Source organism: Ptychodera flava, chromosome 10, assembly GCF_041260155.1.
Source record: "Ptychodera flava strain L36383 chromosome 10, AS_Pfla_20210202, whole genome shotgun sequence".
NCBI classification, from domain to species: Eukaryota; Metazoa; Hemichordata; class Enteropneusta; family Ptychoderidae; genus Ptychodera; species Ptychodera flava.
Window position 1 is genome coordinate 23,502,941 of NC_091937.1, and position 144,179 is coordinate 23,647,119.

Sequence of the window (144,179 nt, forward strand, 5' to 3'; positions counted from 1 at the left end):
TTTACGAAATTGACAATGACAAAAAATTCAACGTTCAGTTTTTTTGCCCGTCGGAAATTAGCACGTTCGTCTAGCTGTATCTATTATCATTTTCCTGGTTTCTTGTGCGAATAGACATCAAATCAGGTCCAATAATCGTTATCATTCAAGGTGCTGAAAAGCTTCGCCGCCGAAACGTAGCCTGATGTTGGAACACGATTGTTTGATGTTTTATCACTCATAGCACATAGAGGGACCGTGCTCATAGACATCTGCATAGCACACGCAGTAAAAAAAATCCAAACTTTCCAAAAGAATTTCGATTAACACTTTAAAAGCGTACACTAACGTAGTCAAGAAAAGTTTATGCCTTGTTTTCAAATCTTTTTGGGGCTTTTAGACGCTCATTGCACCTGATGGTGTTAATATGGCTAAGACCGTAATTTCAGGTCAGGGACTCGGGTATCTATGTCCTAAATAGACGTGGTACAAGTCTGTGAATAAAAAAAAGATAATTTTGTGAGATTAACGTTGATTCCGGGAGAAACTAGCTGCCGATAGCGCTCACTCACTCCACGCATGCGCAAACGCATTACGAGAGCGAGAGCGCTCCGTGAAAGCAGCCGGAGTGCAGCAGCGTAGGATTATATTGCGATCACCTCAGGTAACGCGCCTCACACAAAAAGTAACAGTAATGTGTTATAACTTGCTGAAATGACTTCATTTCAAATAATCACCTTAAGGTTAGGTCCTGGAGGATGCACGGTGAACTGTAAGTGTGTCATGTTGACCCAGCGAGACAATTTGACTCTCTGTAGAGTCCATCTACTGTGCCATTAAACTGTCATCTTCATAAGAAGTGTCTGTTCAAGGGACCCGGGACGGTTTGATTTCCTAGCCGTGATGGTGTAGTACTGTGTTCAACAAAACTAACACAAAAAAAATCACTACTTCCCGCCCTGAAAAGCGATGTTGTTAGATGTTTTTATCCAAAAAGGTATGAAATGTACATCACGTAATATGTTTGCACAGTTTCATCGTGTGTTTCATTGCCAATTATGACGTCAACACTGTCGAATTTAGGGACGTCTCAATAAATATAAAACATGGACTGCCCCCGGTGCGCTCTCGCACGCCGTCTGTGGTTGTCCGTTTCCCTATTTGCGGCTGTCAGATCAATATGATCGGAATCGAGGCCTTATAAGTCATGAGTAGAGGACTCACAATAGGACGAGGAGAGTTCACAACCCCATGACCCCAGCATGGGGTTGTCACCTCGAGCAAGGCACTTATTCCTCATTGCGTCATTGTGTAATGGGCAGTAGGTACTGCAATCGCATACTGTAGTTTGGCATTCTCCTGTTGGGTGATAGACTGAAGTAAAAAAAATAAACTGTCCAGAGTACTGAACACATTTGAAAAAATAAAATCATCTGAATGCAAACGTCATGTAAATGTTAAACCCTCTTGATGACGTCACCGAAGATGAATGCTGTCTTTTATTTCACGCGTCGTATATCGAACATCACGCGCTCCACAGGACCCAATGGTATATTGTTGGAGATCAAGAGGGACGTACTCTATTTGACTGAAAATGACCTGGAACTATTTTCAACCAACAACCTCGGGATTTAAAAATAACCAAATTATATGATTGACCGAGGGAACCCGGTGTTTTACAAACTTATGCAAAACAAATTGATAAACCTCATAACACTGATTTAAATGTATTCGTGCGCCGTTCGATTATGAAAATGTTCTGTTTTTCACGGATTTTCGTCTACAATTAAAACAAAGCATATACTTGTCATTTGCATATAGTTTAGCGTGAACGTTTATAAGAGACGCGTGTAATAAAAACATTATGGCCCAAACAAGGGACAATGTACCCTCGAGGCAGGAGACCATTTGCCCTCGTGACGTCAGGCAAACGGTCACCTGCAGTTGGGCACATATTCCCTTGTTTGGGCTATGATATATAATATTCTATGGATTAATGTCAAGAACTTTGATAAGCCTTTCTGCTTTCCACGTGTTGCTGTCTATCATTCACCACATGTAGACATCAAAGGAAAAGTGAGATTTTCTTCCCAATATGCGTTTTCTTTATCTTCATCCCACGCGGAAGAAGAAACTGCTTTGCGAGCATTGTAGTGTTGTCATGGTAAGAAGGACAACGCCAAGATGAGCGGTTTAAAAAATATCAGTGTATTTCAGATTGCTAAAATGAATTATGTTTTTAAGGTTTTCATGCCTGCGTGATCATTTCAGTTCTCAAATCTTATGATTTTTACTGCTCAGCAGTTCAATATTTTCTAGTTTTCTTAGACCTGATAATCTATTTCTCAAGCGCTGCTCTCACATGATGAGTCAGATTTATTACGCAGACGTGCCAAGGGTAATTTTCAAAACCAAAAATGTCGATACAATCATGAACAGCGTACACTGTGCAGGGTTAACGACACCCAAGACAGACTACAGTTTGCAAGCCTGGGCATCGTATGACGTGTTTTCTATAAAATGGAATTCATGTCTTTTGAGTCCACAGACTTGAACGTTAGATATTTCAATGCAAAGCCCAGTCAGGTCTACCCGCATTGACGATATAAAATTGACAATGGAAAGTCACTTATTATTTATATTGCGTCAATATTGATAAATTCATATTTTATCGCGACACATCGCTGGCAAATCGTTCGCCAATTCAATATAATATATTTATTCAGCTATTGATGGGACACATGCTATATCAAGGAGACGTACTTGAAGTCTTTAACACATGCCAGTATCAATCAGCGACGCCGACTTAGGGAAAACAGTTCTTGGTCATTTCGCAGACAAACACATAGCGTTCATTGTGTGCAAACTATATCAGATGTTCTCTGTTGGCCGATGTGTTGCACGTCAAATATGCCTGTAGCGTAGTGTAATTGACAGTTGACCAGAACATATACACTGCAGAGTTTTCTGTTTGTTTAAATATAGTAGTCTTCACTTCAAAACAACACGACAGCTCTGCCCACAGCTTCCTCCTCTGACGGGGTGCTACCCCTCAGCTTAAGAATTTCTCTATTTCTAATACCCCAATTTGAAACGAAACGGGCGTTAAGGTAGAACGCGCCTTCGGGGACAGATAGTCGGACTCCCAAATTTCTACAATTTTTTCTGATCTACCACTTGTGGGGGCTCATTTTAAAGCTCTTGGAGAAAGAAAACCTTTCATCGTCTTAGTTTTTCGAAATCAAGGATGTAATTTTCCCTCATAGAGTTAACACAGAATGGCGGCCATTTTGAATTTCTAATATCGCAAAATGTTGGGTTTCGCTAGTTCCAAACTTTGCACAGTGACCCCCAATTTTATTGTTGATTTAGTAAGAGAATGGAAACTTTCATTCAGGACAGTCTGAGCAAAAGTTAAGTCTTTCACTCTCGAGACGCATACTACCTTAAGTGTATGTGTTCATATCTTACACAGTCAGCAACTGCGCATGTAAAATTTATCACAGCAGTTATTCTGGAATCGAATTGTATTAGATCAGATGGACTTTTCCCAATCTTTTACGTCACAGTTCAAACAATGTGCGTTTTCTGAACTGATCGCCACTTCTAAAGCGGCCGTAATAAAGTTATATACGCCATAACTCTGGCTAAGTAAAGCCTACAATCACCGCCCGTCTGCAAGATATCTCTACTTTTAATCAACAGTTGATTTATCGCGTTTCAAACATTACAACGACAATAAAAGAAGGTATATCTGCTTTACGCGGAACTTAGTGTTTTGCTTTAAATACAACCTAGTTTTCATAAACATGAGAAAAATACTGCTGTTGGATAACAGCGATATTAAACTGAAGAAACGTAAAATAATCGTATTTTGAATTCGCTCGGTGCTAACTTAATATGTTCTTAATAAAGATATATACACTCGACCTCGCGCTGAATAAAGTACCTAGAATCGGTGATTAAAGAGACATAAAATATTCACTTCATTCCGAATTTAAACACCAATCCACGTACCGACATAGAAGCAGAACTGTCGGATTAATATTGTGTCCACACCCTGTGGTTCAGTAACCACTAATGATAGCTTTAAGGTAGTATGCGCCTCGAAAGTGAAAGACTTCAACTTTTGCTCAAACTCTCCTCAAGGAATCTTTCAATCATTCACTTTCAAAATCAAGAATAAAAATCGGGGATAACATTCTACAGTATGTGCTTGGAAAATGAAAGTATTCAACTTTTGCTCAAAATTTCCTTAATGAATATTTGAACAGTTCTCTTTCAAATCAAGAATAAAAAGCGGGGATCACCGTGCGAATTTTGGTACTAGGGAAACAAATAACTCAAGATTTACCGATATTTAAAATCCAAAATGGCCACCATCCCTGTGTTAACTCTATGGAGAATAATATAAAAAAATCGAATTTCGTAAAACTAAGCCGGTTATAAGCTTTAAAATGAACCCCCAGAAGTGGTATATCAAAAAGAATTGTAAAAGTTTGAGAGTTCGAATATCTGTCCCCTAGGCGCGTTCCCCAAAGTGTGACATGGGAGATTCGCTGTACAGGGTTCTTCTCTGATTACGGGCACGGGAAAGTAGGACAAGGAACGTCTTAGTGCACTTGTTCAACAAAGTCTCTGGGGAGCTAAATAAGCACTAAATGCTATCTTCTTTGAAAGCTAGCAGTAAAGCTGAATTTATGTCGTGACACGATGCACGGTGACATGTTGGAACAAAATTCCTCGTTGTTTGACTCACACACGACAGGCGATAAATGGTGCCTTTTCACTGTAAAAGAGCCACTTTAGCAAGATAAATTATAGTGTGGGCAAGAGACAGACGTTTATGTGCAGTCATTTTATCTAGAGTTGTCGTGTTTACTTAAGCAGTTCAAATGAGACATTTTCAGGTTTATTGGTGCGTGAAAGACCAATGCAAAGACGCAGGTAGTGTGAATGACAAGATTGCTGCAAAAGAATAGAATGATCGTATAATCGTACGATAATCGAATAATTCGTTCTCCTTCGTACCAAATATATGTCAGTATGGCGTCTTAGATACCGGTTTGTCAGCAGGAACTTGTTTGCATGAGTGAACACAACGCCACACTGAGATTTCACTTCGGTTGCACGGATCCTTTGGTGTGCACGACCTTGGCATTTACAGTGAATCGCCTCTGGAAGACCACGCTCTCAAAGCAAACCAACTTGGCAAGGGACACTTGCTGACTTGCAGATGGTTATTCGGGCTTCTCGCCGCAGTGCTCGAGATCCGTTAGTGTCGTCGAGATGTCGCGTAGATGGTAGTTAAAAACGGATATTTAGCTGAGAGAATTTGTTACTATAGTAACAGCAATTACCGCCTACAGCATATGTGTCTAAATTAGGGAGATTTCTATGAGGACGGTAAGTATTTTCCCATGAATAACTCGAACGCAGTGACACCCGCAATATATGTCTGTCTGTCTGTCTGTCTGTCTGTCTATGTATGTATGTATGTATGTATGTATGTATGTATGCATGTATGTATGTATGTATGTATGTATGTATGTATGTATGTATGTATGTATGTATGTATGTATGTATGTGTGTGTGTATGTATGTATGTATGTATGTATGTATGTATGTGCGAACGTCTTACATACTTTGAAAGCAGAGAAACATTTAGAGATAAGGGGACTAATACATATGATCATACGGTCCCGTTTAAGTTGATCAGTAGTGTTGGATGGTGTTTGATATTATTTGTGAAATCACTCCTTACAAAATGCTGGACTCTCTTATCACAAATCATCAGCAAATTTAATCTCCGATATTTTCATTCAACGCCATTCAATATTTATGATGTGTTTTAAATGAACTATGTATTTGCCTACAATTGTAATTCGATTAACTTAATTTGACAATAGGTGAAATCAGTTTCAGTTTTAAAGGACTAAATTACTTGCCTGCGTGATCAAAGCCACAACCTCAATGCCTCATCAACTGCCATATATCATCGCTTGTGTCGAGATATTAATATGGGCATGTACAATAGCTTGCCCGGTAATTGATCGATGACGGCAATCAGAGTTAATCAGTGTACTCGGAGTGATATGAATTACACCGATGTATATCTATATAACTTGATCAATTGTCCTTAATTACACCAACGACACGATGTTTGCGAGAGAAGGACGTAATTTTAAAAAAAAATGGAAGAATGAAATTTAAGACTTTAATATCATTAATCTCACCCAGCGACTAAGGTTATACTTGCATGTTCAGCTCAAGTCATGCAGTTTTCCCGTCGTCGTTTTTGTTGAATTTATGTGTCCTGCTGTTGGAGTTGGAGTTTCGTCACATGTGAAAGTTTACGAATAAATGGAGGAATTGATGATTGAGTAGACGAATACAAAGCTACAAAGATACAATTCTTGACTCTTTAAAGTAAAACGTTACATACTCGTTTGTGTCCGTCAACCACTTACTCTGCATCCCATGTCTACAGTCTCTATCGTCATAGCGTGACTCTCCTATCTGACTCCGTAATGGATATTCGATCAAGCAGTTTTAGAGTCTTGACAAGAAATCCTTTAGATCACCCATTATCATGGCGCAATCGTGCGCCGCGTTTATAGTTAAGGTAGTTCGCTCGTGGAAATTGAACGACTTAAACTTTTGCATAACTTTCCGTAAAAAACGCTCTGAACCATTTCCTTTCGAAATAAATATAAGAATCGGGGGAGGGGGGGGGGCATTCGTGCAAAATTTGGCAACAGAGAAGCAATTACCCAACATTTACCGACATTTGAAATTCACAATGGCCGCCATCCCTATGTTAACTCTATGGAAAATTGAATCTTCGATTTCATGATTTCATCATTTCAGCTGGTGACAACTTTTACCCATGAACTTCAACATGAAGGCCCCCTCCCTACAAGTGGTAGACCAAAAAAGTCCGAATACCTGTCCCCGAGGCGCATCAACGTTGCGATTGTGCGAAATGCACGTCTGAATCAAGGTGCGATTCTTAGCTGGAATTTCGTGTTAACAGGAGACAACGTCATCACGGTGTTTGGATGTCGGCTTTACCGAAGTTGTAGTATTCAGATGTACTTTTTTGATCCTGATCTTGAACCATGCATAATGCGCATGCGTTGTCAACAGATATGTAGTCGGTACCACTGAAAGACAGATCCGATAGTAGAAGGACTGAGATAATTTCCGATATTGACTAGACATACATGGTAAGAGCTAACGGCTCTATTTGCAAATCACAAAGCTCAGTGAACAGTTCCAATAGGTTATTCTTGATATTCGTTATACCAACAAACACTTTCAGATACTGGAGGAGTTCATAAGCCATTACATTTTTATTGGCATGCAGAAAAATGGGTTCTTTGTCCGGTAATCTACAAAGTTGCCCATTTCATAGCCAAGTTGGATCGTGTCTCATTTATCAGATTGGCAGATCTTGATCTCGTTGACTTGTAATGACGCCCTCCTGCTACACAATTACTTTTGCAATAAACTTGGAAAACTTTTCAAGTTCACTGGTGTCTATCAAGATTAAAAGACGCAGTGTTACATGATCCCTGATGAACTGGCCAATATCAGGTGGCAGAACACTAGTTAGTGGCAGAATAGTTGACAATTGTATGCAAAGCAGGTAAATTGGATTAGATCTATTTACAGTTAATCTTTCCGTGCGTTCAGAACACCGCTGATTAGATTCATTGTTACATGAATAATGAACATGAAGTCATTAGCTGGCTAAACAAAAGACATATTAAAGCAAAATTAAACACTCCGTATTTCCGGCAACAAGCCTCGGTAAACGAGGGTTGGTTGGTCATAGGAAATTTGATTTTTCTTTTCTTTGACTGACATCAATAAAATACAGTAACATGATAGAGTTTAGTCGACTTTTTATTGACAGTGCGAAAACCATGTCCATGGTCGGCGGGGTTTTCTAGCGTGGGCCGGGTTACCGAAAACACACCTTTTTTTTTCTTATTTGGCCCAAGGCATGAACACGTTTGTTGCCTTGTTGCATTGTCTTTTGTTCCCTTAACATTCACCATGAGGGATTTATTGATGCGGATTTGGTAGTTCTAAAAACTTAGAGTCTATTTTTCAAAAACTGGCAAGTTAAATTTATATAATTGGAATAACACCCTCGAGTCAATATATTAATAATTTTATATCCAAATGATATGTTTGGTAAGAGCTAATCGTAAAGGTTTTCGTTGGATAATTTTACCGGCACAATTATTGCTATTACATGCTATCCACAAGATAAATAACATTTGCTTTGATGGAAGTCTTGACTCAAAGTAGCGAATTAGTGTTATCAGTCGTTTAAATCTCTTTACAGGACAATTGTCATTGACTAGTTTTGTGTGTACAGGCACAGTATTTCCATGTTTCTTGGCAAGAGCACATAAACACAATGGGTAAATTAATGGACAAACAAGAGAATACACAAACATACGGACAGATGGCTTAAAGTGACAAACAATTACGGGATAACTGCTTTGTGATGGAGGTATTATTTTAGTTGATATAAAATGCACGGGACCCAGATAAAGTTGTTATCGCCCTCTAGTTACGGTTTCGTCCAGTTATACAGTACTTAACCCAACGGCGAACCACTCATGTTCTACACTAAAAACAGAATTATATACATATATACACATGGACCCTTGGAGATTAACGAAAGAACTTATATATACATATATATATATATATATATATATATATATATATATATATATATATATATATATATATATATATAACATAGACGCTTGAGCATGTTTATCTAATTCAGAGAGAGACAGAGACAGAGACAGAGAGAGACAGAGAGAGACAGAGAGATGGGCAAGCTCGATTGATATCAGTAAATTATTTCTATGACGAAGTGGCTCAGGTGGCTACTTAAAGCACGATTGTCGTCGCTCTGCGATTGCTCGTGGGGGTCTCCCCTCCCTTTTTGTGCATGCCGTTTTGCAGAACTCCTCGAACGCTCTGCACGGACATGCCCCACCACCTCTTTTACGTGCGAAAACCCCAGTGCAATTGCAGGACCTAGGATCTTCCGTTGCCGTCACATCTATGAGGGATGCTTCAATTTCGCTTACAGCGAAGCTGTCTTCGGCCATTTTGAAAACTGCTGTCATTGCAGGGTTTATCGGTGATATTTAATGGTTATCAACAGTCACAGCGCGCAGCCGCAGCGTGACGACAACCGCGCTTTAATTTGGGGGTAAACGTGTAAGTTAAAGCAATTATGACTCATGAATAACCGTTGGGTTGCTTTTAAATGATATACTATCGATTTTAATTGGTACACCGAGACTTTGCACTCACATAGCTACATGTATCACTCATTTGGTTTATTGCGTCCTAATATTTAAGTAATAAAATCACTTATATATAACTAAACTGTTTACCACAAGGTATCAGCAGAGTCTCGGTTAACACTCTGTTCTGGCCCAAGGGCACTTTTGACCCCGTAGCCGCCGCTGTGCATGCTGGGTTGGCTGTCTCGTAAAAGTACTTTGACACTAAAGGCCTTAAAGAAAGCTAAAAGACATGGAACTGCTTGCTTGTAAATTTAATTTAATCCAGTCCGTCTGAACGACTAGTTTGGCTGATTCACTTGATATTTACATACTACATTACTGCCGAAGTCGAAACAGTGGACTTTGTTGATAGCGAATCCCATGAATCGATTGCCGAATCAGAAAGTCAGGGATTTGGAAAGCTTCTAAGTGTTCCCTACAACACAATTTAACAGGAACCCAAAGAAACGCCGATGTTGCAGACTTGTCCCTCATGCTTCGTTAATATACATCACTTGATATTGCTGTCTGCGTTCAAGATCAGAATGCTACATTCATATTTGTCTGAAGGTTCGATGACAAACATAGTGGTGAATTTCTATGGTCCCTTCACATCAAGTATCCAAGCAAAGAGAATCGTGCATAATACGAAAACCTTTCCCGGATGAAGTGACGACCATTGATATCAGTGTCCTGCTCAGTCTTACATCTAGGTAAATGTAAATTCTGGTATAAATTCTGTAAAATGTGTGAATGATCTTGCCTTATGGAAAATGTATGAAGGGTGCGAAATTGCTGGTAGTGTTTCCTAGCGTCAAAATCCGAAAACAGGGTCGGGAAGCGCGCCCTGTCGACCTTTCCTCGGCATTGAAGAATGCCGGTACTTCCTAAATATAACACCGTGTCAATTCCTTCAACAGTACCTGATTACTCGTGACGATTTTGCTCAAAACGAGGTTAAGCCTCAAAGTGATATTCGAACCGTGAAAGCCGAGTAAAGGGAGACGCCCCTCCCCGATGTGACGTACACAAGCAAGGCGTTGTATTTACCGATTCGTGCCTGATTTCATAGCAGCTCAGCTGGGAACTGACCTATAGTGGACGCAATCGCATTTGCGCGAGAAATTTGAGACGATCCGGTCTACTAGAAGTGCAGGTCTTATTCAGATAACTCGATCTACATTGGATTCGTTCATTCAATTACAGTTGTAAGACACAAAAGCCAAATTAAGTCAAGCCTGTGTAAGAGTTAACAGGCCAAATTGACTGACTTCTTTACGTATCGTTACGATTATCTTGGTAAATGCGAGTAACCCGGAGTGTGAGTGCTTTGTCAGCTCAATAAGGAAACCCACGGCGCGCTGTTCCTGGCGTTGACTGAGACATCGTCATCACGTCAGCTAAAGGCTAAGCTTACGTTTGACTTGCTCATAACAAGGTTGGAAGGTAAGCAGTCTAAATATGCACCCTTCTGAATTTTATTCGTAGGTAATGCGGATTCATTCAACACTGATAGGTTTTCCTCGCCATATGCCTTCCGAACAACAAGACTGAAGTGAGATTTGAAGAATTTTGTCACAGTGTAGGTTCATTGATCCCACCGATATCTTTTTACGATGTGAGAGTAGTTGTTACCACAGTTCATTCCAACTAACATCACGTCATACATGAACAAACCTAGCCACTTCATCAGTTGCATATGTACTATGTATGTATGTATGTATGTATGTATGTATGTATGTATGTATGTATGTATGTATGTATGTATGTATGTATGTATGTATGTATGTATGTATGTATGTATGTAGATTTTAGTGTAGTTGCGGTATGAGATGACCCAAATGACATTTGGAAAGGCGAGAAGACTGTGGCATGTATGTTTGTTTACGACTTTTTCCTTACTGCGTGAACATTACGTTTGGCTAGTTTCATATGTGACCTATTCTAAGGTATGACCATTTTGTCTGACCATAATGTGCTTTATATTAAATTCTGTGCCCTATACTCATTGCAGTTCCGTCGACAATTGATGGACAATATCTATGAATGAACCGATGAGGTTTCAGTTTCAGGGCTTTTTTTGTATCGAATACACGTTACCCGCGTAATTAAGGGACATGATAACAGCCTGCAAATATAAAGTAACGAGAACTCACACGACTTTGCACGACGCAATGGTAGTATTGTACATTAAACGGAAAATCAATTTCTTGAAACATTTGTGAGATCACGCTTGTCATTTTATGGAGTGGCCATCAGAGCACGGCAAGTCACGCATAGCTCAGTCTCTCTCTGTGCTCTGAATAAGTGACTGGTATACGCATCCTTTGTGAACACGTTGTTTTAAAAGTGCTGGTTGCGGGTACTTTATGGAGATGCCTGGCCAAGAGACATCACAGATTCAGTTGGTTTCCTATCTCATCAAAAAAACTATGAGTTCGCCATCAGCCTCGCTCACAAGTTGCTACAAAAATATTCTATCCTACGATCTATAGCTTTTAATCATTACAGTTAAGTCTGAGCCAAATAAAAAGGATACTTTCCTTCTTCCTTTCGGAAAAAAAATATTTGTAAGGCTTCTTACAGACTGCGAAATATTCAAATCATCACGTTTGTTATTAAATTATTCAACACTATCGTCATTTTGTATGTTACACTCACTAAAGACGCGAAGGAAATGCCAGAGGTACTACTGTAAGTTCCGGCAGTGTTCGCAAAACACCTAGAGAAAATGTACAATAGATTCAAGACTACAGACTATGTCACTGAAAGCGTTTTGTTGAAAAAAATATCAATATTGTAAAATCCGGTGCAATATATTTTGTACTCTCGCCACTACAAATACCAAAATCAAATCTTCGTTATCTGACCTGGGTTCTACTTTTACAGGAAATTAAGATATTGCAGTGCTTAAAGTTGCAATTAAGTTAAATATAAACCCCACAAAGAGAAAATACTCGAGGCTTTCCTTATGAAATGGAACCTAAAAAGTATTTTATTTCCTGTATGGATGTCAGTTTCACGTGTTGAAATTTTGTCATGATGAAAGACAGATATCTCGTAGCTGCTTGGCACTTGCATATGATGAACATAAAGCAGAACAGTGGCTTCAAATGAAGCAGAAAACTATGTACTGTTTTCCTGGGAATACTTTCTCATCTGCCTTGTGTAGAAGATCCCTCAGGTCAAGCGTCGGATTAACACAGAAATGAGGAATCGACCACAGGTACTGACGCCATAAGCAATGCCACCCACAAGCCTCGAAGGATAAATGGCGAGTCAATATTTGATTACTTCACGGGGTAGTGTTCAACTCTACCCTTTCCATAACACATTTTGCATCGAGATTCATCTCCAATTATTAATATTATTACGTAATTAGGCAAGCACAGGTGTAAAAGATGGAGCTGTGGATCTCTTCAATGCTCATTTGTCAAACGTAACCTACTCTGAACGTATCAGATCATCTGTCAATATTTCCAGATCTCATCACTTCCCACTGGTTGCCCCGCAGCTAGTTCAATAATGACTTGACTGAAACAATCTTTATAGGGCTCTCAATGGCCGAGCTCCAGTCTCAACTGAAGATCTGGCTTAGCCGTGAAAGTCTGCCTGTTTACCCCGCTTTCACTCAAAAAATGTCAGCTGATAGGGCATATATAGGTACAGATTGAAAACACAAGGATGGGCTTTGTCGCCCGAAGCTTCAAAAAATTTATTTTCTTATGATTGACATTCGCAAAGCTTCTTCCACAAACATGTTCGAAGATGCAGAGTTTCGTGTCTGCAAAAGGCAAAAAATGTACGCCCAACTTTCCCACATTTCTGAGGACTCCACGAATAATTTCGTGTATCAATGTTGGCTCTTCACAGCATTTCTCGAAAGGTTGATTCATTTTTGTGTAAAACATTGCAAAAAAGCCGGCGTCACACGCCAGTCAAGTCGTCATGACGTCTGCAGGAACAATGGCACGCGTGACAAGAAGTCAATACGAACAGAATCAACGTGAAAAGTTATAAAAAACTTAGCATGGAGTCTAAGGAACAGTATACTCTGACGAGTTTAGTCTTTCTAAGTAAAATGTTAGAACTTTGGTTTCTTCAAAAAAAAGCCATTATTTACATAAAAGTCAACTATAAGAGTGGATTTAATCACGAAACCTTTTCAAGGAATAATCAAGATCTTGGTATTCAAAGAGACAAAATGCGATGAATGAATGAATTAGTTCGACTTCGTAGGACAACGTGATTGACATCATTTTAATATATTTTTCTATCATTCATGGTGTTTTCAGCCAAGCAGCGTTCGTCGTTTACATTCTAACGCGGCTGCAACACAGCGTGTAGCATTGTTAACATGCCTGCAGTAAGTGTCTTACATATTTCACGCAATGCGTGTCCAAAACATGCACCGTGAAGAAGAGTGATTGTATCATTCGCTGTAGCTTTAAGGGAGAAAAGCGGATGGAAGATTACACATTTCACAGATGTCAAGTTCCCATGTTTTGTCGAATGCTACTGTGAAAAAACGCCCCTCTTTTGATATCGTCATCCGATGAATCATTTTAAAACTTAATGTATTTATGATGGTGTGACGGTGTAGCTCCGACTGTTAATTCTGTGAAATGCGCAGAATGTTGTTGCAGTCATTAAGGATAGCGAATAATAAAGAAAAGATAACATATGATTGTATGCAGGAAACTTTTAGCAAACGTACCATGAAGATTAACGGAATGCATCAATACACAAACAAAGTAATAGGGATCTGCAGGATTTATCTCTGCTGGCACCAGAGATCAGTGGAATGACTGGCCTCAAAGGTTGCAATCTTTGATCGCAGAAAACCAAGACATTCCATTCGATATAAGAGGTATTATCGATCCATAGAATGTGATATTTCGCGGAGCTGAAAGCAATTCGTTTGTGTTGACAACACAATTTGTGTGATACAGACCTTTACGTATAGAGTCACTTACGTCAGTGAGTAACACGTTGACATTTTCTGTAAATGAAAACAGGCTGAAAGGACAAACAACGAACACGCACTTATCTGTGATTTCCTTGAAAGCGAGTCGCCCAAAAGGGTCAATCTATTTATATGCCTTAGCACGGTGAAGCTGTTAACACATACATCTGTTTTGTAACATCACACACACACACATGAGATTTATAAGAACGGTAGCTTCCGTGACAAGCGATATCTCAACAATGTAAAAAATGCTCTAGCTCGAGCGAAATTTACAACACATAGAAGTAAGGCATAAATACTAAATACTAAATACTAAATAAATAATAAATAAATAATAAGTTAATATATATATATATATATATATATATATATATATATATATATATATATATATATTATATATATATATATATATATATGTATATGTATGTATATACGAAGAATACTTATTTCTTTACATTACCTGTTTTGCTATTTAAAACTTGTAGGGAGACCCGCAAAAACTTTCGATCATATTTTCATTTTTTTTGTAGAGTATATTTTCTTAGTCCTCTCCCTAAGAATGTCAAAATTCAAAGTATTATCCAGAGCATATCGATAACACGCATTGTTATACATCTTCCATTGAAAACGATCTGCGTGCGCTAAGAAAAGGAATGTCCGTTCCGTAACATTTAGCGTTTCCAGTTGCAACAGCTCATGCGCTAGTGCATTGCGAGGCTGCCTCTGCGCGCTGAACGGTTTTACCGTCGAACTGTCTGCTCATAGCCATCGCATTTGTGGCAGAAATTGGATAAAAAATTGTTGAAATTGTTCAAAAAACGGTAAGTACTCGGCCTATTTGACGAGTGACATCAAAACTGAAATCGTCCTTTTTGTCACAAAGATTTGCATGCAATAAATCTTGTCCAATTTCGAAAATATATCTGAACATGATGCTGGGGCCCTCACTTTCACTTGAGAAGCGAAGCACATGTACTTTGGGCTTTCTGGTGACATACTGCTGTCTATATCATACTTAGCAATTATGACTCATGAATAACCACTGGGTTGCTTTAAATGATATACTATCGATTTTAATTTGGTACATTAATTCTATTCTTCAAAAGGCGTTGCTTTTCTTCCGTTATTCTTCCGAATTAGCTTAACCCCCATAACTCGAATAATGTTTACAAATTCTGAAAGTTACCATCATGTCACTGTCTTATCTTCATCACAGAGTAAAATTCTCACATTAATTTGAGTTCATTGTCGTTAATTGTTAAATTCCCTTTATTTTAGTGGATTATTTATTTGGTATTTATCATTCATTCGGTATATAGGTCTGGAGACAAAGATCCATTTCAGCATAACTTGGAATAAAATCATTTCTAAGTATCTCTTTCCCCGCCCACACCTTAATTCTACGTATTACTCTTTCCCATCCATCACATTTTCAATTAACCTCCTTTCCCGCCAACGTACTTTTCTAACTATCCCTCTCTTTCGCTTAATCCCCTCCTCCAAGTAACCCTCTCTCCCATCATCTCCCATCAATCTCACATCAATCAACAAATATTTCCTTAGTTAGTAAAGAAATTGTTTCGTACAAGTTTCAACTTAGACAAATTTCAGGTCATACATCGTTAAAACCTCCCTTAGCTGTAAACTTTTATATATTTTTTCCTTACTTTTCCCCCTGTTGGTACAGTTCTCAAAACTACGTCGAAATTCAAAGTGTTTGTTTCTGAAAAGGCAGCCTGTATTTTGCAGTGAAAAACTTGATTTTAGTCCATATCTAAATTCACTGATCATCTTTCATGATTCATATTGTGCACTCGGCGTTGCGCTACACTTTGTCTTTTTATATACTCTGCGAAGAAAAATATATCCCTCAACTGCTTTAAACACACCCGCTCATGCAGTTTTGGTTTTGCTCATTTAGTTGTCGCTGAGTCATCACTGTCAAAATTCGAGTATTAGAGGAAAATAATAAAAATATATCGCAGCACAGGTATACCTACTAATAGTCGAGCAAAAAATACCATTATTTTCGATAGGTATCCTTTTTAAATAAAAATTCAACTTTGAATGACTCAGCAAAACTAAATGAGCGAAACCCAAAATACAAGAGCGGGTGTTTTCATCTGATAACAACATTGAAGCTATTCTCCCTTTAATATAACAAAGTCACGCACTTGCGAGGAAACGATATCATGACAGTATTCATTGCATTTTGCCATGGCAACACCTGACACCGTGAATCTTGCCGACGCTGCCTTCCAATATTGATTGAGCAATGAACATTATCAGTTCTGACAATCTCTCCTTTCACACAAAAGACAACGCAACTAGAACTGAAAAGCATGCAAGCAAATTGCTGCCATCATTCCACTGCCATCACAGTCGCTTCAGTGAGTTCAACAGTTTTGTCACGCGCGTCTCGCACATGTGTGATCAACGGATATTGTAATCTGGTTACGGGTCGACGGCAAACGAATTTGGCGCATCCATGATGTCTTTGTTGTGCACATATTGCCTTATGTGTTTATGTTGAATGAATCTGCGGAATAGATTTAAATGCACGAGAAAAGACACAATGTAAAGTGTATGAACGTTCCTTTAACAACTTCACACTTGAAGTTCAGTTCATTAGCGAAATACTTCACAGTCTGCTAGGTGCAGAGGAAATTGACGCACTCCACAGATATCAGTTCGCATTTTGACGCCATGGCATTACACAAATAGGTGCTTCGCAAGGTGGGCGATAGGTAAAGCGCAGGGGGAGTCTGAATTGTCTAGCAATTAAGTGGATGACGTGTTAGACGAGTGCGTTATAAGATAAAATCCAAGATTCAGTAGACACCCGCACACGTTGACGCAGCTTATATTGAGAGAGAGAGAGAGAGAGAGAGAGAGAGAGAGAGAGAGAGAGAGAGAGAGAGAGAGAGAGAGAGAGAGAGAGAGAGAGAGAGAGAGAGAGAGAGAGAGTCTCAATTTGACGGATTCTCGCCATTAGCTAGACATCGAGATGGGGCGAATTCAAACACAAAAGTATGTAAAATTTCATGACTTTGACCGAGCCATTGCCTATAGCTGTCAAAGCTGTTACTGGTGGATTTGGTTTTAGCATGCACAGTGACTGGTGGCTGGTAAATGTTTTCGAAATATTTGTTTTGTGTGTCAAGTACGTTTAGTAATAAGATGTCAAGCATGTTGAAACAAGTAATCAATTCGTGAAAGAAAACTGAAAAGTTTACTTTGATAAGTGGCCCTCGCATCACACTCTCTTTACGAAACTTTGATACATTACTACGTTCACTCGATAAAATTGTCCAATTTATCATGTTTATTTCGTACCGTGGCACTATGAGGAAACTGAATGTATTTATCCTCTCTCCATCTGTAATCATCGATTATACAGCACCGCCCATGTCTATCTCTGGAGACAAACCTCCCGCCACACAACACTTTATCAAATAAAATTAAGTCAAAAGACGAGCATGCGCAATCGACGGGAACTTCACTAGAATGGACTGCGAATCGACATGGGTAGATCGTATGTTGTTCCATTTTAAAATTGTTCACATATCTTCCGGCTTTGCATGATGTGTATTCGGCTACAAGGTAGTATGCGCCTTGAAAGTGAAAGACTTGAACCTTTGCTCAAACTTTTCTGTGAATGAATCTTTAGTTTAACCATTCTCTTACCAAATCAACAATAAAAATCGGGGTTCACTGTGCAATGTTTGGAACCAGCGAAACAAATTACATAACATTTTGCGATATTTGAAAATCAAAATGGCCGCCATTCCTGTGTTTAGCTCTATGGGGAAAATTTAATTTTGATTTTCGAAAAACTAAGACGGTGAAAGGTTTTCTTTCTCCAAGAGCTTGAAAATGAGTCACCACAAGTGGTAGATCAGAAAAGAATTGTAAAAGTTTGAGAGTCTGAATATCTGTCCCCGAGGCGCGTTCTACCTTAATGTACTTGACGTTAGTAAGGTCATACGCTGAACATCTGCTGCGAAACGTCATTCCCTTTGATATGAAATAACATTACTTAGTGCGTTGTCGGAAAGAGTTTTCTCAGGATATTTCTAAATTCCACTTTGATGGAATTTCACCTTCTTATATGTACCTGTCACTTGTGTGTCAGTTCTTTCGTTAACTTTCATTTCAGCCATTATAAGTTTGGACACAGTAAGTTTTATGGCATAACTATTATAGTGAGTAAAGTTAATCTATTGCGTTATTTTTCAACACTGTGCAGTCTTTAAATGTCTGATGTGATTTAGTCAAGGTTTTGCCTGATGGGCTTAATTTTGTTAGTATGATTTCTCGCCGATAACAAGCGCGCGTGTGCGTGTGCGTCTGTGGTTTTTAAATAATAAATAAATAAATAATAATAAATAAATATATATATATATATATAATATATATATATATATATATATATATATATATATATATATATATATATATATATGTATGTGTCCATGTGTCTAAAATGTGAGTATTGTTTGCAAAACAAACCCTACATTTAATTCTTTATCAATATGTTATAAAAAATACATGTAGACACTAAAGTGGTAAAACTGTTCTCTCATAACATACATTCTCTTCGTTTCTTTTAAATATTTTCCGATTGTTTGTGAGTTTTCATTAATCACACTGTTGTTACATTTGGTATATTTGTTTTGAATTTTTTTTAAAGCAGCGTACTTGTGGCCGCACAATCGTCGCAAGGAACAAGTGTGTCGAGCATCTGATCTATCTCTTTCTCTCTCTCTCCTCTCTCTCTCTCTCTCTCTCTCTCTCTCTCTCTCTCTCTCTCTCTCTCTCTCTCATATCTTGTATAGTTTCTTTCCAAAGATGTCTTCAGTCGACACATAGCCAAAAAATGATTAAACACACAACAACAAAGTTACAATGAGTAAACACTAGAAGATTCTTGAGCAATTAGGAGTGTTAAGAAATTGAACAGTAGACATAACATACTCAGAAAAAAAGACATCTATTTCTGTGTATGCTTTTAAATTGCGGTGCATTTCATTCATAAACGATTGCTCACTTGCGCTGTATTTGTACAGTTTTTACATGTTAATTTAGAGGTTAAAGACATACAGACATAAATATTCATTAATCATCTTCAAGTTGCATCTTTCATTTCAATGTTGTCATATATTGATCATTTATATGCAGTAAAATTCTACACAAATTACTCTAAAGGGTGTGAATCTTTGCACTGCAAGGATGCTTGTGTGGACAACTATGCTTAAGGTAGAAGACGCCTCGGGGACAGATAGTCGGACTCTCAAATTTCTACAATTCTTTTCTGATCTACCACTTGTGGAGGCTCATTTTAAAGCTCTTGGTGTAAGAAAAACTTTCACCGGCTTAGTTTTTCGAAAATCTAAAATTCAATTTTTCCCCACAGAGTTAACACAGGAATGGGGGCCATTTTGAATTGAATTTCAAATATTGCAAAACGTCGGGTAATTTGTTTCGCTAGTTCCAAACGTCGCAAGGTGACCCTCGATTTTTATTGTTGATTTTGTAAGAGAATGGTTGAAAGTTTCATTCAGGAAAGTTTGAGCAAAAGTTGAAGTTTTTCACTTTGGCGGCATATACTACCTTAAAGGAAGAATGGGACAGCTTTTAGGTTACTGCAGTTTTTTTCCAATACTTTTCTGATCACAAACGCTAGAAAGCAGCACTGAAAATGCATTAAACTCCCGAATATCATATGCATCGTGTCGTAATGTTTTTAGCACATGATAGGTTATGTTGTTTTCTATCGTTTGTTCGTACGGCAAAGGGTTACAATTGCAAATCAAACATTTCCCTAACGTAAGCAGTGGATTACCGGAGGTAAGCACAAACAAACAAATAAACAAACAATCATTTTACCTTTCTCTGAACGCAATCTGAATCTTCAATGCAGTTTTGCTATTGTGACTGTCCTACCTAATAGCCTAGATACCTGCATGATGGTTGTCTATAATTGCCGTGGGGGTTTGACCCGTACCCTTTAACAGCTCGACAAATTTTGCTTTGCCACTTTGCGGACCAGACCCCAGTGAGACAAAACTTGCTAACAAAGCATCATAGTCAGGTGAAGATAAGTTGGCGGCCATTATATACACATTAAGTTAAAATTATTTATTTACATATAGTGATTTCATCATAAAAAAAACAGCTAGAAAGATACTCGCGCCACTTTCAATTGTCGTTGACGTATGCCAATGTAATTGCTGTGTTAAATAGTCATTAGTTATACATGTAACTTTTGACGATTTTTTTTCACTTATTTGTTTTAAATGTCAACTACAGTTTCTTGTTCGATCTTCAAAGCATGTTAGATACACAGTATTCAGCTTGTCAACTCAGCCTATACATGTGTAGACCGTGTCGTTATTGTTGCACAAATGATTCTGGTCAGGACTAGAATTCAAATGTAAAAAGTAACTGCGCATTTTAGATACTGTGTTTAAGGTAGTATGCACCTCGAAAGTGAAAGACTTAAACTTTTGCTCTAACTTTCCTCAAGGAATCTTTCAATCATTCTCTTTCAAAATCAAGAATAAAAATAAGGGTCACCGTGCAAATTTTAGTACTAGAGAAACAAAAACCCAAGATTTACCGATATTAGAAATTCAAAATGGCCGCCATCCCTGTGTTAACTCTATGGAGAAAAATTAAAATTTTCGAATTTCGAAAAACTAAGCCTGTGAAAAGTTTTCTTTCTCCAAGAGCTTTAAATGAACCCCCACAAGTGGTATATCAGAAAAGAATTGTAAAAGTTTGAGAGTCCGAATGTCTGTCCCCGAGGTGCGTTCTACCTTAAAGCGAAATAGTAGGTGTTTGAACTTGTTTCGCGGAGTAGAACTAGATCATTAATTGACATATACGACACAAAGATAGTGAAATCATCAAAAGATATAGCTATTGGCCCTTTAACAACGGCTCATTAATTTTTGGCTTCGCTCACTCACTCTCTGCCTAGTCATTTATCATGTAACTTCGTTTTCATGTAGTACGCACCACGTAATTCGTTCACTTAAGCTTTTGCCCAAACTATCCTCAAGAGAACTTTAAACCACTCCCTTGTGAAGTCAAGAATAAAAATCCGTGGTCACAGTGCAAACTTTGGTACTTAGTGGAGAAACAAATTACCTAAAAATTACCGATATTTGAAATTTAAATTGGCCACCATCCTCATGTAAACTCTATGGAAAATTTTTAATTTGCGATTTTCAAAATAATAAAACAGCGAAAACTTTAATTGCTGCACGAGCTTCAACACACATTCTACCTTAAGAAATACAATTTAAAATCCCATATTTTTTCATTATCTTATTAAATTTTGGCCGAATGACTTAGCGAAAACTAAATGATCGAAAGTTAAAATAGATGAGCAAGTACTAGCCTTTGTTATTTAAGTTACTGTTATAGAGTTGGCGGCCATCAAAGGACAAGCAGGGTTTTTCCTACTTTCACAGACAATAGAATCACAATCAATCTGTTTCGCATTCTACGCTAAAGTGCATTCTATATAGTGTATAGTCATTGGCTGACGCTCATCCATCCCATAATTTCGTAAGATTTGACTAGCGTTCAATTAGGTTAGATAAAGTACTGTCATATACTTCGTACGTTAAATGTTTCATTAAATAAAACGACAACATTACAGGACCGCAGCCTGACCAAATTGCCAAGGGGCACAACCTAGCTTAACTAGATTTGAGTAATTTACACAAATGTTAATATTGACAGAGTGGAAAATTCCGGGGAGCGGGGAGGGGGGGGTCAGCTGCCCCTGTCCCTCCGCAGGCTACGGCCCAGCATTGACAATCAATGGCAAAACTCGTTATAACACAATATCAAACGGCATGTCTCTTTCAATGTTGTGTCTTCAGACCTATGTCCAAGACATGAGCAGCAAATGCGTGTTAACTCAACAATAACGTCAGAATTCTAGATGATCACGGCGTCTGACACACTTTTCGTCAGAAATAGGGTTGAATGTTAAATTTTATGCTAGCTGGCATAATGTTATTATTTAAATGTTATATGTTTTCAATAAAAGCAAGCTAAGTTGTAATCATTTTTTTGCGTTTTATGAGTGATATTCGATGGCCATTACTTGCACGCATTTAACTATAGTTCATGTCAGTGCGTTTAATGGCGATTGATAGAACAGAAAGTGATACATTGTGAAAGGTCTGAAAGATTTAGTTCAAGATGTAAGGTTACGGTCGATTATCTGGAACATAACGTTGGTTCTTTAACGTTCTCTGACAGGGGCCCGTCGCTTCAATAAGTGTGATTTTATGTCGAATGTAACAAGAGCTTTTTACTGAGCAGTCAGAAAGACAAGATGTCCAACCTGACACAAATTGGTCGTACCAGAAAAGCATTATAAGACGAGTGCCACTGACAGTGTAAAGAGTTTACTGACCTCTTATTGGTAACGTGATTCGTACAGGTGTGCGTACCTAATCGAGACCAAATTAATCATTGATTACATGTGCGATGTCGCTGTTGTGGTGAGCATATAATTGATACGGACTGTCCATGGTTATGTTCAGTTAATCTACATTAATGACCTACATCGCCGCGTTGTTCGTTGTTCAATGTTGATTATGTCATCTTGAACGTGAACCGATAAGTTATGATTGCTTTTAGTTAGATTGGGACGCCTAACATACATTTACCTCATTCTCTACGCGAACCACGCATGCAGGTTCGGTGTTTGTCCGCATTTATCAGTGTTTGCGCATGCTCAAAAGTGCATTTTAAGCAAAGCGTGGGAATAGAGTGACAGCAAATGATCGAAGCACTCTTACATGCAGTCTGACACGCTATCATATTTGTGACGTCACGCCGCCTTACTGGCATTAATCATGTTCTTTCTTCTTGTGATCAAGGGCAGTGCCGATGTCCTGGAGGAGAACATCAGTGGATCGCTTTGTGCAGCGACCCGGTCTCGGATTTCAAGGAGTGTGGGATCTCTGAATTGCATTTCTGCGATGCGACTGCTGGTTTCACAGCGATAGTGGGCACCGCTTTCATCCACTGGTAAACAAGAGTGACAATATTGTGTAGTCCGTCAGGTCTTCAGCGATGCGAAGTTTTATTTTGATGGTTTTCTACGCCTGCGTGTTCAAAGACAGTGTCGGGAAGAGCGGAGATGTAACAGTTGGCGTACTATTGCCGTGGACTGGGTCCTGGCCCATAGGATCACGAATTGCCGGGGCGATATCCATCGCCCTGGAGAAAATAAACAACAACGACACTTTGCTACCAAATAGGACTCTAACGTTTGTGTGGAACGATACTCAATGCTCCGCCAAAATGTGTCTTTCAGAGATCGTAGATTTGTGGCGTGGCATACCGAATCTTCACGCTTTCATTGGACCGGGGTGTGATGTTGCCTGCGAACCAGCGGGGCTTTTGGCATCTTCTTGGAGGATCCCCATGATCTCATGGGGATGCGCTTCTCCGATCTTATCAGATGATAAAGAATACAGCACCTTTGTAAGGACGACAGGACCTTACTGGAAGACCGGTCCCATGATCATAGCAGTGATGGAACATTTTAACTGGCAAAGAGTGGCCATTCTATCCTCAACTGAACACGTGTGGCAACTGACTTCCCACGTTATTAAACTCGACCTTCAAGATCATGGGATCGACATCAGCGTGTTTCATAGTTTTGACCCAGGCAGTGAAAACATTACCGGACGAGAGAAAGACGAACACAGGGATGTCTTGACCAATGCCATGTACGAGTCAAGAAGTAAGTTTATTTACCTTTGATATCCATCAGGAAAACTCACAGTATACTTACCAATGTGAATAACTACCATAGAGTATAGGATTGATAAACCTGTATAAAAGCAGCCTGCACCATATCTAACTAACATGGCTCCTTTTCTGTCCTACAGTTTGTGTTTTCTAATTTTGACACCTATATAGTAAATAAATTTTACAACAACATACTCATAAATCCGTGTCAGGGCAGCGGTCTCATTTGCCGACAGACAAAGGCCCTCTTTGTCACTTGTATGAAAATTTTCCTTGTCATAAACTGTCATGAAAGTGAACCTGTGCCACATCATAATAATGAATCTGTACAATATCAAAAATTGAAACGGTGTCATGTCATAACCTTGAATTTATAAAATATCATAAACTTGAACGATTGCCAAATCATTAAATTGAACATTTGCCAAGTCATAATGTTGAATCTGTGCCTTATCATGAACTTGAATCATCACATTGAACATTGCCTATAATAAAATCGAATCTGTACCGCATTATAAACTTGTGTTTGTGCCATGTCATAAAATTGAACATTTGTCAAATCATAATATTGAATTTGTTGCCATACTAATAACTTGATTTTGAACCATCTCATAAAATTGAATCTTTACCGTACCATTCACTTGAATCTGTGACATATTATGAACTTGAATCTGTGCCATAACATAACTTGAACTTGTCCATATTATTAACTTGAATCTGACCATATTATAAACTTGAATCTGTGCATATCATAACCGTCAACTGTACCATGACATAAAACTGAATCTGTCCCACATATCATAACTTGAATCTGTGCCATATCATAAACTTCAACTGTACCATAACATAAACTTGAACTTGTCCATATCATAAACTGGAATCTGTGCCATACCATGAATTTCAACTGTACCATAACATAAACTTGAACCTGTCCATATCATAAACTTGAATCTGTGCCATATCATAAGGCTGAACCTTTGCTATACTATCATGAATATGAAGCTATGCTATGTCATTAACTTGTCTTTTTGTGAAAAAAATGGAGTTGTAGGTCTTATTACATGGTTTTTTTATCCGTTTGTAAAAGTGTTCCTGTGTCTAGCGTTTAGCACAATGCTATATTAATAAAATTTGTTGTCAACTTTCAACACAGAGAATACGGTTACATAGTTCGTTTGAAGGCAAGATATCATCGAATGTGTCATTAAGACACTGACATTCTATTATTTTGTGCCACTGGTTGAAAGAATTCTGCCAAAATTATGTCAGACTTTAGGGGCCGTGGATAATTAAACATGCGCGCGGTAGACGAAACTAAGTGCGTTTGGCCTCAACCCCCTCCCCCCTTCCCTAAACGAAAGTTTGGAAGTGCGAAAATTCAACCAAGCCTCATTCTGTATCTGCATCCAACAATACGTCGCTATGCAATCACGCATACTCTACCGACCGTCCGTCCCTCCCCCCGCATACCCCCTCTAAAATCAATCTCTGTTCGGTGCCAACTCAACAATGACGCGACCAATAGAATGAAATGAAACTGTGTATCCAAAATGATTGTTACGTTATCTTACTAGTGTACTGATCATCACAAGTATGTCAGAAGAATGCTGATGTAGCGCCAGTGCCGTACTGGCTTGGTACACGCCAAACAATATAGCGCGATATTTTGCAATACAGAAAAACGTGTAGCGAGATGTTGCGATAGGAAAACTTGTACGTCAGCTGATCTCACCTATTCTTTCAAGTTATCCTTAAAAAAAATCGTTAATGGCCATCATCGAACCCCTGAGAGTCTATTAAAATGTAACAACGTTGACCGTCAGTGGTTATTTTTACACACATAATGGTGGCAAGTCAGAATGACTACCATCGTAAATTATTACCACGCGGCACAGGAAGAATTAGTATTCCGATAGCAAACCCTTTCTGCCCTTGATTTGAAGTTCCCTTTCAAAGCAATAAATGCTTTGCAGCACAGTTGCCGGTAAATACGAAAGGTCTACATGTAATGAAGCCCACAGGCTACGAACGTTACTGTTTTAACAACGAGACTCCTGCCGCGACAGACAGATAATACTGAGCTCTTCAATTCTACGTCTGTCATGTTTATCATATTAATATTTTGCTTCTTTTCGAACAAAGAGCAGAAATTATGGCTCTGTCGTACAGCGTTGAGTCCTTACTTGTGGAATCGTCAATGCCAATGAATAAGAACGATGACAGTAGCAGACGACATACCTTCATCAAACCAACTGATGTTCATTGTTTTTGACTTGTATGTGGCGGGGCATTCTCGCACACTGACAATGATTAAGAAATGCCAACAGCTAATTATCGCGCGACCTTTGTAGACTCCTGCACGACAATAATTAACTGATTATCTTATAACATGTGAACTGAAATTTGAAAAGCGCTTATCCTTCAAAAGATAAACTGATGATGACCTTATAATATCAATGCGACGAAATTTCCCCGTGGCGTTTTGTGGAACATAAGAGACTTTTCAGGCGATACTTTTGGATGATTTTGTTCAGTGTTGGTGTGTCGTAGTTTTGTAAAATGTATTGTCGTTGTTCCGTAGAGAGTATCTAGTCTTTTTAATTTTTGCCAAGTTGCTTTTTTTGGATGACGACGTCAATAAGAAATTATAAGCAGATCATAAACGCGATAGATTAGTATTTTAACGATCCATTAATAATAAGGCAATTTCGCTTTTCCAAGTTATAAAAGTCGATTTAATTCACGCTGTCGATGACAATCTCATTTAACGGCTACTAGCTCTCATTCTGTTAATCATACATTACTAATTTATGACCACATCACCATTAGTGTTTAATTCTTCATGCTTCTTAAAAAGCGATCTGAGTAACAACTTTCTGTACGTTACAAAGTTAAAGCTGTATTGTCATTTTACATCCGGTGTCTCTGTTTGAACAAAAATGGATTCAGGTACGGACTGAAAATTCAGCAGAGACCGGCCATTTACCAGTGCTCAACATGCTGATGGGTTGATGTTTTGACGTGCAAAGGACGAGTAGAATACGCATTTCAATATTTTCAACGTTTTCGTCCATGCGACAAAATTGAAAACAGAACATAGAATTGAGACTGTTGAAAAAATGTCGGACCTTCTACTCAACAGGGGAGGCAAGCCCTATAAGTCATAAGGATGTTAAGAAAGATAATCCCTTATAGTATATGTGGTATTTAGAAAGAATAACGGAGAAATGGAGAAGAGACGGTTTCGACAAAGAATTCAAAAATACCAAGTCACCTAAGTCGAACGAAACATTCTGTATTGAATTGGCGTGACTGACCAATCCAGTTATGATGACAATCGTCCTATTCATATCAACACCGTAAATCTCAAAAAAGAAATAAAATATACTTTATGACGATCTAATGAATTCGATTTCCAATGCCATGGAATGGAAGAAAAGTTATAATATTTTTTTAAAGGGTGCTTCCTTCACAAGTTCTCCTTGCCAAACTAAGATGAAGGAGATTTCATGGATTTTCACAGTATTATGACGACAGAGGTAAGCAAAAAAAAAATCAAGGAAGAGATCTCATGTGTCACTGATTTTATGTAAACTGAACGTGAAGGATTAGTAGGACTGGTTTTTTATGTCGTTATCACGTTTTAAACTTTGAGGCCTATCTCTCAACACATTTATTTTAAAGTTGAAGTTCGCACTGAAGCGACTTACTTATTTTTGTTCTGCTTTATATTATTCCATTGTGTCCAAACAACATTTGTACCACTCACTGCCATTCTACAATAAACCTACATTTCAAAATCGCTGAGTATTGCGCTTGAGAGTTTATGAGACAATATTTTGCACATTTGAGAACTTTAATGTCAACCATGTCAACCATTCTCAATGGAAACGTATTCTTAGAAATGTCAATTGAGACTTGTGTAGACCTTTCTTTGGGGGTTTCTCGGAAAAAAATATTTATTTTGTATCATCAAACTTTGTTCATTTCGAACAATATCACATGCGAAGCAAGAACCTATATTAGTTTTAGGTAATTTCCAAAGTTCTCATTAAACAACCTATGTTTTCCTTTCTTTTCCTCACCCAATTTACTTTTCGATCAAACTCCATTTCACTTAATTCAATGCTTATTATAGTTGGAACTGAAGCGCGTTCATTAAGTATTTAGAAGTTGTAAACAAGCTCTGCTTATACCGTAATTGCAATCGGTAATAATACTCCTGTTTTAGTTAGGCACACAATAGCTGATATCGAAAAAGGTTGAAGACGAAAACATATGGCTTGCAAATATGTAGATAGGGTATCATTATAATTTGCCAATGTTAATGTGAAATTGTTCTTGGTCTTCTGAAGTAGCGTATCCTGTATGATGATCCAGCGACAGCTACTATCGTCTGCCGGTGATTGCTTGTATGTTGAGGGAATTGTTCAAGTTTGACAGACGTATAGACCGTTGATTACAGCACGCTTCGTTACTAAATCTAAGTTTAACCTAAATTGACCGTTTATCGCAGTAAGTTTTGCACGTACCACGTTTTTCCGGCTGATTGTGCCAAAACATTCTGTATTTGAAAGGAGTTGTAAAGATCAACACCAACGGCTCATTAGCTTTTATGTGTTTGCAACCAGAGAATCGTGACTAATTGAACTGAGCACTGTAGCAGAAAAGCTAATCAGACCGTTAATCGTTCCGTCGCTCGTGCATAAATGATACATGATCCACACACCGTTATCTCGTTAAAACAAACACCACAGAGAAATTGATGTGTATGGCGCGCATTTCACGTGAACAAGCGGTCTCAAGAAATTGACACATTATGAGGCGCAATGATTTTAACCGGTGAATAAGGAAAAAAAGTGGAAAGTTGGGTTCTGACGAAGCTGAAGTGCAGGCTGTAAAACAAATTTGTACCCCATTATGCAAAAACCCATACATTTCATTTTAGTAGAAATTGCAGAGTGGTTAGAATATTTCAGTCGAACGTAGCCACTCAAGAAAATTACTCAGATGTTTTTGACATTTTCGCGATTGAAGAGCATCGCTCTGACGTAAAGAACGGAACATGACAATCTGATTTTCGAGGAATTAACGTCTTCGTTCGCTGAGTATGCAAGTCTAGTAGCCAAGGGCAACACTTTACACAAGCAGATATAATTGATTTAAGTTTTAACTTGATGCATTTATCGTAAGTTAGTTTTAGCTGGAAGTTGTGAATTGAAACATGCACATTGTTGGGCACGCTCGAAACAAATGAATATAAATTTTATTATCGTGAACAAACATCGATCAGTTTGTCTGTGATGTCACGCCTTCACTACGCGTTTGTATATTTTATATATATTTAAAAACTATCTACTGTTGATTGACCAATCAGAGTGCTCAATTCAGGGTGTTTTATTTACTCATAAAGCCTTGGTCACCAAATTCCAAAAACGAATGACAGCGCCGTAGTAAAGTACTGTCCAATCACAATGAACATGTCATATTCTGTAGACATCTGGTACATTTTAATATTCAAATTTGGTAACACAGCGGAACCAGCTGAAAAACAAAATCTGCTGTGCCCTAGGGCATTTATATAATGTGCACTAGGGCATTTATAGAATGTTTCATTACATTGGAAGGCTATTTCACAAATAAAAGTTTTAATTCATATCCTAAACATGTTACATTGACAAAGGGGACGGTTGACGTAAACACTTTGAAAACGAAAATATATCAGTTAGGGGCGATAGTTTTTAAGTCGGATAAAACCCTCGTACTCGGGCTCTTCTGGTATATAAAGTCCAACCCTACGATAAAATGTCTCGGCCTGCGGCCTCGACATTTTATCGTTGGGTTGGACTTTATATACCAGAAGAGCCCTCATACTCAGCTTTATCCTATACATATATATATATATATATATACCACACACACACACACACACACACACACACACACACACACACACACACACACACACACACACACATATATATATATATATATATATATATATATATATATATATAACCATCCATCCATACTTATAGGCATTCTGTGTACTTTATGTGTACCTTTGTACCTATTCATGTACTGCTCAGCGAAACTGCATCCACTACGGTAAATACACAGATATATATGAACATGTATGTTAACATTTAAAATATAAATAACAGGTCATAACTTTGTTGTTTACTTTCGATTGTTGGTCATTGCATTTAAGTGGAAGCGTAGTTTTTACAATAAATATAGCAAAAATGGCAACTGCATTGAAAATTTGTTTGTATGAAGATCGACGATATATATGTTTTTCGTGCACGTGTGGCAACATCTGCTGTAGAGCAAATGGATCATGGGAGTTGAAATCAACAGCGCAACATGAGAAAATAGTAGGCATATCTTCCTGCTGACGACATTCAATTCCCAGATAGTTAAATTTATATAATAACATTAAGCATTACAAACGATTAGTCGCAAAAAAAAATCGATAAGAGCACTAAATTTAAACCACAGAGAAAGTGCATAGCCTATATATATATATTCCCGATACATACAGTGCCTCTCAATATTCAAAGAGCTCTGTAAAGTTTCAGTGTCACTGAACCCCGGGTCCGATACAGATTCTGAATATTAAGGCCCCATTAGCTGTGTCTTTTGGCATTATTAGTTTATGGTTTTACTTTCGAACTAAAATAAGTTTGTGAGAATGTACTAATTTAGGTGGATGCATACACTTATTATTAACTACCCACTGGGACTGTATATGCCATTTTGAACAAGATAACGATAACACTGTGATTAAATGTTTACAAACTCATTAAATCGCTGACCCACGCTAAAAAGAAAAAACCGTGGCTACTGTGCATATCTGCACTGAAATTTTCACATAAACTGCAGAGAGTAGTCCAGTGTAGTGCACAGGGGTGAATGTTTTCAACTATGACATTGTATGTTTTGTTTCCTTTGTAATATTACCATTTTTTTGAAAATAGCAGGAAATCAAAATGACATTAAATTTCAATTTACTTGTCAAATGTTTCACAAAGGAAGGTTTCCTAATGCAGTTAAAACCCATATCCCTTCAGAAGGTAGAATTCAGAGAAACCAGGAGAGAATAAGAAGATATATATTTGAGGATAACAAATTTCAAGAATTACAGCTAGTGGGCCTTAAGATACCCCTGAGAATGTCAGACTTTAGTGTAATTCTTATCGGTAAATTTATCGTCTATTACCGTAAGCCAGGAATGAAAATATATGACGAGACATGTTTTGTCCCACAAACACAAAATGTACCTTATCGATGCAGTCAGTTTTTAACTAATCTGCTCACAAAACTTCTTCCTCTGAATTCGACATACGTACAACCAATATTTCATTCGTGGGTGCTTTGAATATGGTAACTATACGAGGCAACTTGAGGCACCGTCTTGCTGAAGAAAGGGGGGAAGCATGTGAGTAATTATACAAATTTTGAGTTTGACCGATTCTTCGACGACTACAGAAATGTCGTCAAGGCTTGAAATAGTTTCATGAAACGGAAATCACTCGTGTTGTTTAATCTCCATTTCATATTCCATATCCACATGCATACATACATACATACATACATACATACATACATACATACATACATACATACATACATACATACATACATACATACATGCATGCATGCATGCATGCATGCATGCATGCATGCATGCATACATACATACATACATGCATACATACATACATGCATACATACATACATGCATGCATACATACATACATACATACATACATACATACATACATACATACATACATGCATGCATACATGCATACATACATACATACATACATACATACATACATACATACATACATACATACATACATACATACATACATACATACATACATACATACATAGATACATAGATACATGCATGCATGCATGCATGCATGCATGCATGCATGCATGCATGCATACATACATACATACATGCATACATGCATACATGCATGCATGCATGCATGCATGCATACATACATACATACATACATACATACATACATACATACATACATACATACATACATACATACATACATACATACATACATACATACATGCATACATGCATACATGCATACATACATACATACATACATACATACATACATACATACATACATGCATGCATGCATGCATACATGCATACATACATACATACATACATACATACATACATACATACATACATACATACATACATACATACATACATACATACATACATACATACATACATACATACATACATACATACATACATACATACCAACGTTTTTAAAGCTTATATACAAAACATTCTATAATCAGTGCGCAAAATCAGTAATGTCACTTAGATGTATATTGAATAGCATATGCGGTGTCATGGTGAAGACCGTAAATGTTATGTCAATGGAAAATGACATGTTAATATTATCATTCCATATCTGCCATGGAAAGTATTAATATTGTTAACATCAAGGCCACTGTTTGATGGAACTCTTATTACAAATAACATTGGATCAAAATTAATCCCCGGACCCATTCAGAAAATCCCCACGAAACATGCAATTGTTTGTTGCATTTTTGAGTTCTTGGAGATTACATGGCATGGTAAAGATGTCACCATGAAATCTGAAATAGACAAATTTGAAAAAGCTGATTAATACTAAAATACCTTTTCAGTGCGCGGCATTCAAATTGAACATAGCATACATCACTTCCGTATTCATATAGGAAGAATTTATGTCATTCACTTTTGACAAGTAAAGGACAGCGGTGACAGCCAGGTTATTGGTTCTGTGTCTCTTATAAATTATTGTCGTATAAAATATTGTTACAATTTGCACCTTCTGGGACAGTACAAGGGTAGGCGCTCAAATAACTAACAATTTAGTGATCATGGGACTATGCGGTGTTTCTTAAGGGTTGATATACTTTCAATTACTTTACATTTGCAAGTCCTGATTTCCACAACTTCAATCAAATATTCATCATCGGTAGTGTGAAAACTGTTAGTTGAACACTGTATATGCATTTGTTCATGTAGCTGAAGGTTGATTTGGATATGCCAAACTTCAATATTCCACAGATCTACGTCGGTTTTCGCACGAAGTCAGAGTCAATTGATGTTGAAATTTACTTAGAATGCAACCTTGCGTAAATCACACATATGCAACAATCATTTGAACACGTTCTTGTCACTTTTTGAGAGGACCTTTTTCAAAAGCAGGCCTTGTGATCACGTAGTTTGGCTCTTATTAAAACTCGGCCGTCGTTTTCCACGTCAATGGTTGTGCTACAAAGTGAGAAAGACACGATCAAAGATGAGAGTCGAACGATACCCAGGCATGTCACTAAAGTGAACGCCTCCGGCGTTATGCGATCGCACGCTCTTTAAAGTACTATGCGCCTAGAAATTGAAAGACGAACTTTCGCTCAAACTGAAAACAGGGTATTTGTCAATAATTACCTTTCGAAATCTAAAGTAAATATGAGGGGTCACCACGCAAAATTGTTCACAAAAGAAGCAAATTACGCGATATTTATCGATTCTCTAGCGTAACAATGTTGATCATACTAGTGTTAACTCTACAGGGCAAAATTAAGTTTTCGATTTTCACAAAACTTGTCTGGTGAAAACTTTAGTTATTACACGAAAAAAATGCAAAATGTAGAGTTTGAGAGTCCGAATATCTGCCCCTGCACAGTCCAACTTGAACTCCGAATGCATGCATTTACTGTATTGTATAGATGGTTCTGTTGCGTTTCGATCAAGGGCGTTATACACAATTACTTGAATCCATCGCAAGCAAAGCCATTGAAGATACGCAGTCATGTGTATCTGACAACGATTTCTGTAGTTCCGTTGTGTACAAATGCATCATCATGAAATGTTGTTCTAAATTTCTGTTCTCTCCTAAACTACAGCGAGAAAGTGATAATATTTTATCCCCCGCGATGTAAAGTTGAAGGACGAAAATATATCATTACGAGTTTTTACCTTCAATTTGCAAATTATATCGAAATGTGATCTCTTCAGTTCAAACAAATGACAGTATTCTGATAGTGTATGTTAAGTGATGTGATCGTTCATACAACTTTGACCCCTAAAGAATATGTCATTTACTTGAAGTTGTGCAATTAACAAAGTGATCTAAATACGAATAATTTTACCATTTTATTTTGTTCACCCTGCAAAGACGTTGTGTTGTGAATAGTAACAAGCAGTCATAATCGGCGACAAATTGGCTTTAGAACCGATTTAGGTTCAAGATTTGTTATCCGAGTAATTTATCGAAATACTAATCGAAGTCACCGGATATTTGTTTGAGCTTGGATTTCTATTTCGATAGATGCGGAGGAAAAGAGACCCGTGGAAGTATTTCGCTTCATCCTTTGTCACGGAAATAAATAATTCTTGCAAATTTGGATTGAGAACACTTTAAGCCAAAACGTAATGAGAAAATAAGAGGTATGAAGTAAAGTAAAAGTAAAGATAAGTAATCTAAATAACAAAACGACCTGGATGATGGATTCAGCGCAGGTTCGAAAATTGAGTCTAGTGATTCATGACAAGTATTTTACAGCCATGGATAAAGTGACCACGGCATTCTAACATGTTTGTTTACTCTCTTATGAACCAAAGTATCTATACAGCGATTGTATGTATACTCAGATTCTAAAGTAACTCTGAATAGGGAAGGAAACTTTAATGAGTAATCGAGCACAATCTCTCTAATTAAAATATTTTTCCTCTTCAAAACGTCGAAATTCAATTCTTTTCTATTCAAATGTTTTGTTTCCTTTTTCAAATCATGACGTTACGTGGAACAGTTTGCGTTTCAATTTAAGAAGTGGCGAGTGATTTAGCATTTTGCGAAATTTATCATAAAATTATATAATATTTTGGAACTATTGCACAGATGATATTCATTCAAGATGCCGTATGATAGCACCTTTGTCAACTAGGAAGAAAACCCTGCTTGTCAAACCTGCTTGTCTTTTAGCTGAAGAAGATTCACCTTGTATGGTGCGACACGTTATTTAATAACGATTAATTTAAGCGAACACAACAACATAGTTTCTTTCACAAACATTTTCCAAATTTTTGTCGTCTTTTGCATTTTCGCTGCAAACCAGTGTAATATGAATTATTATATCATACCAGTATATTGATGGTTCAAATACAGCGATCTGATGGTCGAGACGCGAAAAGAACTGTGGTATAATCGCGATATACCACAGCTGGCACACGCGCGAGTTCTTGGCAAGACCCAAATTCTTTTTGACGTTCCATGCCATAATTTCAATATACTGTTATGATATAATAGCAATAAATCACACCCAGCGAAGGTATAACCACTCGGTTTTGACCAGTTCACTTCATATATGCACTCGCTATCGCTCGTGCATATATGTCGTGAACTGGTCAAAATATCGTGGTATACCATCGCTGGGTGTGCTTTATTGCTTAAAATACCATAGTTACATGATCACAATATTGGATCATTACAAACCATCAAAAAGACAATTACATCCTTTCAGGTGTCCAAATTTAACACCCAATCATTTGCTTCTCAGTTTCGTTAATTTAGTTTTGGCAGAGCCATCTTTCACAAAGTTTGAATAAATAAGGGGTGAAATTAAAGATACCTCTACAGGTAAACTGACTGTTCATCTAGAGGTAAACATACCGTTAAAATTTGAAATATTTTCCATGGATTATAAAAAGTTGATGAGGGAGGACGATTAGTCGTAATGTTAAATTCCCCACGTATACCAACTGACCAGGAATTCTCGCTGCATTACCAAGCGCAGGAAATCTTGTTAGCGTTGCGTGCATGCTGTCTTCAGATGTACATTTTCAGATTTTAATCACGTATCCCCGATTATAGAATTGCCCAAAACCTTTGACAGGCGTCCATGTTTCTTACCTTTGTATAATTGTTTTCTTTTTCCGTTTCAGTTCTGATACTTTGTGCCTCAGGGGGTGACGTGCGAGATTTAATGTTATATGCCTTCGACCTGAACATGATCAACGGTGACTACGTGTTTCTCACCATTGATCTGTTAGCCGAGTCGAAAATTGGCGCCAATACGTGGATGGGAAATGACGGTCGAGATTTTGAGGCAGACTACGCATTTAACGCGGTCCTGAACATCCACATCAGAAGCCCCGACACCGATGAATATTACGCGTTTGAAGACGAAGTTCGGAAGAAACTTAAAGATCCGCCGTTTTATTACGAATTACCAGATGACGTATCGGTAAGATCAATGTTTTATTAAAAATGGACTGAAAACGTTACAGCTTTTTGCTAGTGACATATTACCCGTGCCTGAATTTTTATATATGACAGTGGCCTTACTCTTTTAATCATCTACGTCACTGATCCGCTTGACATTCATTGTTTTTGTAACTTTTTATGCGCTCAGCTTGATGAATTCTCAATGCGTTGAATGGCATTTTAACCGATAAACGGGTCACAGTGTATGATATTACAGTGCATGCCGGGTAAATAGTCGAATCCTCAAACCGGAGGACGTTCTATCATCCCAATGCGTTGAGCTTTTAATACCAACTTTAAAATTTAATGTTTTTGACACAGTTGTAAGTGATCTCCCATTTTAAAATCCCCTTTTTGAAGAAATTCTCTAGTGAATTCGAAAAAACATGTTTGCCACTTAATCCCCGATGGCGGATTTCAGTGGCTTAATCTCCACAAACGTAAAACCACGGATCTTGCATTTTATCAAAGATGTTAACAATTAAGCAAATATTTCTTAAAGTTCGAATCTAATTCTTATTAGCTGTATGACCAATTTAACAAAATTAACGAAAAAGTGTCTTTAATATGAATAAACTTGCGATGAATCGACACCCAGGAAACAAATCAACGATACAATTCCTTACAAAAAATTATTGCATTCGTCAAGGTTAAGTTTCTCACTCAGCGTTATGTACTCGGATTTTTGAGTTCCCAGAGACCAAAATGCAAGAGTATTTGTACTAAACTTTATCTCAAACTTATTTGCAACGATAATTGTTTCCTATGCAGCTTACATTAATGTTATAAGTGTGAGGAATGCGGTTCATTTCCGAGAACATAATTATCGGTGGATTTTAAGGAATCTGACAATCGTGCTTCTAATGACCGGCTTTGTCGGCTTTTTGTCTGGCAATAATTTAAAGCAAGTGCACATTAGTCAAGCACGGACTTTTTCCTGTCGTTTTTCGCCGGCTTTATGACAGTAAGGAGCGCATGGTCATCGGTACGCACTACACAGAAATCGTTGTCATGATTACACCATATGTTACAGCCATAGCTAGGGAAGGATCACTTGTTTACGGAAATTATTCTTGTTTTCCGTTTGCCCGCCAAGGCTAGGATGATTATCCGTGAGACCCTCTTGCAAACACCATCTAATCAATGCCATTTAGGTCTGTCGTCTAGTATTTCGATATTGTTTTGCTATCAAAGAATTTTATTTCGCATTGTCGAAAAACACGAGCCTTTTATACATAGATTTGTGTTTCACACACACACCATCATACATAGATACATACATAGAGACATTAGATACATACATACATACATAGATACATACATAGATACATACATACATACACACACACATGCAAGCACGCACGCACGCACGCACACACACACATACATAAATACATACATACATACATACATACATACATACATACATACATACATACATACATACATACATACATACATACATACATACATACATACATACATACATACATACATACACATACATACATACATACATACATACATACATACATACATACATACATACATACATACATACATACATACACACACATACATAAATACATACATACATACATACATACATACATACATACATACATACATACATACATACATACATACATACATACATACATACATACATACATACATACATACATACATACATACATACATACATACATACGGGCAGACGATTAAGAGGAAGGGTGGTTATATTATCGGATTTATAGCTGTAGTCATTTCTTACACAACAGAGATAAAGTGTAACGAAGTAGGATTTTATTGGCTAACAACCTTTTAAAATTTGTTAGATGGAGAACGAATTTAAAAATGTACTAGGAGAGAGATTTGCTTATATCCTCTTATTTCATGTTGTAAGTTGATTTTATTTTTCTTGGCCTTCTCTTAAAGATGTTTGTTTGTTAAAAATCTAAATCTCTTTTATAAATTATGTGAAATTTGATTTATGTATGTTTAAAAAAGCCGATCTTTTTTGAGAAACTCCATCTTAAAATACTTCTGTTTGGGATGCCATTTTAACACGACGACTTTTTGTTGGGATCGAAGGGAAATTAGCATATACTTTAATAAAGATAAATCATTTTCAAAGAAATTTAAATTTTAACCACGGACTGCTGTAAAGATTTCGTCATCTCGTCGACCAGGAGTCAGTTTTGAATTAAAACAATACTTACGATATACTTCGCACTGAGAGATGGTAATTGATTATTTGGATATAGATCCTGTACGTACATCCTTGCAATTAATGTAAGCGCTGTGGAAAACTGCGCAGGTCGATGTACTGACTTGATATCGTATTCGTGATGGGCTTGCATTCTAATATCCGTTAACAACGTTACATGTCACTCAAAAGATTGCACCTTTGTATAAAAAATGTTTTCTCAGTGCCCATGTGGTCATTGAATTTCATTTCCTAATTTTTAGCGTAATATCTTATCCGGTACGAGTGCAGATGCGGTGTTAATGAGATGATATTGATAGGTTGCAAGTTAAGTAAATTCAGAAGGCTTGACCATCATCAGTTATATATGCGAGGCAGTTGTAAAAGAAAACATAAGTGATAAGTTTTCAAAAGAGTTGTTTGACTGAAACAGAGAATGCCAGTCTCGTACGAGGGTATAATGTTGTACATATACTTCGAATCAAAGTTCATTCAATGAATACGTATAATGTATTAGGCTGTGACCTTGGTCTGCAATCGTATGGGCCGTCGTGAACAGACAAAATACGGCTTGCTTGAACCGTTCAGGGAATCAAACATGACCTTGACGTGACCTTGAAAAACCATTTTAAACGATGTATTTTTTGAATAAACGAATGGTAGAGATTCATGAATAGGAAAAAGTTCTGCATTTCTAAGTATTCTTAAACCTCGAAAATCTTGATTTCTGGGAAGCGTTTGCAGGCAGTGAGATTACTTCTTATAGAACCTGATGGCGATATTGTGTGATCCGTATAATTATCTAAAGAACGTCTTGTCTCCCGCGGCAACACTTTCTATACTTATGAAGACTAATAACAGAGGCTTATAAGAAGATCATATTGTATGAGAAGATGTATTGATACTGCATCTGACGTAACTGCGTAAAAACGTGTGTGAACACTGCTCCTGCAAAAACTCCTTTTTACAAGGTTTCTATGCGTAATTTGATGTTTACTTCTGCTTACTGTAAGCATGAAGTGTCAAGACTGTAACAAGTCACATGCAAGACTGTGTCAAGGTGATCTTCATCTCTGCAAACGATGCAAAGACATTCGGTTTCCACCGCCAAGTGCTACCCCGGCCAAGATGGCTGCCGACATTGACTTTGACCATGACGAACAAAGGGCGAGTCAAACAATGGGAGATTCAAAGCTAGAAGATATACAAGCCACCCTACGCACACTAACAGTCAAAATGGACAAAGTCTTGGGCATGGAAGACAAATTGCAAGATCTACAGAAAAGCGTCACATACGTGAGTAACTCGTTTGATGAATTCAACAAACAGTTGCAAATTCTGACGAGTGAAAACAAAGATCTAAAAGAACAACTCACCAAAACAACAATAGAACTCAACGATCTCCAGCAATACACACGTAGAAACAATCTAGAAATATCCGGAATACCACAACAAGATAACGAAAACACAGATGACATTGTGGTGAAAGTTGCGGCGGCTGCAGGCGTCAGAATATCTTCAGATGACATTGACATCTCACATCGTCTACCTCGGCGAACTCGTCGTAACAGCAGAGATGAACATCAGCCAGCACCCATCATTGTCAAGTTCGTCCGACGCACCATCCGCAACAAAATATACTCTTCAAAGAAATTATTGAAGGACAAGACTGCTCGTCACATCGGAGCTGCCACCAATAATCGGATTTTTATCAACGAAAACTTAACACCGACAAATAAACAGCTATTCTATCAGACCAACCAGCTTCGCACAGCCAAACAGTGGAAATTCATATGGACAAACAATGGGAAGATCTACACAAGAAAGACAACTGATGACCCGGCAATCCACATAGCCACCTCCAAAGATCTCTGCAGAATCGTCTAAAGAAGCCCGTCTCATCAATGAACTTAATAACATTTGATGAACCTCAACTTAAACTCTTTGCCAGTCAACACAAATTGTCACTCCCACTCCGTCGACCAGTCTATTGAAGGTACAACAAAGTTTCATAATTCACTGTCTTTCTTACATTTTAATATTAGGTCGTTAGCAAAACACTATGATGATCTTGTGTCTTTCATGAATAGTCTTGATTTCAATTTTCATTTTTTGGGTTTATCAGAGACTTGGTTGAATTACAACTCCGATTCATCTCTTTATAGTTTACCATCATACCAGCTCATTACTTCTGACCGGGAAAATTCGAAGGGTGGGGGTGTAGCTCTTTATGTTCACAATTCTTTATCCTTTACCCGAATTAACACCTTTAATATTATGCACTGTGAATCGGTCCTTGTGGAGACCGTCATTAATAACAAAGTGGTAATTATAGCTGTCATTTACAGGAAACCGGTACATCCCATGCTGAATTCCTCTCTAGCCTAGATTCATGTCTTGACCAGCTGTCTGCTTCAAATAAACCTTGCATAATTCTTGGTGATGTGAACATTGACACCTCCACTGACAATCCATCTGCTACCCATTATAATGCCCTTCTAAATTCGTACAATTTCTACCAGATCATTAACACTGCCACTCGTGTTACTGACAATTCAAGTACAATCATTGATCACTGCATTACAAACATCAGGGTTACTTTATTGACTGTGGTATAATTCAATCAGACATCACAGATCACTATCCAATATTTTGTATTATAAACAATCTCAAGCATACAATGAAACCCACCAACTCAGCCCATTTCTTTGATTTTAAGAACTACAATCCAGATGCTTTCCTAGCTGACTTGAATGCTGTATCTTGGCAACCTGTATACGATTGTATTGACCCTAATTGTGCGTATACAGCCTTTTACAACATTTTTTACACTATAGCATCAAAGCATGTCAAAACCAAAACCACCAAGAATACCAAACGTACTTGCAAGCCCTGGCTTTCTAAAGGCCTTGCCAATTCTGTTCGAACAAAGCATAGGTTATTTACAAAAATGAAAAACAATCCCCACAACATAGATTATAAAATACATTACAAAAAGTACAGGAATGTTTTGACAAAGCTTCTCAAGTCAGCGAAGAAATCATATTATATGAATAATTTATGTTTGCCAGTAGTAGAGTAAGCGTGGACAATGGGATGAAGTAAGAATTTTACACCCATTTTATTCATTTATTTACATGAAGCGAAGGAAAAATTAACCATCCATGTAACTAAAGTATAACCCTGACCTATATACGAACTCACGCATGCGCAGCAGTGCATTGTCCTGAACTAAGCGGGAAATTCCCTTCTGAGTCACACACAACATGTTTATACATGTACGGGAAATTCCGTGTGAGTCATCACCATCAAACTAGCCTATATAAAGGTTTTTTTACACCCGTTGTCAGTCCGGTCGCGGAGTCTAGCTGATGTTGAACACGAAGTTCCTATCGGTGCGAACTAAATTTCATATCCATTCAATCCATAATGTCTTAAATATCTTTCCAGCGGCGGACTAAATCCTTCTTGTTTTTGTATTTCTAGCGCCTGATGAAATATGTCCTGAATAAGTTCTGACCCCGGAGCCTCCTCGTTCCGAAGGGTTGCACCTTTTTCTTGTATTTGTGTAAGCAGCTGTTTATATTGAACATAATAATGTTTATACTTCTCTCTTCTTTTTGATACTCCCGTTTTTCCTTGTATTACATCAATAACGACACCAGGTATAGGAGTTAAGGCTAACAGTACCGGAACTGTTGGAATTGCTGCTATTACAGCAGAACTTACAAGAATTCCCTTAGTAATATTAAGAGCCATATCAATTCGACCCATTAATTTATAACTTCGTCGATATGCAGCACTTGTTCTTTCTATGTAATCAGCCAATTGTTCAACGCTTTCAACAACTGAGATGTGCATTTTTTACTGTATATGTAAGGATGATAAAAATAATTGTAGTAATATAGAAAGACAATATGGCAGAAGGAGGAGAAGATATACCACTCCAGGATTTCGATGATGCAAATTTGAATGATGACGATGTTACTGCTGCTGAAACATCTTTTACCGATGATACTTTTTGCAAAACCAGATCCTTCAGTGGATAGCCCACAGGTGATATTTTAATTAAACAGAGAAGAAAAATTACAGAAAATATGGCTGAAGTACTCTTAAACAAATATAGGATTACTAATCCGGATGCACGAACCGAATTGATTTTAAATGCTGAGATTAAAGGTGGTGATCTGTATTATAAAAAAATCAGAGTTACAACAGATAAAGGAAGTAGATTTTTAGAGAAATCCACATTAAAAAAGAAGGCAGGAGGTTCTGAATTTGTAAGTAAAGTATACCATGGAGTGGAGTCGAATATCACTCTAGCGCAGAGCCCGAAAATGTGAGTCGTACATTGCATTCTGAAGATGTGATAACCGATAAAATACCGGTTGAGAAGATGACGCCAGAAGACATGGGTGTATACAAAGATGAACTGACATATTACGACAAGATGCTTCTGGTAATGCAGATAAAATACAAGCTTTTGAAAATAAAATCGAACAATGGAACAATCTAAACCCAGAATATAGAGCTATTAATGATGAATTAAGGATTGCGAATATGCTCTTGGCGAGCTTAACAACGAAAAAGTTAAAATAAGGCTAGAGAAAAGAGAAGCTGAAAAACAGTTAGAGGATCCTGAAACGAGCACCCAAGGAAAAGAAAAAGCCAGAAAAACTACTAGCTGAACTCATAACAAGAGAAGCTAAAGTTGACAATCGAATTGAATACGAACATGGTAAGATCAGTGAGGCACGTGAAAGTCTGGCTACGACTAGGTCTCTTCGTGATGTAATTTCCGATCCAGAATTGTCACTCAGGCTGAAGCTAACAGAGTTATTTAAACGAAATGGTATTACAATTGCTGCAATACTGACTGCCCTTGGAATGACAATATCAACAATTGCCCTGGCTGTGACTAGAGGAGGAGGAGGAGGGGCGGGAGCAGGGGGAGGAGGAGCAAACGCAGGAGGTTCAGGTCCGCCCAAAGTATACACAAAAGCTAAAGAAATTGTAAAGCAATTTGGCGAATGGTTAAAAACCTTGGCCACAAAAAGTGCTGCTGCAATACCAGGTTTAATCGGCTACCTTGTCAGTTTTCTATTAAAAACAGCAGGATCGGTGGTTGGATTTGTCGGAGAACAGCTATGGATATTTTTAACTGGTTTAACATTAGTCATTATAAATAAAATTATGTATTAATATGGCATCAACATGTTTGGTGAAAAGAATATTGCAAAGTTTCTTTCTAAAAATAAAGACCTGTTTGGTTTCTCTGTCGAATTGGAATGGTGCAAACTTCCGACGGGTAAATCGACATATCCTTCGAGCAAATCCAGGTGTCCGACTCAAAGATGATAATCTGTATCATAACATATTAGCTTTCGTGAAGGAATGTCAAAAGACTAACTTCTTTAAGCGACTAGAATTCATAGCTGTATTCCAGGATACTGAGGATGACCAAGAGGCTCATCATCTCCAAGAATATTGGGTTCTTCGATTGATTCGCGACACAGGCAATCGATTTATCTTTCAGGCAGACGGAAATATTTATGTAAAGATGTGATTTTTTCTTCTAAGTTATTATATACACGAAGTGAAACTTAAGATGTGATTTATTTTCTTTTTTTCTTCTACTATATACATTACACGAAAATGGGGTACGATAGAACATTATCACCGACTTTCACCAACCGAATACCGAATGGAACGAAGTCAGAAAGAACTCATCACGTGATTGCTCATAATCCAAGTGAGGCAGATCCAGGCCAGACACTTATCATACGATGTCCGAAGTTAGAAAGCGGAGTAGTCTTAGTTCCAGATACTTTCGACCTGGTTTTTGATCTCGAAGTAATGGGAGATGAAAATAACCGAGTAGTACAAAATGTTGCAAAAAATTTGGTGGAGCGTATGAAACTCACATTTGAGGGTCAGACACTTTCGATTTGAATAAATATAACCTTATTGAATGTTATCGCGATCTCTTCAAACATAAAAAGGAGAGAACGAACATGACACTGTACGGAATTCAGAACGAAAATCTAAGAAAATTAAGAAGCGGTTCGACCGATGCAGATGCCACCGTCGTGGGCGATAAGTTACTTTTCGACACATATAAAACAAAATATGCTATTCGTCTCACTCACCCCCTCATAACAGGCCATGGAGTTGCATATCCATCAGCGTTAGGGAGTCATATTGAATGGGAAATTACGCTTGCACCCATCTTCCAATTACTTATCGCTTATAATAATATTTTTACAGCCAATTATAAATTAAAAAACATTCAAATGGAATACGAGACAATTTCTGACCTCGATCTCGCGAGGTCAACTGCTGGTTATTACAACGGTGGAAAAAGTTACCTTTACGAGCATATACATTATTTTAGAACAATCCCATTCAAAGAATCGGACACGGTTATCAATGAAAATATAAATGTACCACGACGTAGCATTAGAGGTATCGCAATACTCTTCACTAAAAATCAGAATCATGCAGAACTGAACAGTGAATTTTCTTTAACCCCTCCATTGAATCTGTGTCTGTATCAATCGAAGGCATTGCAAATAAAGTGTACGCTCAGAAGATGATACCAAGACAATTTTGGCGAGAGGTGCGACGGTATTTTGCTGAAGATAAAGATTGGTGTGAAATTGATATAGATGAGGTCGATTATTTGAAGAATAAATTCTGTCTGTTTATCGATCTGCGTAGTTTTAAAGATATTGAGTTTCATGGAAATGGTTTAAAAGTAATGAACACAAAGGACGGAATTCAACTTGAAATTCTGAAGAAAGACACCTCAATTAAGGTTGGCGATGACACTCACGATGTCAATATATTTGCCCACATTTATGTTATCAGTGATGCCCTAGTCTCTATTGAAAATAGTAGATTAAAGTCTTTACAATTTTAAACCCGTCGTCTTCCTATCGGCCATGTTTCTGCCAGCCATTCGCCCGTGTCTGGATTATATAAGCTGCACACGTTTGATATCATTTGGCGCCATCATGATTTTACTACGCTTTTCACTACGGATTTCTCCAGCCTTTTTCCGTACAAACTGTACAAATTGTGCCGGCTCCGGCTTCTTCCCAGTTTCAAATAGATCTTTATAATCTTCAAAGTTCAAATGTTTTCTAACACAAACATCTTTCACCCCTTTATTTTTTTTCGTCTCCGAAGTTGGAGTTCGAAAAGCATACACTTTCGAGCGTATGCCGACAAAATCAAGAATAGGTTCACCATTCAACTCATCTTTAAATTTACCTATCACTTTTTTATTAATCTTCGGAAAGTTGGGGGCGGAGCTCATCCCACTAGTATCATATATAGACTTCTCACCATTCTTTTCCACATCTTCCCGAATTATATCATTGAAAGTGCTGACGCGTGAGCCGTCCGGGGAGGGTATCGGTACACTGTAAACAAAACTGTCAGTATCCATGTAGGCTAATCGTATTCCAGGGAACCGTGTCCGAAAGTAATTGTAATGCGTCTCATACATAAGCAGCTTAGAAAGTTCCAGTACTGCGGCGCCGATGAAAACTGGTTTTACATATCTATGCTCATCCGTTTTCAGTTCCAGTAGGGCACTGTCGCAGGAATCACCATCCTCTTCGGAAGTTATGAAAGTTATATGTTTCATCTTTGGATTATACTTCTGAATCTTTTTACGTCCACTATCCGTGCCGTTCCAGTCCGAAACAAATTTAAAGTCTCTGTACTTTCGAACATCTTCTATTGTCTTACCGAACATTGCATTATTCATCAGCTTATAGAAATTCTTTTCGAAATCTGTCCTCCCCTTTGTCCTCATTTTAGTGTTAAAGTCAATATATTTCGCGAGACATGGAGCTTCATCGAAAGCAAGCACCCGATAAATCTTTTTCAATCTCATTCCCATCCGAAGATAGAATTCCAGCAACTTGTAGTGTAAGACATAGGACTCTCTATCCATCACACTTGTAATCAGTCGACCGCCCTGCCTCGGAAATTCATAGTGATGCGGTGCTAATGGCAAATCGCTGTGTTCTTCATGTAATTCGGCTGGGTATTCTAAGTCTACTTCTAGAAAACTTGGTGGAAAGGTGGCGCCAGGTCCCCACACTCCGCAACTCCACCGTCTCGGGCCCCCGCTCCGCCTCGGCCCCTTCTTCCCATTCCTCCCACTCTTCCATCGTCATCCAATGAAGTCCGCCCGTAGGCATTGGTTGACTCATTGCCCAGCCGTAGAGATTGTTTGCATCGAGATATTTTATTTCGGTCACTGGTTTCTCTGGATCGTACTAACGTAAGTATTCCCGCCGGCGGGGCCAGCGTAAGCAGGATGATTTGTCTGTAAATAATGAATATTACACTGGCTGATGCCGCCTCGAATTCCCCGTTGTACGAAAGTCATCTGCTCAGCATCTTGAATGAGTTTAAACTTATTACCCGTGTAAAGTAACATAGCATCCCATGTCAAGCCAGGCGCTGACATATAGTGGGCTGGATCTAACTTGTACGCTTCTAAACATGTGTCACGGAAATTTTCAAATATATTTGCAAGAAGTAGAACGTCAGTCTCACAATAGAATTCCATATAATCACGAATCGTTTTACATCCAACTTCGTCCCATACTCTTAATGCATGTTCGTAATCAGACTCCGAAATCCCCTCTTCCGTCAATTCGCTATAAAATTCCTCCCTCTCCGGGAGCTCACCCTCTCCCAGTCTGTCAACCGAGTCTAAATATTCGTAGGGAAGAAACCTTTCGCCCTTTGAATGTCCGGGTACGTAAGTGGTACTGCCGTCCATCCGTGGTCCGGCACAGTTTTTGCCAACTTCGCCAATGACCCCATCATCAGCTGAGCACTGTCCATAAACTTTATAGAAAAGAAACGTTTCTTTATCTCCCTCTTCCCTCCGGCAACAACAATTGAGGCGTGAAAAATAAATGTTTTCGAGAGACCCATAATTCCTCCATTGCTCGTCTTAGCTATGATTTTAGGCTCTGGTCCCCCTCCGGCGTCGATTTCATGTAATTCTTTCAAAATAAAAGAACCATCGTATCCCTTGAGGTTGTGAAAGTAGATAGGAATGGTTCTCGACGGCCGGCATCCTTCGCAATAGAAGGTCGCCTCCTCCTTCACTACTCGTATCCTGCCGGCTCTCCACATGCAATACAGACTGGATCACATCCGTCGCGCCGGTAATTAGAAGGATCCCTCATCGGTATTATTTTCCAATAATACGATTTCGAATAATACTCGCCCGTTCTTTCATATCCTTTAGAAAGTCTGTAACACAGGAGAGACCTGTGAATGTTCTTTTACCATAAACAGTGGGTCGGCCCGGGCCTCGTTCCGAAGGTCGCGACCTCCCCACCCCCGTTCCACCATAACATACGAAAGACAAATTGGAATGTGTCGGCCGGTCCCCTTCTCAATAATTGCCTCAGTATCTGCATAGACGACGTAGGGAGAAGGAACCTTCTTCCGATGTCCTTCAAATTGACACACTTCCTTAGGAAAATCTGGCTGGGCAGTGTCTGTTCCACAGTATACCTGATGTTTTTCTAATTCTTCTGTTGACTTAAAACCTCTTTTACAAACCATACAAATACACTTCCGTCTGCGCTCATTCTTTCGATTAGTACGAGAATTACGAAGGCGATTTTCCGCAGTAATTGGTACGAAGTGAGAACGGCCGCCGTCTTCGCCAACTATCAGTAAGATATTTGCTATTTGATTCCTATCACCTTCGGAACGGGCTTCACTTCCCCTATCGGAACGGTTCCGTCAGGGGCTCCGCCAGGGCACTATATAACACAGTTATGTCGGACGGGGGAGCGGGATCATTTTCGTAGATCTGAAATACTTGAAGTTTGATGCCTGGATTTTGCTGCTCGAAGCGCCTGAATACAGTCATATCGGCGGGCGTGGAAGGGACCTCCCAACATAGTCAGAATAATGGGCACGAAAAACATTTTCCTACCAACAAAAGTAGTAAAATAAATGGGGCGTACGTATTCCATTTTCTCCTTACCTGACCACATTTCTTTTCACGAAACTCGGGGTCGGCCAACTTTAAACTTGCTACGATGGCGTATTGAAAACAGTTCTCGCTGCCCGAAGGTAGCACCAGATCGCTCACACAATGCTTATTTTTAACCATCCGGGAAGTTGGACTGCGCCAGCCCCAGCCCCGAGTAAAACTTCTACTAGAATTACTTCAAAATTAAGTATCTCCTCGAGAACGAGACCAGAACCCTCAACATTTTCAATTGTATCAAGCATACGATCGTAGCGATCTATTAATTGTTGCCCCACATCCGATCCCGATCCTCTTACATCTTTTGTGTATGTATCATTTAATTTAACATACAATGAACGCGGTTGTGTATTACCAGTTTTCGGATCCGATAATTTGACTTCCATTTCGGTATAAACAGAGTACATCTTTCGTTCCGTCCCTTTGACCATACCTTCAATATCCACCAGCTCCCCGATATCCTTGACTCGCTTGACTTCAGGAAATTCTTTTCGTAAAACTGCTCCCTGAATGCTGTATGTAATCGACGGGCCATAATAATCTTTATGATATATACTATCCTAAAATTTTTAAAATGAAAAATAATTATTCTATGATAGGTCATCAAAATCCACTATAATATTTTTGCAGCATTTATTTGTTTATATATCTCACCTAATCTTTCTAAGTCGACTAGTTCTTCCACATCTTGAATTTCTGGTTTATTAGGCGCAGCACAAAATATTAATCTCTCAACAGTGAAAGAAAGAGCACGCTTACTTAAGCGCGGTTTAAATGCTAAGAATTCTATCTTACTACCTTTCGGATATTACGAGGTACAATAGCAGGATTTTCTCGGACTGGTAGTAACGGACTCACTGTTTTAAAACCGCAGTCAATTTCTTGAACCATATCAATACATGTAGCGAAATCGTGATCTCCCTCTCCCTCTCCCCTCTTTTAAACTGAAATTTAAAATACCTCATGCCGGCTGGGCCCCTCGCTCCCTCGCTTCTGATACACTTTAGATGGATTGTAAAATCCAGTCGTCGATAGGATTCTTCGTGACGTTCCGATAGTATTCTTGGAGTGAGCGGCCAGGCTTGCAGCATAACTTTTAGCAGTGCTGCATCGAAACTTTCACCTAGGGTACGGAATATTATTAAATCAGTAAACTTTTGAAGACTCGGTTGCCAACGGACACACACCCCATCGCATGTAGCAGGATCTTTAGAACCGTACTTAGGTCCGATGTTGAAAACTACTTCTAGCTCACTGTCTACGTATATGAAAGGATCTACATATTCACCAAATACTAATTTGCCTCCATCATCAATTTTGATGTTTTCTCCGGTTTCAAGTATTTTATTGCATCTGAAATAGAAAGGATTGTCATTGTCTTATCGTATATATCTTAATAAAAAAAAATTTAAAAAAATTTCTATGATATAGTATCCCAAAATGTCATACATATTCATAAATGGACCAACTGGAAGTGGTAAGAGTTACGATGCAGTAAATTTGGCGGAGGACCGAGGTGATCACGTACCAGAATTTGACACTAGTTTTTCCAGCAACATTGCCGACTTTTATAATGGGCGGTCACCCCGTTTCGATTGCCGATTTTCAGAACCAGTTTATAGAACATACTCTTAGTTTACAATGTCAGGCTGGGAGGGCTCTCCCTTCGGAACGCTACATTATTTGTGACTCTTCCATAATTCAACATCTAACTTTTTCTAGAATCCGGGGCGTTTCCACGGAGTCGGAAGAAAAAAGATTGTTTCTAGAGCATTTGACCATTTACCCAGTTTCATTATCATATTCAAAGATATGCCTTGGGATTATTGCAGGCGGAATGTGTTGACTCGAGCCAGGTCGTACGAAATAGACCGCCTTAGAAGAACTAGAAGAGATTCACAACAAGTTCAAACAGACTTTCTTAGAATTTGCCACGACTACAGGCTTCCATGTTTGGTAATTCATCAATCTCTTACGCCTGAGTTCTCAAGAATATACTTAATCCAACAATTGATACCGAGACAGTCGGACCAGTAGAATTTCCACAGCTTTTGACTTTGGAATTGCATGGAGCGGCGGCAGCCAGGGATTTTTAATAGACGGTTTCAGGAGGAGGAACTTGAAAAAGCGTACTTCCCACCTGGTCAAGAACAACTAGAACAACCTCGAGTCTCACTCAAGAACCTACACAAACTTCTTAACGCTTGTGAATCAGTGTGTGCTTATAATGCTTCGTTTGACTTACGAGCACTTGATATGATGAAAAGGTTGGACTTTGAAGTTACTTGTCTATGGCTCATGTCAGTTGTGTACATTATACTTCAACCAGAACTTATAGATAAAGCTGAAAAAGGGGGACTCGAAAGAACGGACTATGGCAACATGAGAAGTCGCTTTGAAGATCTTGCAAACTTAATATGTCAGACTAGGGGCCCCCCCCCGGCCCGCCCTGAGGGGGGCCCCGGGCCCCATTACGGCCCCCCACCCGCCCCCCCCCTGTAAAACAAAACCAAACACAGCCCAAAAAGATGCAATAAGTGAACATTACTTACGACAGTACATGATAAATACTTGGCCAGGTGGTTGGAAGAATAATGGTAAGCTGTCACTTTCATCTTTCAAGAAATTAAGACTTTTTCCATGGTACTTACTGAATAACTTTCGTAATACTTACGTTAGTACTTACGTTAGTACTTGACAAGAACCAGCACAGGAACTTACGAAGTACTTACGAAGTTCTAATAACATTTTCCTCCGGCTCCCAACTATTGAAACTTTCTGGATAACCGCGCCATTTTATCAGATAATATTTCTTTCCTCTAATTTTTTTCGTCTTCAAAATTCGTTCTACTCTGTACAGCTCGTCGCGTTCTGAAGGTGCGCTCTGAAGTTCATCAGAATAGAAAGTGCCGAGTATTTCCTCTCCATTCAGATCTTTTATTTTGTAAACTGGTGGTGTTCCAAGCCAGCTGCGTACACAACTTTTGAAACTACGAAAATCTCCTCTGTCCAATTTGGAAATATCCTTTCTTAAAAGTGGTCTTGTATTTTGTAATTCGGACACGTTCTCCCGGCTTGAATTCAGGGTTGGCTCCCCCGGCTGCCAACTCAGGACCGAATAGTGTATAAAATGCCTGCCAATCGTTCTCCTCTGTTACGTCCCTGGGTTTCATTTTGATACTTCCGTGTACGGTGTTATTGTAATTCTCAAGAAGTTCTGGTAGAATAGAAAGCCATTCTCGTGTCTGTCTGTATGTAAAGTATTTCCACATCATCGTCTTAAGGGTCCGATTAAAACGTTCAACAACGCTAGCTTTTTGTCACTGTAGGTGTGGAACCAATGAATTCCCGCCTCCTGGAGCCACCCCTGCATTTTTCGGTTCGTAAATTCCCGCCCCTCATCTGTCTGAAGTTTGTCGGGCCTTCTCCCGGATTTCTTAATCACGTCTTGTAGCGCCTGTAACGTATCATCAGCTGTTTTTGACTGTATCGGCCTGGCCCATGCGTATTTACTGAGCACATCGATTACTGTTAGCATGTATCGAATGTTACGGTTCTCTTTTGCGAATGGGGGAGGGAATTCCACGAGGTCAGCCTGCCAAACTCGTCCACTCGATGTTACAAAAACGCGCCGGCCCCTTCGGAACGCGCCACGAGTACGAGGTACCGGTTTATGTAGATTATAAGTTAGCTGAGTTTTTAACCAGTCCTGCACCTCTTTCTTAGTGACGTGGAGTCCGCTGGCCCGTGCTGCGTCATATAATTTTTGTACACCTCCAAAACCAGTTTTCGGGTTGTAATATAATTCTCTAAGAGTGCCTTCAGCGGAGCCTTCGGCTTCAGCTTCCATAATTGCTATATTATACGAAAAATTTTATGTCGTACGGATGCCGTAAATGAAATACTAGTTTACTGAATGGCCTACTTTTCAATTGTCTGACCAGGTCCGTGGCCTCCCGTTCTGACACCTCCATTCCATATTCTTTAATAATAGTTTGTTATCTGTCTTGCTCGGTGTGTAAAAAAGTACTAACATCTGTATGTTTTCCCTAAATGGTTTACTAATACTAGTATATTGCTGAGTCAGAACCCAGACAGATAGTCCGTCGTGTCTTGCGCTGAAACCAAGTTTGACTAAAACGTCACTGCGCTTCTTCATATCTTTGGACGCAGCGCAGTCGTCGAGGATTATTAAAGTGTTCGTGCCAGCCCATTCTTTATGCACGAAGGCTAGTGTATCATCTACAGCATCGAGTCCGACCGGAAATACAAACACGTTGTCATCGGTGAAAATGAATCTTTTATTATACGTTTTATTGTTCATGAATGTCGGACAAATGAAAACTATATATTCAAATTTTCCTAGGTACGGACCGGTGAGGAGATCCATTACATATTCCGTTTTGCCAGAATTTGTCGGTCCAGTTACAATCATGTTGAATGGTACAGTTGCATACATCGGATCTATATACTGTACATTAATGTAATGAATATTGCTAAAGATAACAAACCAATTTTACCATATTCATGAATAGGGTCTGCGCCGGTCACTGCTGCTGCCCGTTCCGAAGCGTTCCGAAGGGCCTTCGGGGACCGAGTCGTGTCATTGTGAGGTGGTGGTCCTCCGGGCTCGTCCTGCCACTTCACAGGATCCTCCCTCCCTTCCATGTCGTGTATAGCACTTTCTCGAACTTCCGTGTTTATATCACCATTCACCCCGAACACCATAGATTCTGTTGCGTATTGCAATTCATTATTATAACCTGAGATTGCCGGGCCTGAAAGAATAACCATCTTAGACGGCAAAGAGAGTAAATTGGGTGAGACTGCCATATCAAGTTTGACACCAGTATTCATTATTGTGTCTTGATATCGCCTATAACTGATTACTTTGTCGGTATTACGAATTTCATCTTCGAGGAGAACACCGAATTCTTTTCGGACTTGCTGTGCACTGCCAGTATCACCCACTATGGTACTACGAATATTTGCTTGTGCGCCAAGTATGCAATATACGTAGGCTTCAAGACTTTCGTTGAGGCGAGCTAGACCGGCCTTTGTTAGTCCCGAGTCTCCCTTCAGAGGAATGAAACTATTGTATTGTCCTCCGATCCATCATTTCGGAAGAAATAATAGTGCGGTCGGTCTTTGTCGGACAGTACATGTTTTTTCTTTCCAAAAATGTATGTGTATAGAAAACGCCTCCGTCGGCGGAGAGGAAAAAGTCATGACCGTTGTATATCGCTTTTGGCTGTCGAACAGGCCCACGATTAGTGTAATATTCATATCCATAACCAAGACCTTTATTTTGACCTTTTCGATATCGAAAGTCGGACTTCGTTGGACTTATATTTCCAAATTCAGTACATAGAAGTTCATATTGGACGAGATTGTACGGATTGTCGCCCGCTTTGAAGGTGGGGGTATCGTCTGGAAGTGCAACGCCCATTTCGTGAAGGATACGACGTATTGTAAAATATACATGGAAACGGCAGAATGATCGTATTTGTGGTGGAAATTTCTTATCAAAGAGATGGGCGAATGATATACCGCAACCAGTAGTGCTGCACCATACGGCGAAATTTAATTGCTGGTCCCAGTATTTCATGTTTGGACTGCCCAACCAGACATTACTTTCTTTAGCTGTTCGATGAGTGATTACGTTATCTTTAAATATATCCCGTGGATGAAAAGTAAATTTTTCTGTCGGCGTTACATATATTTCTAAGTCCATGAGAATAGGTTTTATTCCCCCGTCCGGTTTGGAAGGGGGGTATCAGCATGCTGTACTGTCGGTATGCTCGTCTTATTCAATTGAAAAGCAACTGGGAATAGGTCTGTACTCATTATTCGTGTTTCTATATACATATAGATTTAAATGGAGGAGAATTTTCCATACTTCGGAATCCCTGTCGGAATCATACTAACATTCCAGACCATGTTAATATTATATTTCGGATTCAGGTTTAAACGAATTTTTTATTTTTTACTAAGAATAGATAACATATTGCAAACAATGGAGAATTTAATAAAGTCATCGGCAGCGGCAAATACGCGTTCCGAAGGGTCTTCGGTGCCTTCAGACGCTCGATCCATAATAGAGACGAAACGTGAAAAAATACTGTGTGTCATCGCAAGTGGTCAAAGCAAGTTATTTTTTGGTAAGGAGATTTCAGTTGCTGATGTAGAAAAATGGGGAGATGAAACGGTGAATAAAGCATTTAAAGTCTATGAAGCGAAATACAGTTCTCTTATAAGTGATACCATCACTCAAAGTTTCATAGATCTAGGAGCCCGTGCATTAGTCAGGTAGTTCCAATCGATGATCGAGATAACTATGCCACTGATCTTAAAAAGGATTTTATTCTCAACAGTGAAATAAAACGATTATCAGGACGGATAGGGTACACGTGGGGGCCCCTGATTGCTCTAATTTCCACCGGTTTAATTACGGGTAAACATTTAAATTTTAAAAAAATCGGGTTTAATATAGTACCTGAAATAAATGGATTCAACTTCGCCGACTCAGCAAACGCTTCCCCCAGGGACTCCGTCAGAAGCCCCGCCGACGGAGCCCACACCGCAAACGACTCCGTCAGGGACGATCTTCCCGACTCCGACACAGCGCAACATAGAGAAAGTGACGTTACCGCCGAAGCATCCAGGGAGAGTTGCTGCGGGCAAGCGACTAGCGGAATGGAACAGGCAAAACAAGGAGAAGAAACGCCAAGCAATGGAGAGGGAGGGAGGGGAGGGGAGTGATGCGGTAGCGACAAACTGTATAAGCCTACCGCCTACAATGAAAGAACAGTGTGATAGCTCACGCGATAGCTCACGCTGGTATAATAAATGTTATCTTGTTTTAGGAATTGTGGGAGTTTCATTGACTGCATTAGGGCTATATTGGGGGCGTGCTCGCATACCCCCTGTCCCGTTAATCGATCGAGTCCAGATCGGAAAGATCCTCCACAGAAAGCGAAAAAACAGAGCACGTAGCAGCTCCATCCAGAACAGTTCCGACGGGAGGGGAGGGGAGAGGGGGAGGGGGGTGTTCCCAGCTCCTCTACATTGTATGAGATGGATTAACTCCCCATATTTTTTATTTTTATTTTTTATTTTATATACTAGTCAGCAATCATGGATATTAAAACAGTTGTAAACACAATGTACGATGGTATTGTAATCGCAGGACTTGCGATGGGATATCTTATGATCTCCAGCAAATTTCTGAAAATTGATAGTGGGCGATCCAAGTCGTCCAAATTTGACTCGCTTGGCAAAATTAGGCGGTGCGACTGCTGCCGCGGTAGCAACCAAAGATCTCCTTGAACAGAAAAATATTATTCCTGCAGAACCTTATACTTCGTAATAATAATATTCATCGAACATTTATATAGTAATATACATCGACAATACAGTGATCATATAGATACACGTACAACGATGATCATTTGGATTGAAAGCCAAACAGGTGAACCAGTTCACTGTTAATTTTTACCCTTGCATTGACACGACGCAGTTTACGAAGATAAGACTGCTAGAGTGCGGACTATATAATTCATGGCATAACATAACATCGACGAATAATGTAATAAAATATCAAGAAGGTGACCAACCAAAGAAGACTAAATCAATACGTCCAGGTAACTACAATATCGATACGTTAAACAAAGCAATCGGGTTGAAGCAAAAAATTAATTTTGAAAAACATCTGCCGACAAACCACGTTCTTCTAACTTTGGCTAAAGATGTTAAAGTGTATTTCAATGCCACAGGTAGCTTTGCCAACGTAGTTGGTTTTTCAGATAAACCTGAGGACAACCCAGTTATAAAAAGTACTATTAGTCCGAAGAAAGTGGATTTCTTAACAGTCACTAAATATATAGTTCATTCAGATGTAGTCGATGTTACTGGAATTATGTTTCATTTGGTTCGGGTGCCTCCGGAGGATACATACAGGGGAAAGTATCGAACTGTTTACAAATACTTCCCATCCGGGATACGAGAGAAATAAGTGAAAAGGTTACTTACGATTTTAAAAACGGAGCAATTTCTATGCCATTGAGAAAAGGGGGAGATTACATGAATTCAATTCGTATCTGGATAACGGATCAGGATGGAAACATGATCGATTTCAATAACTGGCCAATTAGCTTTTGTATTGAATTGCTGTAGTAGTCCCGAAGCGGGGCCCCTACCGGTGCGTTCCGAAGGAACCCTATCGGAAGAAAACCATCCCACGACCAATCCTCCAGCAATATAGATCATCTCATATTTCTTTTGCTCAGGACTGGGTTGATAATAATCTGAGAATTGCGCTAACGCTTGCGCTGGACTTGACGTAGAGTTGCTTTGCACCGCTTCTGCTTCTTCCAGGATTCTGCATCTGTATCTCTTAATTCTGCCGCAGCATGCGCATCCTTTGCTTGATTTTCTCTTTCCCAGTCAGCCTGTAGTAATCTTTTTCTGACCAGACGTTGCGATCATGTTCAAATTTTTCTAATGCTTTATCATGTCTAATTTTCTCTTCAATAAGAGCCTCACCATTCCCAGAAAGCTTTTGTCCGATAATATTTCCTCCTGTGAATGCCGTTGCATTTAATACAGCACCGAGAACTGTCATTCCTATAGCTGAAGCCATGACTGTGTATTGTATATTACAAGGTATTATTTTAATTTTCACTGTATATAGGTCCCTACGGAGTATGTCTGATCCAAGTGGCTTCGGTCTAGGTACAATTCGTATGCAAAATCTTGAGCTTGAAGATCTGAGTGATGTTAAAGTTAACAATAATACTAAGATGGCTGCTAATCATAATAAGGATTACGTCCTTCGTTATAAAGACCGCGAAAAATATTTCGTTTTAGCCAATGCCGCGGCGCCACCCCACGAGCATGCTGTAGAATTTTCCGAACTTAAAGACATTGATGAAACTGTAATTGACGCCACAAAGGCTTCGAATGATTCTACTCCTTTTGCTCTGACATGGGATTCGTCTAGTCAGAAATTCATGCCTTATAATGTGCCGCGTAACATCTTAGATATATTGGGTAGTGAAATTGCAGGAGGTGTTGCTGAACCACCAGGAACTCCGAATGTGATTTATTTTGATAGCAATGTAAACAAATATAAATTGTTAGATTTTCGTAGTTGGCTTACTCCTACAAATCCATACATTGCACTTCTTGGTATACCAATTCACCTTAAAATTAGTCCTCTTAATACAATAATGAAGGCAGATAATACACTAAGAAGGTGGATAAACGAGGGGGAGAATTATTGCTCGTATACAGCTAGCGGAGTTCCAGTTAGATTATTTTGGGACACAACTTTAAAGAAACTGGGTCTTAAAAGTGTCGGTGATGAGGCAGCTGAATTAACTTTACAGACAGTAAATCAACAGATGACAGACAATATGAAAATACTTCAACATGGTACAGTTCTCATTAGATGTGTAAAGTTAGCTACTGGAGATGAATTTGACGATTTGGTTGGATATTATGCTATGAAAACAGATAACAGAACAACTTGTGATATTATCATAAGTATTGATAAAGATCGGGAGGGGAAATGAGTATTGAATGTTTTGTTGGTGGGAATAGAATAGAGAACGACTTAGGAACTACATTTGTACGTAAAGATAAAAGAGTGAACACTTTAGATATCAGTACCATTCATCTGAAACGACTCATTTTGTTTGAAGTAATGGTCTTCCGACATATTTTAAGTTCAGAGGAAATTACTAAAATTTTATCTATCAGGTGAACAAGTTCGCACCGATAGGAACTTCGTGTTCAACATCAGCTAGACTCCGCGACCGGCCGGACTGACAACGGGGGTAAAAAACCTTTATATAGGCTAGTTTGATGGTGATGACTCACACGGAATTTCCCGTACATGTATAAACATGTTGTGTGTGCTCAGAAGGGAATTTCCCTGCTTAGTTCAGGACAATGCACTGCTGCGCATGCGTGAGTTCGTATATAGGTCAGGGTTATACTTTAGTTACATGGATGGTTAATTTTTCCTTCGCTTCATGTAGATAAATGAATAAAATGGGTGTAAAATTCTTACTTCATCCCAGTTGTCCACGCTTACTCTACTACTTTTGCCCATGGTAACACAAATAAAACATGGCAGGTGATCAATGAGATTTTGAACAAAACTACAAATAGATTGTGTCCCCGAAAAATAATTTCCAAAGCCCCTAACAATAGTATTCTGACAGAAAGTAGTGATATTGCGAATGAGTTTAATGAGTTTTTCACAAATATTGGTCAAGTCTCGCTTCTAATATCACACCTGTCACTAACTTTGCACAGTATTTAAGTGGTAACTATCCAAATTCTTTCTTTTTCCACCCAATTTCTGAACAGGATGTTCTCAACGAATTAGACTTCTTGACCCCCGAAAAGCTGTGGCCATGACAATATTCACCCCAAACTAATTTTACATGCTGCAAATATTATCTCTCGCCCTTTTAGCCACATTATCACTGTTCATTGAGCCAAGGAATTTTCCCCAATTCATTGAAAATAGCTAAATAATCCCACTTTATAAAAAGGAGCTGCTGATGACGTAAGCAATTATAGACCAATTTCAATTTTACCAACATTTAGCAAAATTATTGAATCCATCGTAAACAAGCAATTCATTAGATATCTCGAAACAAAACATATTCTTTTGGATACACAATTTGGTTTTCGCAAACATTATAATACAAAATTGGCCCTTTCAGACCTGGTCTCCGACATACATGACAATTTAGATAACGGGTTCCTAACTTTTGGTATTTTTATTGACTTTAAGAAAGCGTTTGATACCATAAATCACGATATCCTGATCCGTAAACTAGAACATTATGGTATCAGAGGCATTGCATTACAATGGTTTAAAATTACTTAATAATCGGCAGCAATCCGTCAGCATCAACAATGTTTCATCATCATACAACCAGATACAGTGTGGTGTCCCACAAGGATCGATTCTTGGCCCGATTTTATTTTTAGTGTATATTAATGACATCGCAAATTCCTCAAATTCTTTCCAGTTTCGACTTTTTGCAGATGACACTAATTTATTCAAGTACATCAAAGCCAATGACATTAATCTCGTGCAAATAAACTCAGATTTTCAAAAAGTTTGTGACTGGTGTCAAGCAAATAAACTTACAATCAATGTCGAGAAAACAAACTACATGATTATCAAACCCAGCGTAAAACGGTGAATTTAGCAGGTAATTTATACATTGAAAACCATCAAATTGAGAATGTGTCATTGGCAACTTATCTGGGGGTTACACTTGATCAAAACATTAATTGGAAATTACATATCCAAAAAGTCGTTAAAGCTATTGCCCCCAAAATAGGAATCATTTCACATCTCCGACATTACGTGCCTAAATCTATTCTCTTACTGTTATACAACTCGCTCATTCTTCCACACATAACTTATTGTATCGAAATCTGGGGTAACACTTTCTCGACTTTCCTGGAGCCAATACTTTTGTTACAGAAGAAAATTACACGTCTCATCACTTTTTCCGATTTTAACGCTCATACTGGTCCTTTATTTAAGAAACTTGGTATTTTAGACGTCCACAAACTCTGTAAACTCCACACTTGTCTTTTTACCTTTGATTTACTATATAACCGATTTGCTCAAGATAAAAGTCGTTATTTACAGACCATACAGCATGACTACCCAACCCGATTCGCTACTCATGACAACTTTCCTTTGCCCAAAGTCAACCTTTCACAAAGTAAACACGATGTAAAATATGCAGCCACTAGCCACTGGAATTCTCTACCTAACTACATAAAAAATACAACAAACAGATATACGTTCAAAACTATCTTAAAAACTCACCTTCTCACCAATTGAACAGTTTTTGCATGATTTTCTTGTATAATTATTACTTTTCAGTTATATTTAATGTAAATATCATTTTTCAATTATATGTACAGTTACAGATTAGTGCAAGTCTTGTACATTTATTTATATGTCTTTCGCAGTTACATACTTGTGTATATGTATACTAAGTTGTCTGGGTCACGGACTAGACTAGTTCTGATCGAACTATTTCCGTGACCTCACCAGATTTTTGATAAGTTTACTTACTTGACATGTATATATATTTTCATCTGGTGAAATAAATTCAATTCAAAATTCAATTCAATTAAAACACTGCTGTTTTCTGTGCCGCAAGTCCATCGCTTCGGTATGAAAGCCCTAAGCCTCAAATCCCGTACGGCGAACAAAAGTCACGCAACGATTTTAAAGTCACTGTCAGTTTGTAAACATCTCCATGTGCTCATCATGTATGAAAAGAATTGTAATCTTTGCGTGATCATTGATTTTATAAAGTGTAGGACCTATTGCTGTTTGAGGAAACATGACATAAAAGATATTGTGTAGAATGCTGTGCTCAGTTTTCGAAACAGTTCAATTTAATATCTGGTGAAATAAACAAATATGATCATCTTATTGCCTTTACTAGTTGCTTGTGTCGACAATGCAAGTACTAGATGTCAAAACGCATAATATGTTATGTAACAGAACATGAGGCGATGAGGATTCTTGCAAGGATTGGAATATTGATCTGATACGGTGTATATATTGCAGTAAATTAAATTTATTAGCAAATGTGAGAGATTTTTTTTTGGGGGGGGAGAGGTTTTTAAAGACGAATGAAACGATTGCAACGATACCTCTGAACTTCGTGTCCTATCTTGGCATGCAGTGGTCGGTAAATGAACGCATGGTTATTTTATCAGATTTTTTTTCTGGAAACACTGATCTCTGGAGGACAAATAAGACGTGTTTAGAATGAATGATCGATCGGTAACAAATTTCGAATCATATGTCAAAAAGGGTCATAGGTTTGTTTACCTTCAGGCAAAGGAAAACTAAAAAGCACAAGAAAATTCTGCTTCGTTCCGATAAACAGTCAATGAGCATTTCACTGGTTAATATATATCTCACACTATAATACTATAAGTTTGAAACTCTACGTTTAGTTTCTGTTTACTCATAATCTCCAACTTTCGAAACTCAACAGCGAGAAGCAGAAATACAAAGAAGTTCTAAAGGATACGTGTTTATTTAATGCACAGATGGAGGAAAAAGGGGTTACAAATCATCCAGCTCGGCATGATTTAATGAGAGGAAAACAACGACAATGTGTTTTATGGCAAGGGCTTAAACATCGTAATCACCATATAGAAAGAGTCTTAAATCACTCCTCTGTTGGCACGACGACATGGAACTCGAAAGTAAACACAAAAAGCACTGGATTTTCAAACACGGTTTGAAGCATCTATGGTAATATTTGCTATGCTCACAGAAAATGCCTTTGTTTCATGGCTGTAAAATATTTAGTTGTGGTTTACTGGTGGACTCGCTGTTGAAGAAACAGCGTGTGTACACCTTTGACGTCGTTGACAAACCATTTCTACCAGAAAGCCAGCAGCTGCATAAACAAAATTTAAATAATATTCACACTCCACAGTCAATTGTCAGCAAATGTCGAACCAAATGGTTATTCCCTGACCCAAGTCCGATGTCGCGGCGCTACATCACCTTCCACATAACTTTTATAACTTAGTTTAATTTCATGCTCTACAACAATCATGTATGCCATTTACTTCGCGGGTTATACCGGAGTAACCTTTACAGTGGTCCCTTTGTAGCGCAAAATACCGTACTCGTACAGTTGTAACGGCCGGTATGTATTATGAAAATTCTTGTCCGTCATACTGTGGTAGTGATGTAGCATTGATTAGAAAGATACCTTCTTTATGACGGTTCACTTTGAGGATGTGCCATGCGGGAGTTTGGTAAAAAATGATCCATCAATGCAGGCGTTCGAATTTCTGATGGTGAATCACATGAATACAAAACAGGAAATAATGTTTTTTGACGATACCTCTCGAAATATTCACATCCTGCCTGTCACTTTCATGTTCACCATGGTGTTCTCAATGGGCGTAGAATCTTATAACAATTGACCAAACTGCTGGCGGCAGGAAAGGCTTGTGTAACCTTGATCAGAAAAAAAACACTGATATTTTGGATAAGAATAAATGCGTGGAGCTAATTACAGCGCATGCAGTACGTTTTCCTCCCACACACTCCTAGGTGTCATACACATAGCAACAAAGGTACCCTGTCTGACATCAAACCATCAAATGTCTATCACTGGCAAGGAAAATCTCTTTATTACTCTGTTTTGCAAGAAATTAAATAATACTAATAATAATGATAATAATAGTCATTATTATCACCATCATTATCATCATTATTATCCTTATCAACATCATCATCATCATAAAAGTGTGAAAAGATGTTGAAAGAACCTAAACGTAATCACAACAAGTAAACAAGACGTCTAGCATAAGAGAACAATCATTGAAAATGTCTATTTAAACTAGAATTCTCTAGGGAAGAGACGGATTTCAGGTGGAAGATTACTCAATAATGTCCGAGTGCGTCCTTTACAAAATTTTCGAAATAACCTTTTTCTGTACATCTTATATCCTTTACTTGGGCGTCAAATGGGCCGAGTATTGACCGTTTTCGTGCACTATCAAGGTTCACAGATTTGCTTCCGATTTATACGGAACACTATCTTCGACGTGTTTGTTGATAGCCTGTGCACTGCGAAACGGTGCTGAGCGCCAGACATAGGCTGGCGATCGTTCAATGGCGATCGTTCAATGGGTCCCTTGAAACCGGTCAACAGTGAACGCGCAGAATGCACTCGACATCGGGGTAGGGCATCTGGAAACGGAAAATGTTACGAAACTGGCGTTCCGAAGGACTTTTTAGCGAACGCAGAATTCTGATATTTTCATGATGTATAATAATTGTTTGTATGCAACCTATTGTGACAGAGTTTGACATTATCTGTATACATCAGGTTACGATTTGGAAAATGAGGGTAATCATGTCGGAATGATAACTTCTAACAAGGGAATGGATTTAAAAGTGAGGATGAAAGTCTTATATGCAATACGTTGGGATACAGGCAATCACTGCTACTTGTACAAAACCAGAGTGATGTGTGACTTTAGAACAAGTCTCAAATATGGCGGCAATATTCTGGATATATATTAATATTATGAATTAAATATCTTTGAAGTCCACAAAGTTGAGAACCGCATGAATCATGCGTGACATCACAAAAACATGAACCATGGCAAGATCTGGATAAATATTTCCGAATAAGTTCAACGCAACGCGCATAAAAATTGCTGAACGGCAGATATGGTCGATATGGCGTTCCTTGTGAGTTCAGAATCAAGGATAACACCGAGAATCTTTGCCTGACCTCGAGCAGGAGTCAAGGTATCACAGAATCGAATTTCCTCTATCTCTTGTCAGAAAGGTTACCGGAAATTAAGAGCAAGTTTCAAATTCAGTTTTCCCATCATTTAAAAAGAAAAGGTGGCCGACATCCATGACTTAACATATCAAAGTGAAATACATTAGTCAAGATTATACTAGGGTTCTCAAAGGCCTCATCGATCCCGACAAATACGTATACTAAAATATCATAAGTATAAACGCTATACAGGCAATCACGTCAAAGCGATTATTCTCCTAAATGAGATGTATACACACTGAAAAGTGTCAGACCGAGGACCGACCCTTGTGGGACCATGGCATTAAGTGGACACTGTCGGAAAATGATTTAGTGAAATCAATAACGGTACACTAGCTACTGTTTTAAAAGGTATGAAAGAAACCAATGAAGTATATTACCTGAGATACACAGACAATCTGACAATCGATCTAGTGAAATGTTGCGATTAATTTACAGTGCTACTCTACAGAAAGATCAAGTATGACCAAAATTGTGTCAAGTGCTCAATACTAAGTCTTTTGTAACTTATAAAAAGTCTCTGTACTATGTCTTGGTTTTGTGCGCAGATTGTAAAGAACCACCAAAACACATGATATCAAGCTGGTCGTAACAACGCGCTCTATAATACTTTTGGTAAAAATGGCAAGCTGGGGACAGGGCGGAAGTTTTTCTGGAATGTCATTATCAAGGCGGTACGTGAGGATAGCTTTGACAACGGTAGATCTCATTAATGTTATTGTAACTAAACTTGGAGGATATCCGACTGGTTCAGGATCTTGGAAATTAGGTACAGGCGACCTCTGGATGAAGGAGACGATCAAATGACACGCGTGACTTAAACCGGCACTCAGATTTGAAGTAGAAGATCAGTAACGAGCTTTGACGGTGAAGGTCATCAGATGAGGCCCTAAATTCGAGCCTTTGTAAAGAAAGCGATTACCTATTTTAGAAGGGGTTCGTGCCCTGGAAGATAAAAAACATTTGTGATCAAAGCGAGTCTTCATCGAAATGTTGTCTAAATGCAAGAATTCACAGGAGGAAGGGTCCCGTCCCGTCTTGTCTTTGATACGGACCCAAATCAACTTTCGATAATAAAGTTTAATTGAAGCATGTATGTTATGCTTTCCAATAGGTATATACTGGGTATGCATCAATTTTAAGAACAAATAAGAATCATTAGCAAAAGAAAATCAAACAAGGCAACAAAACGTCTCTCTTTTGACGCAGCTAAGGAAGTAAACAAGCACAAATAGTTCGCCTTCACTGTTTGTAACTTTCAACAAGTGTAATTCCATAGGTATCAATACCGGTTATCGCGTGTATCTCGCATGAAATACAGCAAAGTGTCCAAAATGCGACCTTCACACATCGAAGTTCAAAACAAAACGTGCAACAGACTCTGCGGTGGGTATCAATTATCCATATCAACTGTTTTTACAGGTCGAGGTACACGCTGGGGCCCTGCATGACGCGGTTATCCTATTTGCGTTAGCTCTGCATGATGAGATCGAGAGTGGTGGAGATGGACTCGACGGGTTTTCTGTAGCAATGAGAATGAGAAGTCGATCCTTCGAAGGTAAGTTAAAGGTTCCGTCGCCCTCAGCCAGGAAGGTCGATAACTAACCTCGAGGATTGATTTCGTTTTACCGTCGATAGAGAATGTATTTGGCAGTTTTTTCTACGAATTTCTGAAAGTCTGTCCATAATCCAAACCCATAAGTATTTTAATATGCCTTTCGGATAAAAATATATTTATCTATTACCACAGTAATAGTGAATTTCAAGGAATATCAGTTAATACTATTTAAATTGTTTATTATATTCGAAATTTACTTTCTTTCGTCATGATGTAATTTTGTTGGACAAAAATTAAGAAAATTACAGTGCTTTTAAATCTTTTGACACTGATAGCAATGGTTTTGTTCTATTCCGTGATAAATGTTAATATTGAGCGTTGTATAAGATAAATCATATGTACAAAAGCGTAATTTTTCTAACGGTTGCTTACAGTTCAAAATTATGTGAAAAAAATTCAGAAACTAATTTAGCTTTTATTCTACGGCAGGAATCAGCGGGTTGATAAAAATTGATGCACAGGGCGATAGAGATCCAGACTACGCTCTTCAAGATTTCAAAGGTCACGAATTTGAAGATTTCGCTGATTATCACTCCTATGATAACTCCTTCACTATACGCGATGGATTTTCTGTGATATGGCCAGGCAATAGCACCACTGCGCCGAAAGACCATCCGTTGTGCGGCTGGGATGGGGAATTATGTCCCGATAACACAAGTAAGGCTACATTCAGCGTAGGGGTATATTACGATAATCCTGCAGACGAACACAATTTCGCAGAAATCAACATTGCACACATTATTTTAAAGCAACAATTTCTAAAAAAAATATCTTTTAAACTATTCTACTCATGATTGACCAAATTTCTTAGACACAAAAAACCCCGTTATTTTTGTCGTTTTAAGCTGGAATGCACCTCGGCGGCTGATATTCAAACTTTTACAATTCTTTTCTGACATACCACTTGTGGGGGTTCATTTTAAAGCTCTTGGTGTAAGAAAACTTTTTCGAAATTCGACAATTTTATTTTTATCCAAAGTTAAAACAGGGATGGCGGCCATTTTGAATTTTAAATATCGGTAAATCTTGGGTTATTTGTTTCTCTAGTACCAAAATTTGCACGATGACCACCCTACCAATTTTTTATTCTTGATTTTGAAGGAGAGTTGTTAAAAGATTCCTTAAGGAAAATTTGGGCAAAAGTTTTAAGTCTTTCACTTTCGAGGCGCATACTGCCTTAGCACAATCTAAACTGAATACTTACGGTAACTGGGTAGGGCTTTCTTCTTCTATATTCTAGGCGTACTTATTGACTCTTTCTTGCTATTGTAAACATATATTAATTACCAATTGCAATATCTTCTATCCATTTATCTTCATACCATATATTCCAAAGTCACTGCTTTTATTCTATCGCTAGGCGAACTAAAGCTACATAGAGCTGGAGACAGAACGAACAGATTTCAATGAAATGTTCAGTTGAGAGAAACTCAAAGAACCTATTATTGGTATTTTGTGGCTTTTCCGAGTATCGAGACATTTTGAAAATAGTTTTCAGCGAAATTCTTCTTCCCTTTTTATCGAATATCATGAAAATTAATTAAAAGTTTAACATGGCTATTTTGAAACTTTCCATGATCAAAATACGGAAGAAATAAGTACTTTTCTTTATATATTTCAGTGTTATTATCAACTTCTAACAACTTTTCGTCCACAAAATTAACGTTTTCTGACATGTATTTTATACCCAAAACAATTCCAATAGAGACAGTAGTATGCATTTCTCGTAAGTCAGAATCCTAAAAATTACAACATGAAACTCCCTATGAAGTCAAGCAATCGCAAAAGCAAGCGTAAGCAATCGATTATCGGCAAGGTATCATACACTTATTACCGCCATTGTGAACCACACCCCGGCACCCTGCCACTCCATTTGCAATATGGTACGCGCGTCCCAATAAACTTTGGCTAAAACTTTCCTCATGAAGACTTTAAACCATTCTCTTATCAACTCAGCAAAGAAATGAACTGTGAAATTCTTTAATACTTCACAAGGAAATGCACATCAATAATAAACAAGTTTCGATATGACTTGAATCGTGTAGCATTTGTGGGTTTTCTATAACGATTTGCCGAGCCTGCCGAACAAGGTGAAAGTGGTCTTTGTCAAGAGAGACAATCGTTTTCCAATTCGAGAATAATGAGAATGTGATCTTGATGAAAATGTCATCTCATGTTTTTTCTTTCTAGAAATGATCACTTTGGCAGTGTCCTGTACTCTTGGTGGCGTTATAGCAATCTGCTGTCTCACATTTTATCTGTGTTACCGGTAGGTTGACTGTTAAATAATTCATGTATAAGTTCTTGGAACTGAAGCTGCTCTATCGTTTTATAAAAAGGTTTTGTTTATCTAAAAACGTTTATCTTGAAGAGGTTTCTGTTTGGGTTTGTGTCCAGCTTTTATTAATTTTCATTTTTTAAATGTTGACATTGTTTTTAGTTCGTCAAAATGCTCGAAGTAACTCGGAGTGTATATTTTAGTTTTTAATACGTACACTTTTCCCACTGTCATATGGACGTACGTCACTTCTTCCGAATGTTATTCCCAAAACTATTTTTGTCAGTGATTTCTTATTTATATTTCCTCGTCGCTTTGTACAGAAATTGGATGAGGTATGTAAAATATACGCAGAGATGTATTATTACAGGCACTAATGATGTCACATTTTCTAAACTATTCTGTCACCATGGTATCTATACCAATTTACTCACGTCGCAGCGTCTCCACATACCTGTATCGTAATGGCACATATCGTTCTGTAAGATTGTATGATGGTATGCAGATAGTAGGTGTGGACAGTGCAGTATTTGTGCAATAGATCGTTAGAAACGCTTAAATTTGCTCAGATGAATGAAGTGTTAAAAATACATGTTTACTCAATAGCCAATAACTGCACAAACTAATGAATCTTCTAAATTCACGGAGCACAATCAAGCATTGCTACTGCCTGCATTATATCTGCAAGTAGAACAGCTACACATATATCCTCTTTCAATATTGAGCATTTAATTAATTTATAATTAAAGGGACAAAGTCGGCCATTTGTCATGAATTTTGTTTGATACGAGATACTACTTATATTGTTTGACATGTTGAAAGATACTGAATAAATCAGTGACCATGCATATATTCGACCCCGGTTTTAGACAAATTAAATGAAACCATCGCGAAAATGAATTAACGGTCATGACCATTAATTCATTTTCGCGATGGTTTCATTGATCGTGTCTAAAACCGGGGTCGAATATATGCATGGTCACCCATTCATTCAGTATCTTTCAACACGTCAAACAATATAAGTAGTATCTCGTATCAAACAAAATTCATGACAAATGCAGCCTTTGTCCCTTCAAGCTATGACTCAACGAGTGCACTATTGTTGTTCAGTATACAAAACTTTTGTTTCACGTAACTCGAAGTGAAGCCTTATCGATCTTATCCCGCATTTTTTTCTTGACAACAGTTCCGTGATCGGATGCATGAATGTATCTGGTGAAAACGGGTGTTCTTTTGTATTGCTCGTTTAATCAATTACACCATTTGCAGTAATAGAGCGCGAAGCCACTGCAGTGAACTGCAATAAAACTGTTTACACTAATTAGTTTCAGCTGTAGCCGTGGCCACTTTGGTGTTGAACAAGGCTACTTGATAAAGACCAAAAAGTCTGCTTGTACAAAGGCAAAATTAGCTCTGTCTGAGGCTCGAGTTGTAAATGAGAGTTTACGATTGGCACCCTGTGTTCAAGATTAAGATACAATGTAACATTACCATGCACTGGTCCATGTACAAATCTTTTTTATTTCAACTTCCCCAGACAAACTGTCTGCATGGGACATACAATGTTGTCGACTTTGCCAACTGGCTACAGCTGAAACTAATTAGTGTGAGCAGTTTTATTGCAGTTCACTGCACTGGCTTCGCGCTCTATTACTGAAAAGGGTAGTAATTGAAGTGTGCTACTGAAACAATAACAATTCACATTATTTACACACCTGTTTCAAGCCCCAATACACCCTATTTTAGTTTCTTTGATTTCCATACACCCTTACGGTAGAATGCACCTCGGGGTCAGATATTTGGACTCTCAAACCTTTTCAATTCCTTCTGTTCTGACACTAATGGAGGTTCATTTTGAAGCCCTTTGAGTAAGAAATACCTTTACCGTCTCAGTTTGTTTGAAATTTTGTGGCCATTTTGAATTTCAAATATCGGTAAATCTTGGGTAAATTGTTTCTCTGTTACCAAAATTTGCACAGTGACCACCGAATTTTATTCTTGATTTTGAAAGTGAAAGGTTGAAAGATTCCCTGAAGAAAATTTAAGTGAAAGTTTACGTCTTTACTGTCAAGGCGCATACCACCTTAATTCAACGCACCGTATTTTCCCACATGTATACACAAGTTAAGCCGAGCGAATGAGGTTGTGGTTTTTGTAGCACATTAAGATCAACCTATGGCGACTTAGCATTGGCTTTTGAGGACAACAAGGGCGCGCATAAATCTTTTTTTGAATATCTTAAATTATTTGAAGTAATCAGTTGTATTCGACATAGTATCCTCTCAAAGATGTTGAACTGAGATAAAAAGACACGACATAATTTATGAATATTACCGTCGGCTTCTTATTTATATTTACAAAGATCAAAATTGATTGAAAATGATGTCCACTGCAGTTACTGTTTATTTTCCTGTGTGCACTTCGTATTAAGTACTGCACATGATAATATCACCTCATGTTAATGCGACGTACCAGGGGAAATTAGGCTTAATGTCAATATCTGTAGTTAATTGTCTATCAATTTTACCCCACAGGAGGGCGAAATTGGCTGCTGAGTTGTCTGCCTTCGATCTATGGAAGGTGGATTACAACGAAATAGTTTTTCAGACTTTTAAAAATTCAGGATTGCGCATTCGAAGTGCCAGCAGAGTAAGAAATATTTTGTTGTATCTACTATTGCTAACTTTAAATTCAACATTAATGTATGCATACATGCATGCTTAGGCCGCTTGTTCGCCTTTTATTGCACCTAAATTTTTTTGCTATCCTTTTCATCATCATATCACTTGCTGCTTCACTATTTTGATCGCTTGTTGTCTTTGGGGTCTATTGAAAGTCTTGCTGCATTGCTTGTGCTTCAAGATCACGTTGATATCATGGCATACAGTCATAGTGATTCATATTGAAGATGAAGATTAATAAGGTAGAGTAATGGTAATTATAATTGGACAGGTACAACTGACACACATACAGAAGTACACTTTGAGAACGCCTCTCCACTGGATTCTAGGTAGACAGATTAGCTAGACAGATAATTTTTAAATCTTTTCTAAACGCTCTTTGATTTGACATTAACCTTCTATGCTGGTTGAGGGGTCTACGTTAGCACTGCTACGCTCACATTTTACCATGGCAGGCGTGAGCTCTCGTCCAATCACAACAACTGACAGACTGATAAAATGGTATGTATTTAATTTTATGGACTCGAGCACAACGATTATAGGCTGTATCTATTAAAACAAGTGGAGCCAAGGTATTGAATAAATTAACAGTATCAGATAAAACGGAAGATTATTTCAGAGAGAACTGAGAAATAATGGAGAATAAACTAGATTTCAGACCTCTTCAGTAAAATTAGAATATTCAACAGTGAGCAAATTAAGTATTTAGAAATATCGTTTTATTACTTTTTATGCAATAAGGTTGACTGTTGATGTATCACTTTCAACAGATATGCTTATCTTTCTTCAATATATGTATACATAGATTCATAGTTCTGCTCAAACTCTGTCAAAGTCCGGAGGTGGCAGGGCGAGTCCAGACAGAAGTGATACCATGACCCTGAGTGGATACACACAGATGTTCATCCAAGTCGGGGTGTTTAAGGTATGTTATTTTTTGAATTAAAGGTCAGTATTTGACTCCATTGTTCGCAGATGACCCTTTCTACGCCAAGGACAGTGCACTCTCGGAGTAATGGCTCGCTTTCCGAAGCTAGAAGTGAAACAGGAACGGTGGGACAGGACACACAGGTCTTTACTCTTGTCGGAAACTTCAAAGTAAGTTATATTCACGATTTGAAACATTTGTTGAGACCACTTTCAACCCAGTTCTCACATCCTGTTAAACGACAGCACAATCACTCCATAATTTACACGATAGCTGTAAAATTGAATATTCGTGACTTCTGTGTTAAAAATTGCTTTTGTCCTAGTAGTAGTAGTAGTAGTTGTAATAGTAGTAGTAGTAGTAGTAGTAGTAGTAGTAGTAGTAGTAGTAGTAGTAGTAGTAGTAGTAGTAGTAGTAGTTGTAGTAGTAGTAGTAGTAGTAGTAGTAGTAGTAGTAGTAGTAGTAGTAGTAGTAGTAGTAGTAGTACAAACGCAAGAAAACAAATGACGTAACAAACCCATACCAGTGTTTGTCCTCTCTGGTGGAACAACAAATTATTGACATAAAATAAGATGGCCTATGTTTTACCAGAAGCATCTTATGGCTCAATAATTATAGGATAAAAACTTTTCAATAAACTTTGAGCCCTTGGTTCAAAGTAGAATTCACAATGATTAATTCTCATTCGAGATCTAGCTAAGAGTGTACTTTTAAGTCCTAGCACTATTGCAATTGACTGTCGACAACTGTAACCCAAAGAAAATTCATTTTTTCATGACATACAAACATTCCAAATATACACAATACACTGAAAAAAACGCGAGAAGCGAGAACGCGAGATCGACATTTCATTTACTTGTTGGTCTACACTGTAGCAGTACATAGTCGAATGTACCCTTGGTGTACAAAAATGTTTACAGAAAGTCTTGAGGTGTTTGATTTCCTTATTATCGTATATCATTTGGAAGAATACATGTTGAACTAATATGTAGATAACTTTACTGTGGATTATATGCAAAACAACTCACAATTTAATCTCACTACATAGCTATATGTTTTTTCCCTTCTTTACCGTAAGTGTTAAAATTGTCAGTTTTGTCTTGTCTAGGGGTGTTATCTTTATAAAACTTTTGTTCGTATTTGAAGTACGTGAATCGTGAGTCATCTATTTCCTCTTCATCCAACCCTCCTAAAAAAGATCTCTCTGAGTAAGTGTTTACTTGAATTTTGTGTGAGATGTATTTCATGTTAGTTGATTAGCTAACGATTTGCTCATTAAATCACCGTCGTTCTATTTCATACAGGGACAGTACGTTGCTCTGAAGAAAATCAACAAAAAGAGTATTGAAATCACACCATCATTGTTACTAGAATTTAAAATAGTAAGTATATTACATCCGTCCTATGACGTCTGTATCTTTTGGTAGACTCGGCGTTTCAATTTTCTTCGAATTTCATTAACATAATAGCAAATCAACATTTTATTTTATTTCGAAACTCAACTAAAAGTGTTTACGCTGTCGACAATTCAAATTTATATGACGACATTCAAGAACAAAGACATAAAGTCATCGCTTATTCCACTAGATGAGATTGCAAGTTAACTGATACCGGCTGCTTCGTTTCTATAAGCATATCAACTTAAATACCATATCAATGTAAAAAAGCTAGGTTTTGACGACAAAAGTTTCTAAAATCAAATAATTAAAACATTAGAGAATTTTCTGGAAGAAATGAGAAGCATTTAATATCCCTACTGGCCAATTATTTCTTCAGATGCGTGATTTGCAACATGAAAACCTTAACCAATTAGTCGGAGCTTGTATTGAGCCGGGAAACATCTGTCTTTTGACGCGGTACTGTAAGAAAGGGAGCTTGCAGGTGAGTGTTGCCAGTTTTGATGAACTTAAGAAACACATTCAAACTTCCTCGTTTTGCACTAAGTCTATTTCTCTTCAATGATATATTTAAGGTCTTGATGTATCATAGGATTCAAAGAGAACAGGGAAAGGGATGATTAAAACAGAGATAGTAGGACAATAAGTTGGCCGACAGACGGAAACACCAGACAGCCAGAAAGAAAGACACAGATAGGCGGACCGACAGGCAGACAAACGGAAGATAGACTGACAAACAGGCAGGCAGACAGACAGACCGACAGACGGAAGACACGCAGATTAAAAAAAACAGACTGACAGGCGGACAGACAGTCAGGCAGACATGCTGACAGACGGACAGACCATAGAGACAGACTGAAAGGAAGGCAGACAGACAGACACAGTCAGTCAGACAGGGATAGGCAGACAGAGACAGACAGACAGACAGACAGACAAACTTGACAGAGGGACAAAACAGTGAGACGGACAGGCAGACAGACAAAAAGACAAGCTGACAAACAGACAGACCAACGAAACAGACTGATAGACTGGCTGGCATGAAGGCAGACAGACAGGCAGACAGACAGACAAGTAGGCAATCAAGTAGCCATAGATAGATAGATAGATAGATAGATAGATAGATAGATAGATAGATAGATACATACATACATAGATACATAGATACATAGATAGATACATACATACATACATACATACATACATACATACATACATACATACATACATACATACATACATACATACATACATACATACATACATAGACAGACAAACTGACAGGCAGGCAGGCACGCAGACAAACGGTTGGAGGAACAGACGGATGGACTGACAAATCGACTTGAAAGAGAGACAGACGAACATAGAGACAGACTGATTGACTGACTGACTGGCAAACCAGGCACAAGGATAGACAGGACGACGACCAATACGTACAGACAGACACATGGACAAAGAGGGACATAATACAGAATGATATATAGATACGTACAGAGATAAACAAGTGATAACTTGTTTGTTGCGCGGCAATTTCTGAAACCTTATCCTTTTACCTTTCCTTAGGACGTACTCGAAAACGAGAACATACGATTAGACGATAATTTCAAAATGTCAATTGCTACCGATATTTGCAATGTAAGTAACGTGAGATAATTTGATATAGTTTAAGTATTCCAAGGTATCAATGCTGTTCTTACGTTGATGTTTTTATCGCTGTTATGATGTTTGGACCTAATAATGTACTTTTTGTAATTTCTTACGCACACCCGTTTGGATTATGCCTGCACGTTTCTAAGAACATTAATTTCTGATTCGAATTTAACTTTAATTTCGTCGTTGACTGTGATCGCACTTCCGAAGACGAAAACTTTTACATGTATATATACAATGAAAACAACAACACGAATTAACATTTATCACTCAAAGGGTTATTCACATCCTTTAAATATGTGTTTAAGTTTAGTCCTTTTTGGTGGCCAGAAAACGTGTATTATTCTAACGTGCACATTTAGCATTCTGACGTCATTGGTCCCTTGATGTGCGTTAGTGGACAAAAGATGCAACATGTGATAATATCTTCAACATTTTGTACCAGGAAACTAGATATTTTTTTAAACTGGATGTTTAAGTTAGATTTTATCACCTACCAAGTGTACTGTTTTATTGCCCTTTTCACAGGGTATGGTTTTCCTACACGCCAGTCCATTGCGCTCCCACGGCAGGTTAAAATCTTCAAACTGTGTCATTGACAGCCGCTGGGTTTGCAAGATAACTGATTACGGTATGGGTGAATTCCGAGACGGAGAAGACACCAATGAGAGTGAGAGTGAACATATCGTAAATACAAGTAGGTAGAGAGTGGAAAAACCCCTCATCAATCGGTTATACTCTCGTCGTTTTTGTAAGCAATACGAAAATACATGTTTTCGTATAGAAATTCAACAAGAGTTCAGCACCGTACGTGTAATCCCTGTCCCTCCTTCTTGCCCAATGGATCACCATGGATGGCGTTCAAACCTGACTTTGTCGTTGTATACCTGTCACTCCCCCAGAGTGTGCAATCACTCTGAAGCAAACTGATACAGTTGCGTGGGTAGCCTCGATCTGAATTTGAGTTTTAATTGCTATCTGCTCTGCTGGAGGAGTAGTCTTTCTGATTAAATCGAGCAGAAAGTAAACTGCCTTTAGGAATTTAATTTTCTTTTAAAGATAAAGACATGCGAGATGAAGATTAGCTAGCGACAGATCACCCACATCAAAAATTGAACTTTACTTAAAGAAGATGTTCTCGCAATTTACGTAAAGAAGATGTTCTCGTGAATGCGCAAATTCACACTGTCCGCAGCCCCAGAATCCTGCATTGTATGTATACCTTTAAACAATTTGTTTTCTTCTAAAGCATTGTGATTCAATTTTTTGGTTTTAATTGTCTAACGTTCGTATTTTTGAAATGTCTGAAGGGTTATTATGGACAGCACCGGAGCGGTTGAGATATCCAGAAGTAGGATATTATGGAACTCAGAAAGGCGACGTTTACTCCTACGGTATAATTCTTTCTGAAATCTTCACGCGAGGTGGACCATACTCTTCACAGTCCTTCATTGAACCTAAAGGTACAGTTTATTTTTACAAAGTATCAAATATTCACATACCGTTCATCGAGTAAGTTAATCGATTGATCGATGATCGATCGATTGATTGAATGATTATTCGATTAATCGATCAATCAATCAAACAGTCGATCGATTCGATCATTAGTCGAGCCGATATCTATCTATCTATCCATCTATCTATCCATGTATGTATGTATGTATGTATGTATGTATGTATGTATGTATGTATGTTATGTATGTATGTATGTATGTATGTACGTACGTACCTACCTACCTATCTATCCTTATACTTCGCTTATAAACTTATCCTGAACACACATTAATTGAAGCATAGTCAGTCTGTCTGTGCTTGAAGCTCTATGAACACACATTAATTGAAGCATAGACAGTCTGTCTGTGCTTGAAGCTCTAAAATAACGGGATTCCATCGCGATGTGCTCTCCTTACAAAGAGATTGTTTGAAATAATGTGATCGCATGGAAAAGTCGGTTAGTGCACTGATGACTTTGAGCCAATTTTTTATTCCTGTATCAAAAGAAGTGTGGGATGTAATTGGCGACATTCATATGAACGGATGTCATATTGCCACCCTGGTAATAGACGATAACAATTGTTCTTGTCACAGTCATTGAAGAGGAGAGGTGATGATTTAACCAACAGACCCTGGAGCGAGAAACGTTAGGGTATCCGAGCACCGCGGACTAGATATGCTCACTTCATTTGGAACAACACACTTCATTTGGTACCCAACATCATGAAAATATCATCCATAGTCAATTCTTGACATAAGATAGCCAGTCTTTATCGTGGAGAAAATCGTGACATTATTCGTCATCTTGTCTAAAGAGGGAGTAGCTGTAACTGATTTTTTCATCGTTTTGTTTTGAATGTTAACCACATTTTCTTATTCATCCGCCCAAATGACATCGGAATACAGTGTTTAGCTTGTCAACTCAGCCTCCATGTTTGGAGACTGCAATCGAGATATCGTTGAATAGTAAACACCTATTGCCTGGTCATGAGGGCTATAGCGCCCGTCTATTACCCCGAGGGGCCATGTGTTACCAGAAACACATCGCTATTCCCCGAGGCCGTAGGCCGAGGGGTATAGCGATGTGTTTCTGGTAACACACGGCCACGAGGGGTAATAGACGAGCGCTATAGCCCGAATAAAGACCAGGCTATAGGTGTTTTATAACACACCACATGCTCATTTTGTATTGTTATATAGTTTTTAATGTGTTTTGATATTTTGCACTGCAACAATCAACTGTGACAAGTTCACTGGGCGATGTTTCCACAGTGGTTTCAGTTGTACGTAGTACCACTTTCTTTCAAAAAATATTCTAAACATACCTAGCGACATCCTTAGTTGCACTTTTTTAATCTTTTCCGTCGATGTTCAAGTTCCTACGCTGTTGGAATGTTGGAAAATGTTGGAAATCTGTTTTAGAGAAGTGTGGACGACTCACCTATCCCGGACGCACATTACGTTCTAGTCACCCGCCATTGTTGCAAAGCTGCAGACGACCGGGCACTTTTCCAAATTTGGTCAAAACTACTTCCCTAGGGAAATAGCTTTTCAAAAAATGCCCTCTGATGTCACTTTTATCAATCCGGTGGGGACTAGACGTATCTATTTTCTCGTCACGTGACGTATTCTGGCGAATCGCCACACGGAATGAGCATGTGGCGTGTTATAATACAATCTAGTCCCCACTACATTTCCAAAGTCAACAACAGCAATTTACGAAACACGCTAAATCAAGAAGCTAGAGAGTGGGTGTTTTAACATGCTTTAAATGAAGAACAAGCAATGATTGCTGATGACATACTTACCACAAACGATGGAACAAATATTACAGCTACTTGACCAGTAAAATGCAGCATAAAAAGAATGAATGAACACGGAGATAGAAAGGTTACGGATTACTATAATGAATATGATGGGCCAAAGTATATGCTTCTGGGAGACGGAATGCTCAGCATTTTCTCGACATTTGAAGGGTGTAGAAAAAAAGATACTGACGTAATGCAATAACACGAATAGGGCTGAAAATTGCCGAAAGTTTTATTTACTGCCAGTAGTGATTATACCAAATGGCATTTATAGAGAAGATTAAACTGTGATTCTGGTCTTTCAAAATGTCAGCAGTGAACCGAAGCAATTGATAATTTCTTTTCAACTTTACCATGTAAACTAACACGACTTGAGTGGTTATACTTGCCATGGCAACATGGTAATGAAAAAGCCTACAGGCTATGTCAAGTCGTTTGATACGCCACTCCGCAGTTGCATCCTGATTGGTGCCTAGCTATGAGCGATGCATATACTCTCCCGCGACAGTTGGGAAGCTGTCCTCGACTACGGCCATGCTAAAGTTTCCCCTTCGGACACAGATTCATCTCAAACGATACTTGATACTTGTGCAGGAAGAAGAATTATGAGAAGATGAAAAAATCATCTTCCTGCTGTCCTTCCAAATGTACTATACCCAGGAGATGTTTTATTCGTATCCCATTTCAGTTAGACGAAATCTGTATTTCACATCCTATCTGTTCGGTTTTTATGCTAAGTAAGGTACAGTTGACATGAAGTGATCGACATGATTAAGGATAAAGGGTACTTAAGTATATATAGGGTTATATCCCGGTCTGGAATAGGTCTGGGTTTGCCGATCAAGTGCCTATCACGTGAACATTTCACCCGAACGCTTTGACAGTAGGGAAAGACAGTATAAGCTTTTCAAGTGTTACCCATTTTTTATCCCTTTAAAGAGAAATCATCGTGAGGTTAATTTTGACTCGTGACAAACACACATTCTGAGGTCTGTGACGTTCTATGATCGCTAAGGAATTCTTTCTCATGTTATCATGATTTGTACCTTTCTGCGAAATAAAAACTTTTGTTGGCGCTCATTCACTGAACAACTTAAAAAATGTTCAACAAAGTTCTATCCTGCTATCACAGCCGATTTTAATGTCTTTATGAAGTGTGGTATGTAATATGTTAAAGGTGCTGCCTCGCAGCAACAAGTGTGTGACTTGCACGGCATTGCTTATGCCAAATATTCTTCTGAAGTACGTGATGTTCTTCCGTCATTCTGGGATAGTAGGGTTGTCATTGGTTTTCACCTTTCTAAGTAAGACATTCAAAGATTACATTATCTCATCCATTTACTGAGGGTAGTATGCGCCTAGAAAGTGAAAGACTTACGAACTTTTGCCCAAATTTTCCTCAAGGAATCTTTCAACCATGCTCTTTCATAAGCCAGAATGAAAAATCGGAGGGTCACCGTGGAGATTTTGGTACAAGAGAAACACATTATCAAAGTTATCCCAACATGGACGCTATCCCAGTGTTAATTCTATGGAGAAAAATAAATTTTAGATTTTCGAAAAACTAAGAAGATGAACTGTTTTCTTACACCAAGACCTTTCAAATGAACAACAACAAGTTAAAGATAAGAAAGAATTGTAATATCTGTCACCGAGGCGCATTCTACCTTACGCGGTACTCGCAATAATTATTTGAGAATTAATACTAGTATCTAACTGTTTCATTTCAATTCGCAGAAATAATCGATCTAGTAAAGGAGGGGATAGATCCTCCCTTCCGTCCCCTCGTACCACGGAATACATGCAAGCCAGCACTCCTGGATCTCATGAAAAAGTGTTGGGCAGAGGTTCCTCACGAAAGGCCTACGTTTGAACATATCAGGCGAGATCTCAACCGAACAAACGGCGGAAAGTGAGTGAATTTGGAATAATATTGTGTGCACTCTTGGTTTTGTCATGAATTGGCTTTGCCAACTTCTTTACAAGGGAAGTCTTAAAGCTAACAGAGTTTTTGCAGGTTTAAAAGTCATTTTCTTATGTCTGTATTGAAAAGGGAAATATCCTGCATAATATCCAATACACCAACACAAGAGGGCAATAAACTGCATACCCTTATAATCTTACTTGTTATACTTTGAGACACTGATACAAGGAGCTCATCTTCCTCTGAACTTAAAGATAGCAAAGTATTCCGATAGAGCTACTTTACCCAAAGGGAAAGTATTTTATGTCTATTACAACACACCATATCCGCTTCGTTTGATATGTATCATAGCAACGACATACTGAGTTTTGGCGGCATTAAATTGACACCTAATATTCCCCTCCCCCCAAAAAAAATCACAGAACAGTCAACATTGTTGATAACATGATCACTATGATGGAGAAGTATGCTGACCATCTTGAAGAGATCGTTGAAGAGAGAACAGCTCAGCTTAACGAAGAGAAAAAGAAAACCGACGAACTTCTGTACAGGATGTTGCCAAGGTAACGGTGGATATCAGTGTCACTTTGGTCGTTATCCGTGTTATTGACCGCTTCTTGTTATGTGACTGTTTAAAACGGATTGGCGGGGAAGTAGGTTTTCAACTTCGAATGTTTAGCGATTTGGGTCAGGTTCGATGGAAGGATAATAAGATGGTTGTTTTGAAAGCTAATCTTTTTTGATACTTGAAGTATTCTTTGATTGATCAAAAATGACGCACGCGCACACACTGAGGATCAGTTTCCTGTGATGAAGTGGTCACCAAATGCTAGTTGCAAATGACTGGCCGAGATCGAAATAACAACTGACATCTTACGTATATACGAGGTTAATGAAGAAATCAAGATTGCGGCGAGCGCAATGCGATATCATCCAGGAAGGAGTGAGTAAAAGATGTAGTTCAAACCGACCATGGTATACTAGCAAAACCACGCGCAGAAACTTAGAACTGTGTGTATTCCAGTGTGTGCCTTTATCCATATGCTGTTATAACATGACATCTTCAGCACCCATTTTCCACTCTTAGAGCTCTGTAGCTGTTGAATCGCGACACTAATTACTGAGCAGGTCTAAAAATAACTTAAAATATTGCATCAATCCTGTGCTTGTCTCGAAAATCGAAGAGAAATATCGATATTCAACACATTATGATCGAACGTTATGTATACTATTCCAATAGCAATAATCGATATTCCATAAACATCTGTCTATATAGGTCCGTTGCTGATGACTTGAAGACTGGGAACACTGTCAGGGCTGAAACTTTTGAAGAAGTTACGGTTTATTTTAGTGATATAGTTGGTTTTACCAAAATCGCCTCAGAGAGTTCACCTATGCAAGTAAGTCGGAGCATTTCTTCAAACTTTTCGAGTAGCAAGTATAAAATGTACGGAGCAGTTTCCTTCTGGTCTTCAGTTTCTGTGTATGCAAATTTTCTACAAATACCTGTGGTATCCGTTTTACTCATTTGTAAAGGAAACACACAGGATATTCTTCATATTTTTACGTCTATTTTTATGCTCAGGTAGTGGATCTTTTGAATGATTTGTATACCACGTTTGATGACATCATCGAACATCACGACGTTTATAAGGTAAGGGAAACACAAGCAACTATATTTGACGTGTGCAATACTGCAGGTGCAGGGCTTGGATTGTCACTATTGCACACTACAATGGAAGCTGCATGTACTATGTTGTAAAGTTTACTGGCGTAGAAATGCAAGCATGTTTCACAGATCTTTAATCATCCGGAGGTCGTGTTAACACCAAATTCCGCTTGTCAAACGTGCCGTTGTTTCCATCCTTACAAAAAAAACCCCAGAAAGATTGAAATTTTGTTATCATACCTCCTCGTCGGAAGGACGATGGTAGTCGTCTTACGTAATCGATGACACTTTAAGTTGTTTTAATGTCCTGGTATATAGCCACATATTAAGTTCGAATGCGCCCCGGGGACAGATATTCGTACGCTCAAACTTGTACAATTCTCTTCTGACCCATCACTTGTGAGGCTCATTTTAAAGATCTTTTAGCAAGAAAAATTTTCACCGTCTTTTTCGAAAATGAAAAATTTTAGTTTTTCTCCATGATGTTTACATAGGAATAGCGGAGATTTTAAATATCAAACACCGTTAAGCTTAAATCTATCTTGGGAAATTCGTTTCTCTCGTACCAAAATTTTCATGTTGACCCTTGCTTTTTATTCTTAATTTTGAAAGAGTATGGTTGAAAGATTCGTTGAAGAAATTTTAAGCAAAAGTAAGTCACTTTCTAATTATTTGTTGCAGGTGGAAACAATAGGGGACGCGTATATGTGTGCATCGGGACTTCCTGTACGAAACGGAAGCCGGCACGCAGCCCAAATTGCGAATATGGCTTTGAAACTACTCAGCAGTCTTCTGACCTTTGAGATACGGCATTTACCAAACGTACAACTTCAACTTCGTATTGGTGCCCACTCTGGTATGTCGTTGTCATTTCTTGAATTTTGTGTTCTATTGATGTTAACAGTACCGTTCAAATGATCCTGGTAATGCGCTTTTCCAAAATGCAGTACAAAACGAAATGTTTTGAATATCATATGAACGGATCGACACTACCTGCACTATTCCCATTTTGAACCTGACAATTTTTTCCGCTATGATTTAAAAGAGAGAGAGAGGAACAGACAGACACACAGACAAACACAGACGGACACACAGACAGGCAGACAGAACATAGGCTGACATGCATGTCATCATACATACAAATGTCACCATACAATAACATAGAGTCAAATGTTGAATAACACAACAAAATTAAAGTATGCATGTAATATATATAGATTCCAGTAGGTGTAAGGTTTAAGTTCATCCATTATTGTATACACCAAGTTACGTATTCCCATTCATCGCTCGCTTTGAGTTGTGTTACACGGGGCATTACGCTCATGGCCCATATTGGGTAATGCCAGTTTTCGTTTTAATAATGTCCCTTGTCTTTATTCGCTGTACGACTTGTGCTTGTCAACAACAGTCTTGCTATCGTCGGTTACTTTAGTTTGCACATTTGCTTCGCGTTTTCAATAGGCAATCTTTAGTTTATTAAGTTCTTCCACATTTATATATACCTTCAGTTCAATTTTGTCTTAAAACAATATATCTTATCATTAAACGTTGTAACAGTCGCGGTGTTTTACAAACCTATAGACGAAAGATTGACATCATTTTCTCGTCATGGAAATTCCCGTCGAAACCACAAAATGAGGAAATTAAGTAAAACATTAGAACATCTCACTGCCAAACGAAATCGAGGTCATAAGGTTCTTGGTCGTCATTAAGGAACTGGAAACGTTTAAATGCATTATTCTACCAAATAATATCAAAGTGTGGTAGATTTGCTAGTAATAAACCATACACATTTAATTTACAACGATAATTTTCAAATGTTACGATTTGGTGATTTAGATAATATTTTTATTTTCCACAGACGAATGGAACTGAATTAAATACATGTGAAGGTAACGAGCAAATTCTGTAGCTGGAAGGTTAAAACTGGTCAGAAATGTTTATGGGACAGCTCCGCCAAAAATTACATATGATAATACAGTATCGAGGAAAGATAAAAGTGTTTAATTGTCGCACAGCATGTGTTAAGCTGACAAATATTTCAAGGATGATACAATGGAAAGATACAAATATTTTTAATGTATATCATGTTTGCCATCACATTACAGGTCCCGTTGTTGGTGGAGTGGTTGGACTGAAAATGCCAAGATACTGTCTGTTTGGAGACACCGTCAACACGGCATCTAGAATGGAATCAACGGGGCTGGGTAGGATTTCACTCATTACTATGCGTCCGGTCATGTGATTTGCTTTCAGTACAGAATATATTGGATGATTAATCTTGGCCTAGTAAATGCCAAGTATTGTATGTATACTCTAATACGATACGATTGTCACGCAAACCAATATCCTATTACTTAGTGGAATCACTGTTGTCACCATGAAATATCGAGAAAATTATTCAACAGTTATACTTGCACGAATCGACAACGTGCTCTGTACGATGCCTTTATTAATATTGTAAAGCGTAACGTAGCTTCGGTGGAGAGCGACAGTCACTGTATTATTATTCCCGTATCAGATTATCAACAATCTTGTTTGCATTGTGGGTATAGTTTCATCATTGCTTGTTGCTTTCTGTCTATATGGGACTGGATACCTGTAACACGAGAATGGCAAACGAAACTCTGATTTCTCTTGACAATGACCTCAAACATCCTCAAGCTACCCAAAAGATACTATGGAAATACGAAAATCTGACGACACAATTATGATTTGAACTTTCCCATATATGATAAATTCTAAAATAGGTCGTTGGAAAAATAAAGTACTGAAGGGTGTTTGAAGTTGGTTTGTCATTCGAGGGTTGAAAGGTAAATTCAGACCGTTGAGTAATGATCATGCATGTACTTGGTTATTATAAGTAAATTCGGTTTATAGTTAGTGTGAATTTACGCATGATAATCAATATTGTGCAAATGTCCATGCCCAAAACTCAAATAATTTTGTTTGTCATTCGAGTGTTTTCCAGACATCGATAGAGTTCAACAATATTAACGAACTCGACATTTTGTCCAGCGAGATGCTGCAAATGTCAATGGCTAGCATGGTCTTCGGATGTTCCTTCCTTACTCCTATGAATACTTTACGCAGTGGCATTTATACATGCCCAGTATAGGAAATTACCGTGTAGAAAAGTAAGCTTCAAATGATAGATGAAACGATAACCCAAAAACCATTGACTCTTTACCATAGACACAATACCAAAGACCCATAGACCATATACCATAGACACTAGACCCTAGAAACATAAACCCTAATAGATCGTAGAGCCCTACACCCTATACCATAGACACTGGACCCCACAAACCCATCGATCGTGGAAATTGTCACAGAAACAAACAAAAACCTAACGCTGGTATTTCTCTTGTCTTTACTCGTCAAGCTTTAAGGATCCACCTGAGCAGCACCACCGCCAGAATTCTTCTTAAAGAGGGAAATTTCATCCTGGAAGAAAGAGGAGAAATATCAGCTAAGGTTTGTTTGTGACATTTGTTTCACTCATGTTAAGAGATAAAATATTAGCTTTTAGGAGGGATGGTCAAAGCATGGAAATAACCTTACAACACCTAATTGAAAAAATTCTTTTAAGTTTTTGCTTCTTTTGCTGATAAATATTTGTATTAGTGATCAACTAAACATGTAGAATTCAAGTCCTGGAAAACAGTATTCTTTCTGTGCAAAGGCCGACAAAATAGTAGGAAAACACATCTTGAATCTCGAATATGAATTGCATACCGACATTTTGACCTCCAAAGATCGCACAGTTCATATCTAAAATTTAATTGATACTGGTTCATCATATTTTATCATAATAGTTTCCTCGTGAAAAAGTTCAAATATATACCACTGACTCAACACCTATGCCCTTTTGAATATAAGCGATATTGTAATTTTACAATATCTTCAAGTATTTTTTTCCAAATAAGGATTTTTTAGTTTTATTGACAAATGGGGTGATTGCAAAACATAAGTTGTGGTGAACAAATTTTACCTGTTTTCAACTGTGTTACTTTAACAGGGGAAGAAACCCATAAAGACATACTGGTTACTAGGACGAACAGACATGGAAATCCCCTTACCAAGTCTTACAAGAGCAGCAAGCCCTTCCGACCACACTTTCAAGTAGTCGAAGGAGAATGCTTCGATACCAGGAATTTTAGCAGCGTGTCGAGAGATGATGACACCTCTCTCTATCTCACGAACGTCATAAACAACGCCCTCTCTGGTGAAATAGTCCTGTTGGCCACACTTTCGAAAATTTGCGCAAGAACGAATTGCAATCACCACAAACGTAGATATGTTATTCTTACCAAAGGGAACATGGTTGGCGCACTTTGTTCTGCCGAACTCGACTATTAATGGCAATGGGAGCTGTTTTGAGGACAGATTTGCTACAAAATGAACCAGCCTAACAATCATTTGACCTTATTAACCATATCATATAACGGGACTGAAAAAACTCTCTGTTTTGAGGTCAGAACCTTCATTCTGTGTGGGTCCAGAGTTGATGGTTGAGTTTATTTGTCCATTGTACTGCATCACTCTTTTCCGCGCTGCACGCGACTTCACAAGATCTCGCGTGGCTGTGTGCAAACATTGTTCCGAAAGACAGGGTATCAGGAGCATTATGTTGGTCAGTTTTGCAGATTATACGGTGAAACATAATCGAACTGCATCTGATGGCAGGAAACAGATCGGTAAATTGAGCACTCATGTCTTAAATTTTACATGATTTGCAGAGACTACTTAACCGAACTTCCAAGGACTACCTGACCATCTGTTATGAGCTAATTGATCAACAGGCAGGTATTACTGGACTGCATTGCAATGACTACTACACTCACTAGAAAGAAAAAATTGCATATCTCTATAGAAATCCCAGGAATCATTGAATCACTTAAAATCACATGAATTCGCTTGTCTCGGGTGTAATCAAAGTATATGGATGTCTGCTTAGACTGTTATGGCTACTCAGGGATTAGATCTGGTATCATCAGAAACCATGGAGATTTTTCATACAATCATCAAAATTTACATATGATGATTTTTATATTAAAATTTTTACCCTCCATTTTGATGATTACAAAACAATATATGCCGAAGAATACATTTGTAAATTTTTCCCATTCGGTGATCTTGTTATAATACAATAGAGCGATGGAACTTTACATTTTTTTTCTAATTCTTAATTTTGAACTGTCCATGAAAAGAAATTATGCTTACATTTCAAAATACTGTTTATTTGCTGTGTTATTTAAAAGTTAGAGTCGTCTTATTCTTGGTGATATTTTTGCTTCAAACATGTTTGTATTCGTTTGTTACAGCAACGATGAGAATGTGTTCCAGATGCGTAGATATTAAACTCCTATATACGCTTATTCTTTTTACCACAGATATCTATTCAACATATGCGCAAGTTAATTTTCCCGCAAAATTGGCACAACAATATTTTCTTATGTCATGTCAAACGGTATGCACATGTCTCCGTGAATAAGTTTATATTCACCTATACAAAAACATATTTATCAAGAGGTAAATGGCCAAGTGCAATATATAGTTTCTACTGAATTGAGAGAATTGTGCAATAATTTCTATCACAAATAAAAATACAGGTGAAAAAAGTGACGTGTCCTGTGGTATTAATCAACACTTATATCGATTAGTGTGATACCTGACGTTCTGCTCGAGGGATTTCCTTATTTGTGGAAGAGCATTACAAATGGGATAATCTTCATCCTTCGGTCTCTATATAGATCGATCGGCTGGAACTGTGGCAGAGTAAGTTTGTGAAAGATTTGCATTGGACAGCAACATTGACCATCCGACCAACAGTTGTGGCGATTCGTGCTCTTTTTTTTCAGTTGCCAAGTGCTCAACATCATGATGGCCCGTACGGCAAACTGTGTGACGTAGACTAGGAGAGATAACAATTGCCCCCGTTGAGAACTTTTTCTCGAGTGCGCAGACATCGATCTGTTGAGATCGATACCGTATCTATTTTCACATAATAAAAGATGATGCGATGAATTAAAGCATAGAAAGCATGTCCAACGAAATTTCGGATCCCTCAATCTTTAGCAATTCCAATTTACCGAACGGGTCCCTGTGCAGACCTAATGCAAACAGGGCTGTGCAGACCTAATGCAAATGATCAGGGAAAAGTGGTCCGTCGATCGATAATCTCAGTGACGCAGTTAGCTGTTTCAATCTCGTCGATGTCTTTGTATTTACCTTATAAATATATTTGAAACTCTGATAACTGCGGTTGTCCGTCGCCAGCGCTGTGAAACCTCTCTATCCTCTGATGGCCTACTTAATTTGGCGTCAGGACTAGGCAAGACAATGATTGCCAAGTTCACGTGACCGAATTCGTATGTCTGATTGGTAATATGGCATTCGATGGATCAAAAGTTTCAACTTGATTTGATTTCTGTAAGAAAGCACCGTGTAACTTATTTGCATATCTCCTTGCTGATGGGCCGTTTTACTCATTAAATAAAAGGATTCTCGAGAAATAAACAGACACCATTATAATTGTACATTTCTTGTTTTCCTTTCAATTTTAGTCGCTGTGTATGTTTATGTGTTTTGTATTTCCTGTTTCGGTACGTTTCGTGTCCATTTATTCTTTTTCTTCGCGGGAGATGCAATCGAGCGAAATCCCTTTGCTCCCAGAATAAATAAATATAAATAAATGAATAAATAAATAATAAATAAATATTAACTAATAAGTGAAACTACCTCAAAGACGATTAAGTTATAGTTATATATATATATATATATATATATATATATATATATATATATATATATATATATATATATATATATATATATATATATACATACTTTATACCACTTGGAATTGTTAAAGGCTGAAGTCTCTTCCCAGTGAAGAAGGCGAAAACAACTCCTTCGGGGGGCCGTTCGACAAATATTTTCAATGAAATTTGATAATTTATGGCAGAAACAAGTTCACCTTGCCATGTATTCCACAGTGCAATCATGACCTTTTCACATATTCATAATTTAGATGTATAAATACATTCCCAAATACCAGATTACATTACTTTTATATTGCAATCAAGCGATTTAAATTGCACTTAAGTTAGTAAGTAATGCAGCATGTATCCCCTAGCTCTTATTTGAAATATTTCCATAGATAAAATCGTAACCTTCATTTGTCGTTACAGTTTCTTTAAACTTCAGGTGATCAGGCAATTAATATTTCGCTTTACCGTTGGACCTGCCTCATTTAAGTCTCTCTTGATGTAAAACGGTACCTTGCTTCAACTTTTGACCACAACAATGACAAAACTAGTTCAGTATTACCGTGATAATTGCTGTTTACGTGTACATTTATGCGATCTCGTTTAATACGTCAATCATTTATGAAGTTCCTTTAGTTTTGCTGAGACTTCCTGTGACTTGACAACTCTAAATCTCGCTGATCGGATTAATTAATGCTTTTTTCCGTTGTATTGTAAAGGGTATTTGAAGCTGTATCTACAAAAAAGTGCAGCTGTATGTACAAAAACGATAATTCCCAACGAAGTAAGCGAAACAAAGTTTTTGACATGATGGATTTTAATAGACAAATAACATTACAAAGCAAATCCATTCATAGTGTAAACTATGTTGATGGCATTCTCAGTGAAATGAATGCCCCTTTGTGCATTATTGAAAAGAACGGGTAAAACTATTATTGAAAACAGATGCCTCCAAAGGCTTCCGAGTATCTGTGTTATTCATAATAAAAGAAAGAATAAATCACATTAAATACATTAGCTGGAAACAATCGAATGACATAGATCCCAAATAATCCGTATTAATAGACGATGTTCCGCTGATTGCGAGATCTCGCGAGACTTTAATACATGCCCGAAGAAACAGGTTTCCAGCTTAGTAATACAAGTCAAACTTTGTATGGAACTAGAAAAAGTGCAGAACTGAGCAAAGATTGCAACTTCATATATTTTATGCAGTGTTTAACGTAATTAGCGACTTGTCCTGTTTTACGCAGTTTGTCCTGTGTTGCGAGAACACGTCCACTGCGAACCACATATTCTCGCGATATCTCGGAATGTCTCGCGCGGTTCGGAACATGGTCTATTCGGGACTGACATTTGAAGCATCAGCAATGCCAAAGTCTATTTTTTCACATTTTTGTTCGAAATGGAATATTCAATTTATAAAAGTACATGATAAATGATGCTGAATCGCATCGTATGCATGCTTACCCAAGCTCAAAATCGTATTGACTGAATAATAAAACTAGCGAAAAATGAATTCTGGTCAGACAGTATTTCAAGCTTGTGGACACATGAAAATCACGGTAACCAACGCGTTCACGTCAATCCACGGAGACATTGTAATAGTTGCAATGTCGTTGCAGAACGCTTCTTACTGTATGCATTTTTCTATTTTATTACGATGGCTTATAAACAACTCCAAAAATGCCATGGAACTGAAATACGGGTGACTTGTATCAGATTACTGTTTTATTAAAAAAACTGACAAAATTTACTATTTCAACATAGCTGATGGGTAGATAAAATTACTGTTTGAAAATGAAATGAAAAAACTGTTATTTTCAGATCATTTAATACTTTCCATTTATGGAAAATATGCCACCTCTCTAAAATATTGTTTTCAACTAATCTGCCTTGTATTTTTTAATATGCAACTTGAAACTAAATCAAGTGACAAGATAGTTTTCATAAATGTGAGTTTTCGAAAGCGTTATGTTTAACTCCAATTTATGGCGAATTTTTCACTTTTCTGTTTTTTACTATTCTGGTCAGCTGACAGTCGTGTCGCTTCTCCGCCAACAAGAACAGCCAGAACAAGCAAAGGTCATCGATTGAAATGTCGCGATCTCTGCATCTGATTTTAATTAGATTGTGTTTTTTAATCAGATTGTTTCCACTCACAACTGTGAGACAGTCGATTATTTTTCAATGACTGTCAAACTCTACATTCATCATCTATCCACTGAGTCAAGGAAACATGGTGTCTGGATTTGTATACAGCGGTTCAGTGTGAGAGACTGACTTTAACGATGAAAGAAATCTCATCGCTTCTACCTTAAAATGCTTTTCTTATTGCAAATATACAACTGTCGATAGACACACATATTTATCGTTTTTTCACTTATCTTCGTGAAATTTTGTAACGAAGGTTCTGATCTGGATTAGATCATTTGAATTTGTATTTATTGTTTATACGAACTGTACTTTTCTCACATCTCATTGAGCTTTTGTACAGCTCTTGAGGGCTCTGATGTAAATTACAATATTTATCTATTGTAATCAGATTACCCTCTTGAAATAAAGTATAATAATAATAATAATAATAATAACAAGGCAGTATTGCTGAAGGCAATGAGTACTTGGGCCGTGATAGAGTAATTTTGAGGACAATATATACTACTATTCAAATATGGTCTTGAATTTCCTCCTGTCAATGAGGCATTTGATTAACTGGTTATTAAACGAAGCAATGGCATGACAACGGCAAAATATGTCTAGCAACTTTTGTGGAGTTTGAGGCAGGGGTTCTTTATTTATAGCGGGAATTGCTTAAACTCCTTAAATATTCAAATTACAGCAAATTTCTTTTGTTCTCGATGGTAGATGTCTAATATTTAGATGGGCATATTTAGATTTCTACCCTATAGTTATCCCTATATACCAAAAATCGGACGTCCAGCTCTATTGGCTTGCTCAGAATTAGATATGCGCATAATTAATGAGGTACAATATGTGGTGTCATAAGGTGTCCCATCATACCATTTATGAAGGGTGTAGCACTTGTGGTTACTGAGTTGTGGACAAATATATATATTTGAGGTCAAAGGTCATCGAGGTCACGTGACATTTTGTCAAAATAATTGTATTGCTAAGTTATTCCTATATACCAAAAATCAGACCTCTAGCTCTATTGGCGCGCTCAAAATTATATATGCGCATAATTAATGAGGTACAATATGTGGTGTCATAAGGTGTCTTATCATACCAAATATGAAGGATGTAGCACTTGTGGTTACTGAGTTGTGGACAAATATGTATATTTGAGGTCAAAGGTCATTGAGGTCACGTGAAGTTTTGTCAAACAAATTATATTGTTAACTTATCCCTATATACCAGAAATCAGACCTCTTGCTCTATTGGCTCGCTCATAATTAGATATGCACATAATTAATGGCGTGCAATATGTGGCATCATAAGGTGTCCCATCATACCAAATATGAAAGGTTTAGCACTTGTGGTTACTGAGTCATGGACAATAATGTATATTTGAGGTCAAAGGTCACCAAGGTCACATGATATTTTGTCAAAATGTCTGAGATATCTGCGTGAACCGATGGACTCACTGATGCACTCACTGACGGATATGAGCCAATCTATAAGCCCCCTGGACTTTATCCGTTGGGACAAAAAAACTGTGTCACTGCATCCTTTAGGCAATATGAATACGATGAGAAACTAAATTTTATTTTTCTTGCCATCATACATGCGAGTCTATGGAGAACTGCCTTATACATGGGAGTCTATGGAGGTGTAAACTAAAAAGTCCTCTAACACGGCTAAATTTGATAGCATTGTGAAACAAATCGACGTGCATCTGTATGGGGTTGGGTACTGTAGGCGTGAACGGACGGACGGACGCACGGACATGACCAAACCTATAAGTCCCCTCGGACTTCGTCCGTGGTGATTAAAAACAACGCAACAGTTATTACAGCTGCACCGGCGGTAGGTTCATATCCAGAGCCCCGTACGGTCTGCCGCCGTCGCTTGAAAACAATCTCATGCATCCGGCCATATGGGCAGCTCAGGATTATTTGTCGATCAAATTTCAGTAAATTTACCTTACCTAGATGAAATTTTGTCTATAGGCTGAAATTCGCCGAAGTTTGACAAAATTACATCGATTTTTCAGGTTCATATGCGACATTTTTGAGTTTTGAGTGCAGACAGAAATAAGTTTTGAGGCACCATGGCTGCGACCCCATGTTGACCCCTAGCCCTGCGTACGCAGCTAACACACAGCATCGTACGCAGGGCCAGCGAGAGAGTTGCCGACATCGACGGTTATTTACGAGAAGTGAATAAAAGACTGTCATTTTTGGAAGCGATCGAGTAGCTGAGGTAGGCTGGGATACGACTTGGGCCCAAGAACGCTGAATTTCGGCAGTAATTTGGCTTTTTACGTCAAGTCCCAAAATGGATTTGAAGTCACCGACCCAACGTACGGGTCTTTGCAGGGCTGTGGTGAGCGGGGCGGTTAGCTGTAGCGGAACACACAGCATCGTACGCAGGGCTAGTTGACCCCCAAGTGAAAATGTGTTCGCGATCAAATCTTCCTATATTTTTTTCAGAATTTTCAACAAAATCATTGCTTCTTACATCTTTTGTAAAATATAAAATACTAAAATAAAACTGCGATGTGTCATGTCTCCAGATTTCTAAAATATCGTTCGTTGACCGTTCGACGCAAACTTGTGACGCAGTTGAAATTCAATACTGACCGCCAAATAAATGAGACGAGATCAGTCTAGACATCCTCCAAATTATCCAACCATTCGCATTGGAGTTCAGCTCGCTTAGAGTATCATAACATTTTTCGGCCTTTTAGATCGACCCTAATATCTCCCATTTAGGAAATAAATACACAAGCTACCTCGACAAAACTTCGTGCACCATCCAAGACCAAACGCACTACAAATCTGTCTTGACGTCATTATCTCCTTACATGGTAATCGGCATACCGTATTTTTTAGCAAAGGGGACACAGAATACGTCGGAGTATTCAGTTTCAAAACGTATTACATTGTGTGATGTTGTCAAAAAAAAGTCATGTTACTGCAGTGGTATAAATTACAAAACACAAAAGTTCAAATCAGTTTATTTTGGACTGGCTTTACCCACATTTCATATTGTTTCTTATGCCAGATTTGACCACGTGCTTACTGGCGACCCCTTTTCATGCAAATTTTGTGTCAAATGATGTGTTCCCCTGGAAAAACAAACGTACGATTTCTAAATGAAGGAGGCGAAATTTGCCCTCAAGACTCGAAACCAGCCCTTATGGGCTGTACCTAGCTATTTTTAACGAGCTTCTCGAATCTGCAGCTCTATTTCGAAATGATGGTCTGGTTTTCTCAGCTCAAGGATAAGTGTTCTCCATCGCTGTGGGCGTTACTATTCTCAACCGGGGTACAGTTTCCAGTCGTAATGTTTTTCATTGTGTCCGGGATATAAAACCTTTCCTTTTCAAACTTTCTCTTTGATTAACACTAATCCACATCTTGTCAGTGATTAAACATGTTTCAAGTTTAAATGTTAAATTCTGGTCTCGAGCCCTCCTGTTCGACCAAACCGAAATTACCCCTCCCACTTTGGCTCGTCCAGTGGGTGTAGCAAGGGTCGTGCCATCGCCTAGTAAACGGAGGGTGCATTAATTGTTGCATTTCGATGCACATTTTGATTATATTCAGAAGATTTTGTGGCAAAAACTCAGATAGAGAAGCATTTATATTCACAGCTCACTTATTCAAGACTGGCTGAGAGCAGCACTTCCATTCAGTTAACATCATTACGCCATTTATTATGCCAAGAAAGATGAAGCCAATACATTTTGCCCTCCCTGGTCTCAGCCAGAAATGGTTATACCTTACAGTTTTTTCCCACGGAATGAAAACAAATGTACTTGGGCTGAGGCCCAAGTACAATAATAATAATAATAATAATAATAATAATAATAATAATAATAATAACAAGGCAGTATTGCTGAAGGCAATGAGTACTTGGGCCGTGATAGAGTAATTTTGAGGACAGTATATACTACTATTCAAATATGGTCTTGAATTTCCTCCTGTCAATTAGGCATTTGATTAACTGGTTATTAAACGAAGCAATGGCATGACAACGGCAAAATATGTCTAGCAACTTTTGTGGAGTGTGAGGCAGGGGTTCTTTATTTATAGTGGAAATTGCTTAAACTCCTTAAATATTCAAATTACAGCAAATTTATTTTGTTCTTGATGGTAGATGTACTGGACAAATATGTATATTTGAGGTCAAAGGTCATTGAGGTCACGTAACGTTTTGTCAAACAAATTGTATTGCTAAGTTATCCCTATATACCAAAAATCAGACCTCCAGCTCTATTGGCTCGCTCAAAATAAGATATGTGCATAATTAATTGGGTACAATATGTGGCGTCATAAGGTGTCCCATCATACCAAATATGAAAGGTTTAGCACTTGTGGTTACTGAGTTATGGACAATAATGTATATTTGAGGTCAAAGGTCACCAAGGTCACATGATATTTTGTCAAAATGTCTGAGATATCTGCGTGAACCGATGGACTCGCTGATGGACTCACGGACGGATATGACCCAATCTATAAGCCCCCTGGACTTTATCCGTGGGGACAAAAAACTGTGTCACTGCATCCTTTAGGCAATATGAATACGATGAGAAACTAAATTTTTATTAGGGGCCCAAGCCTACCGGCTGGGCCCCTATTGGTTTTATAGGAGTTCAACTTTCTTTAGGGGCCCAAGCCGACCGGCTGGGCCCCTATTGGTTTTATAGGAGTTCAACTTTCTTCTTCTACTTCTTCTTCTTCTTCTTCTTCCGCTCTTTTTTTGTCGACCTAGAACTCAACCACCGCTTACCGCAAACTTCTGAAACTTGCAGGGCTAATAGGTACCTATGAGATCTCGTGCACCTGGGTATACAAATTTCGATTGGTCACGTGACCTGGCGGCCATATTGGATTTTCCAAAAACCTAAAAATGGCTTCTCCAGAAGACCCAGGGGTCTAGTCGATTTGAAATTTTTTGTATAGCAAGCATGGCCTAAGGTCTTAAGAATTTGCCAATAAAATCGCATGCGGTCACGTGACCTTGGCCGCCATATTGGATTTTGCGAAAATCGTGATTTAATCTTTAAAAATCTTCTTCTCCAGAACCAAAACACCGATTTGACTGAAATTTCACATGTAACATCTTAACTGTGATCTCTTTCAAGTTTGCGAAAGGCGTTTTGATCGGTCACGTGGTTTGGCCGCCATATTGGATTTTGCAAAAATCGTGATTTAATCTTCAAAAATCTTCTTCTCCAGAACAAACACACCGATTCAACTGAAATTTGACATGTAGCATCTTAAGTGTGATCTCTTGCAAGTTTGCGAAAGGCGTTTTGATCGGTCACGTGGTCTGGCCGCCATATTGGATTTTTGCGAAAATCGTGATTTAATCTTTAAAAATCTTCTTCTCCAGAACCAACACACCGATTCGACTGAAATTTGACATGTAACATCTTAAGTGTAATCTCTTTCGAGTTTGCGAAAGGCGTTTTGATCGGTCACATGGTTTGGCCGCCATATTGGATTTTGCGAAAATCGTGATTTAATCTTTAAAAATCTTCTACTCCAGAACCAATACACAGATTCGATTGAAATTTGACATGTAACATCTTTAGTGTGATCTCTTTCAAGTTTGCGAAAGGCGTTTGGATCGGTCATGTGGTTTGGCCGCCATATTGGATTTTTCGAAAATCGTGATTTAATCTTTAAAAATCTTCTTCTCCCGAACAAACATCGAATTGACTGAAATTTTGCATATACCATCTTTAAAGTGATGTGTTTCAAGTTTGTGAAATAGGTTTTGATCGGTCTCGTGGTTTGGCCGCCATATTGGATTTTCCGTAAAATATTAAATTCCAAGTGAAACGTACAGTAACTATTAGATGATGTTCAAAATCCTACTTTTTCAAGCTCGAATTTTGCACATAATATCATTATTGCAAGATTTTTCAACCATGTTCACCGCTTGGGCCCCGCCAACGCTGCTTGCAGCTTTAATTAGGGGCCCAAGCCAACCGGCTGGGCCCCTATTGGTTTCGTAGGAGTTCAACTTTCTTCTTCTTCTTCTTCTACTTCTTCTTCTTCTTCCGCTCTTTTTTTGTCGACCTAGAACTCAAACACCGCTTACCGCAAACTTCTGAAACTTGCAGGGCTAATAGGTACCTATGAGATCTCGTGCACCTGGGTATACAAATTTCGATTGGTCACATGACCTGGCGGCCATATTGGATTTTCCAAAAACCTAAAAATGGCTTCTCCAGAAGACCCAGGGGTCTAGTAGATTTGAAATTTTTTGTATAGCAAGCATGGCCTAAGGTCTTCAGAATTGCCAATAAAATTGCATGCGGTCACGTGACCTTGGCCGCCATATTGGATTTTTGAAAAATACCCATTTAATCTTTAAAAATCTTCTTCTCCAGAACCAAAACACCGATTCGACTGAAATTTCACATGTAACATCTTAAGTGTGATCTCTTTCAAGTTTGCGAAAGGCGTTCGGATCGGTCACGTGGTTTGGCCGCCATATTGGATTTTGAGAAAATCGTGATTTAATCTTCAAAAATCTTCTTCTCCAGAACCAACACCCTGATTCAACTGAAATTTGACATGTAACATCTTTAGTGTGATCTCTTTCAAGTTTGCGAAAGGCGTTTTGATCAGTCACATGGTCTGGCCGCCATATTGGATTTTTGCGCGAAAATCGTTATTTAATCTTTAAAAATCTTCTTCTCCAGAACCAAAACACTGATTCGACTGAAATTTCACATGTAACATCTTAAGTGTGATCTCTTTCAAGTTTGCGAAAGGCGTTTTGATCGGTCACTTGGTTTGGCCGCCATATTGGATTTTGAGAAAATCGTGATTTAATCTTCAAAAATCTTCTTCTCCTGAACCAACACCCCGATTCGACTGAAATTTGACATGTAACATCTTAAGTATGATCTCTTTCAAGTTTGCGAAAATCGTTTTTGATCGGTCACGTGGTCTGGCCGCCATATTCGATTTTTGCGAAAATCATTATTTAATCTTTAAAAATCTTCTTCTGCAGAACCAACACACTGATTCAACTGAATTTTGACATGTAACATCTTAAGTGTGATCTCTTACAATTTGTGAAAGGCATTTTGATTGGTCACGTGGTTTGGCCGCCATATTGGATTTTACGTAAAACATGCATTTCCCACTGACACATACAGTAACTATGAGATGATGTTCAAAATCATACTTTTGCAAGATCGAATTTTGCACATAATATCATTAGTGCAAGATCTTTCAACCATGTTATCCGCTTGGGCCCCGCCAACGCTGCTTGCAGCTTTAATCTTCTACTTCTTCTTCTTCTTCCGCTCTTTTTTTGTCGACCTAGAACTCAAACACGCTTACCGCAAACTTCTGAAACTTGCAGGGCTAATAGGTAACTATGAGATCTCGTGCACCTGGGTATACAAATTTTGATTGGTCACGTGACCTGGCGGCCATATTGGATTTTCCAAAAACCTAAAAATGGCTTTTCCAGAATACCCAGGGGTCTAGTCGATTTGAAATTTTTTGTATAGCAAGCATGGCCTAAGGTCTTAAGAATTTGCCGATAAAATCGCATGCGGTCACGTGACCTTGGCCGCCATATTGGATTTTCGAAAATATCAATTTAATCTTTAAAAATCTTCTTCTCCAGAACCAATACACCGATTCGACTGAAATTTCACATGTAACATCTTAAGTGTGATCTCTTCAAAGTTTGCGAAAGGCGTTTGGATCGGTCACGTGGTTTGGCCGCCATATTGGATTTTGAGAAAATCGTGTTTAATCTTCAAAAATCTTCTTCTCCAGAACCAATACACCGATTTGACTGAAATTTGACATGTAACATCTTAAGTGTGATCTCTTTCAAGTTTGCGAAAGGCGTTTTGATCGGTCACGTGGTCTGGCCGCTATATTGGATTTTTGCGAAAATCATGATTTAATCTTTAAAAATCTTCTTCTCCAGAACCAACACACCGATTCGACTGAAATTTCACATGTTACATCTTAAGTGTGATATCTTTCAAGTTTGCGAAAGGTGTTTTAATCGGTCACGTGACCTGGCGGCCATATTGGATTTTGCTAAAATCATGATTTAATCTTTAAAAATCTTCTTCTCCAGAACCAATACGCCACTTCGACTGAAATTTGACATGTAACATCTTAAGTGTGATCTCTTTCAAGTTTGCGAAAGGCGTTTTTGATCGGTCATGTGGTTTGGCCACCATATTGGATTTTAGGAAAATCATGATTTAATCTTTAAAAATTTTCTTCTCCCTAACCAACGCACCGATTGAGCTGAAATTTTATGTGTAACATCTTAAGTGTGATCTCTTTCAAGTTTGCGAAAGGCGTTTGGATCGGTCACGTAGTTTGGCCGCCATATTGGATTTTGCGAAAATCGTGATTTAATCTTTAAAAATCTTCTTTTCCAGAATCAACATACCGATTCGACTGAAATTTGACATCTAACATCTTAAGTGTGATCTCTTTCAAGTTTGCGAAAGGCATCTTGATCGGTCACGTGGTTTGGCCGCCATATTGGATTTAGGAAAATCATGATTTACTCTTTAAAAATTTCCTTCTCCACAACCAACCCACCGATTGAGCTGAAATTTTATGTATAACATCTTAAGTGTGATCTCTTTCAAGTTTGCGAAAGGCATCTTGATCGGTCACGTGGAATGGCCGCCATATTGGATTTTGCGAAAATCGTGATTTAATCTTTAAAAATCTTCTTCTCCAGAACCAACACACCGATTCAACTGAAATTTCACATGTAACATCTTATGTGTGATCTCTTTCAAGTTTGCGAAAGGCATCTTGATCGGTCACGTGGTTTGGCCGCCATATTGGATTTTAGGAAAATCATGATTTAATCTTTAAAAATTTTCTTCTCCTCAACAAACACACTGATTGAGCTGAAATTTTATGTGTAACATCTTAAGTGTGATCTCTTTCAAGTTTGCAAAAGTGAAAGGCGTTTGGATCGGTCACGTGGTTTGGCTGCCATATTGGATTTTCCGTAAAATATTAAATTCCAAGTGAAACGTACAGTAACTATTAGATGATGTTCAAAATCCTACTTTTTAAAGCTCGAATTTTGCACATAATATCATTAGTGCAAGATTTTTCAACCTTGTTAACCGCTTGGGCCCCGCCAACGCTGCTTGCAGCTTTAATTTTTCTTGGCCTTATACATGGGAGTCTATGGAGGTGTAAACTAAAAAGTCCTCTAACACGGCCAAATTCGATCGCATTGTGAAACAAATCGACGTGCATCTGTATGGGGTTGGGTACTATTCTTGTGTAAAGTTTGAAAGAAATTGACCAGGGCATGTCTGAGATATCTGCGTGAACGGACGGACGGACGGACTGACATGACCAAACCTATAACTCCCCCAGGACTTCGTCCGTGGGCACTAAAAACAACGCAACAGTTATTACAGCTACACTGGTGGTAGGTTCATATCCAGAGCCCCGTACGGTCTGCCGCCGTCGCTTGAAAAAAATCTCATAAACCTGGCCATGTGGGCAACTGTGTATGTGCAGCTAGCTGGATGCTTGACTTCCCGGAGAAGGCGAGCTGTCACGTTCAAGCTCAGGATTATTTGTCGATCAAATTTCAGTAAATTTACCTTACCTGCATGAAATTTTGTCTATAGGCTGAAATTTCGCCGAAGTTTGACAAAGTTGCATCGATTTTTCAGGTTCATATGATCATATCCGACATTTTTGAGTTTTGAGTGCAGACAGAAATAAGTTTTGAGGCAACATGGCTGCGACCCCATGTGACCCCTAGCCCTGCGTACGATGCTATGTGCTACAGCTAACACACAGCATCGTACGCAGGGCTAGCGAGAGAGTTGCCGACATCGACGGTTATTTACGAGAAGTGAATAAAAGACTGTCATTTTTGGAAGCGATCGAGTAGCTGAGGTAGGCTGGGATACGACTTGGGCCCAAAAACGCTGAATTTCGGCAGTAATTTGGCTTTTTACGTCAAGTCCCAAAATGGATTTGAAGTCACCGATCCGACCCTACGTACGGGTCTTTGCAGGGCTGTGGTGAGCGGGGCGATTAGCTGTAGCGGAACACACAGCATCGTACGCAGGGCTAGTTGACCCCAACGTGAAAATGTGTTCGCGATCAAATCTTCATATATTTTTTTCAGAATTTTCGACAAAATCATTGCTTCTTAAATTTTTTGTAAAATATAAAATACTAAAATAAAAATGCGATGTGCCATGTCTCCAGATTTCTAAAATATCGTTCGTTGACCGTTCGACGGAATACTCATTTCGCAAACTTGTGACGCAGTTGAAATTCAATACTGACCGCTAAATAATCTTAATGAGACGAGATCATTCTAGACATCCTCCAAATTATCCAACCATTCGCGTTAGAGTTCAGCTCGCTTAGAGTATCATAACATTCTTCGGCCTTCGTTTAGATCGACCCTAATCTCTCCCATTTAGGAAATAAATACACAAGCTACCTTGACAAAACTTCGTGCACCATCCAGGACCAAACGCACTACAAATCTGTCTTGACGTCATCATCTCCTTACATGGTAATCGGCACACCGTATTTTTTAGCAAAGGAGACACAGAATACGTCGGAGTATTCAGTTTCAAAACGTATTACATTGTGTGATGTTGTCAAAAAAAGGTGATGTTACTGCAGTGGTATAAATTACAAAACACAAAAGTTCAAATCAGTTTATTTTGGACTGGCTTTACCCAACATTTCATATTGTTTCTTATGCCAGATTTGACCACGTGCTTACTGGCGACCCCTTTACATGCAAATTTTGTGTCAAATGGTGTGTTCTTCTGGAAAAACAAACGTACGATTTCTATATGAAGGAGGCGAAATTTGCCCTCAAAACTCGAAACCACCCCTTTATGGGGTGTACCTAGCTATTTTAACGAGCTTCTCGAATCTGCAGTTCTATTTCGAAATGATGGTCTGGTTTTCTCAGCTCAAGGATAAGTGTTCTCCATCGCTGTGGGCATTACTATTATCAACTGGGGGTACAGTTTCCAGTCGTAATGTTTTTCATTGTGTCCGGGATATAAAACCTTTCCTTTTCACTCTTTCACTTTGATTAAGACTAGTCCCCATCTTGTCAGCGATTAAACATGTTTCAAGTTTAAATGTTAAATTCTGGTCTCGAGCCCTCCTGTTCAACCAAACCGAAATTATCCCTCCCACTTTGGCTCGTCCAGTGGGTGTAGCAAGGGTCGTGCCATCGCCTAGGAAACGGAGGGTGCATTAATTGTTGCATTTCGATGCACATTTTGATTATATTCAGAAGATTTTGTGGCAAAAACTCAGATAGAGAAGCATTAATGTTCACATCTCACTTATTCAAGACTGGCTGAGAGTAGTACTTCCATTCAGTTAACATCATTACGCCATTTATTATGCCAAGAAAGATGAAGCCAAGACATTTTGCCCTCCCTGGTCTCAGCCAGAAATGGTTATACCTTACAGAGTGTTTTCCCACGGAATGAAAACAAATGTACTTGGGCTGAGGCCCAAGTACAATAATAATAATAATAATAGACACACATATTTTTGTAATAAAACACCCCTCATTATCGTCTCATTTCCCTCCTTAATCTCAAGTTTTCGAAAAGTCGACTGATGGTTAACTTGCAGATGACAATATCACAATGTCAGTTATGGCATGACTAACGACGCTGATCAAGTCACTCTCTGTAACATGCACTTGTCGTGTATAATGACTGACACACTCAATACAAGAGGCAACATTGATGTCAGACAAACAGTAATATCAAAGATATGACTCATAGGAGTGATCAAGAGTTTCCTGGCATTCACATACCGTACCAAATTCGTGACGTCGCGTAACGGCAATGCGAATGGCTTTGTAAAAATGAAAATATGAAAAATGAATTCCATGCAGTGAAATGGAGTTTTACCTGGCTGCGATCCTCACTTTAAATAACCACATACAGAACAGTGCCATCAGACATAGCACACGACAAAGAGTCAAATATCGAAGCGAATGAGAGGTACAGTGTCGCCAGGTATTAAAATGTATCACCAATTGAGCTGATTATACTGTCAAAATATGATTTTAGCATAATATTCAACGTTTAAACAGCATTAGTGATGTAAGAGAGGGCTTTAAAATCTCACTTGTCTTACTTTTTGTTTCAAAGTAAATGTACATTGCAACACTAGATTAATGAAGAGTCGAAATACGGATAGGTATATGTGTTGACTTAATGGACCAGCCTGTAATAAACAATATGGTAAAACCAAGAATTCACCTTGAAAGAAGTAAAAGTGCATTTCTGATTTGCATATTGAAGACGGACAATTTAAGTCATGACAACGTTGCCAACGCGTTTCTTTTTATAAGCTGGTCAGAAATTATTATCATGCTTGTGTCCCATTTATGTTCGGTTGCTTTACCTTGTAGCAGTTATATAAACCTTAACCAGATGGGATCAATGTCTCACGAAGTTATATTGAATTATTGTTTTCAGAGAATTGTATAATGTCTATGACAAAATCAAAAGACAGATAAAGCAATGGGTCCTTTGGTATTTATACACATTTACGTCGATGGTATGTTGCCACGTAAGATGTGAAGTTCCAGTCTGCTGGACAAATTACCCTATAGAAAAGAGTGATAAGAATGATTTAATATTCATCCTGTGGACTTTAAGTTTGTAAGTTTGTAACTCACATTTTGTTGACGGCATTTGCAGTGAAGGAACAGTCTCTTTGTGCCTCATCAAAAAGTACAGACGACAATGTTATCAAAAGCAGATGCCTCAGAAGGCTGCCGAACAGACTGAATCAATGTCATAAAGTGAAGTGGAAAAACTGCTCTTTTCAGGTCACCGACAAGAGATAGAACTTTAATGATGGCACCATGTTCCCTCTGTAACCTCCACAAATGTAATAATCTCCACAAATGTAATATCAACCACAATTGTAATAAAATCAACCACAAATGTATTAAAATAGTCAACCATTAATGTAACAACCCGCAACCACAAATGTAATAAACAAATTAACCATAAATGTAATAAAACTCAACCATAAATGTAATAAACTTGAACTTGCATATGTGATCATTTGTTTATCAATGCCCTAAGTAAATAATAACTTTAATAAGACTAGTGTAACTAGGTTTCCTTTCCGAAACACAGAATAGAATACTTTGAGAACGCTATCAGAAAACGGCGAGGTACTGATCAAACCGTTAGATAATGGAAGTGGAAAAGCAGTTCTAGACACTGATAATTACATAATAAGGAAGCGTCAAAATAACTCGTCAACCAGTGATACCACACAAAGTTTATGACAGATGACTCGGAACAAATCACAGAGAAATATCAAACCTTATTACAGAAACTTACGACACAAAACATGTTGACGAGAACATTTATTTCAATCTAGTAAAAAACAATACGAACACTACCTTGAACACAGTAGAACAAAATTAGACATCCTGGCATCCCTAGTGAAGGAACAAACTTCAAGTGGGACAACATAGGAATACAGACAATCTATCGATTATTCCACACAATTTATCCACTGAAGACGAATTTGAGGCAATTGATTAAGAAAGTACGGCAATTTTCGAAAAAACGGCGTTAAAGGATCGTAGTGTTATACAGTCTTCCCCACTATGGAGTAGAGACTGCACTGACATTCAGATTACAGCTGTGTCTCGCCATGACCAATCAGTTCTTTACACAAAACAGGGAAACGTGAAATACACTTTCAAATATGCAAAATACACTAAAAGCAAACAATTAAGAAATGAATAATGTGTGGAGTTGCTTTCCTTATTACATAGATAAATATTTAAGGGCCAATTCCTCAATTGCAACAACAAAATAGATTTATTACATTTATGGTTGACAAGTATTACATTTATGGGTGATTTTTTTATTACATTTATGGTTACCATTTATTACATTTGTGGTTGGTGTTTTTTTTTACATTTATGGTTGATTTTTGTTACATTTATGGGCGATATTACATTTATGGGTGCATTTATTACAATTGTGGTTGATATTACATTTGTGGAGATTATTACATTTGTGGAGGTTACACCCTCCAGTCATGAAAAAATACCATCTCTCCACACAACTAATCTGCATTATATGTTTTAACATGTGTCATCGCCACACGTGCAAGCACACGTCTTTTACTTGCACGTAATTACTATAACTGTCCTTACTCAGGTTTTCGCCATGTTTATAAAGAAAATTATATTCAATTTTATCTTAATTGTATATTTCTTGTGTTCCTTTCGCTTTCAGTTGTTGTGTATATTTATGTGTTTTTTTTGTTTTATTGATATGTTATACTTGTGATTTTGTCTGTATGTTTTTATGAGTTCTTTTTCCTCGGTAGCTATAATTGAGCGAAAGCCAGTTGCTTCCCGAATAAATAAATAAATATATAAGTAAGTAAATAAATAAATAAATAAATAAATAAATAAATAAATAAATAAATAAAGAAAGAAAGAAAGAAAGAAAAGAAGAAAGAAAGAAAAAGAAAGAAAGAAAGAAAAAGAAAAAAATAAATACATACATACATACATACATACATACATACATACATACATACATACATACATACATACATACATACATACATACATACATACATACATACGTACATAAAAACATAAATTGTCTAAACATTAATTTCTACTATGTCATTAAAAAAAGTGGAGCATTTTGTAATGCCACTTACAGACAAAATAAACTTGTATACGTATATCATTACTGTAACATTTGATGAAATGATGTTAACGTGTACATGATGTCTTTCAACATGTCAATCATTGATGAAGATCCTCACTTATTGCTATGACCTCATGCGATTTTATTATTGTAAATCTCGCTCATTGGAAATTTGAAAGTTTTTTTTTGATGTATTGTAAAGAGTTTTGGAAGCTGTGTATCTACATTATAACATTATAAAGCAAATCCAACCCATTCATATAATGTTACGATTTCAACATAGCGAATGTTTTCTTTGGTAGATAAAACTATTATTTAAAAGTGAAATGGAAAAAACTGTCTTTTTCAGGAAACCGATTAGAAGAATAAATTTTATAATACTTGCGCCATGCTGTCTCTCCATTCATAGATATACAACCTCTCTAAAACGTTGTTTTCAACTAATCTGCATTGAACTTCTGTACTGTGCGAATTGAATTTACATCGAGTGACAAAGATATTGTAATAAATGTGCATAGGCTTTGGAACATCTGTCTAATTCAGAATAAAACACAAAAACGCGAATACAATTTTCAGATTAAACACTAGAAATGCTAACTTTGATCCATTTGTTCCAGAAATTTGTTTGAAATTTCATCTTCAATTCATAAAAGTACATGACAGATGATGCTGAATGGCGCAGTACGCATGCTCCTCCCATGTCAAAATCGCATTTGATCATAAATAAAACGAGTGAAAAATGAATTGTTGTCCGAAGCTTGTCTGCACATGAAACTCATCGTAATTGATGCATTCATGTTAAATCAACGAAGACGCTGTTGTAATTAAAATGTTGGTCCAATTGCAGAACGCTTCTTACTGTATGCATTTTAAAAGTTGTTTACTACTTTATGGCGATGACTGAAAAACAACTCAAAAATTGCCATGAAAGTGAAAAAGGGCGGCTTGTATCAAGTTACTTTTTTATTAAAAATACTGAAAAATGTATTACTATTTCAACATAGCCGATGTTTCTTTGGTAGATAAAACTACTGTTTGAAAGTGAAATGGACCGATTAGAGGAAGAAATTTACTACATGCACAGTGTTGTCCCTCAATTCATGGAAAATATACAACCTCAATATTTTGCATTACTGTTAGATTTTGAAAGCGTTATCTTAATCCCAATCTAATATAAAATCAGACGTAACGTTAACCATTCAACCAATAATTATGGTGATTCGGGCTCTTTTTACCGATTAGCTAGTGTTCGACATTACATACAATTTCTGGATGCAACTTTCTTTTTCAAATGCGTGTATTCTCTTGACGACTGCTGCGATATTCAGTATGGAATCTTTTTTTCCCGTTACATCGAGCTATCTACGGTATAAGCCATATTTTAAGCCTTATAAATTTCAAATTAAAATCAAATCCTCGCTTTTTGCAGCACAAATAGAAATTTCTAAATAAGTTTCACTCGAACGAAATTGTGATATTTAGAACTTTTCTTAATCAGTTTTTCGCCATGTTTATAAAGAAACATATTCATCATCTTAACTGTATGTTTCTTGCCTTTCTTCTGTTTTTGATTGTTGTATATGTTGATGTGTTTTGTATTAACTATATTGGTATATCATTTTGTCTACATTTATCCATGACTCAGAATTCAGGTTTTCGCATTTTTATACAGAGACATATTTATCATCTTAATCGTATATGTCTTGTTTCCCTTTTGTTTTGGGATGTTTTCTATATTTATGTGTATTGCATTTGAGGTGTTTGTATGTTATATTTGTCATTTTACCTACATATATTTATTTCGTTTATTACCTCAGGAGCTACAATAATGTAGGATTATTAATCGGTGACATTGCTCGGCCAGTTTCAGTCCCACTAAATTACGTTTGATCAGTATGTCCAGTGAGACAGACTGGTTAAGGAAAAGGGAAACAACCCTTTTAATAATCGTTGTGGATTTTATTGATTAAATTTGGAGATCAAACTCTGAAAATGTGACAGTAAAATAACCTAACCAACACCCTGAATTATATAAGAGTATGTAAAAGTATCACAAACAGTGAGGACTTGCAGTTTTTTCCGATATGAACTCATCATTATAGTCTCAAGCCACTTTGCAGCGGATGATTCGACAAAGACGGGCTCTGAAGATCTGTGCATTACAAGTAATATAACTAAAACAAGGACTTAATGACGAAATCAATCTCAAGGAAAATAACAGACATTTCGTAGATTTACTTTGATATTTTGGAAGATAATATTAAAAAACGCCAACCTTAATCGCAGAGTTCAGATACGCTCTCTTTAACTATGTTGACGAAGCCTCATATATATATATATATATATATATATATATATATATATATATATATATATATATATATGTATTCCTCTTATAATACATATGTATGCATACATATACATACACATAATCATACTCGCACGCATATAGTGTATTCATTCATACATGTAGAATACATACATACATACATACATGCATGCATGCATGCATGCATGCATACATGCATGCATGCATGCATGCATACATACATACATACATACATACATACATACATACATACATACATACATACATACATACATACATACATACATACATACATACATACATACATACATACATACATACATACATACATACATACATACATACATGGACTTGGAAAAAGGTCGAAAATTTACATTGAGCCTCGCTTTCGAGACATACAGTTGAAAACTTTTACATTCAAACTCGTTTTTATGCAGCAGCAAAATTTTACATATATAGGACCTCGTTTTCACGCAGCTGTAAAATTTTATATATAGGCCCTCGTTTTCATAAAGCTGCAAAATTTTATACATATAGGCCCTCGTTTTCATACAGCTGCACAGATTATATATATATACAGCCTCTCTTTGGTAACAAGACTGCAAAATTTTATGCACACGTAATACAACTGTAAAATTTTATATACAGTCTCATTATTTGTTGTTAATTTGAAATAGCCTGATCTAGCTTCAATAATCCGTGTTCCTCAGCTGGAAATTGCGTTTCCGGAGTTGTCCACCGTTGTTCTCCTGTGTGTGTGTGAACACATCGAAAGAGGAAGAGAAAGGTCAGGGGTCAAAGCAGTAAAAGCGAATACGCAATTACCACTTCATTCTTTTTTCAAGCTCGTCTAATCAAAGAGTAAAGGCAAAACAATTTAATTTAGGGAATATACATGGCAAATATACTTAGCAAACTGTCTTTATGGAGTCGTAAATATATAAAATGTATATACATTTCCGAGTCCAAACTATGTGAAAACGAGACTGTATATAAAATGTTATACTCAAATACAAATGTATCAATTCCATTGCTCAAAACTACTTATGTGACATGATTTCATTATATGATCCAAATCGTAATTTGAGATCTGCTGATCAGTTTAAACTCTGCCAAATTAGGTCACGTACTAATAAATATGGGGATCGTGCTTTCAGTTCTGCGGCCACGTTCTTCCACTTGAGATCCGCTGCTCTCCTACTCTCTATTCTTTTAAATCAAACCTTTAGACGCACCTTTTAAAAATTAGCCTTTAGTTAATTTGTTTATGTCCTTTTTTGGTGATTTAAGGTTACCACATGAGTTGTTGTGCAAAGTGTTGTTTTGTTGAATTTTAAATTTGTTTATTACTTGTATATTTTTCTTTTAGTTGTGAAGTTTTCTCTCATTATACTTGCATATTTTACATTTTAAAATAGTAGTGTAATTTTATAGCGTCTTTTATTACTTTTTATCACAGTGGATATAGACACTTTATAAACAAATTATGTATGTATGTATATATGTATGTATGTATTTATGTATGTATGTATGTATGTATGTATGTATGTATGTATGTATGTATATATGTATGTATGTATGTATGTATGTTATGTATGTATGTATGTATGTATGTATGTATGTATGTATGTATGTATGTATATTTGTATGTATGTATGTATGTATGTATGTATGTATGTATGTATGTATGTATGTATGTATGTATGTATGTATGTATGTATGTATGTATGTATGTATGTATGTATGTATGTATGTATGTATGTATGTATGTATGTATGTATGTATGTATGTATGTATGTATGTATGTATTCTACATGTATGAATGAATACACTATATGCGTGCGCGTATGATTATGTGTATGTATATGTATGCATACATATGTATGGCCAATGTGTATGTGTGTGTGTGTGTGTATATATATATATATATATATATATATATATATATATATATATATATATATATATATATATATATATCCCTGCATATAAAACCAAACCACTTCTGGTCATTTGCTCTGTTTGTGGGAGATAAATAATCACCAAAACAATGATGAGATGGAGCGAAAGGCCAAGTATCCTTGACGTTTTAATGAAATATGAAAAATGAGAAAGCAAGAAAAATTCCTCGCCAGTTTCCTAGATTTGAGAGAAAACTACAGAACCCCAAACAATGGAGGTCACAGGTCAAAGGTCAACTGGCGAGGAAAAATTTACACAACAGTAAAACACTGGAGAAAAGGCACATATTAATCTACCACAAAGGTGTGGGCCTCAAAAACGCCACAAGCCACACATCGTGTGGCCGCCCACCCAAAATGACCAGAAGCGAAGGTAAAACCTGATGAAATTACAACACTGGTTAACGCAATTCAAGAAAACGTAACTATTTTGGTAAACAAAAATGCTAAAAATCTAAGTATGGTGGCCCCCATCTCGCTTATGTAGAAATGAGGGGAGGATCAAACCAGGAATGGCAGCCATATATAGCGGCCCATGCCTGTCCTATATATGAGTGCAGAGCACCAATTTCCCTCTTTCTGTTCAACAAGTCATTGACAATGACATAATCCCCTCATGTTAATAGGTACTTTAACTCCCTTCCTGTCAAGTCCATATTCCAAACCAGGTCAAGATGGGTAAAATTAATGAAATACATATTCCATATGGTGTAATACTGTACATTTGAAGGCTGTTGAAAACAAAATTACTGTTAACTTGATGATACTTATTTATTTTATTTATGTTATTTTATTTATTTATTTATTTTTATTTGACTAAAGATGCTATAACAGACCAAGCCAAGTGAGTGAAAAAACGCCATGTTTGGCTCAAAACCCCTTTATACTGACTTGGCTGATGGGGAATTGATACTGTCTGGCAGGTATAAGGGTTAATTAAAAGTCCTCTGAGAGGACTACTGTAAGCTGCCATACTAATAATGGTCATTTAAATGAATCAAATAGTATCTAATCAACAGGATGCTGCCAAACATTTTTGCATCCTATACTAACACTGACAGATTATCACCGGTACCATATTTCATAAAGTTTGATGCAGTACTTTGGACATTCACCCTAAAATAAAATCCATTATGTAAATGCAAACTACCCATTAATTTATATGTATGATACCACTAAGTGCCAATGAACTGTATTAACAACACTATGAGATCAAAATCTGTACCAAGTTTATTAACGCAGTATTTGTGGATATATCACTAGAATTAGGAAAGTTCATTACATATACAATCACCAATTGAATAAATTGACACTGATAAATGTCTTTTTCACTGTTAAAGCAATTTGAGCTCAACATCTGTACCAAGTTTAATGAAATTTGATGAACTATTTCTTGATATATCAGCCTAATTACCAAAATCCATTAAATATGCAAATAAGCAATTAATTGATAAGAAACTGCTACATATCTTTGCACTGTATTTGACCATTGATACAGCATTATTAGACATATGACAATAATTATGAAAGTTCATTAAATATGTAAAAAAGAAATGAAACTCCTTAATGTGTTCACAAAGTATTATGATGCTGACGGATCAACATCTGCTCCAGATTTCATAAAATTTAAAAGTATTTCTGGAGATAGCCCACTAATAAGGAAAAGGAACGAAATATGCAAATTAGCAATTAATTAACATGATACTGCTAAGTATCTTTGTACACTATTGTAGGGCTATGTGCTAAAGATTTCGACCATTTGTTCATTAAATCTGCTGCAGTAAATTCTGGACATCACCGTATATTCTAGACTTCACCCTAATTGCAAAATTCACCAAATATGCAAAATACCAATTGATTGATGCAATACTGACATATGTCGTTGACTGATATTAGAACTCTCTGTGAAAATCACCTGTACAAAGTTTCATCAAATTTGGCACAGTTGTACCAAAAACAGTGCTCTCATCCAGAATTATGCAAATTAGCACTAATTATGCATGCCACACCAATATAAATTGACATGCATATGTATTCTACAGTGTAGTATCCCTGTACAAAGTATAAAAAGAATTGGCACAGGCATATCTCAGATATCTGCACTCATGAGCCCCTATGCATGGACACAGCACTAATATTAATTTCATCCTTGAACCCCTGTGGATTATACCTGGGGACCCTGTGGATGGATATCGAATACAGGAAAGAAAACGGCTGTCACAAAGCCATTTTTGATTAAATCATTACAAAAAACGGCGTGCATATATATGTGAAAAGGGAAAAAAAATGTACTAACTTTCAATGCAATCGCGCCCGGCATCGCTGAGAGATTTACATGAACGAATGCACAGTCATCAAATACAAGAAACAAATGGCTGCCACACAGCCATTTTAGACCGGATACAAACAAAATTCAATGTGCAAATGTATAACATATAGAGTAATCTATGTACTAAAGATGTGCTGTGAAATCACAACGTCCTATGTCCAACGCTCCTGGGAAGCAGAAAAGTGGCCCAGGCTCCACTCCCCTAAGAGGGCAAAATTCCACACATAGCCTGTACATGGCAAATGTCAGCCACATCAATCTTCTGAAATGAAATAACAAATGCTGTGCCCGGCCTGCTATGCTTAAAATTGAAAAGAGTTAATATCATTGACTGAGGTTCACCTGAAGTTCCAGAAACTGCAACATATTGAACCGAATGACACCATCTCTATCGTGCTTATTCTTAGTGGTGATTTCCCTAATCATGAGGAAAACCATAGAAGGCTGTTAGAAACATTGCTCTGAATAAACAACACTGATAAGCTGATGTAATAACATCTGGAATGGTCTTAACTAGACAATGCAAAATATCGCGTGTGATAGGAGATAAGTACCCAGTTTATGCTCTAATGTGCGATATAAATTAACCAGTTTGTGTACCATAAAAGAATTGGTTAGGTCTGAAAAACCTGCAAGTTTATGAACATAGCTTATGCCTGACAAGTAAGTTGACACAGTGGATGGGGCTAGGTGCTGTCTGGAAAGGTAACCAATAAACATGCAATAGCCGTGTCACACGGCTATTGCATTGTTTATTGGTTACCTTTCCAGACAGCACCTAGCCCCATCCACTGTGTCAACTTACTTGTCAGGCATAAGCTATGTTCATAAACTTGCAGGTTTCTGAGAGTGGTAGTGATGGACAATGCACCCCAAAGTGGCTGCCTGTGAACTGTATAAAAAGTCTCCATGCACGTCTGAGAGTGGTAGTGATGGACAATGCACCCCAAAGTGGCTGCCTGTGAACTGTATAAAAAGTCTCCATGCACATCTGAGAGTGGTAGTGATGGACAATGCACCCCAAATTGGCTGCTTATGAACTGTATAAAAAGTCTCCATGCACGTTGGTATGTTTTCCTAGATAAAGACAGTTAAGGGCTTGCAGCAGAAGCCTGCTCACTTCCACCTTCAACTGATTGGTAGAAACTGTGAGGGGATGCCAGTTGCCTAGAAACTAAAACCCCATGACTGGTAATGTCATTGTTAACTGATTGGGCTACAGCTGGATATGTAGTAGCTGGGCTTGCGGAGGTGAAAAGGCCAACATCCTTTAAACCCTGGATGACTGTTTGCGACATAATGGCTGCTAATGCACTGGTATCGGTGTGAGTCCAAGAAGTGACACTAGGCGTTAAAAATGCAGCAACAAGTTGTTCGCTATGTTGACTGGTACTGGGAACTTGTAGGAATTCTTGAATAGGTTCAGCTGCATGTGGAGGATTGACCGATGCTCTCACAGGGACAGCAAATGTTGTTGTTGATGAAACCTTGCGTTAAGCTGTAGCTGCTCTGGTGGCCGATGCTTTTCGCTTCGGTGGTATGCTGTTGATAAAGAGAAATACTAACAGCAAGTAAAGTGGACTAGACCTTTGGCCCTATGGCTAATGATAAGAATAGTCATGCCAGCATAGGGAAGAAAAATAAAATAACACATGCACTGCATAATAAAATGTAAAAATTGTAAACCCTTCACCCTGGTAACACATTACTTTAAGTACAAAGAAATTAAAATAACCACTGCATAAATTAAACAGTGCACGTGGCTACAAATTAAATCAACCTTGAAACAGAAGGTAAATCCAACAATAATATTGGTAAACCACTCTCCCCTGACAAGGTATGAGAGGGTACAAAAACAGCACTAGTGCAAATGGCCACCAAAATGGTTACCGGGTAAGATATTGCACTAATCATGCTGTAAAAAGGGAATATACCTTCATTGGGTAATTACAACTATGCAAATAAAAATGCATACATAAGTAATACGTAATAAGGTATATACAACCAAAATTAATACATAGTAAAACCACTCTGTCATGACGAGATATGTCAATGTGAGTGGCAACAAAAACAACTGAAATAAGCCCAATATGCATGTACGCAAGGCTGAAAAGTGTAAACGAATGTACGGAAACTGATAACACCGACACTACTGGCAATACTGCACCATCAAAACACGCTCAAATTAACCGTAATGATTTAAGAACTGCCCCCCGTAAGCTCCTATAATAAGCAGACGTACGTATGCCCTTGTTGATGATAGATGGCGCTTTAAAAAGCAGAGAACGTACCATGGGCCAAAATTCCCTCATGGGTCACAATTGCCCAATTTACCTTACCTGATCTCGCCAAGTGCGCTAGAATGAACCCCATCGGCGCAGAAAATCTGTGCACACTTGCTAAAACACGCTTGTGTTTCCAGAAATGCCCAAAGGCGAAGCCTTCTAACTCGGCCTCTGAGAAAGTGTTCAACAGTGAGACACGTTTGTTAAAAACGGCTACTACATGATGTGATGCGCGGGAAAATCTGGCAAACAAAAATAAACTTGACGTCCATGTAACCGAGCAAATCTCCACGAAATGCATCAGACTTGAGCCGGCAAAAGCTGCTGAAAGTTATGACAAATCAATTGCACCTAGCTGTAAAACAACCACACTGGGTTAAAACACTGGACGACATGTAAATCAGAAACCCCTACATTATTCACCGTACGGCCTCCGATGCCGTGTAGCTGTATTTCTGCAGAACTGCACATGTTGAATGACTGCGGCATAGGACGTGCGTTACGCGGTAATGACATGGACGCCTAGCCACGAAAGAATGACCTAAAATTAACACCTTTGGCTTCATACTGATTGCCAAAAACATGTGCCTGGATGCCCAGCACTTATATAAGGGTAGGACTACGGCGCGCCAAATGTTACAAAAATATTTATCGATTCAGTGCAAAAATAAACTGTCTTTCTCAATTGAAATAAAAATTCGGTCTCATTAGGAAGGAAAAAGTAAGAAAAGTATAATTAAAAAACAAAAGACAGAAATGTCATTTAATACTTCATTTTAACTTGAGAAAAAATCTTTAAGCGTAATTAGGAAATAAACAATTTTCAACGATTTGAAAAAGTCATACATCCATACTTATCGACATACATACACGTATAATAGTTCGCGAAAAAGGTGCAATGAGTGCTGATTTTACAAAAAGAAAAAGAAAAATATGTTATACAGTGATACGTCCACAAAATTCACAAGAAAATCACTAAAAATCACTACTACCACCCGGAAAAAAAATCACTACTACCACCCGGAAAAAAATAGTACAAAAAATAAAAAACGTGAACCACATACAGAAAATAATTGTAAAAGAATCAGACAAAAAAAGCCATGCATACATAAAATTATTTATGTACTTAAGAAAATTAAAAAGCACTACGTCTCATAATAAACGTATTATAGATAATCAAAAATATAATATGAATCACCAGCCGCTTTGACAGTAAAGAGAGAAAATCGGTGAAAAAATTCGGCAGTGATGGCTCTAGACAAAAGTGGATCTCATCTACAAAAAATAAAATTAAATAAAATAAAAACGAAAAAAATAAAAAATGCCATGAACAGAGATACAAAAAAAACGCGTGTGCCTGTGGAAAGAAAAAAATAAATGAGGACTCGCCACAGCAAAAAAAAAAAAAGAAAAAAAAAAAAGAAAAAAAAAACGAGCACTCGCCACAGAAAAAAAACAACAAGCCCGAAATTACAATTATTTTATTCAAAAAACTCATGGTTCACGTTCAGTTTCCTTCGATCGATGAATCCCCAACAGCGGGGAATCCGATCACCACATATCCAATGTTTGACGAAATATTAATTGAGCATTTCAGTGATAACGTGACATCTTGAAACCTAGCTCTGTTTGGCTGGGCCCTGCTCTACTTGAAACCATACTTGATGAAATGAAGTGGGCAATATTTTCTAAAGAACGTCCAAGTTAACAGTGAATAGTTCCAGCGAGTCAAGTTAATTTCAGGCAGTCCACAGGTCAGATCACGAGCGAGACACGTACAACCCATGACCCTTCATAGCAACACTGCGAACAAATCGATGCCTTAGGCGCGGTATGGCAGGTAGCCCACTGCAGGCCTTCGAGCCGCACTGTCATCGCCGTTTGGCCTACATGATTTCTACACAGTTTTATACGTATGGTTCGATACATCGGGTGCAAATACCATGATAATAAACCACCTCGTTGTTTGGTAATTCCTCGTCTATCCTCAAAGATCACCCAAATCATGATAAAATGAATAGTTTTGAAGAAATCTGCCGCATGTTGAGAGAACGTCCATCGTTTTCCGTGTTCGACAAGACGAGCGATGCAACTGTACAAGCCTTACGACTACGAGTATGGCGAGAGTGTCCGGCCTTCGCAACGCCAGACACTCTCACTATACTCGCAGGGCTATACACGACATGTCGATCCCCATTGCAGAAATCTTTATATCCACACAGTCCAATATATGGAGCTACGATATTTGTGCAGTAGCCTATACATAGCTCTGGGTGGCAGGGCAGGGCTGTGAGTTACCGGCGTTATACGGCCTGGCCGTATCCGATAACTCACAGCCCGGCCTTGCTGCGGATCCGTAGCCCTACCACTCCCTTTGCTGGTTGTGTTGAGCTACAGTTTATAGAGAAATAGCGGCTGCTTGATCAGTGTTTGTCAAGTCGGGCGCGTTCGCGTTCTACAGGTACTACTACTACTATATATAGTGAAAACGTTGCCTCGAATTTAGACGGAGTGTTTCAGCCCGATTATTTTTGCCTTTGCCACACTCCGTTTAGAGGCTAAACCCACGGGATACGTGTGTGGCTCAATACATAGCGGCCGCTGCTAGCTTTGCACGGCAGGTGTACGTGTACGTGTGCTGTGTACGTGTTACCGGCGTTATACGGGAGGCCGTGTCACGCCGGTAACACACAGCCCTGCCATGCAGAACTAGGCCGCAGAGTGCTGCGTAGAATGCAATTTTACTATGCATACCCACACGGCGGCCGCTGTGTATAGAACCACACGTAACCGTGGGCTAGCGGCAAGCCATCGTTTTGTTGGGGTTTGGGCACAGACTGTCTATGATTTGGGAGAGGCGGCCCTACACTTTACAGCGAGGGGATCGCTGGTTGCCGGCGTGTAGGCCTACTGTACTAGCGACGGGACCGCCGGCCGCTGGCTTACCACCTCGAGTGTACATTGGAGCGAGGGGACCGCTGGCAGCCGACGAACCACCAAGAGTGTTTTGTCCATTTTTACCAAAACTGGTAACTGTTTAATATAGAATGGGACGTGTCGATAGCTTGGACGTCCATGAGATGATATTGAAGACTAGAAGCTGAGAGTTATCGCTGAAATACCCCAAATATCATGTCCAACATCCGAGTGTGATGATCAAAAACCCTCTGGCATTAAACTGTAACAATCATGACGTTGACAATTATTCAATTTTCATGCTGGGCTTTTTCTGCGGGGTGTCCCACTCTGTTTTCTTTTCTCGAACGGGCCTCTTTTTTTTCTACTGAGGGTTTTTTTTTTTTTTTTTTTGGTAACCTCTTTTTTTTTTTTTTTTTGTAACCTCGCTTTGGTTTTTTCCCCAAGCTGACCTCGTTTTGGTTTCTTTACAGCCTCAACGCCGGCGCGATCTCGGTCGACTTTTCAATTGTGATTCTCTTTCTTTTTTTAGTCAGACCTGATGGTGGTTCGTTTTGTTTTTTGGTAGTAGTGCAAGTACTATTTGTGGTTTTGTTTTTAATCATTTCAATATTTTGTGTGTGTGTGTGTGCTTGATTTTTTTCTTTTTTCCCTTATAATCAGCATTCATTGCACCTTTATATCAAATACACGTGTACGTGTACGTCAATAAGTATGGGAGTGTGGTATTTCCAAATTTTTGAAAAGTTTATCTTCTCATTACGGTTTAAAGAATATTTTACAATTAAGCATTACATAACATTCTGCCCTTTTTTGCAATAATACTTTTCTCGTTTATTTTCTTCCGTAATTCCATCGAATTTTTATTTCAATCAAGAAGGACGGTTGCACGTAATCTTTATCTGTACAGGCACATTCAAATATTTAATGACACGTATTTTCAAATGAATGCTATTTTTATGAAAAGGTACATTAATAAAATGCAATGATATGGACGAAAGAACTTTTTTCTTTATTATTCATACACGTTTAAGACTTAAATTTTTAGAAAGAAATTTGACAGTTTATTTTTACTCTATGACGATAAATGTTTTTGAAACATTTGGCGCGCCGTAGTAGGACCCCTAAGACAAAAAAGAGCTTGCCTGAAAAATGTAGAAACGAGGATAAAATTGTTGGAAAAACCAAACTGCCAGCTGCTTGTTTGGCGGTGTGATCGAAAAGAGGCAGGTCAATGTTGTGACCCCCCTCTAAGGCACTAATGAATGGAACTCTATTTGCCGTAGAGGGCAGTCTACCCTTGAAAATATGAAAACTACAACTGCATGTATATAAATCCGATTATCTTTCTATAATCGTGGTTATATATATATATTAAAAATTCCTCTCTATTTACATTTCCTAGCTGTTCCAGCTCTGAAATAAGGGTGATTGTGTAAATTATTTCTTTTTTTATATTAGGCGCCACGTATATGTTAACAGCAATAATAATAATTTATTGACTTTCATTAAATTTATTTTACTTGTTTTGTTCATAATTAACATCAAGAATGCTGGGCAAAGCAACTTATAAGAGTTCGTATAAAGGCACTTCATGTAGCTTTGATATGAAGTATTCAATTAAACTATATTCGTTCTTATTGAAATTTCTATCTTTTAGGGGCTTTGCATCAATTTCATATGAGATGCAAGACTATTTTCGCAGCCCTTTCAATTCTGTCTACGGTTGTTGTCATCATATCATGGAGAGACATCTCAAAATATTCCGCTCGTCCGTCCAATCGTAAGTAAGTAAATAAGCTCTAATTATATTTTATATTCCTTACTAACCATCCATCTAACATTATTACGGATTAGGGGAGCCATAAAGACAGTTTGCTATGTATATTTGCCATGTATATTTCCTAAATTGAATTGTTTTGCCTTTACTCTTTGATTAGACGAGCTTGAAAAAAGAATGAAGTGATAATTGCGTATTCGCTTTTACTGCTTTGACCCCTGACCTCTCTCTTCCTCTTTCGATGTGTTCACAGACACACAGGAGAACAACGGTGGACAACTCAAGAAATTAAATTTCCAGCTGAGGAACACGGAGTTATTGAAGCTAGATCAGGCTACTTCAAATTAACAACAAATAATGGGTTCAACACAACATGTCGTCCACAAAGAAAATTCGTATTTATTAAAACAGGAAAAACCGGGGGTAGTACGACTGCTTCCATATTGTTTCGATATGCATCGAAGAATGATCTAATACCGGCGTTGGATCCAATGAACGGCCAGTATATCGGGGAAGACGAGTATGGAAATCTTGATGTGTTCAAATACAACTGTAGCAGCTTCCCCGGATACGACTTCATAGCAAATCATATATGGTATAATCGACCAGCAATGGAAGCTGTTGTACCAAATGCAAAGTACTTCACAATAATTAGATCGCCGTACACCCATTTAAAGTCAAGGTTTTATTTCGCACGCCGTCAACATATCTTTCCCAACAACTCGAACCCTTTTTATGATTTTCTACGAAAGATATATAAAGAGCACCCAGAGGCAAACGCACAAGTTGGAAATAATTATTGCCGACGATTTGGTATTCCCTTCAAGAACTTAACGGTCGTTGCGAAATCTAGCCTTGATAACATCGACAATGAACTTGATTTGGTTATGATAATGGAGCATTACGATGAATCCCTTGTACTACTTAAAAAGATAATGTGCTGGGAATTCGAGGATATTTTGTATTACCCTATGAAAGTCCATGCCAAACCTCAACCTGCGATAACACCTGAGATGGTGGATATGATAAGCCATCTATCACGATATGACATCGAATTCTATAATTACTTCAATGAAACACTCTGGAAGAAGATAGAAAGCTATGATGGCAACTTTGCCGAAGATTTTGCAACATTCAAACGTATGAACGCACGTATCAAAGTAAAATGTGACAATGAAAAAGGATCAGCCATGTGTCGAAAGTTGAAGAGAGATGCGCACCAATTCAGATGGATTTTTTACTCCAGGAATAAAGACTGGATTTGCAAACGTTAGTTAGATGCAAAAATAAACATAAACTAAACCGCATTCCTTCTCGACAACCCTTTCAACGTATCCAAAACACCTTTTAGTTAATCATATAAATATTACCTGCAAAAGGAATATGCTGCAATCCTCATTTTAAGATTTAAGGTAGAGATAATCAGACTCTCAAATTTATATAACAGTAGCTCTTTTCTGATCTATCACTTGTTGGGCACATTTTAAAGCTCTTGGAGAAAGAAAAAGCTTTCAGTCCTAGTTTTTCAAAATTCCGAAATTTTATTTTCCTCCATAGATTTAACACAGGGGTGATAGCCTTTTTAAATTTCAAATATCGCAAAAAGTTGGAAATTTGTTTCTCTTGGTCAAAACTTTGCACGGTGACCCCCGATTTTTATTTTTGATTAGGTAAGAGAACCGTTAAATGTTTCATTTCGTAAACTTTGAGTAAAAGTTTATTCTTAATTGACGTCAATGAACTTATCCGCGTTCTAGTTACAGTGTAAATGCGATTCGAAAGACATTTAATTTGAACTTTCATGTTACCAAGATTCGAAGTGGCTTTGACTTTGTTGTGTTTGGACTTTGGCAGATATTACGGGACATAATTTGAAGGAAATAAATTATGTTATAACAGAGAGAGCTCTTTCGTTTAATGCTTAACTCATTTAAGGGTGATATATATATAATATATATATATATATATATATATATATATATATATATATATATATATATATATATATACATGTATAGTTAACTAGTTACACCAAAGACACTAAAACCACTTAACTTATCTTCTCTTTTTTGTTTAAAAAATTCACACCTTTTTGAAAAAAATATCTTGAACATGTAATATCCTTCATTTTACCATGTTCTGTTACAGTGAGTGCAATCAGACGTATATGAACAGGTCATAGGAGTCAATATGTTAATGTCACATTTAGAACAAAACGTTTACAAGTGAAAGACATTACTGCTTGAGGTAGAACGCGTCCCGGGAACAGATATTCGGACTATCAAACATTTCCAGTTCCTTTCTGATCTACCACATGTGGGGATTTATTTTAAATGTCTCGATGATAGAAAACGTTTTTACGTCTCAAATTTTCGAAATTGAAAATTTTATTTTTCCTTAAGAGTTAACACAGGGTTGGCGGACTTTTCGAATTTCAAATATCCGGAAACCTCTGGTAATTTGCTTATATAGTACCAAATTCTGTACGGTGACCCCTGATTTTTATCTTTGATTTGGTAAGAGGATAGTCGAAAGTTTCAATCAGGAAAGTTTGAGCAAAAGTTTAAGTCTTTCACTCTCGAGGTGCATACTACACTCAACTCCTAGTCAGAAAGTACATCTAGGGCTCTGCGTCAAAAATTTATAAAATTCCCTTAATCTGACACCATGATTTTATTTTCATCGATAGCATGCACGTGGCTACCGAAGTGCCTATTCCGTCCCTTGTTTGTCAGAATTCTTTGATCTTAATACAATCCCCCTAACACAGAAAAAAATTCCAAATCAATTATATACCGTTACATAAAACGAGATTTTGTGAACATGTTGGTTCTGAAACATCATTCATTAGAAAAGATGTTGACAAAGTGTTGACAAAATGCTGAGCTTGTCTGAGTGATAATCTATCTGAATTTGGAATTGAAAGGCATGGTTATAAAGTATTTCAAAGCACTTTTGTTTGATTTTGAATATTACACCGTTACATCTGGTCATTTCGTTAATATTTATGAATTTGTAACATGATTCATTTAATATTGCAAGTAATATTTTAATAGTCTCGGTAACCTTGTTTAATTTATGGCGAAGGTTCGTTCAAATAAATTATATCAATATCCCTGCTCCTAAAGTTTTTATACAGTGTGTACACACGTGCAATATTCAATTGTTGTTTGCATTATCACAGTTTAAGGACCACGTGGCTGTCAATGTGAATGACCTCTAAAATGCCCCGTTCAACCGCAGCTTTGAAGTTAGCACTTTGATGGACAGCATAATGACATTTTTTAAATTGTGTCTCAGACTTCCATGACCTGCCTCACCTTTTTGCTACGGACTCTTACGTTATTGCTAATGACTCTTAAAGGCGTTAAATCATGGATCACTCGAACACTGGAAAAATGTATCGTCATAGAAAGTGATCGAAAGCCTTAAACAACAGCCACAGAAGACTGTACGAGACTGATATAACAGCTTTTAATCACACAAAACGACTTTTGAGAGGGGAAAATGCAACATTAAAACAGAAACGTAAACGTATAACACGAAAGAAGTGTACGACCACACACGGATATGTTAGTCTGGCAAACATCATACGAACACAACGTCGAACTTAGTAGAACAATATTAAGACGACACAGACATACATAACTTGACTTACAAATCTCCCCTAAAGCTCCGAGACACTGAGAAATAAAACCTCGAACCCTAAGATATGCATCTAGTTTCCCTAACCGAAGAATAATCTTCTGTGAGACAATATGGAAGTGTAAGTGAATGATCAATTATTCAATAGAATTTCCCAAATGAAGAAGAACTTTTGATGACTGATGATGAAAGTCTTTTTTCGTAACGTAGCCTCATAGTGTCGCAGTGTAAGAGAGTCTCACCTTTCTAATGTAGGGAGTGCGTAATCACGCATATTTCGGATATGTGTCACCATTGCTAATAAGTTCTATACACAAAAACAGTCAATAGTCAAATGCACTTACGAAATACACACTGTCAATCACAATTAAACGCAAATAACCTATATATGAATGATGTGTGGAGTTGCTTTCCTTTTATTAGCTTCACGAAAAGCACGATATTCACATGATAAGCCACTGTAAATATGATACAATAAAGAAAATATTAGTGTGCCTGAACTTGGACTGTGTTAAATTCAAATATGACATATTTTGTTGTCCTAAAAAGTCTCTCCTTATTAGTATAGAACGGCACCGTAACACTCTGATTTGGGTCCGTGGCGCGGTGGCGCGTGTGGCGCGGACCCCCTAGCTTACCCAAAAAAGTGTGGCGCGCCCAATTTGGGTCCGTGGCGCGGTGGCGCGGACCCCCTAGCTTACCCAAAAAAGTGTGGCGCGCCCAATTTTGGTCTGTGGCACGGTGGCGCGGTCCCCCTAGCTTACCCCCAAAAAATGTGGCGCGCCCAATTTGGGTCCGTGGCGTGTGGCAGGGACCCCCTAGCTTACCCCCAAAAGTGTGGCGCGCCCATTTTGGGTCTATGGCGTGTGGCGCGGATCCCCTAGCTTACTTCAAAAAAGTGTGGCGCGCCCAATTTTGGGTCCGTAGTGTGTGGCGCGGATCCCCTACCTTACCCCAAAAAAGTTGAAATGTGTCACCTAAGCTCCTGGCTTGACTGGAAAGCTTGCAATTGTGGCGCACCCTCCCCTCCCTCAAATTTAGGAACAAAGCGAGGGGGTGAGTGTGGTACCGGACCCCCTAACTCCCAAAGAAAAATCGTATGGCTCCCTTTTTGACACTTAATCCTGATTGGTTTATTTGAACTTTGAAAGTTGAGATAGGTGGTCCTCCATTGCCTAATATGTAAAGTTTGCACACGTCCCATTTCAAACTGATCACCTGATTGGTTCATTTGAAATTATGCAAATGCAGGAGGCCTATAAAGGTCTGCGGGCCACTTTGGGGCCACATTTCAGTTCTGATACTTGGAGAGGAAAGATGCTTGGTATGGCTACCCCGGAGTTGACCCCCATGCAATGCCAACAGGGATGGCGAAAATGCTACTCCATTAAGGCTGATATGCCCTATTACTTCAATGTGAAGACCAATGAGAGTCGGTGGTCACAGCCTGGTTATGAGGAAAGTCATGCCGCAGGTGCCCCACGCAGCAGGAGCCCTGCCCTGCAGGAGTCAACGCCCACACCACCACCACCAAGCACTCCACCCCTCTTCGTTTCACCATGCTCCGATGTCGTCGCCAGTCAGTCACCACCAAGCTTCCAGCTGCAGCCACAGCCAATGAAAGCAGATGCTGTTACCCAAACAGGTGAGAAGGAATTTAGATTTCTTCTTCACGAGGCAGAAACATCATCCAGGCTAGTGAGTGTAAAGACATACAAGGACAATGTATACGTAGGCATCCGTGATTACTTCAAGAAAACTGGCACAGGACAACTGATCCCAACAAAGAAGGGCATCAATTTGAAATTGGATGAATGGAACCGATTGAAGCGTATTGCCTCACTTGTGGATGATGCTGTCAAGACACTGACCTGTAGCTAGATATGCAGCCCATGGAAAGTTCATCTTATGTGTTCTCCTTTCAGAGCTGTCTTTGACATCTGTCTCCGAGGACAAGGACAGGAAAGTTGCTCGGAAGCTGGTGAAGTACGTCTATGCTAAATGTATCCTGCAGAGAGTTGACCAAATCATCACAGAGCAGTGTGAGGGATGTCAGCATAATTACTTGTCACAGAGGGAACACGAGTGTTTGTACTTTGGTGGCACAGCCTCAGGACAGAGAGAAACCATTGCACTACATTTCAAAGCTGCAGCAGAGAGGATCGACATGGCGTCAGTGGAAAAGGCTGCTAGGGCGGTTGCCGAGTATTGTGACATCACCTTGGAACATGGCTTACTCAACCTGGATGAGTTATTGCAGTTGTTGTATTATCAGTGGGCCGATGATCCTCAGGAATGTTGTAACGCTCTATCGGAAACTCTCACTGTGTATGGTATGATTATGTGCAATGACATCATCGATGATATCATGTCTACCAATGCCGATCAACCTTCCAAACAATGACTTTGTATTAACTGTTCTATGAATTCAACGGACTTGAACTATTCCAGAGACTTTTTTCATGTGTTTCAAGAATGTTTATAAAAGAAAGTTCCATTGCATTTGTTGTTGTGTTGTTTAAAAAAAGAAATAAAATTCACGTTTTAATGTTTTGAGAAATGAAATATGATACCTCTCTTTGTATTTATTTTGAGTGAATGCATGTGTGAGAACGAGTATGAAAGAGATGTGCTTTGAGCAAGAAGGAAAGGACACTGACGACTGATTTTTTTTTTAAATCCAACCAACAACTGTTTTTTTTTTTATTATTGAACACTTCAAACAAGAGGAGCATTGAAGTACATAACACCAAATTCTTTAAAACTGTGGTTTTAAAAAGCTAAGATCATAAATGTCAAAGTCAACACCAGTCAAATTCTCGATGAAATCGTTCACAAGAAAGTCATTCAAAGTCAAATCCTCGGTAAACTGTTGAATAATAGCTGGCATGCTCCATCCCCGGCAACGATGCAACAGGTAATACAGAATGTACTGTCCACACACAGATGACAGGGGTCCCTGGAGTCTCTGCCTGTTGAAGGTCCAGTCAGCACAGTTCCTGTCCAGGAACACCTTGAAAGAGCTTTGGCTGGGGGGACATCCATATGAGTCAAAGTATTCACCATGACTACCATCCACAAACAGGTTTTACATCACTTTTAACTTTTGAGAGTCCCTGGGACTCCTGGTGTTAGAAAATGGGAGTCCTACATCAAAATATGGGGGTCCCAATTTATTTCACAAAAATGTTTTATAGTTTATCAATGCCATGGTCTTCACTGTGTTCAATTAGTATTAATTTGCATACACAGAGACAACAAGGTTCCATATTGTACATGGAGGGGTAACTATTGTGCAACACATGCACACAACTATAGGGCATATTCAACTGACTCTGTATAGTTTGAACCGCCTGTATAACTATAATGAAGAGTTGAAGACAAAAAACACATTTCACTAACCTTTTTATCGATTAATTTTGGTGTTTGACCCAACTTACATTAGTTTAATTCACGTACGCGTGTGTAACTATCTGTGGCTTATCGAGTCACGGACTCGTACTACCATACATACTAGTCAATCCGTTCGCCAAGTTTGATCACATTTTTTGACAAGCACGCCACAAAATCCGCCACAAAATGGAAAGAAACCACTAAGTATCGAGAAAAAAGTTTCATGTCCGGTTTATTTCAGTTAAAAAAATGCGTAACACGTAGGAAATGTCTCGCAATGTCAACAGTTCAGAACAACTACATTTCATTTACAAACCGGGTCGACTGTTATGGCCGTCTCGCTTCAGGACGGCCGGAGGTCAAATATCAACAGTTTAAAGGGGCTTTTTGGCAGTCAAACGCTTGAAAATTCACAAAATACACTTCAATTTAACCGAATCCTTACAAATTTCTCAATCTTGCATGTTTTGGACTTCGAAAACCTTAACCTCGGGTTCCATGTCGAGAGTTAGGCATCACACAGTGCCGCCATCTTGGCCGCCGATACGTTCGAAGTTCACTATCGCGATCGATTGGTCACCAAATCGCGTCATTTTTCCATAAAATATTCTCAAAAAAACTGTAAAATCTATCATTTCTATCACCCAGAGGGCAGTAGCTTGGCATAATATAGTTGTCTTCCGTGTCTACGGCATGGTAAAGCTTTCAAAACGTACGTACGTGTTTCGTTCAATGCACTGTGGCCGTATCCGCGTACGGGTGAAACTGCAGACCTGATTAAATATTCATGAAAACCGCTGACCTCTTTTGAAGAAAGTTCGCATAAATTACTGGAATTTTCGATTGTTAGGCTGCATGATGTCATTATTTTAGTCCTTATATGGTACTAAACTGGGTTCAAAGGGTCAGGAATACCCTCCTTCTGGCTGAGTTCGGCAATGCATAGCTAAGTTAGGCATAAGCATAGAACGCAATCACTGTCGGTTTATATACCGACGTGGCGCTGAGAGCGAGAATGCCGTGTCGGTTTATAAACCGACGCGGCACTTTAAGGGTTAAAGTACGGGGTCGGTAAGGTTTACTGGGATGTGTTTTACGTGTTCAGCAGCTTCGCAAGGTGTACACCAGCAACAGATATTGCTGCGTCCCAAGGGACGCGTGGTTTAGTTTTTGAGGGGTCCTGCGTCCGGTTTTATGCGTAAAGGACGCAGAAATGCGCGTCATGTAAAACCCTGCACAAAGTAAAAGCCACCCAATGTTTTCCTGGTTTGGTACTGGGATCCACGCTGGCAAGAAAAGCGGCAGGAAAGGATTTGAGTTTGGCCTTGGGTAACTTATCAGAGGCTCTCACCCCACCAAAAGAGGATGCCGTGTACTGATCTGCAAGCAAGATCTCCCTGAGCTTGAGAGTGTCCAATTCTTCTCTCGTGTGATGTTCGTCAAATGATCAGGGATCAAAAGTCAAACAGGACGTTGCGATCTCTGTCAATTTCATGACTTGTCCAGCTCGCCATACACGAGTAAATTCACCGTATTTGGCAGGGCTTGTCTGAACTGCAGTTCGATGCCCAAGTTGCCTTCTTTGACCAGGTTCAAATGTCCTCCGTCAGCAGACAAGTCAGGTGTGAGATCAAAGGCAAACAGTGTGTATCCATTGTCGTATTCATAGCGATTGATGTTGATTCCTTCATCCCGACCTATTTTATTTGTCCTGTAAACAGGGAATAGTAGGCCATGATGAATGATTGGCCGCCAGCTTTGGTGAAGTCCAGTTTCAGAGGTTTGCTTGGCACTTGTTTTCCACCCACATTTAGGACCAGCGACGTCATGTCGTAATGTTTGAAGTTGAAAGGATTCTTCTTGTATGAACCGTTGAAGGCATCGTTGTCCACCAGACCCAAAAACACTCGTTTAGGTAGCTGTCCCAGAAAGATGTGGTCTTTATTGAACGACATGGTGTTTCCGGGAATGGACAGAACCTTCATCACACAACGATGTACAGGATACTTGGATGGTCCCTGCTTTAAAGCTTCTGCATGGCCCAGCTGTACCGACGGACTGAGTTTTATTTTCCTGACCAGTAGTGTGGCTTCAGTGACTACAACTTTAAAGCCTGGATTTTCTGCAGAGCTCACAAGGGAGAAGGCATTCGTACTTCTATTGAGTTTGAGACGTAATTTGACACCATTCATTAGATATTTGGTCTGTAAGTAGAGATCCCATTGGATGGCTCCTACCATATCGACAACTTGACTGCCAGACGTGAAGGCATATCGGTTTTTCAGTCCCTTGTTCACTTCTCCACCTGCTTTGGTAGGGTCCACTTCATCCATTTTCAAGTGATAGTCCTTGAAGAATAGGGCTGAACCGATATGGGTGTCTTTGGCCTCCTCACAATAATTCAACAAGGTCTCCAACATCGCTCGGTAGGGGTAAGCAGGGGAGGGGCTGGATATCAATTTGCCATTGAGGTGTACATCCGTTTGACTGAACAGTGAATGGAGCCACAAGTTGGCAGGACCCGCTGCTTCATATGCACGAGGTTAGTACAATCAACTTTTGTAATCTTAGCCTTGATCAGAAGGAGTGTTGAGGACAGATCGACGTAGTCTTCCCCTGAACCTGAAATCACAAATTCGATGGGTCCGAATTCCACAATATGTATCAGGGGATGCACATCTTCCTGTTCTCCCTCTTCTACAGTTGTCTGCAACGGAGGAACTGTGAACAAGTAAGTTCACTCTTGGTACATTTGCAAGAGTGTTTTTGAAGAAATGCCATGTTAAAAGCATCAGTCAAAAATGTCGGGAGATCTTCTCTGTCGGTTTTGGAGGAAATGACCCTTCTGCGTGGTGCTCTGCGTTTTATACCACCACCATTGCCTGGGGAGACAAACTGTCTTAAACCCCTTCCTGTCATCAGGTCTTTGCCAGCTTTCAATAATCGTCTTTTTGCAGAACGCTTCACGTTACGTCCGCTCAGTGCATCGCCTGCAATGTTGAGTCCTGTTCTCAACATCTGTCTGCCAAGGACTTTGGCGCCTTGTTTGAGCAGTGGCGTGGCGGCGCGGAGAGTCCACCGAGGATGCCGCCCAAACCATATCCTCGTTGTACGGCTGCTCCGTGAAACGATGCTCCATTTTCAACCTGATCCAAATAAAACTTCTTGTATGTGGCAGGGTTGTTTTCATAGACTCGCCATCTGCGAGACATGTTCATGACTACAACAGTGTTGGACGTCGTTTCCTGAAGGCTAGTGTCACGATCACTTTCCCACCTTGAAATGGCACTTTTTGACCCATGTCGTCTCTTATGTAGACTTCTACTGTTTCGAATTCACGATGTCTAAGGGGAAGAAAGTATGGAGTGTGGAAGGTGCTGTTGATCATCTAGCCATGGATCCCTTCCACATTTTCTATTCTCAGCAGGGGTGTATACAAAACTCCGACCAACTGTTCATCCACTAGGTCGCAGTACACATACAGAGAAGAGAGGTTTCGAACGTTGAACATGAAAGGCGCATCACTCTTCTGTCTTAAGATGGTATTGGGATAAAATCCCATGAGTTCGGCCTGACCTGGGAGAAAGTGGAGTCTGGCATCCTCACCCACATCAGCGATTACTTTCCTGGATGCCGTGTCGAAAGTAAACTGGACATTGTCGAGTAAGCCTTGCTCTCTCAGAGTGGTCAGTATACTTCCAAAACCATCATAGTAGCCTGCAGGTATTTCGATAGGTGTCTCGCTATGGTCCTCATCATTGTAAAGGAGCAAGTTTCTACCCCCGACCACATTATACCAAGAGAAAGGGTAGTGTATTTCCATCAAGGCCCATTCCCAGTTCCTCTGCAGAGAAATGTGTTTGGGTAATTTCATAGTGTAGCCTGTCACTGTATTATCCTGAAAGATGTCCATGGATGAATTGCTTAGCAACGTCAAGAAGAAGGGGTATTCAGCCATGATGACCGTTGAGTTCCAAATGTGGTGATTGGTCAGAGCATCTCCTTATTATACCTTTGCCAAGTCCGTCACCCAACTGTTAAACTTGGCTGGCCAACCGTACCACTTGACCAAGTATTCTGTCTTTCCCTTTCTCTTTCTCGTCTTGAGTACCTTTTCCACTCTGAAGACATCATCGTCTTTCTTGACCACTCTTTGCAGTTCTTGCTCATAGAATGTCCCTTCTAACTCTTCACCATCGTAATCTTTCAACTTGTACAAGGGTGGTCGATCAGAGATCCGTCCTGATATGGTAAAAACTTCTTCAGTCCAATTGGGGAGGTAGCCCTTTTTGAACATACGTTTGGCTTTGCTGATGCGTACTTGATCCCCAATGTCACATTTGAATCTGACGGTTTGGGGTTCAAAGTGACTGTACAGTGCATCCCACACTTCCTTCTCGTTGGTCTTGTTCACATTGGCACGTTTTCTCTTGATGCTGCGGTGCCAGGTGTTGTTGTAAGATTGCATCAATTGAGGAAGAATGGAGATGTAGTTCAGGGTGTTGTTTCTGGTGAAGTATTTCCACATTTTGGTTTTCAGGGTCCGATTGAACCGTTCGACCACGGACGCTTTGTTTCATTGCCGGTGGTGAAGAAATGAATGCCTTCACCCTTGAGAAATTTTTGGAATAAGTGGTTGACAAACTCTTTACCCTGGTCCGTCTGCAGTTTCTCTGGTTTTCTCCCACTTTTTAAAATCAGTTGGAAGGCAGACACCAAGGTGGTTCCACGTTTATCTTTCAAGGGAATGGCCCAGGCATACTTGGACAGGATGTCAATGCAGGTGAGGATGTATCGATACCCTCGGTTGTATTTCGACAGGGAACTCAAGTCGGCAAGATCAGCCTGCCACTTCTGGTCCATACCCCCGACGATTACTCTAGCCCTTGGAAACCTCCATCGCACTGGCTTGTGCAGTGTGTAAATGTCCTGACGTTGCATCCATTCCCTCACTTGCTGACGGGTGATTTTCACCCCCCTTCTCTTGCAGCACGGTAAACAGCCTCGATTCCTCCAAAACTTGCAGAATGACTTGGTTCGTAAAACACCTGCTGAGATGTTGGTCTAAGTCCATCGATTTGGTCGCATGTTTCATGTTTGATAACGATGGACTCAGAACAGCAGGCACAAAGACACCTTACACGTTTGAGAAAATCACTTACAGAAAGAGAGGGGGGACAACACTCCATGACCACAACCTCCTGTAAAATGACCAGCAGCAGAATGGGCATTGTTTTAAAAGTCGATCCAACTCTTTGGATGATGCCGAGGTCTTCTTGCTGTTGAAATGACAGGAGACACCCTCTTCTTCTTGACAGGCAGCTGTTCGCTGAACAATTCGGATCCACCATCCCTGTCATCGCTGTGAATTAATCCTTTGGATTTCTTCCAAGACTGGATCCAGTTCCACCTATCTTTGTTGCCAACCAAGTCTTGGGGAACGTTCATGGTAGACAATACCTGTGCAAACTGTTGCCATCCCCTAGGAGTGAAAGTTTTCCTTCGACGTAAAACATCATTGACTAGATCTACCATGTGGGTGCCAGGTACGGGACTGCCATCGTACATCAATTCCCCCTTCTCATTCCAGTCAATCAGATCGTTCTGTTTCACTTTCTGCAGAAGTAGTTGTGCCTTTTTCTTCATAGATTTTGGTACACTTTCGATGACATCCAATTCGACTACATCTCTTGGCTTTGCATCGTCGATCCCTTCCCCCTCTGCAGTCAGGTTCAATGAAGACACGGTAGAGGAAGTTGCACCAGTTTTTGTTTCAGTTGGGACGATGCTGATTTTCACGGGTTCCTTCCTTTTGTCCATAAAAGCCCTATACTGCTGGAGAGCTTGTTGGTACAGTTTGGTTTTTTCATCATCAGCTAAATCTGTTCTCTCCAAAACCTGTTGCATCTCCCGATCTAATGAGGATAATACCTTGGTGACGGGATGTGTAGCCTGATTCTGCTGCACTTGTATTGTATCAAGCAATTCCTGTGGCACAAGTGCCATCTTCTTGGCGTGTTCCATGGGCATGGTGCCTGTCACTTAAACAAGAGACTTCCCAGCACAGACAGCACAGGTCCCAAACAGCGGAGAGGAATCCTCCTTTCTGAACCAGGATTTTCTTCTTTTTAGATGTTTCAACCTTTCTATCTGTCAGCATGCGAAGCTGATGTTTGTATTTGCTCTTGTCTTCTTCTGACTCGCCGTCAATGGAATACTCCCCCTCAGGATGTTCAAACAACACTCACAGAGACAGTGAATCAGATTGTTGCTTGCTCCTTCAATAATCCTTTCTGCTGCTTCGGGTTGCCTCTGGCTAACACAGAGAGAAAATGGGCATGCTTTCTCATTCGCTGAGACATGATGAATGATGAGATTTCTTCCGTCATATCTATTTTAAGTTTTCCTCACATAAACAAAGGTAGTCTCCCCAGGAAAAATGTTGGAACGCAGATGAAGGACTTCCGGTGTGTTGGGTTCAGGTCAATAAGAAGATAGCCGTAGGGTTTTTGGGTAGCGTCGCTAAATGCTTCTTGAACAAAACGAGTGTGTCCAGGATACATCTGTTTGGCCAGGTGTGTGATTTGCGAGCCATCTCTCGGATTTTTGAAGAGGACCAAGTAGTGTGAATTTAAACTCATGGTGCGAGTTTCTTTGCCTTGGTGAAATAGATTTTGTAAGATGAGCATCACAGACAGGTTGCGATGATGAGAGCCTTTGGTGAAAAGGTTAGTAATTCTCTGGTCGTTGCCAGTTTCTGACATCAGATCGTCAATGATCAATAAGTTTGTTTGCATGGGAGAAAACAGTGTGTCCAAGTCAACAGGAATGCCCTCCACAAACGAATACCAGGAATCTGGGAAGTCAATTCTGCATAGGCAGGTTGATACTCTCCATAGCACCAGACGATGTTTTCTGCAGAAGGAACAATCAGGGCTTGTCTTTCCTTCAAAAGTCGTTTCACAAATTCTGTTTTGCCTGACTGTGTTGGCCCACACACGAGTGCAGTGAACGGATGGTGAAGCCTTGCATCCATAACTTATGATTGCTTTTGTCAAAATGTGTACGATTCGGATCAAGTCATGCAGCAGTTGATGGGAGTTAGATTCTTGGCCAGTTTTAAGAATCTATGTCTTTCTAGTTTCTCTCCGACGTTATGCACTTGAACAAGATGATTTGCCAGTCTGACCAGGTGTTTTGCAGGACATCCAGGATAAGGACAATTCTTTCTTACTCGTGGCATATCAAACGGTTGGTTTACTTTCAATTCTCCTTTTTTCAATCAACGATCTTGACATAACCTTCGGTTTAAAAAATTTGTTGTAGATGATGTAAGGTAAAACACATAGGTAGACGAAGAACATGGGCTTTGAAAAGTCTCGATTGTTCACGATCAATCTTAACAATGTTTGCAGAATGACACCCATCATGCCAACTGAGTGAATTACATGAAAGCACTCTCTTACATAAGCAAGGAATACCTCATTGCACGAAAGAGGAAAGGGGGAGAGAGGGAGGAAATGGCCCGAGGGGCAAAGGGGCCTCCTTCTTTTCATGGAGGGCCTACATGAATTGCATCACAGAAAGGCAAGGGAGAGTTCAATGGGTTACACATCTTCACTAAAGGCCCTCGGGGCGTGGGGGCCTGAATTTTAGCTCTGGGGCAAAGGGACCATGCTTTTCATACCTTGCCATTCCTCAACACCTGCACACGCAAACACTCTCTCCCACACATACAAAGACAAAACACCATTTTCTTCTTTCAAATCAATCCATCGAAGTGATGGATTCTTTAATTCCTGATAGAAGAATTAACTTAATATGTAAACATGTTCCAAAACATTGTCAAAAAGTGATGTAAACATTAACAATATATTTTTTTTGTATTTAACTTCTTATTCCATATGTTCGGCCATCTTCTTATTTTTTTTTTATCTTAAGGCCAGTGCGGATTAAATAAAAATAAATAAATCTAGCAACATATTTATATAACAATTGTAAGTTCAAAGGAAAACAAAAGACAGAAACATCTCATAATCTTCTTAACACCATAGTTAATCCCAATCCAGGGCCTTTTCTCCCCGGGATTTAAAATTGAACTTGAACAAAGAAAAAAACGTAAATACTCAGTGTCCATTAAATTTTGAATAACAAATTCAACGATGATTCACATACTTTTTTTTTGGAAAGAGTCCATTGTGTTTGTTTTTTGTTTGTTTTTGTTTTTTTACTTTAAAGGGTTTGTTTAAAATTTGCGTCCCAGGGAGGATACAACATTTACAGTTGCAGTGGTTCTGTGGAAACTCCATCAGCCAGGACTTTTCGCTTGATATAGAGGTATGAAAATCCACACTTCAGTTGTTGATAAGTGTACATGTGGAGTCCATGTAGATGGAATCCCCTGTTGGTCACACTCTGGTCACATTTGGAATGGAGGACGTCCATATACAACTCTTTGGTGATGGGGTTGGTTTTCTTGTTCACGCCCTTACATGAAAACTTATCTCCCTTATCTCCACCAAAGCAGTAGTAGCATTTGCTGTTGAGTGCCACAATACCATCGCCTTCCCACTCGATCTTGAAAAGGCCAGGAGTTCGTTTGTCATACTGGTAGTGATCAGAGCGTGGAAACCAATGATGACGTTCAGCTTCATACAACTCTCTCATCTCTGGTTTGATAATTTCTTCGAGGCTGTTGGCAGTAATGGCGATGTATGCCGAATTGGTATCGATCTCCACATACTGGAAATCAGATCGCTCGAAGAATCGACACATGAAATCGTAGTAAAACTGCAACATTCGCATCTTTGCATACTGGTAGACAAAGAGGCCAATCTGCATGGGTTGGTCAATGGTAATGGTTTTCTTGGTGGAGGAGACTTTGTATATGTTGTCGGCAAAACCAACCAGGCGTCAAAAATGTGGGGAGTTGACCAGTTAGGTTGCCTTGGCCAAACCACAGATATTGACGTCCAGATGTTCGTCTTTGTTCATGAGTGTTTTATCGTAGGCACTATTCCCAAGAAGCTTCCAAGTACGGCTTTGATGGGATCTTTATCACTGAGAACTCGCCGAACTCTCAATAGCAGGTTTTGGGGTGAATTCTAGTACCTGGTGAACTTTTTTCACAGTGAGTCCATGATTCAGGTACCATTTTAGTAGAGGAGTAATAATGAGGATTTTCTCACTATGCAGACTACTGATCAATGATCGTCGAGGACTTCTCAGTTGATCGTGATTGACTGCATGTGAAAACATGTGTTCCCCAACATCTGACCTGGTGATGGAAATGTTCTTGAATATAGGACACATTTCTGAAAAGTGATCCTGCAGATGTTCAGGAACTTAAGGCCACACTCGACCATCCCGAAGAGCTCACCGTCCTTGACTGCTTCGATGATGTCCTCTTCAGTAACTGTGTAGCTCCTGTCAAGATACCTGGTGTTTCTCTGACGGATGAATGCTCTGAGATCAGGATCTGTCCGGCGCATGGTACGGTAGTGACATTCCCACATGGTGACCAGGTTGAACCCATGATGTCTCTAATGTAGGTATCATTCTTGGCAGTCTCTTCCCGAAGCTCTTGCACAGACTTCCTACGAACTTCATTGACTTCTCGGTTTCTGTTCACATCACAATCATGCCCATGCCAGTAGCAACCATGAAACTGATAGACAGTGTTGTTTGCCTCACAGAAACCATCAACGGGGAGGCGACGACCACCGAGACGTCTTTCTCTGGCATTGCCCCTGTGCTGGATATGCAGGTCATCTTTAGTTGCAAGGTAGTCGAGCCACTGGGAGGCGATGGGTTCAGATAGTGTCCGACGAAAGTTTTCACATACCTTTCGACGAATGTAGAAGCCTGTGGGCATGTCTTGCATTAAGGCCCACAGATACAGTGCATTTGCATCATATCCTACGATACGCTTGCAGGGTTTCTCATTCCTGATGACTGTTTTACCTGCTTCATGGTAACGATGGAATATGATGCTGGGGCCTCCGATGATGTTGGACTTGAAGGTGTCATACAAGTCTCTGTCCTGTTCGCTCAGAAGACAGAAGTTGACATCAGGGTCAAGCCGCTTGAACAGATAGCGCATGGTTATGCCAGGCAATGAAACAGCCTCTTTGAATGGATCCACCCATCGTTCCCTATAAAATTGGTACATGTTACCGATGGCTTCTAGAAATGGTTGTACATCGGCGTTATTGTACCACACCAGAAAGTCTCTGAAGGTGGTCATTCGATTGGTCTCCCACACTTGCTGACACAGCAGGTACTCTTCTTCACTGATATTTCTTTGCTTGAGTGTGCTGTAGAATGCTTCATGTGGTGGAAGTGATGGGGATCCCAGCTTTTCGAGGCAGTCCATCCATTCATATGGGAAGAAACCCTTTTCTTCAGTGGCGTTGTACGCTTTCAGGAATTGACTGTAGCTACAGCCATGTGACACATAATTGGATATATCGAGGAAATGAAGTGTGTCAGTCTCCAGAGTCAGGTAGTCTGAACATCCTTGATGACGAATTTTACTGTACTCTCCCGTAGAAGTTCCGGCCATAAATATGCCTTTGCTGCATTGAGATCATAGTGACCAGAGTTGAAGCCAAGGACTGGCAGTTGTTTCAAGTATTCGATGAAACAGGTTTTGAGGTGACACAAGTTGTGATCGTCATCATCCTCATCGCTTCCTCCCTCTTTGTGAAATCACTTGTCCAGTTCTGCTAGAAATTCCTGGAATCTTGGTTTCATGATGTTGTAGCACTGTTCGCTGATGGTTTGTGAGTATTGTAGCATTCTAGAGACCAGATGTTGTGGGTTCCCATCCATGATGAAACATCATGGCACTTCATAGGATGGCACATTGCTACAGACACTTACACGGAGTAACTCATGCTTGGATACAAAACGGAGTTTCTCTGCATCATTTGAAGGTAAGCTGTCCTTATCCAAATAGCATTCAAAATCGAATGTTGCTCTGTAGGGATAAAATCGCAATTCTTCAGGTACCATGATTCCCACATCATCCAGAGATTCAAACACTGTTGGGTTGAGCTGAAATACACCTCCAGGAAAATTGTGTTTTGTCCCTGCAGAGCATGTTTTTTCATGCTTGGCTAAGTTTCTGAAGTGGTTGAAGAGTTTATCACAGGAGGAACACTTGTATGACTGAGCATAGTGGTCAAAATCTTTAATGTATGAAAAATGACCTTCATAATGGTTGACATACATCGTGTCCGTGTGTTTTCTCATGGATCTATAAACGTGCTTGACGATCCTTTCACCCCTTGTCATATCGTCTTCTTCCTCGATACTCATTTCACAGACTTCTATATTGATGGAAAAGAGGTCTTCCAGAGTTGGAAAGTCCTCGAATGACACACCACCAAAGTTGACACTAACAGTCTGTTCCTGACTTTGTGTAAACTGTCGTGAGTATTGCTTTTGCCGCAACTTCCAGATTTTTTTCTTCATACCCTTTGGCAAGAGCAAGGCAGCGGAAAAAGCAGAACTTGTCATTGTAAGGACGAGCTGTATGAGGAGAGTGGATCAAAGGTACAACACTTCGAGACGTCATCAGGTAATCTTGGAGGGTGACATCACTACAGCCGATGTAATGCTTTGGCATTTTGACGATGTAAACAGTGATATTAGTGATCAGCTCAATCACCCATTTTGAGTCTGGTCTATTCTGTTTGATGTGTTCAAGTATATCAGTGTCTTGCAGACGGGTTAGAAAGTCATTCAGATCATGCTTATTCCTGATGAGAACAGGCGCATCTAACAGGTGATTGTTGTGGGATGGATAAAAATACCTCAATGCTCCCGTTTCGACATGACGCATGATAAAACCAAGGGCAAGATTTACCTTGTATTGAGTGGACTGTCTTTGATGAACTGTCTGAGGTATCTCATTACGATGAAATCCACCGTGGGTTGGGAAATTGAAGACGTCCAGTAATGGGTTTCCCTCACGATGTCTCGATCGAATGTGGAGCCAATTTTCCCTGTAGAGGGGTAGAATGTCAGGCCCTACATTACCATCGTCACTGTCATCGAAGATTGGTTCCAGTGGATCAACAGGTAATCTGCCCGAGGTACGTGTGACGCTTTCCTCATTGCTGTCAACCTCTCTGCTGTTACTGCTGCTGTTACTATTGCTGGCATCATGTTGCTTTTGTCGATGACCACCTGCCTGTACATTGTCTGCATCATCGTCATCAGAAGAGGACGAAGCAGAAGAAGATGAAGAGAAGAAGAGAAAGACGAATGGTGCGCATCTTCCTGGTGGTTGTGACTGTGCTTTTTCAATGCCTGAAATGATTTGAATCGGCGGGAGCATCTAGCACACTTGTATGAGATGGCCTTGGACAATTTTTTGTGAATTTTAATATGGTTGGTGTAGTGGGACCTTCTGGTGAATACCATATCACATGTTGAACACTTGTATGTGCTTGGACGACGATGGCAATCATGGATGTGTTTTCTCAAATAATCCTTGCAGGCCAAGCTTTGATCGCACACAGGGCAGGTGAAGTGATGATCTCCAGATTCAGCATGAACAGTGTTTGTGTGTCTCTTTAGACTATCCTTGCGGCTGAAAGATCGATCACAGCATGGGCAAGGGAAACGAATGTTCTCACCGTGGACAGTACTGAGATGACGCTTGAGATCTCGGCGTCGTACAAATGATCTGTTGCACTGGGAACATGTGCAATCTTTGGCCGAGGACTGTTTTTCAGTTTGTCCAAGTGCCTGCATAAATTCAGGTGATGGTTGATGATTAGTTGTCTTTAATGTCAGGCTTGCTACTCCTATATCAGAAGGACCCAGCATCATTCTCAATAAATATATAAAAATAAATAAATAAATAAATAAATAAATAAATGATTTAATAAAAACATAATTTAATCAATTGCGACTCTATTAATATATGTATGAACACATTTACAAACACACAAGAGAGCATTGTAAGATAGTTACAGTTACATACATACATACATACATACATACATACATACATACATACATACATACATACATACATACATACATACATACATACATACATACATACATACATACATACATACAAGCATGCATGCATGTATGCATACATACATGTGTACATGCATGCATGTATGTATACATACATACATGCATAAATGTGTACTAATACAATGAAATAAAATAATCAATTCAAAGACATGAAAATAGTTAATTACCTGGATTTCTTTGCAGATGAGACTCCTCCATTACCTGTATCATCTTTTTGCTCTGTTGAAGGTGCAACAGATTTTGAGATTCTGTTGGGGAAAATATTTTCATGTTATTTTGAGGGGAAAAAACTTAATATTTCACATATGTGCGTATATATGTATGTATGTGTGTGTGTGTGTGAGAGAGAGAGAGAGAGAGAGAGAGAGAGAGAGAGAGAGAGAGAGAGAGAGAGAGAGACTTACCTTGGAGTTTGTGGAGGAGTAAAATAATCCAGATTGCCTTTGCTTGTTTCAGGCATTGACTCCCCATTTCTGTATGATTAAAGGAAAACAGAAAAAATCCGGTATTATATCAGATGAATTTTGAACTCATAAATGCACAACAATTATAATCTTTGATGAACGAAGGTAAATGAATTTTATGAGTAATTATCCTCCAGCTTACCCATTCGAACTTGGACATTCACCCCCGTTATTTTCCTCGGAGAGGTCAGCCACGTCTCCATCGTATTCTTCGATTGGATTCTGAAATAAAGAGGCAAAGGGGAAAACGTCCTCAGTATTTTTTATGACTGCAGGAACAGCTTCTGTCAGTTTACAACTGAAAGGTAGTCATATTCTTACACGGGTTCTCAGCTCAAGATTCAGACACGACACGAACGCTGTGACCTATGGAGTGTAAACAACCGTCGACGGTTGAATGACGTGACAAAACAATGTACATTGTAACAGTTACCAGCTCTACAAACTGATCGATCGGTAAATATCGCCGGTTTCGTACAGTTTAGCACTCAAAATACATCAGTATATGCTAGCATATACACGAATTATCTCTTTCTTGAGCTCTATTGTATCATGAAAATTCGTTTACAAACGTTTGGAGGGAATACAGTGGCATACGCAATACACAGTTGACGGCCGAGCAGCGTACGCTTTCACACATTCCCTACAGTACACAATCTACCGCCACTGAAATGAACTGATTTGATCGGCAAACACCTGAGCGTTTTTCACCCCTTTACACAATTCACCAAACATTCATATATACACCTATATAGCTGACACCATATCAGTGTTTATTATGGAAGAAATATGAGAAACTATTCGAAAAAATCCATTAATACTCAAAAAAAGTGATTCAGCGAGTATGTAAACAAACCGTTGCAGACGATAAATGTACAAGCCGCGCGTCCACACACACAGGCACAGTGCAAATCGCCAACACGGCGCCCAGCGTAGAAATCCAACAACACAATTTTCCACATTTTTGTAAACATTCTTTTCTACGACATCAAACCATCTTTGGATGAGTAGTATTCAACAACAAGAAATGTGTAAATTCAGCGCACAGGAATTTATTTGTGTTTCATCCATGAAAGTATGTTAATTTATCGTATAGACACTTGCCCGTAGCATTGACTACACAGTGTACATTGCCGAGCAACATCGACTGTATGACAGTAACACAGATTTTAGCAAAATACGGGCGGATGTATCATTCAAATTACATACCTGGTTTTCTTCTTGTAGCTGCCTACTATAATCTTCCTCAATGTCTACGATCTTTTGCCACTGGCTGGCTGAAAATTCTGGTGAACTGTCCCAGCTCATGACGGTTACGTACTCGACGGGCGGCAGGCTATGACGGACAAAAGAATCTTATCAGCTGGTCGATAGATGGCGCACGTCTTCATCATAGACCATATCAGCATATCAGCATTGTGAGCCACACTGGAGTGAAAAGTGCTTTATCTACCCTTCTTCATTTGCATAATTCCTGTTCACACCAATCAACTTTGAATTTGATAGGATCATAACACATATCAGCCAATCAGAAGAACGATGGATGGGTTGCCATGGTGAAAAGATCTTATGTTGACACGTTTTAAAATGTTTTGGGTAAGTTAGGGGGTCCAGTGCCACCGCGCCACGGTCCAAAATTTGGGGGGGGGGGGAGGCGCCATGTTTAAAAAAAAAGATTTTAGATAAGCTGGGGCTTTGCCACACGCCATCCACCCACTTTGGGTGCGCCACACCTTTTTGGGGTAACCTAGGGGGTCAGGTGCCTCCCGCGCCACCGCGCCACGGACCCAAATTGGGCGCGCCACACTTTTTTTGGGTAAGCTAGGGGGTCCGCGCCACACGCGCCACCGCGCCACGGACCCAAATCAGAGTGTTACGGTGCCGTTCTATACTACTCTCCTCTTATACCTCAAAGAGCGCCAACAACAACAACGCAGCAAGCGGTCGCAGGTTTGGCCATGCAAATTATATCAGTGTTGCTCTTTATGGCACCCTGGACTTAGCCACTAGCGGCGCACTTCTCCCATCTGTATTTAATGTACTTTTAGTCTTTCAGTGTGTGAGGTTTACAATTTCAGAACCTCTTTGTAAGATGCATGTGCAGACACAAACTGAAATTAAAGCTGCAAGCAGCGTTGGCGTGGCCCAAGTGGATAACATGGTTGAAAGATCTTGCACTAATGATATTATGTGCAAAATTCGATCTTGGAAAAGTATGATTTTGAACATCATCTCATAGTTACTGTACGTGTCAGTGGGAATTGCATGTTTTACGTAAAATCCAATATGGTGGCCAAATATGAAGGGTGTAGCACTTGTGGTTACTGAGTTATGGACATATACTCATATTTAAGGGCAAAGGTCATCGAGGTCACGTGACATTTTGTCAAAAAAATTGTATTGCTAAGTTATCCCTATATACCAAAAATCAGACCTCTAGCTCTATTGGCTGGCTCAGAATTAGATATGCGCATAATTAATGAGGTACAGGATGTGGTGTCATAAGGTCTCCCATCATACCAAATATGAAGGGTGTAGCACTTGTGGTTATGGACATATACGTATATTCAAGGTCATCGAGGTCACATGACATTTTGTCAAAAAAATTGTATTGGTAAGTTATGCCTATACACCAAAAATCAGACCTCAAGCTCTATTGGCTGGTTTAGAATTAGATATGCGCATAATTAATGAGGTACAGGATGTGGTGTCATAAGGTCTCCCATCATACCAAATATGAAGGGTGTAGCACTTGTGGTTACTGAGTTATAGACATATACGTATATTCAAGGTCAAAGGTCATCGAGGTCACGTGACATTTTGTCAAAAAAATTGTATTGCTAAGTTATGCCTATATACCAAAATCAGACCTCTAGCTCTATTGGCTGGCTCAGAATTAGATATGCGCATAATTAATGAGGTACAGGATGTGGTGTCATAAGGTCTCCCATCATACCAAATATGAAGGGTGTAGCACTTGTGGTTACTGAGTTATAGACATATACGTATATTCAAGGTCAAAGGTCATGAAGGTCACGTGACATTTTGTCAAAAAAAATTGTATTGCTAAGTTATCCCTATATACCAAAAATCAGACCTTTAGCTCTATTGGCTGGCTGAGAATTAGATATGCGCATAATTAATGAGGTACAGGATGTGGTGTCATAAGGTCTCCCATCATACCAAATATTAAGGCTGTAGCACTTGTGGTTACTGAGTTATGGACATATACGTATATTCAAGGTCAAAGGTCATCGAGGTCACGTGATATTTTGTCAAAAAAATTGTATTGCTAAGTTATCCCTATATACCAAAAATAAGACCTCTAGCTCTATTGGCTGGCTCAGAATTAGATATGCGCATAATTAATGAGGTACAGGATGTGGTGTCATAAGGTCTGCCATCATACCAAATATGAAGGGTGTAGCACTTGTGCTTACTTAGTTATGGACATACACTCGTATATTCAAGGTCAAAGGTCATTGAGGTCAAATGACATTTTGTCAAAAAAATTGTATTGCTAAGTTATGCCTATATACCAAAAATCAGACCTCTAGCTCTATTGGCTTGCCCAGAATTAGATATGTGCATATTTAATGAGGTACCGGATATGGCACCATAAGGTCTGCCATCATACAAAATATGAAGGGTGTAGCACTTGTGGTTACTTAGTTATGAACATATACGTATATTTAAGGTCAAAGGTCATTGAGGTCACATGACAATTTGTCAAAAAAATTGTATTGCTAAGTTATGCCTATATACCAAAAATCAGACCTCTAGCTCTATTGGCTTACCCAGAATTAGATATGTGCATATTTAATGAGGTACCGGATATGGCACCATAAGGTCTCCCATCCTACCAAATATGAAGGATGTAGCACTTGTGGTTCCTAAGTTATGGACGTATATGTATATTTGAGGTCAAAGGTCATCGAAGTCATGTGACATTTTGTTAAAAAAATTGTTTTCGTAGTCATCCCTATATACAAAAATCTGACCCCTTGCTCTATTAGATTGCCCAGAATTAGATATGACTCTTACATAGGCTAGAATAAGCCATTTGTATAGCTTAGCTGCAGAGGTATAGGGGAGGTCAAAGGTCATTGAAAAATCAGAAGAATAATACTTTAAAAATCTTCTTCTCAAAAACTGCCAGGTCAATTTCCTTTGAATTTATTATATAGCATCTAGTAGTATGGCCTATAAAGTTTGCGAAAAGATTTTGGTGTTAGTTCTGGAGAAGAAGATTTTTGAAGATTAAATTGGTATTTTTCGAAAATCCAATATGGCGACCAAATCACGTGACCGATCCAAATGTCTTTTGCAAACTTAAAAGAGATCACTCTAAGGATGACATGAGTAAAATTTCAGTTAAATCGGTGAGTTGGTTCTGGAGAAGAAGATTTTTAATGATTAAATTGCGATTTTTGTAAAATCCAAGATGGCGGCCAAATCACGTGACCGATCCAAACGTCTTTCGCAAACTTGAAAGAGATCACTCCAAGGATGACATGAGTAAAATTTCAGTTAAATCGGTGTGTTGGTTCTGGAGAAGAAGATTTTTAATGATTAAATTGCGATTTTCGTAAAATCCAAGATGGCGGCCAAATCACGTGACCGATCCAAACGTCTTTCGCAAACTTGAAAGAGATCACTCCAAGGATGACATGAGTAAAATTTCAGTTAAATCGGTGTGTTGGTTCTGGAGAAGAAGATTTTTAATGATTAAATTGCAATTTTCGTAAAATCCAAGATGGCGGCCAAATCACGTGACCGATCCAAACGTCTTTCGCAAACTTGAAAGAGATCACTCTAAGGATGACATGAGTAAAATTTCAGTTAAATCGGTGTGTTGGTTCTGGAGGAGAAGATTTTTAATGATTAAATTGCGAT

At 38.6% G+C, this 144,179-nt stretch overlaps 3 protein-coding genes across 4 annotated transcripts; 1 reads left to right on the forward strand and 2 right to left on the reverse strand.

The window, feature by feature from the left end:
* The first annotated feature begins 23,189 nt into the window (after positions 1-23,189).
* LOC139142280 (atrial natriuretic peptide receptor 1-like) lies at positions 23,190-87,085 on the forward strand. Of its 2 annotated transcripts, none has more exons than XM_070712163.1 (20): positions 23,190-24,061; positions 36,065-36,366; positions 65,446-65,581; positions 66,071-66,298; positions 67,832-67,910; positions 70,454-70,568; positions 71,576-71,698; positions 72,833-72,910; positions 73,305-73,409; positions 74,486-74,557; positions 75,101-75,269; positions 75,883-76,035; positions 79,612-79,786; positions 80,221-80,361; positions 81,075-81,198; positions 81,384-81,452; positions 82,149-82,323; positions 83,576-83,674; positions 84,853-84,944; positions 85,489-87,085. In XM_070712163.1, the coding sequence occupies exons 1-20, from the start codon at positions 23,386-23,388 to the stop codon at positions 85,594-85,596; spliced, it is 3,219 nt and encodes a 1,072-aa protein (XP_070568264.1). In that variant the 5' UTR covers positions 23,190-23,385; the 3' UTR covers positions 85,597-87,085. The 2 variants fall into 2 exon arrangements, with proteins under 2 accessions (XP_070568264.1, XP_070568265.1); XM_070712164.1 differs by lacking the exon at positions 71,576-71,698 and adding an exon at positions 71,406-71,525 and having other exon boundaries at positions 23,218-24,061; positions 85,489-85,755.
* Positions 87,086-127,454: 40,369 nt separating this feature from the next.
* Positions 127,455-128,177, reverse strand: LOC139141559 (uncharacterized protein F54H12.2-like). The gene has a single exon (XM_070711152.1). The coding sequence runs from the start codon at positions 128,175-128,177 to the stop codon at positions 127,455-127,457; it is 723 nt and encodes a 240-aa protein (XP_070567253.1).
* Positions 128,178-129,763: 1,586 nt separating this feature from the next.
* Positions 129,764-130,285, reverse strand: LOC139141561 (uncharacterized). Its single transcript, XM_070711153.1, has one exon. It carries the CDS (start codon positions 130,283-130,285, stop codon positions 129,764-129,766), a length of 522 nt encoding a protein of 173 aa, XP_070567254.1.
* Between the last annotated feature and the right edge of the window lie 13,894 nt (positions 130,286-144,179).

What these genes read in the sequence shown, in the direction of transcription:
- LOC139142280 (XM_070712163.1), top strand. Translation starts at nt 23,386, where the DNA reads ATGCGAAGTTTTATTTTGATGGTTTTCTACGCCTGCGTGTTCAAAGAC. An exon ending in AACCGAACAAACGGCGGAAA is followed by an intron (nt 79,787 to 80,220) that starts GTGAGTGAATTT and finishes AAAAAATCACAG; the next exon opens with AACAGTCAACATTGTTGATA. An exon ending in AACATCACGACGTTTATAAG is followed by an intron (nt 81,453 to 82,148) that starts GTAAGGGAAACA and finishes TATTTGTTGCAG; the next exon opens with GTGGAAACAATAGGGGACGC.
- LOC139141559 (XM_070711152.1), bottom strand. Translation starts at nt 128,177, where the DNA reads ATGTTGGAGACCTTGTTGAATTATTGTGAGGAGGCCAAAGACACCCAT.
- LOC139141561 (XM_070711153.1), bottom strand. Translation starts at nt 130,285, where the DNA reads ATGTGGAAATACTTCACCAGAAACAACACCCTGAACTACATCTCCATT.